At 39.3% G+C, this 112700-nt stretch overlaps 2 protein-coding genes across 8 annotated transcripts; both read right to left on the bottom strand.

Annotated features, from left to right (window-relative positions):
- Positions 1 to 5131: 5131 nt before the first annotated feature.
- On the bottom strand, positions 5132 to 42108 carry CCDC169 (coiled-coil domain containing 169). Its single transcript, XM_059892229.1, is given in 8 exon segments — positions 5132 to 10609; positions 13449 to 13501; positions 13712 to 13780; positions 13783 to 13810; positions 26313 to 26351; positions 26442 to 26563; positions 39504 to 39583; positions 41373 to 42108. Coding segments are annotated over 8 exon segments (555 nt in total). The 5' UTR covers positions 41456 to 42108; the 3' UTR covers positions 5132 to 10528.
- A 637-nt stretch (positions 42109 to 42745) lies between these two features.
- SPART (spartin) lies at positions 42746 to 74604 on the bottom strand. Of its 7 annotated transcripts, none has more exons than XM_010810718.4 (11): positions 74455 to 74604; positions 64527 to 65338; positions 62738 to 62812; positions 60985 to 61182; positions 58502 to 58657; positions 58016 to 58054; positions 55637 to 55760; positions 54915 to 55109; positions 53841 to 53999; positions 53673 to 53763; positions 42746 to 44411 (listed from the first exon to the last, which is right to left on the bottom strand). In XM_010810718.4, the coding sequence occupies exons 2-11, from the start codon at positions 65334 to 65336 to the stop codon at positions 44138 to 44140; spliced, it is 2121 nt and encodes a 706-aa protein (XP_010809020.1). In that variant the 5' UTR covers positions 65337 to 65338; positions 74455 to 74604; the 3' UTR covers positions 42746 to 44137.
- Between the last annotated feature and the right edge of the window lie 38096 nt (positions 74605 to 112700).

Raw genomic sequence — 112700 nt, 5'->3', positions numbered from 1 at the left:
GGTGACTGCAGCCATGAAATTAAAAGATGCTTGCTCCTTGGAAGTAAAGCTATGACCAATCTACACAGCATATTAAAAAGCAGAGACATTATTGTGCCAACAAAGGTCCATCTAGTCAAAGTTATGGTTTTTCCAGTAGTCATGTATGGATGTGAGAGTTGGACTATAAAGAAAGCTGAGCGTCAAAGAATTTATGCTTTTGAACTGTGGTGTTGGAAAAGACTCTTGAAAGTCCCTTGGACTGCAAGGAGATCCAATCAGCCCATCCTAAAGGAAATCACTCCTGAATATTCATTGGAAGAACTGATGCTAAAGTTGAAACTCCAATACTTTGGCCACCTGATGTGAAGAACTGACTCAATGGAAAAGACCCTGATGCTGGGCAAGACTGAATGCAGGAGGAAAAGGAGACGACAGAGGATGAGATGGTTGAATGGCATCACCAACTTGATGGACATGAGTTTGAGTAAGCTCCGGGAGTTGGTGATGGACAGAGAAACCTGGCAAGCTGCAGTCCATGGGGTCGCAAAGAGTCGGACGTGACTGAGCAACTGAACTGAACTGAACTGACTGAACAGACAGGGAATGAGAGTATCTTAGTAGTAAAAGGGATACTGGCAGTCATCAAATTCACCCAACTGCAGAGTCCTTTCTGTAACCTCCCTGACAAAGGGACACTTAGCCACTGCATGAACAATTTCAATGATGATAATAAACTCACTGTTGGGTAGCTCTCTGGATAGTAACACATTCTCTGTAACTGATACAGACACATGAAATTGCTTTATAAGTTAAAAGGATGCTCTATAAATTCAAGATTTTTTTTCTAATTCATAGGTTGGATTAATATGCTAACTTGTTTTAAAAATAATGTTCTACTGTCAAAACGGTATGATCTGGCATTTAAATACAGCTTTATTATTTAAATGTTAGTGGCTCCATTGTGTCCAACTCTTTGCAACCCCATGGACTGTAGCCCTCCAGGCTTCTTTATCCACGGAATTCTCTGGGCAAGAGTACTGGAATGGGTAGCCATTCCTTTCTCCAAGGAATCTTCTCGACACAAAGATCATACTCAGGTGTCTTGCACTGCAAGCAGATCTTTACTGTCTGAGCCATGGGAAGTCCTATATTATATTTTAAAGATACTTTCATATCTCAGTCACACTGAGTGATTTTAATAGCAGCTTTTAGTATTCTGGTATGCTTACTCTCTTTAAATGCCAAAATCGCAGTATCTTTGTTGTCATAAGTCTGATATTCTGCTATTTAAAAATCGAAAATCTATATTATTTACATATTGAAATAACTGTTATTCAATTCCTCAATTTATCCAAGAAATGACATGTTATATGCGATCTAGACAGGCCTTCACGTGGTGCACAAAGCAAAAAGTGTTAAGCTTCTGGTGCAAGATATAATTCTTAGTCCAAAATAATTTCTGTGCAGTGGATTATGACAATCACAGTACTAAAATTGATACAGGTAACTTCACATTGGATTCTCCAGCTATACATGATAAAACTAATGAAGACGATGAAAACTATAAAATGTCTTTGAAACAAAACCTATATAGCTCTCTATAAATTAGGGGGGAAAAACCTGCTGCTGCTAAGTCGCTTCAGTCGTGTCTGACTCTGTGCGACCCCATAGACGGCAGCCCACCAGGCCCCGCCGTCCCTGGGATTCTCCAGGCAAGAACGCTGGAGTGGGTTGCCATTTCCTCCTCCAATGCATGAAAGTGAAAAGTGAAAGTGAAGTCGCTCAGTCGTGTCCGACTCTTAGCGACCCCATGGACTGCAGCCCACCAAGCTCCTCCGTCCATGGGATTTTCCAGGCAAGAGTACTGGAGTGGGGTGCCATTGCCTTCTCCAGGAAAAAACCTAACCCTAGTCAAATGTCAAAAGATGCTTTATTAATATTTATACAAGGTTATCAAATGAGATAGGATTATTCAAAAGAAGTCAAGGAAATACTGGGAAGTAGTATATAAGCTTCATTGTCTTTCTGTCTAGTGTAGTATCTGAAAGAGCTTCTTTGTTCAAAAATTATGGTAAAAATATACTCTTGACTCAGCAATGGCACTAATGACAATGCATTTTAATGTTTACGATCATATTTTCTAAGATCAAATAAAATCCTATTAAAATTCATCTGTCAATTTATATTAAAAGGTTAACATATGTTTAATATGTTTTTAAATAATAGTTTTATTAAGGTATAAATAACATTGCATGCAATTCACCAATGTACAGTGCTTTCAGTATTTTTTAGTTCATTCATGAAGTTGTACAACCATCACCATGATTAATTTTAGAACATCTGCATCAGCCCCCAAAGAAACCCTATACACATTAGCAGTTCTTCTCCATTACCCACCCTCCCCTTCAGCTGATGTTGCAGCCCCATCAGCCTTTAGCAACTATATTAATCTACTCTCTGTCCATACAGATTTGTCTATTCTGGACATTTCATATAAATGGAATTATAAAATATGTGATCTCTTGTGACTGGCTTTGTTCACTCAGGATAATGTTTTCAAGGTCCATCCATATTGTACTTCGTTCCTTTTACTGCTAAATACTATTCCATTCTTTGGATATACCAGAATTTATTTATTCATTCATCGGCTGATGGATATTTGGGTTGTTTCTACTTTTTAGCTATTATGTAGAATAGTCTATAAATACTTGTGTACACATTTGTATGTGCACCTTGGTTTTCATTTCTCTGGGGTGTATCCAGAGGAGTAGAAATGCCGGGTGACGTGGTAACTCTATGTTTAACCTTCTGAGGAACTGACAGACTGTTTTCAGAGTAGTGGTGCAGTTTTACATCCCCACGAGGGATGTAAACTTTTTTAATGCCTTAAAAGAACACTTCTCATACTCTTGTTCTATTTCCACTCTAGACTTGAGTACTATGAACACTTGGCCAGTGTGTGAGGGTTCCAATTTCTCCACATCCTCATTATTACTCATTATACTGTCTTTTTAATTACAGCAACCTTTTTTTTTATAAATGGTACTTTTTAACATTTTGTAATACATTTATAGGTGCTAAAATTTTTGAAATAAACATTGTTTACTGATATTTTGCTTCAGGAATTGTGAATGCTTCAAAAACAACATCAATACTGATATTAATACATACTTCAATATTAAATAAAATAAAGACCCCAAAGTATAAATTTTATACTGATTATTTCAGCAAATAATTGCAATTTTGTATAAAGCTTCACATTGACAAATTATCTTCAGAGCTCAGAATTAAGTATAACTTTTTCTCGACTTGTTTTTCCCTTCCATTAAAAAAAAGAGAGAGGTGTGTAATTCACTCTTTCTTTGCGCTGATTACTAGGAAGCTTAAAATAGAGCTTTTTCTTAGTTGGGAATCTAGCAAAACTAACTTTTATTTTTATCTTTCATCTTATGGGTCTTGTTTCAATTTATAGATATATCTCTATATTTAGTAAAAGGTAACACAATACTTTTTAGAAATAGTGTATACAGAAGTAAATAAATAAAAATGTAGTATAAGGCAATGGCACCCCACTCCAGTACTCTTGCCTGGAAAATTCCATGGACAGAGGAGCCTGGTAGGCTGCAGTCCATGGGGTCGCTAAGAGTCAGACACAACTGAGCGACTTCACTTTCACTTCTCACTTTCACGCATTGGAGAAGGAAATGGCAACCCACTCCGGTGTTCTTGCCTGGAGAATCCCAGGGACGGGGGAGCCTGGTGGGCTGCCGTCTGTGGGGTTGCATAGAGTCGGACATGACTGAAGTGACTTAGCAGCAGTAGCAGTAATTATTTAATAAAATGAGTCATGGTAGCTGATATATCTGTAGCTAGCTTAAACAGGGGTAAAAATATTTCCAAATGATTTCTATTTGGAATAATTTACAGGAAGTTACTTTATGTTTCTCTGCACTACTTTTTAAAGTCACATAATTGTCTATATGAAATGTATGTATTCTAATTTTAAAAAAGTGAATATCTATAAATAGTTAGAGAAAAGCATTTGGCATCCATTATTGGTGATACCGAATATAATTTAGGTTTTGGTACCAGATATAAGGTAAGAATACCAGAAACTATACTTACCTCTGAGTGATTTCTGTAAAATCCAATAATTTAACTTATTAAGCAGGGGGTCACCAGACATACATGACAGTAAGAAAACAATCTAAATATAAATAAGATAATTTGTAAATTTTTTTAATGCCTTAAAAGAACACTTCTCATACCCTGTTCTATTTCCACTCTAGACTTGAGTATTGTGAACACTTGGCCAAAGTATGGCCCAAAGAACTAGGCCAGCCCCATAAATTAATACATGTCTTAAAATGACTTAAATTGCCATATGTTAAGTGGAAGGACCTTGCAGTTGAATAAGTACTGGCTTTCTAGAATGGTAAGAAACCTTAGAAATTGTACAGTTTGCTTCAGTTACAGATGTGGGAAATGAAGATGAGGTGAAAGAACTTATCCCAGATCTCTTAAGTTCAGAGCTGGGTGGGAATTACACCCAAGCTGATTCCTGATTGAAGGCTATTTCCACAACACCATGATAGTTCAAATCAAAGTTTAAAATGTATTTGATTTCCAGCTTTGTTTAAACCTTGAGTTTTAAAAAGCTGAACATGATATAGCCTAAAATAGCAAAAACGTTCTGATGAACTCACATTTTTAGCTAATAGCTAACTAGAATCCAAATAAAATAGCAATGTTACTATCAGAACAGATCATGAGTATATCATTAAAAGCAAGTGTAATGATGCCAACCTTAAGGCTTACTAGGATATTTAAAAAATCATAAGAATGCTATTAGATGGTTTATGGTCTTGAGAAAATTACTTTCATACAGACAAAAAAACAAACTTCTAGAAGAAAAGCTAAAGATAAGATTGATAGCTCTTTCTTATCTATTTCATTCCCTGAAAAGTATGTGAACCATTAACTTCACAAGTTAAATATTAAAATGAAAAAAGGTAAGAAATATAAACTATCCAGTTCAGGAATCACAGATTGAATTTTGAAAGACGGCTTGATCTTGAAATCTTTTTTACTGGTCCTCTCATGGCATTCATTGTCTTCTGATTCACTGAATTACATCTTACCCTGAAATAAGATAAGCATTAATCATGATTTTTCAGTTACCATTGTGTGCAACAAAAACACTAGTATGTCACATGGGGAGAATTACCTAGTTCTCCTAGTTCCCCCAGTCCACAGTCCTTCACAGAGAAATCTCTCTATGCAGATTTTCTGTTTACTGTATAATCCTAAACAGCCATATGTTACAGCAGCTCACCAGGCTCCCCCGTCCCTGGGATTCTCCAGGTAAGAACACTGGAGTGAAAATGACAGAATAGGGACCCCCAAAAAATAATTTCCTCCTTAAAAACAATGAGACAATTTACAAAAAAAAAAAAAAAAAAGGTCAGAAGCAAACTTTTAGAACTCTAGAAATTAACCAAAGGCTTGCAGCAATCCTGGAGAATTTAATACATACACACACACACACCTATGGCAAAATCCAGTAAGAACACTGAACTCTGTAGCTATTTAACTCGCCCTACTCCACTCTTTCTTCAGCTCTGTGGTAAAATTCCTACGATGAAACTGACGAACTAATCCTAAAATGTATATAGAAAATAAAGGGACTCTGAACAACCAAAACAATCTTGAAAAGAAGATTAAAGGACTCACTCACTGATTTCAAAACTTTATGAAAAGTTATAGTCATCAAGACAGAATGGTACTGGCATAGGGACAGACTTACAGACCAGTGGAATAGATCTGAGGCCTAGAAATAAATTTATATATTTATGGCTAATTTTTATTTTATTTTTTTATTTTTATTTTTTTTAATTTTATTTTTAAACTTTACATATTTGTATTAGTTTTGCCAAATATCAAAATGAATCCGCCACAGGACGGCCCAGAGGGATGGTATGGGGAGGGAGGAGGGAGGAGGGTTCAGGATGGGGAACACATGTATGGCTAATTTTTAAAAGGATGCCAAGGCAATCCGACTCAGTAAGAATAGTTTTTTCAGCAAATGATGCTAGAATAATTGAATCAGTTCAGTTCAGTTAAGTTCAGTCGCTCAGTCATGTCTGACTCTTTGCAACCCCATGAATCGCAGCACGCCAGGCCTGCCTGTCCATCACCAACTCCCAGAGTTCACTCAAACTCACGTCCATCGAGTTGGTGATGTCATCCAGCCACCTCATCCTCTGTCGTCCCCTTCTCCTCCTGCCCCCAATCCCTCCCAGCATCAGAGTCTTTTCCAATGAGTCAACTCTTCGCATGAGGTGGCCAACACATGCAAAAGACTAAAATTAGATGTATTTCACATCCTATACAAATATTCACTCAAAATGGATTGAAAAAAAGAGCTAACACTATAAAACTTAGATGAAAATATGTATAAATTCGTATGTTCTCGGATTAGGCAATGATTTATTAGACATGATACCTGAAGCACAAGCAACTGAGAAAATAAATCCTAGGAAGCCAGTAACAATTGGACTTCATCAAAATCAAAACTGTCTTCTTCAAAGAACATCATCAAGAAAGGAAAAAAACCAATAAATGGGAGAAAATATGTGCAAATCATTTATCTGATTAGGTCCAATAACCAAAAAATATAAAGAACTCTTATAATGCAACAAAAATAACACAAACAAGCTTTTTAAAATGGGCAAAGGACTTGAATAGCTATTTCTCCAAAAAAGATATACAAATGGCCAGCAAATATATGGGCACTAAATATCTAATGTGAGCCCCCGGAATCAACCTTCACAGCTCATTGCTGGAAGAACTAAGTTTCTGCAAAACTCCACTGGGGGAACTTTTAGAAGCTTGTGCCTGGTTCCCTCCAAACTTCATCTCACACACCTCTTTCCTTTGATGGTTTTGCTTTGTATCCTTTTACTGTAATAAATCTTAGCTGTGTGCACAAATAGATGCTGAGTCCTGTGAGTCGTTCTAGTGAACCACTGAACACGGGAGTCGTCTTGGGGTCCTCTCAACACAGAAGTACAGCATTTTTCAGAAGGAAGTCCTTTTCTACAATTGACTTAAATGCTTTAACTCCATTGTATTTCCATTGATTATTCATTATCTTGTACACTTCAAGTATTTATGATTACTCAAGGAAGAATAAATACATTCTTATCCATCTAGCCAAATTCTGAACAGAACGTTGCTATTCTATGAATTTCCACCAAAGAAACCTATTATACTACATGCATTTTGAGTGCCTGTGTTTGAAAAGAATTCTGATCTATAGATAGTTTATATCTTTGCTTACAATTTTAATACTGTTAAGTTTTATATGAATATATTGTCTGCGTGAGATAAGGTTATAGAAGACAAGGATTGCCTGAGTAATTCTTCTATACTTAGTACAGGACCAGAGAAAAGTGTGTGTAGACATAACCTCCTAAACTTCTAAAATATTCCTCTATTCTTTATTCATCCTAAATTATTTTTATTCACATACAAAAACATAGTTTAAATTGCATTGACACCTACATTTATTTCAGTGTCCATACTTGCTCATTAAAAGGTTCAGTTCAGTTTAGTCGCTCAGTCGTGTCCAATTCTCTGTGACCCCATGGACTGTAGCACGCCTCTGTGTAGATCGCCAACTCCTGGAGTTTACCCAAACTCATGTCCATTGAGTCCGTGATGCCATTCATCTCATCCTCTGTCATCCCCTTCTCCTCCCACCTTCAATCTTTCCCAGCATCAGGGTTTTTTCTAATGAATCAGTTCTTTGCATCACATGGCCAAAGTATTGGAGTTTCAGCTTCAACATAGGTCCATCCAATGAACACTCAGGATTTATCTCCTTTAGGATAGACTGGTTGGATCTCCTTGCAGTCCAAGGGACTCTCAAAGGTCTTCTTCAACACCACAGTTCAAAAGCATCAATTCTTCTGCACTCAGCTGTCTTTATAGTCCAACTCTCACATCCATACATGACCACTGGAAAAACCATAGCCTTGACTAGACGGACCTTTGTTGACAATGTCTCTGCTTTTTAATAAGCTGTGTAGGTTGGTGATAACTTTCCTTCCAAGGAGTAAGCGTCTTTTAATTTCATAGCTGCGGTCACCATCTGCAATGATTTTGGAGCTCAAAAAATAAAGTCTGCCACTGTTTCCACAGTTTCCCCATCTATTTGCCATGAAGTGATGGTACCGGATGCCATGATCTTAGTTTTCTGAATGTTGAGTTTTAAGTCAACTTTTTCACTCTTTCAGTTTCATCAAGAGGCTCTTTAGTTCTTCTTCACTTTCTGCCATAAGGGGGTATCATCTGCATATCTGAGGTTATTGACATTTATCCTGGCAATCTTGATTCCAGCTTGTGCTTCACCCAGCCCAGTGTTTCTCATGATGTACTCTGTATACAAGTTAAATAAGGAGGGTGACAATATATAACTTTGAAGTACTCCTTTTCCTATTTGGAACTGGTCTGTTGTTCCATGTCCACTTCTAACTGTTGCTTCCTGACCTGCATACAGATTCCTCAAGGGGCATGTCAGGTGGTCTGGTATTCCCATCTCATTCAGAATTTTCCATAGTTTGTGGTAATCCACACAGTCAAAGGCTTTGACATAGTCAATAAAGCAGAAATAGATGTTTTTCTGGAACTCGCTTGCTTTTTTGATGATCCAGCAGATATTGGCAATTTGAGCTCTGATTCCTCTGCCTTTTCTAAAACCAACTTGAACATCTGGAAGTTCACAGTTCATGTTCTATTGAAGCCTGTTTTGGGGAATTTTGAGCATTACTTTGCTAGTGTGTGAGATGAGTGCAATTGTTCACTCACCCAAAAAATGCCTTTCTTTGGGGCTGGAATGAAAACTGACCTTTTCCAGTCCTGTGGCCACTGTTGAGTTTTCCTAATTTGCTGGCATATTGAGTGCAACACTTTTACAGCATCATCTTTTAGGATTTGAAATAGCTCAACTGGAATTCCATCACCTCCACCAGCTTTGTTCATAGTGATGCTTCCTAAGGCCCACTTGACTTCACATTCCAGGATGTCTGGTGAGTGATCACACCATCACGATCATCTGGGTCATGAAGATCTTTTTGGTACAGTACTTCTGTGTATTCTTGCCACCTCTTCTTAATATTTTCTGCTTCTGTTAGGTCCATACCATTTCTGTCCTTTATCGAGCCCATCTTAGCATGAAATGTTCCCTTGGTATCTCTAATTTCCTTGAAGAGATCTCTAGTCTTTCCCATTCTATTGTTTTCCTCTATTTCTTTGCTCTGATCATTGAGGAAGGCTTTCTTATCTCTCCTTGCTATTCTTTGGAACTCTGCATTCAAATGGGTATATCTTTCCTTTTCTCCTTTGTTTTTCACTTCTCTTCACAGCTATTTTTAAGGCCTCCTCAGACAGCCATTTTGCTTTTTTGCATTTCTTTTTCTTGGGGATGGTTTTGATCCCTGTCTCCTGTACAATGTCACGAACCTCCATCCATAGTGCATCAGTCACTCTATCAGATATAGTCCCTTAAACCTATTTCTCACTTTCCCTGTATAATCGTAAGGGATTTGATTTAGGTCATACCTGAATGATCTAGTGGTTTTCCCTACTTTCTTCAATTTAAGTCTGAATTTGGCAATAAGGAGTTCATGACCTGAGCCATAGTCAGCTCCCAGTCTTGTTTTTGCTGACTGTATAGAGCTTCTCCATCTTTGACTGCAAAGAATATAATCAATCTGATTTCAGTGTTGACCATCTGGTGATGTCCATGTGTAGAGTCTTCTCTTGTGTTGTTGGAAGAGGTTGTTTGCTATGACCAGTGTGTTTTCTTGGCAAAACTCTATGAGCCTTTGCCCTGTTTCATTCTGTACTCCAAGGCCAAATTTGCCTGTTACTCCAGGTGTTTCTTGACTTCCTACTTTTGCCTTCCAGTTCCCTATAATGAAAAGGATATCTTTTGGGGGTGTTAGTTCTAAAAGGTCTTGTAGGTCTTCATAGAACTGTTCAACTTCAGCTTCTTCAGCATTACTGGTCAGGGCATAGACTTGGATTACCATGATATTGAATGGTTTGCCTTGGAAATGAACAGAGATCATTCTGTCATTTTTGAGACTGTATCCAAGTACTGCATTTCGGACTATTTTGTTGACTATGATGGCTACTTCATTTCATCTAAGGGATTCTCACCCACAGTAGTAAAACTAAAAGGTTAAGACAGATCATTTAATTGGATTTGTTGTTAATGGTGTAGTTCTAAGCTCTACTTGGGAACAGTATCATTTTAGCTTAGAAAATAACATCATGTTTGAGGATGAACAATATTCCTGGAACCTACCAGATATATATATAAATAGTAAATGGAGAATACAAACTTCTCTAAGTTCTCTTAACATCTGCTATTTTACATTGTTGCTATAAAAGTTAAGCTTCCAAAATATAATGGACACCTGTTTCGTGAATACCATTCACATTTGAATGTAATTAATTAGAATGGAAAGATCTAGACTTAGGTTTTCACTAGATTCTCTTTCATTTTAGGCAGTTGATCCATCTGTTTCCTTTGAGAAACTTGGTAGGAGCCAGAGGTCTGAAATACAAATAGTTGAGCATTTATCCTCTTATTTCTTGATTGCTTTCAGAGATAAGAGGAATAGTCAATTCTCAATTAACTCTTTCCTAACCAAGTATGGATACTGTATGTTAGATATAATGCTGTTGTACTACATTACAGTGTAAAAAAATTTAATATGGACTAGAAACCAAAAAATTCATGTGACTCACTTTATTGTAATATTTGTTTTATTTTATTGTGATGGTCAGGAATCAAATCTGCAATATCTCCTAGGTATGCCTGTGTATCTTTTTTTCTCCTTTCTTTCTTTTTTAATTGAAGTATAGTTGATGTACAATATTATATTGTACATCAAAATTATACAGTATTGTATTGTACTGGTGTACAATACAGTGATTGACAATTTTTACAGGTTATACTACATTTTGGGGGCTTCTCTGGTGGCTTACATGGTAAAGAGCCTGCCTGCAATGCAAGAGATCTGGGTTTGATCCCTGGGTCAGGAGGATTCCCTGGAGAAGGGAATGGCAACCCACTCCACTATTCTTGCCTGGAGAATTCCATGGACAGAGGAGCCTGGCAACCTACAGTCCATGGGGTTGCAAAGAGTCAGACACAACTGAATGACTAACACTTTCACTTCATTTTGCTGTATACTGTATAGTTATTATAAAATATCGGCTAGATTGCCTGTATAGTATTAAAAAGCAATGTCCATACTGTCCACATACCGTGTAAATTGGAAGAATCCTAAGATGTGGAAACTCAGTTTCAGCCAAAACTGTGAAGCCAGCAGAAATATAAACAGCAGACTCAGCAAACAGCTCTAGTTATCTACTAACGAATCAATTATTTATGTATTCAGCATGGAAAGAATGGCAAATCATTCATTGACCTTTCCAGTCACCATAGTATCCACATAGTCAGAACAATCTTTGACTATAAAGATTAACAATTCACTCTGGAGTGAAAATCCTTATTAACATTTATACAGGGAAACAGGATTAACATCTTCCTGGGAAGCTGTTAAAATAGGCTTTGATTGTATGTTCAGTGATCCTGTATAATCAGAGTAGGAGCTATTCCACCCAAATGATTTTTTTTTCAGATAAACAAAGCTAAAGGAGGATGGCTAAGGCAAGTAGAAATGCTGATGCCCCTGTCACAGAGGGAGGGGCTAGGGAGGTTGGAAAGAAAAACAGGAAAATAATATTCAGTTTATTGGAATTTAGAACCAATTATGTGCCAGGCATTTCACTCAGCACTTTACATACATCATATCTCCAGAGCCTCACAAATCCCTGGCAGGATACTCCAACTACTTCCCTTATACAGAGGAGGAAAGAAATCGAGGCCTCCAAAGGTCACACCACAGTAGGTACAAATCTGGGATTCGAGTCCAATTCGCAGTGACTCCAAAGTCTGTGGCCTCTCATCATCATGGCCTCATAAAGGAGAGGGCGTTTTGCTACACCTTGAAGGAGGCAGAACTGGAATGTAGGAGAAGCAGCATATTCTGAGGACACAGAGAGTGTGGTCTGAGGAAAGGCCCCTGGATGCCGGTGCAGCAGGAGGAAGCAGGGCTTCCAGCCAAGCACCCAGGACTATACAAGGTGGACTGACTGTCCATTTCATGGGCAAGAGACCATAATTTTGTCTCAATTTCCTACTTACCTTCGTTGGCACTAGAAGTCCAAGCTTGCCTTTACCCCTCACCCTGACTTTCATTCTCAAGTTGTTCTGTGCACCCCATTCTCTATTCCAATTCCCAAAGCTAACTCCCTTCCTTCCAGTCCCTTCATTGAGCCTCTGGAAACACCAAATCAGTGATCAGCTGATTACTTTTATGTCAAAACCAGCCCTCAAGGTCCTCTACCTCAGTGTCTCAGGTACCTATGTCTTGAGGACACTGACCCTCTTTTCGGCTCTTCTTCCCTGGCTATCACTCCTGAAACTCTTCAGAGCTGTATCTCAGACTATCTCTTCACCCTGTGTATTCTCCCTGATGCATGTGATTCATTCACATGGGGTCATTTACTATCTATATGCTAATAAGTTCTAAATCCATTGCTTCAATCCTGATCTTTTATTTTTTTCTCTTAGATTCATACATCCTACCCCTCTTTGGACACTTCCATTCAAATCATGCACATTGAAAACTGAATTTGCATCCTAACCTGAAAACATATATCAAAATAGTTAATAAGGATTAAATATCTAAATATCAAATATTAAGCCATATAAGTACTAAAGAGATGTGATGAATGTTATGAAACACTGAGACAAAGACAGTCTTTTAAAATATGATACAAGAAGCCATAAATAAAAGATAGGTCTGACAACATCCAAACCAAAACTATATACCAACAACATCATAAATAAAATGGAAAAGGGAATGAAAAACTGTGGAAAGTATGTACAGTGTCTTTCATAATTCATTGATCACTTCCTGTCCTGCTGCTTGTAAGTGCACACTTTCTAGCAATAGCAGTGTGGGGTCTATCTTAGACTTCATCATGCATAGCTATGAGATAAAATGCCTTGACTTTCATGACAGAGAAGTGATAACTACTTGTTTGAATTCTAGTAATTACAAATCAAACTAAAGGAACAACTAAAGAAACAAGTACAGAAAATATAATCTTAATTTGGGAAACATATATCTTATTTTTACCTTTTTATAAAAGTTACATATTTTCTTTTTCACCTTCCATATATAGAAACTTGGTACTGTTTCTCCTTTAATTCCAACAGCTGCTTCTCTACTAAACCAAACCAATCAAAAAACCTAGAAAAGTGAAAAACATAATTTACAGTACCTCTTAAAAACTGAAGGCAAAGAAACAAAAGTTACCTGAGACATTTCAGCAGGGTATGTACGGCGCTCATTGCTGGTCCTGTGGCAAGCTTATGTGAAAGATATAAAAGTCAAGAAACTGGTATCAAAGAAGATTTACAATACTAGCAAGACCACTGCTAAGTTATGTCTCTATGCTTTTTCCAAATAGTATACAAAATGGTTTTGTAAGTATACTGGAAAATTATATAGTATGTTTTTAATAACACACCAAAAATCATGCCAGTTCCAAAGGAATTTCTTAGCATAGAAATAAAAACAAACCTTTGACTCTTGTTCCAGTCTCAGTGCATAGTCTTTCACTTGATTTTCAAGATTCCTTTTCTCTCTAATTGTTTAAGCAACGCATTTAAGGATTTCTGAAAGTATAACAATGTTTTTACATGCACTCACATTTTAAATAATATTAGGACCACCAATTTCTTCATTGGCAAATTCCTTCTATTCCATATCATTCTGTGACTTCAAAAGTCTATAATATGTACCTTTTCAGCAATAATATTTATTGTTACAATATGCCATGTACTGTGCTAAATCCTTTCTACAGATTATTTAATCCTTATTACAGCCATGAAGATGGCTAATATATTCATTTTACTGTTGAGAAAATTGCATCTGATAGAGCTTAAATAACTTGCCCAAAGGCACAGAGCTAGTAAATGGTAGAGCTGGGTTCCAGGTAATCTGACTCCAACGACAATACACACTAAATGATTACTATATGTGTGTATTCATACGATTGCTATCAGGGTAAGTACAGTGTTAGAACAGGCAGTAAGGCTTTTCCTGGTGGCTCAGTGGTAGAGAATCTGCCTGCAAATGCAGGAGACATGGGTTTGATCCCTGCTCTGGGAAGATCCCACATGCCACGGAGCAGCTAAGCCTTTGTGCCTCAACTACTCAGCCTGTGCTCGAGAGCCTGGGATCCGCAACTGTTGAGCCTACGTGCCGCAGCTACTGAAGCCAGGGCCCTCAGGAGCCCGTGCTCCACAACAACAGAAGCTCCCACTGGTGCAGATAGGGAAAAGCCCACACAGCAACGAAGACCCAGTACAGCCATAAATAAATAAATAAAAAGAGGAACAGGCAGTAAAGTTGATAATCAAGGGAACTGTGAAAATATGGCAGAGTAGAATAGTTCTGGAAACCATGACATCAACCTATCACCACAAATAGGTGAACAGCATAGAGGAGAAAAGGGTTAGCCAAGCACCAGAACAATAATGCATTACACAGATTGGGTTTAGAATGTTAATTCCGAAACTAATAACTGATCTTTCCCAATAACTCCCATTATTTCTCATATTCTGACACTTTAAATTTAAAAATCTCCAAGTCGAATTCTACACAGCTCTTGCTGGTCATGATCTGGGTCACCGAATCTATTATAAGAAACATTCAAATAGAAATGGAAGCAGCTGATTTAATCGCCACAAAGCAAAACAAGTTATTTTAGAGCTCATACCCACCTCCTGAAATTCAGCTCATTCTCTAAAAACTTACTGATTTTCTCTTAGATACTTGCTGGTAATTATTAGAAGTGTAAAAAAATTGTATTAATGGGAATAATTAGGTCAGCTGTAACAGGACAAGTTCTAGTGTCTAAAAATAGCAGCAATGATAAAACAAATCCTTTGGAAGTGGCAATTCTCCACTGTGCATGTTTGCTTAACATCTCTGTTAAAACATGGTCAGTGATACTTCTCAGGCAGCAATTACTTGTCTTCAAAAATTATGCACTGGTGTCCTAAGTGGTTTCCAACCCCCCACCCCCAAATACAGGCTTCCCTGGTGGCTCAGCGGTAAAGTATCCGCCTGGATTGCAGGAGATGCAGGAGACCCGGGTTCAATCCCTGGATTGGGAGGACCCCCTGGAGGAGGAAATGGCAACCCACTCCAGTAGTCCTGCCTGGAAAATCCCATGGACAGAGGAGCCTGGCGGGCTGCAGTCCATGGGGTCGCAGAGTCAGGCACGACTGAGCATGCATACATACATACATGCCTCCAAACACAAACTTGCTCCAGAAGAAAATCAATGAAAGCCCTATCAGTAGAAGAGGATAAATGGACTGAGTTCTCTACAGAAAATTAAACCCTTATGAAGTAAACCAATGCTCCAAAATAAGAGTTATTGAAGGGACAATCAAGGAGTGATGGATGTAGTCCAAAATTTTGCTACATAGACCCTTGTTCCAAGGATTCCCAGCTTTGCTTTCTGTAGTAATACGCTTCACTTACATCATTTGTTAATACATTTTTAGAGATGTAAATAGAATCTAATCATTTTTAATACTAAGTCAATGGACAAATGCACTTGAAATACTGAAAGAAATTAATTTACAAATAAACAAATGCAACGCAAGTTATTTTCATATTAATGAGATATGAATGAGATACACTCCAAAACTCTAGAAGCTCAAACAAGAAATGTAGATAGGAAATAGATGAATTCAAGAGCTGAAGGAAAATATCTGAGCAATTAATAAGAGGCAAGGTAAGATAACTGGGGAGGAGAAGACAATGGCACCCCACTCCAGTGTTCTTGCTTGGAGAATCCCAGGGACGGGGGAGCCTGGTGGGCTCCCATCTATGGGGTCGCACAGAGTTGGACACGACTGAAGCGACTTAGCAGCAGCAGCAGCAAGATAACTGGGGAAGGTCCTGGTTAGAGAAGGCTTAGGATGCTAAGTTCAGGAGTCGAAACACCACAGCTATTGAAAGTTATTAAAGAAGTGATATGATGAAAGCAGGGGTTTAGGAATATTAATCAAGTGGTAGTTTCTACAATAAAAGGATGATTTCTGTTATTTGTCAGTGTGGGTTTGCAGTTTTAACCTTTGAAGCTTAAATATTTTCCATCTGCTTTCTCTGTGTTAAGACTGTATCTTGGTGCTATTCCCATGACGATCTGATTCCTTGTCTCCCAATTTTACAATGCATTCCTTTATGCAAAAAATATTCATCAAGCACCTCCTGTGTGTCAGGCATTGTGCTGGGGATTCCACAGTGAGACTGACAAGCCCAGACCCTAACCTCATGAAGCTCAGAGTCTAATAGGGTGCCTAGAATGTGCTTTACACTGGTGAGTGTTACACCCAAGCTTGAGGAGAATCTGTATTCTGCTGTAGTGGGATGGAACATTCTATAAATGTCAACAGATTGAGTTGACTGATGGTGCTATTCGGATAAGCTATTGAGTATTTTTATTGATTTTTCTGCCCTCTTGATTTATCAATTACTGACAGGGCGTGTTAAGTCTCCAACTTTCATAATGGATGCGCCTATACTTCCTCCAGTAATGCATCACAATTACCATTTAAGTGTTCCTATCAGTTTGTATACTAGGCTAAGCAGATCTCAATGCCTGTCTGGATTTGTCTGTTTACACAGATTTCAGGGTGGGAATTTGCTCTGCAAATTCAGTTTTTAATGAGTAAAGAAGAGTCACTGATTTTCAGGTTACCCATCTTTGCTGTTGTTCTGGTGACAAGATCGATGACTTCCAAGCACTATACATACCTGGAACTGAAACTAGAAGCCACAGATTGGTCTTGACTCTCTTTTCTAGTCAGAATGGAAAGAGTATACTCTCCAAGCAGTGGCTGCACACCCTACACTGAAGACCTGCTAGTCTGCTCGAGCAGTGATACCACACCTGGCAAAACAGGTGGGGCTACTAACTGGTTAAGCCTGCAGTAACCTACAGTCTTTCTCTAAGATACACCCAGGGTTTGCAGAGGTCAGACTGGCAAATTAAACAGAGCGATGTTAAGCCCTCTGCTGTCTTCTCTGGGATAAGAAATTATTTGTGTTTGGCAATTTTGGCCTGGGTGGGGGAAGGCACCATTTCCCACATTTCTATTTGGTTTTCTGCACCATGATAGCTTTTACTTCAGAGATGAGGGCCTGATGGAAGGTTAACGTCAACTGCCAAGTATATGGACTTCACTAGGTATTCAGGGACTGAGAAAATCATCACTGTGGGGTTAGGCGAGTCTGTGGGCACATGGCCCACTGTGATTTGGACTTCAGGCTTAGACCCCCATCCTGGTTATTTCCTTTCCCGCAGTGTACAGCCACTTGGGCACGCGGTCAGAGGTCTCTTGAGGGGCAGACTGGAGATACTGTCGTGATATGTACTTGGACTGCTACTGCAGGGTCCTTCCTTCTAGTAACCCAGCCGCTTCTTTGGTCAGTGATTTCTGGATCTAAAAATTGGTTAGCTCTGGGAAATAAGGAAAGACTCATGCTTTTCACTAGGCTAACTGTCCTCAGCCTCCACTCCTCTGTTCTTAACTTTTTAATTTTAAAAATTATAGATGTTGAACACCACCCTCACTGATTGTCTTGGCAGCCAGGAGAAGAGGTGGGGACAGCTCCAGAGGGGGCAGATGGTCGCCCTGTTGGCGAGAGGCCTGTGCAGCAGCTTCCAGGACTGTGAGTGCTCCAGCCCTTCCCAGAGCTAGACGTGGGCCGCCCCTGCCCACCCAGAGGGGCCGGGTGGAGGGGTAGAGTCATTACGGGCAGTCATCCAGATGTCCTGCCACAGGTTTAGGATCCCTGGTTCTTCCCATCAGGGCCCTGCCCTTCCCAGCAGGCCTGCTTGGACATCCCCGCTGTTCTATTGTGGCTGCCCTTTCACTACTGTATAGACAGCCTCTTGCAGACACCACCACACCAAGGCTCCCTGCTTTTCATTGTTAGGCATTAAGGGCTTACTAACTATTCTCAGACGCTCATTATCTTTATGAAGGATGGAAATACAACTTAGTAATAAGCCTGTATTTTCCAAATGCCTGCATCATGGCTTCTTTCACAGAATTTTCCTCCACAAGAACATTTTCCAAGGTTGCCATCGGCGAAGTCCTTAGCAACTGAATGCCACACTGAGCCAGGATCCACTGGTGCCAATCTATTGATCAGGACAGCACCTTCTGGCTGTCACTCAGTAAGTGAGCCAGGCCCAAATCTCACGTTACCGCTGTTTTCTCATAGCACCCCCAGTGCCACTAGCTGTAGATGCGGTCTTCTAAGAAGCAGATACCAAGATGGGATTAGATACGAAAATAATCCATTCTTAGAAATGCCTGTGTGGAAGGAAACACGAAAGGAGCAGGAGAGGGCTGGGAAAGCAGTCAACTGTAATGCAAGTGTGACCCCCCGTGAACGGGAGAAAGGGACGTCAGGAGAAAGCGGAAGCAGCCCAGGCTGGCAGCCGCCTAAGGAAAGTCTGGCAAAGTTACCCACAACGGGCTAACTGTGTTTCCCAGGAATACGTCTGCCTTGGTATCCCCTTGCTTCTGACCATGTGGTAGGAACAGTGGGAGGTGTGGTCTTGATGAAAAGCAGTGATGGACTTCGAAGCCCAACACCAAGGGTCCTCAGTCAACGAACCTTCCTGTGCGGGGAAGTCTGTGAGATACATTCTCCGGGTGGACACACTGACTGCTCTTCTTAAGGGCATTTTAGTTTCTCAACTGAAGAACCCCCCAATTTCCTATGCTGTGAGGAGTAATCCTGGCTGCTGGTTTTCTGGGAGTAGAGCAAAGGGAAGAGAGCTGAGAAAATGAGGACAAATACTGGATTTTGTGAAAACTACATTAGTCATGGACCATTAAATGCAAGACATTTGTGATTCCATTTATAAAATTATTATACACATTGGAAATCCTTTAAAAATTATAAAGTCATACTACAATAATGTTAAGGTTCATTCTAGATTTTGATTCTTTATTTTACTGACTTCAAAATAAACTAGTATTTAAAAATGATTTTATCAAAGGCACACAGTCTCTTATCCCATCACATCCAAATCACTGGAAGACTCACAAGTTCTTGGTCTTCCCAAAGAGCTGGTTTTATCTGATTATATAATCAATGGTCACATGCTAGAAAATTGCAGCTTGGAAAGATATACTGAAGCTACAGCTAAATTGAAGACTCCACTAGAAATTATGCCCCTTCCCCACCCCTGCCCCATCTCACACACACACACACAATTCAACTCCTATTATGGAAAAGCTGTTTTGTTTTATTTTTGAAACTAGTCAGTTCTTAGCATTGCAAGCAGTATCATACTTCACCTATATTCATGTCTTAATCTGTAAAAAGTCACCTTCTAACGGAAGACTGAAACAACAGGGTAAGAATAAGAAATTTCAGGGTATATTTACACACCTGAAATCAAACATACTTAGATTTTTATGTCCCTTTCCTTTATCCCAAGTAGAAAAGAGGCTCTATTAGCCACCTCAATTCAGTTCAGTTGCTCAGTCGTGTCTGACTCTTTGCAACCCCATGGACTGCAGCATGCCAGGCCTCCCTGTCCATCACCAACTCCTGGAGTTTACCCAAACTCATGTCCATTGAGTCGCTGATGCCATCCAACCATCTCATCCTCTGTCGTCCCCTTCTCCTCTTGCCTTCAATCTTTCCCAGAATCAGGGTCTTTTCAAATGAGTCAGTTCTTCGCATCAGGTGGCCAAAGTATTAGCCACCTATTTTTCTAAATAATGGTAATTGCTATGCTAAAGAACATATAAAAACTACAAGCTTTAAAAATCACTCTATTGAATGTTTACAAGAGAAAACCCTAAGAAAACAGTTAATCACAACTTGTAGATATGCCATACTTCTCAAGGAAGGCAATTTTAACAATGCATGCTTAAGTGTCAAGCGCCCCCTGGTGGACAACAATAGATTTACATATAAAATTTGTTTTAACTTTTCTCTGATTTGAGGTTACATTTGTCTCCAAATTAACCATTCTGATCTTTGGGGAGAACACAAATCTGGTGATGTCTGTGACAGAATACCTCATATTGATTCTACAGACCATTTTCAACAAATTGAACCTTCCTGAAAATGCCTTAAGATATAAGAACAAATTATAAGGATTTGGATTTTGGCAAATTGTCTTTCCATGAATTGATTTTCTATAGATTGACCAAGAGTCCTGCAGAGAACACTTGAGGTGGACCAAATATTTTCCTAAAGAATGTTTTTTTCTGTTTCTACACCCCCTTCCTTGTGCCTCACACCACCAGCCCGTCTTGTTGGCTTTAGGAAAGAATCTCCTGTGCTCTAACCATCTGATTGACAGACACATGTGTTGGTGAGAGGTTTCCTTGAAGGGTCCGAGTTGTCTGGATGTAGTGGAAAACAAAGGAGAGGACACTGGGGGAAAATTAGAAACAGAGAGAAACAGGGGTGCTACAGTCTGAGTGTCCCTCTCCCAAACTCATATACTGAAATCGTAACGCCTGACATGATGGTGTCAGGAGATGGGGGCCTTTGGAAGATGGTTAGCTTATGAGGGTGAGCCCTCATGCACAGGCTTAATGCTCTTATGAAATAGAACCCCCCGCCCCGGATCTCCTTCGCCCCTTGCACCATGTGAGGATACAACAAGAGGGCGGCGTCTATGAACCGGAAAGCGAGCCCTCAGCAAACACTGAATCCGCTGGCATCATCATCCTGGACTTCTCAGCCTCCAGAACTGAGACAGATAAATTTCTGCTGCTTAAAAACCACTCATTTTGTTTGTTTGTTTTTTAATAGCAGCCCAAACAGACTGAGATAAGGGATCACTGTTTTCATGATTCCAAGTGTGTCAAGACTAGGACTTCCACTTTGCAGTAGAGCGGGCCATAGGGAAATGGCGAAACTTGGTGATAAAAACTTTATAGTAACTCTTGTCACAAGACAGGCTGTCTTGCACATCTTTCTCTGAAGGATATAAATTCCCCAAATCTTTTTTTTTCCCTTCAAATTGTTCTCTACAATAGAACCTATTGAAATGCCTGCTAAAAATACTAGTGTTCAGGGCTTACCCTAGACCTACGAAATGAGGATCTCTTAGAGTAAACCCCAAAACGTAAACTTTCAATACATTATCCATGTGATTCTTAAAGAGTTTGAAAGTTAAAGAACACAACTTGATAGACTGGCTAGCAGCTAAGGATGTGGCAGTGCTGGTCAGTAAAGGGACGTTGGGAAGCAGAGGAGCCAATCTTCTTTCCTGTGTGTGGCACAGTGTCATGGGTACGAAGCTTGACTTGGCCTAAGGAAGCTAACCTAGGAAAGAAGGCACACACTGCCAAATGTTAGTCACGACAGTAAAGCACTGAAAGATCGCTCAGCACACTGCTGGGGAACCATCCGTGGGGCTGCATAGCGGAGGTCATCAAGTTCTGATAAAGAGCATAGTGCATCCTCAGCCTGTAACCTGCCTAAATGAGATTAATGAAGAAACCCAGAGGGCCAGGTCAGAACCTGAGAACTCGCTAGTGCTCATCAGAGGTGAAACAGCCTAATTAGCCTTGACATTTAGTTGTTTGGTACACTTAAAACAGATTCTAGCTTTCCAGGGAAAGGCTGCAGATCTTTGTGGGACACATCTGAAAATTCCTGGAACATTAGGGAGGCTCTAGGTTCTGTTTCCAGTGGATGCAAACAAAAGGGGCTAGAAAATGTACAACCCAGCTGGCCCAAGGGGAGTAAAGGTTCTACACTTTTTATTTGAAGCATTAAATCCCTACAGAGGTCCCTGCTATCTGCTGCTGCTGCTAAGTCGCCTCAGTCGTGTCCAACTCTGTGCGACCCCATGGACTGCAGGCTACCAGGCTTCTCCGTCCATGGGATTCTCCAGGCAAGAACACTGGAGTGGGTTGCCATTTCCTTCTCCAATGCATGAAAGTGGAAAGTGAAAGTGAAGTCGCTCAGTCATGTCTGACTCTTAGCGACCCCATGGACTGCAGCCTACCAGGCTCCTCCATCCATGGGACTTTCTGGGCAACAGTACTGGAGTGGGGTGCCATTGCCTTCTCCCCCCTGCTATCTGGACAGGTACAAAAAACCACAGAATTCTACCAGAGCTTTAAGAAGGTACCAGAAGATTCACAACTTGAATGACAGCAGAGCTTAGTAAGTCAGATTGCACATCTCTGGGCTTTGCCCTCGCCCTTATTCCTTCAAGTGGATCAAGGTTAATTTCACAACAGACTTGCTTCAATGAAATTATACTTCTCTTTTATCAAGGGAAGGAAGGAAGGGAACTAACATGCAGCTCACTCTGTCAGGCACTATGTGTACTGGTTTTATATATCTCTAGTAGCCTTCATGACAAAAGAAGCGTTCATCCTTTTGTTGCTCATAAGCAAACTTACAATTTGTTTTTTTTTTTTTTTTTTTGCAAACTTGCAATTTGAAGTTACTCAAAATCAGTATTCAAACTAAGAAACATCAGTTTCTTAAGTATGCATGTATAGGTTACTCCAAAAGACTAAGCAATCTACAACAAGGATAAAGTGTCTGTAAATTTACAAACAAAAACAACTAATTTAAGCCCTTTTCTCTGATTATCAACCTAAAATTAACATAAAACCAAAATGTTTGCATTACACAAATGGTACATGTCTGATCCTCACAAATATTGCTTTTTATATAAAGAATAAGACAATACCTCTTCTGTCCTTGGAAAAGAGAGATTTCTTGACTGGATGCAGGATTCTAGGATCCCAAGTTTTTTTGCTTAGCAGTTGGCTACTTCCAACTTCCCTCATAGCTGAGTTGGTAAAGAATCCACCTGCAATGCAGGAGACCCCCGGTTCAATTCCTGGGTGGGGAATATCCGCTGGAGAAGGGTAGGCTATCTACTCCAGTGTTCTTGGGCTTCCTTTGTTCAGCTTCCCTTGCTCAGCTGCTAACGAATCCACCCGCAATGCGGGAGACCTGGGTTTGATCCCTGTGTTGGGAAGATCCCCTGGAGAAGGGAAAGGCTACCCACTCTAGTATTCTGACCTGGTGAATTCACAAGGAGTCGGACATGATTGAGCGACTTTCACTTTCACTGGCTACTTCCAGCACCAGCTCCGTGGCTAGATTCCTAATCCCTGCTCTTTAGACAAACTCCTCCTGAATTCCGCTGTGTAAGAAAACCAGAATACTCAGGGTACCTCCCAGAGAAGAGAGAGGGTCAGTTCCTTAAGAACCTGAACTTTCATTATCTTTCCTTTCTGCTTAGTATGTGGCCCCACATTCTTGGTTCTTCTAACATTTTTTTGTTCTTTTGAAGAGAAATATAATTCTCTGTTTCTTAGAGAATGACATTTTCTTCAAGAATAACAATTCATCAAGGGAAATAAATGTATTTTTCATGAACATTAGTATGTCACAGAGTCTGAGGTAGCAATGAGAAAACTGATGAAATCCTTCCTAGATATGCAGCGGAGTCTTCTCTCATGTCACACCAGCACTCTGTTGCTAACTTCCATAAGGCTGCTGCTGCTAAGTTGCTTCAGTCGTGTCCGACTCTGTGCGACCCCACAGATGGCAGCCCACCAGATCCCAGCTCCGCCGTCCCTGGGATTCTCCGGGCAAGAACACTGGAGTGGGTTGCCATTGCCTTCTCCAATGCATGAAAGTGAAAGTGAAGTCACTCAGTAAGTGTCCGACTCTTCGTGATGCCATGGACTACAGCCTACCAAGCTCCTCCGTCCATGGGATTTTCCAGGCAAGAGTACTGAAGTGGGTTGCCATTGCCTTCTCCGTAATGCTAGATGCCCTCATTTCTTGAGCTAGGACTGGGGGTGGGTTATCTAGAAGAAGGAAGCCAGAACGTTTTATATTCTGTAGGCAGTACTTGATATTTTATATTCTGTTGGTGCTGCTGCTGCTAAGTCGCTTCAGTCGTGTCCGACTCTGTCGACCCCACGGACTGCAGCCTACCAGGCTTCTCTGTCCATGGGATTCTCCAGGCAAGAACACTGGAGTGGGTTGCCATTTCCTTCTCCAATGCATGAAAGTGGAAAGTGAAAGTGAAGTCACTCAGTCGTGTCTGACTCTTAGGGACCCCATGGACTTCAGCCTACCAGGCTCCTCCGTCCATGGGATTTGCCAGGCAAGAGTACTGGAGTGGGGTGCCATTGCCTTCTCCTCATAGACGGCAGCCGACCATATTCTGTAGGCAGTAGTAAAATTCTACCGACAGTTAAGAAACACTACATTTAAAACAGCCCTTGCAGCAATTTCTAAATACCACAAGATGGAGCTATGACTCCATGGCAGAGGAAAAAAACTTGGCCACTTTTCCAACAAGAAAAAAGAACAAACAAAAAAACCGTATTATTTTCCTGACTTTCTAAAACACAGTCACAATGGTATTTCTGGATTGTACATAACAGGTTTGCAAAAAAAGTTACTTTATCCCTAAATTCATTAACAAAAGTAGACGATTTTTCTATACCTTTCATTAAAGGTTTGCAGTTATTCAGAGTATTCTCCATAAATGCCCAGGAATACAGCAGGCACTTAGTGCCTTACCACAGGTACTAAAACACACATTACTTCTGATTAGCAGTATTGCAGGGTTGTTGGTACAGCAGAGTTAAATGGCATAGTTTTAAGAGTAAGAGAATTTGAATCCACATTTCCAGATGTGTGAAACTGAGTAAATCATTCAGAGTCTTTAAGCTTAAAATCACATATATTAAAATAACAATATTAAATTTTATGACATGGGGTTTGTTGCAAGACAGAAATAATGTGTATGGAATTAATTTGCATATTATATACATATGTTTAATTATGGACAAATTATTATTACTATTAAGAGTAATGTTAAGTCCTGCTAATTTAGTTGAGTATTGTATCTTCATCTTCATGCACAGTACCCTTGATTTATTTACAAGCTTTTCATGTTTCTCTGAGTATTCTTGCAATAAAAACAGCAAGAGTTCGACATAAGTCATGTTAGGGGCCTCCTCTACATTTTAAACAAATATTCAAAAATATTTGAATGAATTAAATGCAAATAAATATGCTCTGTAAAGTATAAAACATAAATTCATTTATCAGGGATTAAAATTAGGAGATCCAACCAGTCCATCCTAAAGGAAATCAGTCCTGAATATTCATTGGAAGGACTGATGCCGAAGCTGAAACTCCAATACTTTGGCCACCTGATGCAAAGAACTGACTCCTTTGAAAAGACCCTGATGCTGGGAAAGATTGAAGGCAGGAGGAAAAGGGGACAGCAGAGGAGATGAGATGGTTGGATGTTATCACTGACTCATTTGGCATGACTTTGAGTAAACTCCGGGAGTTGGTGATGGACAGGGAAGCCTGGCGTGCTGCAGTCCATGGGGTCGAAGAGTCGGACATGACTGAGCTATTGAACTGAACTGAAAATTAGCTCTCAAAGGAAAAACAATGTCGCTAGGCAACCAACAAACGAAGTAGGTAAAGCAGGCCAGTGAGGTAATTGAATGGGTTGTTAGATTTTATACATATTGTGTGTGTGTGTGTGTGTGTGTGTGTGTATTCTAGAGGAACTAGGATGGAATTGATGGGTATGAGGAGAGCTATTTCCAGTTGGCGCTAGTGGTAAAAAATCCATCTGACAATTCAGAAGACACGAAGAGACGTGGTTCAATTCCTGGGTTGGGAAGATTCCCTGGAAGAGGAAATGGAACCCACTCCAGCATTCTTGCCTGGAGAATCCCATGGACAGAAGAGTCTGGCAGGCTACAGTTCATAGGGTCACAAAGAGCTGGATATGAGTGAAGTGATTTAGCACACAGCACACAGGCACTTTTAGATTACAAGGAACAGATACACTCAAGCCTGACCACTGAGATCCTTCCAGTTCTATTTGGTTTGTACTTGCAACAGAATCTCTGTCCAAGTTTATAAGGGAGAGATCAAGGCCATATGTATAGGATTCCTTACATCCTGAGAAAAGCTCCACTGAACAAAGTATTTTATTTGGACCTTTAAAATTTTGTGTAGAATCTGCCTGGGGGCAGGAAATACACATAATTTCCTTCAATTATTCCTTTTATTTAACCATCTTTTACTCACCACTGGCATCTGTTCATAGACTCAAATAGAAGACAGTCTGTCTATAACAAAGCAAATATAAGTAATTGATCTTTTATCAGTTTTTACTCAACTTATGAAATATACATATATATATATAGTTGCTTCCATATCTGAAGGATTTCCACGATTTTTTTCCATTTTCTCTTTGAGAGAAACAATTTGCTTTTCTAGTTGATCATTTAGTTCAAATTGTGTCTCCTAATTCACCACCTGAGTGAAAAGGGGGGCACCTCACCAACTCTCATTATTCATGAAAACAACATTAATCAGCTCAGCCTGACTGTGTCACTATACTGGGCTTTATCAGTAACACAGATGCACCAGAGTGAACTAATGTCTCTGTTAGACAGGATCTGTGTAGACAGCAGACTCATAGGTTTCCACCGGCCTGGACCTCACAGTCACTGTTCTATGATTCCTAGTCTGCTCACTCTCTGCCCGCTTTTGTTCTTTGAGTTCTTTGTGTATACTTATAAGGAATTCTATTAGAGGAAATATCAGTAACACGTTTCTTTCCTTAGAACTTGAAATAGCTATAATTCGGCTGGCCGAAAAAGTTTGGGTTTTTCCATAAGATGTTATGGAAAACTCAAACAAGCTTTTTGGCCAAACCCAGTGTTACAGCCTGAAAAGTACTAGCCTCTCATCCAATGTAATATTCTCCTTTTTTTCCTTTGCAAAAGAATTCTGAGTCCATTTAACAACTACAAATTATGTGTTTGCTGTGTTAAAAGCACACAGTGCCTTATATATATTAGCAGATTCAATCCTTATTTACAAACATTTAGTTATCCATTTAACAGATAAGGAAAACAGGCTCAGAGATGTCAAATAACATTATTAAGGTGACAAAGCTAATAAATGGGGAACTGGGGTTTCAACCCAGTTTGTTCTGACTTGAAAGTGTGTCCTCTTAACCTCTGTGCTATGGTAATTATCTGGCTACCTGTTCAAGCATTTTTTCTTATCTGTAAGCAGTTTTCTTTAAATTCCTTTGGCTATTGAGGCCAAAACATCTGTCTTATTGCTCTAGGCAGAGGAGGAAGATACAGCCTAGAATCAAAAGCTCCTTTTCGTGATGTGTATCTTCTTTGTGAATTGTATCTTTTACCATTAAAAATATTCATGCTTATTTCATTTAAAATATACAAATTTTAAAAAATGTAAAAAAATAAACCAAAAATTTTAAAAATAAGACATGAATGAGATTTAAAATTTTTCAAGAAAATATTAAATACTTAAAAGAAAAAATAGAAGTACACACATACACACAAAGCTCCTTTTCAGCTTTAAGGCTCAAAGCTAATTTTTTTGTTTTTGAGTCTGGAAAGTCATACTTTGTAAAAGAGAGAAAAAAAATAGCTTGTTTCTAAACTTTAAATGTTTTTTACATATATGAGGCAATTTCTACTACACAATAGTTGATGGAGGAGTCTAAGCAGAAAGACATTAGCTCACATTACTACCAATGTCTTCAACCCTGCACAACCCTGCCCTCACCCTCATCTCTAAGCAAATGTAGTCTACAAGGAGAGGGGGCAGGAATGTCCTCCCATACCCAAGTCCAAAGTCATTAATCCAAATACTCAACAAGTGGATGGAGGTCCACAAAACCAGAAATTAACAACTTTTTTGCTTTCTTGCTACATAACAGTATTGCTGCCCCCAACCCCCAATCTGGTCAATTTCCTACTATCAACTGTTTTATTTTTCTGAAAAAAATGAGCACACTGAGTTTTATTTTCCCTACCACATTTTGTTCTGTAATAAGCCAAAAGTATTGAATATATATATATAGGAGCCGTGGCTCCACGGGTGCAGGAGGGCCTAGAGGAGCTATCCCATGTTGAAGGTCAGGAAGGGCAGCGGTGAGGAGATACCCCTCATCCAAGGTAAGGAGCAATGGCTGTGCTTTGCTGGAGTGGCCGTGAAGAGATACCCCACGACCAAGGTAAGAGAAACCCAAGTAAGATGGTAGGTGTTGCAAGAGGGCATCAGAGGGCAAACACACTGAAACCATACTCACAGAAAACTAGTTAATCTAATCACACTAGGACCACAGCCTTGTCTAACTCAATGAAACTAAGCCATGCCCGTGGGGCAACCCAAGATGGGCGGGTCATGGTGGAGAGATTTGACAGAATGTGGTCCACTGGAGAAGGGAATGGCAAACCACTTCAGTATTCTTGCCTTGAGAACCCCATGAACAGTATGAAAAGGCAAAATGATAGGATACTGAAAGAGAAACTCCACAGGTCAGTAGGTGCCCAATATGCTACTGGAGATCAGTGGAGAAATAACTCCAGAAAGAATAAAGGGATGGAGCCAAAGCAAAAACAATACCCAGCTGTGGATGTGACTGGTGATAGAAGCAAGGTCCAATGCTGTAAAGAACAATATTGCATAGGAACCTGGAATGTTAGGTCCATGAATCAAGGCAAATTGGAAGTGGTCAAACAAGAGATGGCAAGAGAAAATGTCGACCTTCTAGAAATCAGCGAACTGAAATGGACTGGAATGGGTGAATTTAACTCAGATGACCATTATATCTACTACTGCAGGCAGGAATCCCTCAGATGAAATGGAGTAGCCATCATGGTCAACAAAAGAGTCCGAAATACAGTACTTGGATACAATCTCAAAAATGACAGAATGATCTCTGTTCGTTTCCAAGGCAAACCATTCAATATCACAGTAATCCAAGTCTATGCCCCAACCAGTAACGCTGAAGAAGCTGAAGTTGAACGGTTCTATGAAGACCTACAAGACCTTTCAGAACTAACACCCAAAAAAGATGTCCTTTTCATTATAGGGGACTGGAATGCAAAAGTAGGAAGTCAAGAAAGACCTGGAGTAACAGGCAAATTTGGCCTTGGAATACAGAATGAAGCAGGGCAAAGACTGATAGAGTTTTGCCAAGAAAATGCACTGGTCATAACAAACACCCTCTTCCAACAACACAAGAGAAGATTCTATACATGGACATCACCACATGGTCAACACCGAAATCAGATTCTTTGCAGCCAAAGATGGAGAAGCTCTATACAGTCAGCAAAAACAAGACCAGGAGCTGACTGTGGCTCAGACCATGAACTCCTTATTGCCAAATTCAGACTTAAATTGAAGAAAGTAGGGAAAACCACTAGACCATTCAGGTATGACCTAAATCAAATCCCTTATGATTATACAGTGGAAGTGAGAAATAGACTTAAGGGCCTAGATCTGATAGATAGAGTGCCTGATGAACTATGGAATGAGGTTCGTGACACTGTACAGGAGACAGGGATCAAGACCATCCCCATGGAAAAGAAATGCAAAAAAGCAAAATGGCTATCTGGGGAGGCCTTACAAATAGCTGTGAAAAGAAGAGAAGCCAAAAGCAAAGGAGAAAAGGAAAGATATAAACATCTGAATGCAGAGTTCCAAAGAATAGCAAGAAGAGATAAGAGAGCCTTCTTCAGCGATCAATGCAAAGAAATAGAGGAAAACAACAGAATGGGAAAAACTAGAGATCTCTTCAAGAAAATCAGAGATACCAAAGGAATATTTCATGCAAAAATGGGCTCGATAAAGGACAGAAATGGTATGTACCTAATAGAAGCAGAAGATATTAAGAAGAGATGGCAAGAATACACAGAAGAACTGTACAAAAAAGATCTTCATGACCAAGATAATCACGATGGTGTGATCACTGACATAGAGCCAGACATCCTGGAATGTGAAGTCAAGTGGGCCTTAGAAAGCATCACTACGAACAAAGCTAGTGGAGGTGATGGAATTCCAGTTGAGCTATTTCAAATCCTGAAAGATGATGCTGTGGAAGTGCTGCACTCAATATGCCAACAAATTTGGAAAACTCAGCAGTGGCCACACGACTGGAAAAGGTCAGTTTTCATTCCAATCCCAAAGAAAGGCAATGCCAGAGAATGTTCAAACTACCGCACAATTGCACTCATCTCACACGCTAGTAAAGCAATGCTCAAAATTCTCCAAGCCAAGCTTCAGCAATATGTGAACCGTGAACTTCCTGATGTTCAAGCTGGTTTTAGAAAAGACAGAGGGACCAGAGATCAAATTGCCAACATCTGCTGGATCATGGAAAAAGCAAGAGAGTTCCAGAAAAACATCTATTTCTGCTTTATTGACCACGCCAAAGCCTTTGACTGTGTGGATCACAATAAACTGTGGAACTTTCGGAAAGAGATGGGAATACCAGACCACCTGATCTGCCTCTTGAGAAATCGGTATGCAGGTCATGAAGCAACAGTTAGAACTGGACATGGAACAACAGACTGGTTCCAAATAGGAAAAGGAGTACGTCAAGGCTGTATATTGCCACCCTGCTTATTTAACTTCTATGCAGAGTACATCATGAGAAACACTGGGCTGGAAGAAACACAAGCTGGAATCAAGATTGCCGGGAGAAATATCAGTAACCTCAGATATGTAGATGACACCACCCTTATGGCAGAAAGTGAAGAGGAACTCAAAAGCCTCTTGATGAAAGTGAAAGAGGAGAGTGAAAAAGTTGGCTTAAAGCTCAACATTCAGAAAATGAAGATCATGGCATTGGGTCCCATCACTTCATGGGAAATAGATGGGGAAGCAGTGTCAGACTTTATTTTTGGGGGCTCCAAAATCACTGCAGATGGTGACTGCAACCATGAAATTAAAAGACGCTTACTCCTTGGAAGGAAAGTTATGACCAACCTAGATAGCATATTCAAAAGCAGAGACATTATTTTGCCAACAAAGGTTCGTCTAGTCAAGGCTATGGTTTTTCCTGTGGTCATGTATGGATGTGAGAGTTGGACTGTGAAGAAGGCTGAGCGCCGAAGAATTGATGCTTTTGAACTGTGGTGTTGGAGAAGACTCTTAAGAGTCCCTTGGACTGCAAGGAGATCCAACCAGTCCATTCTGAAGGAGATCAGCCCTGGGATTTCTTTGGAAGGAATGATGCTAAAGCTGAAACTCCAGTACTTTGGCCACCTCATGCGAAGAGTTGACTCATTGGAAAAGACTCTGATGCTGGGAGGGATTTGGAGGCAAGAGGAGAAGGGGACGACAGAGGATGAGATGGCTGGATGGCATCATTGACTCAATGGACGTGAGTCTGAGTGAACTCCAGGAGTAGGTGATGGACAGGGAGGCCTGGCATGCTGCGATTCATGGGGTTGCAAAGAGTTGGACGTGACTGACTGATCTGATCTGATCTGATTGAATATACTGAGGTTTGCAATTTTTTTGCAAAATTTCTTGAAAAATAATTTTTCATCTGTCTTTAAAATGCAATACTATTTAAATTATGCTCTCGACTGGGAATAAGATTAACAATTAAAAATGGCAAATTTTGGAAATAATCTTGATTCTAAGGAACGTCCAGAGCCATCTGAAAACATCCCAGATAAGAGATGTGGTGCTGTCATTAAACAATCACAACAAACATGACTCCAAAAAAGATGATCCATGACCTTGAGCACAACAGCAGCCAAACTATCAAGGCCTAAGATGAACCCATAAAAAGTCATTATTAAAATGCAGATTATGAGGATAAAAGTTTAGCAGAAACATCTGTGTCTCTTGGGAGAAAAAGTACCCTGAGTAATAATTCCATGAAACCATTGTCTTTATGGTAACTCTAAACACAAACAAAAAACAAGCAGTGTACTTTGGAGGGGAAAAATCAAACTGCTTTGTAATCTCAAGAGGGATCTTGGCTAGAATCACTACAATGAAAAGCAAAATCACACCAAAAATTGAAAAATACTGGAAATTTGATTTATGGTAAAAATTGACGTTAAAGGAGGAAGTTCATAAAGCAAGACAATATTAGGTGGAGGCCTACCTTTCTGATATGGACTTTTCTTTTTCCCCCAAAGAGAGATAGCATGTTAACAAAACAAACAAAGCCCAACTAAACAACAATGCCAAATATTTTAATTGTTAAAAAGAACATAGTTAAATTGAAACTTGACCCTACATAGACTTTCATGTTTGTGTTGTTCACTATATTTATTACAGTGATGGAGTTATATTAACTTGAAAAAACTCTGTAAAATAAGAAAATGTTAACAAGGAAAGGAAAGAGCTTACTATGTGGCACTATACAAGGCACGAGGGATACAAAACTAAAATAGACATAGTCCCTGCTGTCAATCAGCAGTAGGACAGTTAGGAAGCATGAAGAGTACAGAGACATACCCAGAATATTTGTGAGAGTCTTTGGTTAATTGGATGTAATGGAACACAGAGAAGGACATCCAACCTGGAAGGTGGCAGAAGGGAATGAGAAATGAGATCAAGACTGAAGAGGGGCAGAAAATGCTTCTTGAGGGAAATGACATCTATTCTAAGCCAGAGAATAAGAATATTCAGTGAGAATTACATGAATAAAAATACCAATATGTCCCAAAGGGAAGTATGGTGCAAAGAGTATCTCCTTTGGGTAAAGTTGTCCCCCTAACCAAATTTTCAAGAGACTCCATAAGGAAAAACATCTCCAAAGAAGGACTAGTGGGTTTAAGTCATGTCTCCACCATTTACTAGTGTCTTTCTGTGATCCTGAGCAAGTTACCTTTCCCGTGCCTCAATTTCTCATCTGTAAAATGAGAATAATTAAAGTTCCTACCCTCTTGGGTATTGAGAGGATTAATTAAACGTGAAATTCTTAAGACAGTGAAACACACACAGAAATTGCTATAGAAATTAGTTGGTTTTGTTATTATCATTTTTATCATTAGAAATTTGCTGCAAAATTGTTTCCCCAAAGGGTAGTACTACATTGCTTTCAGTAGAGTATAACATTCCCATTTCACTTAAAACAAAACCAAAAAAACTCTACTTTTTAAATAGGCAACGCATTTCTTTCTTTCTTTTTTTTTTTTTAGGCAACACATTTCTTTAACTTAAAAACAATTTGGGTCCTTTTCCATATTTATGAGTTGTCTCTATGTCCTACTTGTATTTATCTACTGGGACTTAAGTGTTTTCTAACTGAAACTGCAGAGAATACAAGCCAAGAAGGGAGATCTCAGAAGAAACCAACTCTGCCAGTATCATGATCTTGGATTTCCAGTATCTAGAACTGTGAGAAAATAAACCAGTCTGCAGTACTTTGCTATGGAAGCTTTAGCAAACTGGTACACTATCTATTCTGTTCTACTGATTTGTTTCTAGTTTTAGTCATTATAGCTTTATTTTATTTTACAGGAGTCCCTCAACCCTGTGTCAACTACAAATTGGCACTTACCTAAAGCACTGCCAACGAGAGAAGAACAAAGGCATTTGCCCTCTGCCTCTACGGAGACTGAACCCCACGCTGCTATAGCTGTTGACCTTCAACACACCCTGAGGGAGTTCAGAGTGGCGTGAGGCACTCTGTGCTCCAGGGAATCTCCTGGGACAGGTCTTTAGATAGTTGGATGTTTTTAGGAACAGATTTTATGGTCTCAACCCTTGCATCTCCTCATATCTAGAGAAACACTAAATCCCTTCATGGTGACATCAGATCCTCACGACTAATAAAAACCTTTTGTAAAATGAGTGCTTCATGGCTCTGAACTCCCCTTCACCAAAACCTTGCACGTTGACTTTCCCCCACTGCTGCTTTGGAGCAGTCTCTCAGAGATATCTGAGATGCTGCCTCCCGGGCTGCAGTCCTCATTTTGCCCCAAATAAAACTTAACTCACAACTCTCAAGTTGTACATCTTTTTTTCAGTCGACACCCGCTACACAAATTCTTATCAGTTATCCATGTCTACTTATGTACCTAATTAACTTTAGAGTCAGTTATTGAAGTTAAGAAAAAACAGCTTGGTGTTTTAATAAGAGTAAATTAACTTGATGAGAATGAGCACATTTATAACATCCAATTCTCCGATATAGAAAAAGTCTATGTCCTTATAAAACCTTATTAATAAATTCTCCAATTAAATTTTATTTTAGGGTTTCTCTCCAGTATTACATTTCTCATGTTAAATAAGTGAGAATTCTTGCTGAATGGCTATTATCTCATTATAGTCACAGTCTTTTTTCTCTTCATATGGATCCTGACTATTTCTTATCAAGTATATTATCAGATATTTGATGATTTAGGCCAGAACTGTTGTGCAATATTAAAAAACTATTTTCCAACTGTTACTGCTACACAAAATGTTTTTAATAAATATTTCTTCCACTATTGCATTCAACCATTTTCTAATTTTTTACTAATATACTAGTTTTTCCACTGACCCTCTGGAAAGTTATAGATATCAAATTATAAAAGTTTAAAATTATAATAATTTTATATCTTCCTATCTAATAGCTATAACTCTTATTTCTGTTTCACATTTTATTGCTTGACTGGAACCGTCAGTTCAGTTCAGTCACTCAGTCACGTCCGGCTCTTTGCGACCCCATGAACTGCAGCATGCCAGGCCTCCCTGTCCATCACCAACTCCTGGAGTTCACCCAAACCCATGTCCATTGAGTCAGTGATGCCATCCAACCATCTCATCCTCTGTCGTCCCCTTTTCCTCCTGCCCTCAATCTTTCCCAGCATCAGGGTCTTTTCAAAGGCGTCAGCTCTTCGCATCAGGTGACCAAAGTATTGGAGTTTCAGCTTCAGCATCAGTCCTTCCAATGAACACCCAGGACTGATTTCCTTTAGGATGGACTGGTTGAATCTCTTTGCAGTCCAAGGGACTCTCAAAGAGTCTTCTTCAACACCACAAAACAACATTAAATTTTAATTGTGGCAGGAGGCATCTTTGCTTTTTTTTCCAGGAATGGGGATGCCTCTAACGTTTCATCATTAAGTATTATGCCTGATCAAGATAAATAGAAACATCTTTTAATAAGGAAGATTAATTTTATTAAAAACATATTTTAGCATTTACTGAGATGAGTTGTAAAAACTATTTGATCTACCAGTATATTACTTAAATTGAATTTTTTTAAATAAGAAAGACAAACTGAATTTTATGAAAACACTTTTTAGCATTTATTGAGATGAGTTGTAAAAACTATTTGATTTACCAATATTTTACTTAATAGCCATAGAGTTTTAAACTAGAAACCAGCCTATAAATGAAGACGAAAAAGGAGTTCAAAGGAGAGGTCTGGGATGGAGATATGTCTGTGTGTTGTACACAGATGGCATTTAATACCATACGACCAGAGGAGATCCCCTAAGTAGTGGGAGCATACATCAGAGAAAAGTCAGAACAGAGGCACTCCAAGTTTTTAGAACTCATGAAGATGAAGAGAAGTGAGGAGTAGCCAGTAGATATGAAGATAACCAAGGGAATTTGGCATCCCAGAAGACAAGCAATGGGTTTCACGGATGAAGGTGATCAGCTGTGGCAAGACTGTTAATAAGTCAAGATGAGGACTGAGAGTTGACACTGTATTTTGCAAATTGACAGTCACTGATGACCTTGATAAGAACAGTTTCAGGAGATTCGAGGTGAAACTTTTGATTGGAATGATCAACTCCAAGACAGAATGAGAAAACTGTGCTTGTGCTGGGCAAATTCAGCCCATTTTTATGCCTAGATTATCAATGTCCCAGAGCCTCAGTAAATCAAGGTTCTCTTCTCCAGATGAAAAAAACTTGAGAAGCAAACTTAAGAAACTTCAGTGGAAAGAAGTAGAAGCTGAGTTTGGGCTCTGATGCTGGAATGCCTGGATCCAAATTCCAGATCTGTCCCTCCCCACCTCTGCAGCCTTGAGAAAGCCAGTGAGAATCCCCAAGGCTGTTTTTCATCTATAAAATGAGGTGATACATTTTTTAAAGGGTAGTTGCAAGGTTTCAATTTTTAAAAATGCACTCAAACCCCCTACACCAATATGACTCTTCTCACTTTTTAAGTCTCCTGGATATTTTTTTTTCCTGTTCCTTGTCTTGTGGCCAAGTTTTAAGATGGTGAAATTCAGATTTACTTCAAACATAAACCACTTTTTTGCATATAGTTTCCTATGAATCCTAAAGGGCTTCAAAAGGCCACTAAAATATGTGAATCCTTTTGAAGTTCATTGTGTTGGCCATTTTGCCTAAAAATTAATCCTGTCACAAACCAAGTAGATTAAATGATTAACTAGGAATAAAGAGGTAAGAGTGGAAATTAAAAAAAAAAATCGAAGAGTTTTGCTATACATGGAGCAGTGAAAGGGGAAAGGGGATAATGGTAGAAAGTGAAATGTGGAGCCAAAGGAGGGTTGCTATTTGTTTTTTAGATAAAATAAAGTCAGCTTGTCTGTGTGCTGTTGGGGATGAGCCAATGGAGCAGCGAAAACAGATGGTGCAGGAAAGAGAGAAGATGATCAATTGTTGAAGTTATATCCTGGAGGAGGTGAGGGTAGACCAGATCTGCTGCACAAGTGGAGGGATTATCCTTGAATCTTGAACACAGAACACACAGAGGAACAGGAGAGAAGGAAGATGAGGTGTAAAGATGCAGGTAAGTGGGTAGCTCAGTTGAAACACTTGGAAATTCTCTTCTGATTGTTTCTTATCTCTTTTTGGAAGAGAAAGGTACGCTCATTTGCTGAAAGTGAGAATGGAGAGAGAGGTGACAAGATTTGAGGAGGTGGAAGTGTGAAAGAATTACCTAAACAGATGTGCATGTATTTCTTTTATAATGTTGAGCAATAATAAATTTATTTTGAAAACTCCTTTAATCATCCCATTGCCTTCAGGATAAAAGGGCTTTCCTCATAGCTCAGTTGGTAAAGAATTCACCTGGAATGTGGGAGACCTGGGTTTAATCTCTGGGTCGGGAAGATCCGCTGGAGAAGGGATAGGTTATCCACTCCAGTATTCCGGCCTGGAGAATTCCATGGGGTCGCAAAGAGTTGGACGCAACTTTCACTTCACTCCACTTCTTCAGGATAAATAAAAATACATCAGCATCATATTAAAGATTATTCTTCCTCTTCTTCATAAACCTTAATCTCATCTCCTGCCACGTTCTCGTCACAATCTATGTTCTGTCTTCATCAGTTACTTCAGAGTTCTCAAAAGACATATTTAATGCTCCCTATGGCAGACTGAATTTTCCAAAGATGACTGCAACAATCTATCTCATCTCACCTGACCTTGTGCAATGTGACCTTGACAAGTAGATTTTCTCCATCCTCTCAAATCTATGATTGTTTTGACGAATAGAATACAGTGGAAATGACACTGTCAGTTTCGGGAGTAGCCCTTACCTAGCCTGGCAGTTTCTGTCCTTGCTCCTTTTAGTATGCTTGCTTTTGGGTACAGCCTCTTGGAACCCAGGTACCATGTTATGAGAAGCAAAAGCTGCATAGCCAAAAGCAGGCACTTCTGATGGGCCGTCCCAGCTGGGCTCCCAACCACACCCAGGATGAGACGCCAGCCATGTGAGTGAATCATCTGGGAATGTCTAACCCCACTGAACTTACAGATGACTGAGTGCCAGACTACATCTGACTGCAATCACATAAGAGACCCGAATTAGGAACATCCTAGATGAAGAAAGTCAATCCACAGGCTGTGAGAAAGATGTTATTTAGGCCCCTAGATCACAGGGTGATTGGCTGTGCAACAGGAGATAACCAGAACTGTTGAGCACTGACCAGGGAGACAGCAGTCATCATGGTAATGGTGGTAGTGGTAGATAGGTGATTTAGGATAAAGTCATGGTTCTGCTGCTCCCTGGCTGTGATCTTAGCAGGCGACTTAAATTCCTGAACTTCATTTTTCCATAAATGGGGATAATAATAGTCACCTCTGCTGGCCTTAGCTGATGCTGAAGAAGGCATAAAGGTTTCCACCTTCCATCTTAGGCTTTAGCTTAGCCCACTGAGGAAAGAACTTTCTCACCTATCATTTTACCTTTTCTCTTTATACCCACAAACCAGCTCTTCCCCGTGAGAAGAGCTGTTGGTAATACAACTTGTTGGGTGTACATTTTACCAGTGACCAAAGTTATTGCATTGTGTGTGTACCTGTGAGCATGACCTGTTTTGTCTATAATTAGCTGGACAAGGAAAGTCCAGCCAGCCTTAACAGTGCAAATACTCAGTAAGTGTACTCAACAGTCTGCACTCATGGAGCCGGTTTCATTAAGGATATAGATAGGGAAGCAGAGGAAGCTACTTCAGCCTTGAGATAAAGTAGTGTTCTCCAATCAAGCTCTAAGAGAGCATTAGGCATTATGAAAAGTAGCATTGTATTTGTCATATGGCGGCTAATCCATTCTGTTTACAGCTTCCCCAATAGAATGGAACAGCAAGAGCTGGTTTAAGAACCAAAGCCCAGCCCCATAACCCTAATAAGCTCCTACTGTTCTCTAGCATTCAGTTCAAGACTGCCCCTTCCCTCATGCAGGTTGTGTTAGGTTGCCCTTACCTGAGGTGCCATTTCTCCTTATGCAGAATTTACATTACTTGTCATGTTCATATTTTAATTTGACACTTCCAATAGTCAGTGAACCTCTTTAGAAAAGGGAAAAGAAAGGTCCTCCATTCAAAGTGTTGACATATGGCAGGATCTCAATCAATATTCGTGTAACAAATTAACAACTTATATACATTACAAATTTTAAGGACATATGGATGCCTGTGTGTTAGGTGTGCCGTGTGAGTGCAACACTCACCTGCCCCTTCCCCATTCTTTCAACACAAATAGTCAAAACCTAGATAAGGATTTTAAGGTTATACTTCAACTTTAGCAGTTAAGGTATAAAAGTTATTACTCAAATTATGTAGAAAACTTTGTGATAATTATTTAAATAAATATTAATTAATATAATTAAACATTAATATATTGTAATAAATCTTAATATCAGATATTGTCTATTCAATAACTTTATCAATATTATTTTATTAAATATTTACTTTATAAATATTTATATATTTATTTATATATAATAAAAATATTTTTATTTATCAATAATGAATTGATTTCACATAACAAAGGTTCTTCTAATTGAAGAGTGAACATTTTGAAATCATAAGTTGATAAATAATTATAAAATAACAGGTTTGACATTCCAAAAATCAATTTTTAAAGCCTCTATATTAAATTATTATTAATGCTGCCAAAAAGCAAGACTAAAATTTGGGCACTATTATTCCAAATATGTAATGTACTATAGATATCATAGTACAATGAACAGTAACTATCTAGGAGTCACACATAAAAATATTTACTTATATACCTTCATCATCAGTATTGAGTTTGGTTTCCAGTTCTGCAATCTTGTGTCTTATTTTAAGCACTGAGAGTTGCACTATATCGCTATTACTGAACACATTTAGTTGATTATGATTCAATTAAAAATAATATGAAAAGAATAACACATGGTAACTCACTACTTCAGAAACACCATACTATGAAATATCACTCACTGATGGTCTGGTCGAGAACAAGGAATCAAGAAAAAAACACAGGCTTCTGATAACCTGGGTCCAGAAGGACACTCAAATGCACTAAAGCTCAAAGCTCTCCATGTAACCACTTAACACTCTTTATTCTTAAAGTTGACCCCAAAAAGTCTGACAGTTTTTGGTTATCTGGTTTCTCAAAGCCCAACAAATGAGCTGCAAATTACTATAGAAAGGAATAGCTAGGACAACAGGTAACAACTGGCAACCTGATATAAACAGAAAAAAAGAAGCACTAAAAAAAAATACATACGTAACACTATAGAGATAATCTATTTAGGACATCATAAGCATAGTAGTTCTCAAAATATAATAGAATCATTTATTCAGTACATATTTTTGAATGCCTATTATGTTAGAGGCATTGTGATAAGTGCTGAAGATATACCCAAGTAAGAAGAGCAATATGCAGCAGCCAACTTCCACTGAATGTTTATCACAAGCCAATGCTGAGTGTTACAAACATTTCATTTAGTCCTGGTAACGACCACATGATGTGTGAGATAAACATTTCTACTACAGTCTTAGATTTGAGAATACAGCAGCTTAGAGGTTCATTAACTTGCCCAAGATCATGTAGTTGCTGAGTGAAGAGTGCTGGGATTTGAATTTGTACAGGATTCCTCTAAAGTACTGGTACCTATACTCTACTGTTTCAGGGACTACAGAACCTGTCCTCAGAGGGCTTACAGCTTACTGTCAGACCAAGAATTGACTGAGCAACTAAAAGAGTGTGTTTGGACCTGTTAACAGTGGAAAGCAAAGGAAGCTATAAAGACCACTGCTTCCACACAGGCGGGTCTACCCTCCTGTGGCCTACTGGTGGGGACAGGGGAACCTTAAAAAACAAAACAAAACAAAAACTGCTTAAAATGTTCCAAAGTTTTAGTAAGAATGCTTATATGGAGAATTTTAAGAAGTATATATATAGGAGGGGCTTCATTTTTACAAAATGTCACCAATTCTTAAGTGCTTCTAAAGGGATGAACGGAGCTGGCAATGGCACCCCACTCCAGTACTCTTGCTTGGAAAATCCCATGGACGGAGGAGCCTGGTAGGCTGCAGTCCGTGGGGTCGCTAAGAGTCAGACACGACTGAGCAACTTCACTTTCACCTTTTACTTTCATGCGTTGGAGAAAGAAATGGCAACCCACTCCAGTATTCTTGCCTGGAGAATTCCAGGGATGAGGGAGCCTGGTGGGCTGCCATCTATGGGGTCGCACAGAGTCGCACACGACTGAAGCGACTTAGCAGCAGCAAAGGGATAAAACAGCAGTATAATAACTGAACAAAATGTCTGGCAATTGAAACAGAAAACCTGAACCTACTGGAACATCAAAAGTGCACACACACATTTTAGCATTAGAGCATATGCACATAGTACACTCCATTTGACTTGATCTTGAAGGCAGTTCAAAACCTGCCTCTTTGTAACACCAAATGTACCAGGTAAATGAATCTATACTGCTTTCAGATGTCACCAGCTCTGCCCGGATATCAGTGACCCTGCAGCTGTCACATCGGCCTCAGGGGCTTCGACCTTGAGCCCTGGACCCCCCCACCCCCCAGACACCGGCCTTCGCGTTGGCGGCGTGGCCGTGACCCCCACACCCGGCGGGAGTGCGCGCTGGTCCCCAACTCACTTCAGGTGCATTTCTTCCTGTAACTCCAATTTAAGACGGTCGGTGCTCACATCGTTGAAGTTGTCGCCTCTTCCTTCCAACATAGCGTCAGTTCAGAGGCCACCCACGCCCTCCCCTCACACAGCTGACACTAGACCTGAGGGGACACTCAGAAGCCGGGTGAGGGGAAGATCTCACAGCCGTTGTCGGGGGAACGGCCTCGCTCTCGGCCAGGCTCCTTGTAACGTCACAGGGCGGCGCTTGTAACGTCACAGGGCGGCGCCGTCAGGCTGGGTCTCTCAGTGGTTCACAGGTGTTAGAGGGCCAGTACTGGAAGTTTCGAATTGAATTGTTTAAACAGAACGTGATGTAGTGGCATGTTAGACGGATAGGGTGTTTAGTGTCCAAAAGAACAATCCTGGGTTGTGGGCCAAAGATAATTGGCAGCATTGTGAGGCATCAATTCAATTAAATACAATTGAAGGCTTATTTTGTACAAAGTGATGTGTAAGATACCAAGTACGTGCACTGGCTTCAAAGAATCTAGTTTAACTGAAAAGTGCAAAAGAACTCTCCTCACAGGATGTCAATATCACATGGTATGGCAAATTTAGTACTCCTAACTTCTGTGCCCAACCTGAGGCAGGTTGTGGGGAGCGAGGTGCTGGTCACCTCTCAGACATTCACCAGTGTCTGTTCTGTCTTGGTGGCTCCCCTTCTGGTCCTTAGCCACTGTTCTTAGTTCTCTCATAGATTGGGGAGGTGGGGTGAGAGTGAGCTGGATGTTAGAGAGATCGTCACATATTTTCCCAAATCTGATTCACACATAAATCATAGCTTTTGAAATGTCAAAATCTAAGAACTGATGGGTTTATTCTCTAGTTTGTCTATAGAACTCCTGCTCCTTTGGGTCAGGAGAGTCAGAAATGCTCTCTGCCTCTAATGCTGCTTCCAGCATCACTACACGCTTCCATCTTCATGTAAAAACCCACTCCTCTGATACGCCATCTTGGGTGTAACACCATCCACTTTTCCCCTTGCTTCACCCAGACTTACTAGTCACAACCTGTCTACTGACTGACTAAAAAGGTAATCCTTCCACTGTCAATCTTTCTTCACCCTTCAGTTTGCAACTCCCAGCACTTTAATTTCCACCCCACTTCCACAGTTACAGACTGAATACTGTCATCAGTGTGGTTTTAGTTCAAAAGCCTTAATTTAAAAACTGCTGTTGATCTGAAACGGCAACCCACAAACAAGTGAACAGAGTAGAATGAAGTGAAAGGGACAAGTAGGTTTCTGTTGCTGACCTGTGCTCTAAGATAATTTTTTAAACTCCAGGCTCCATTAATTGTCATTCCATTTCTTAAATAAGGCAGAGACTGACTGAAGGCTATTTACTAATTCGACTTTATTTCCATTTCAACTAGAACATTATCCTTGGCCCTAGGAAAAGGCTCTGATTCTGTGTTCCTGAAATACAAGCCCATGAATACATCTGAGGCCAAGTAAATCAAAGACAGTTTATTCACAAAGTGCACTCTTTAGCTTCAAATAAAGTCTAATAAAGTAAATAGCAATTGGAGATTCAGAAATATCAGAAAGGACTATAGTATGAAAACCAATGCCAAATTTTTTAAAATCAAGAAACAAAAGTAAAATGCCATTAGCTATTTTTATAACATGTTTGTAGCTTACAGGTCTGTGAATATCCTGTCTTCTGCCAAAGTGGACACCATTATGCCATTCACGATGGATAAATGCCTAAAGTCTTCACATTCTTTACCTGAATTATGAATAAAATCTTTCTAATAATTTAATTCATTGGCTTTTTGGTATATACAATTTTAACGACTGAATCCCAAAATAAAAATTATTTACCGTACATTAACTCAACTGTTTATATTTTAGTTTTCACTAAATTTTAGCCTTTTGGAAAAACTTACAGTAGAAGTGATTACATTTTTGTCCAACTGAACTGATAATAATCACTTTGTATTGTTACAATACCAACCACAGTCCGAAATTTCCTAGGCTCCTAATAGATCAGTAACAGTATAAATCTAGAAGACTTAATTCTAGAAGACTTAAAAATCTGTTTGTAATCATTTAAAATCAAAAAGACTGTCCCATTTACTAACAAAGAGATAAACTACCAAATAATTTTTATAGAAACTCATTTTAATTTTCATGATTAGTCTATTCCTTGTTTTGAAAAAGTCTTTTAAATGTTATGCAAGAATTCTTTTCATTTAGGATCACAGTTTTTGTTTAGCTTACATACTGACAATTCTGACAAGCACCCTAAAAAAAAGTCCACAATTAGTGCAAAAAGAGGAAACAACATTTTAAGTCATTCCTTCCCAGTACACATAGAACTAAGGTTACTAAGTGCCAATTTTATGTATATGTGAATATAATATAATGATTTCCTACTTCACTTTCTGAAAGACAGCAAATACAAAAATAGTTTAACATTAGGTTTAATGAGGTTTATAGCACATCTATTATTAGTCTTATTTTAACTGCAAAAATATTTTAGCCACATTTAGAAAAAAATAAATTCACAGAGAATGTTAACTATATTTCTAAAGATCAGATGCAAGAATACTGATTCTTTTCCACAGAAGTAGAATACATGACATAAAGCTTATGAAATAGTCACTTTGTAGGAATGAATACATTTTAAAAATCCTGGTTAACCTGTGAGGATTATCACATTAGCCTATTTAACAAAACTGCATCCGTCTATAAGGCTTTGGTATAGGCAATGCATAGCACTTCCATCACTTATCTTTCTTCTTTGCCCCGTTCTTCTCTGGCCCCTCTTTCTGCTCATCTTTCTCCCCTTTCAGGTTTGCACTTGCTCCTCCTCCTGGATTTTCCCCCTTAGAATTATCAATGATTTTATAGTCCTCAAGCAGTGTGTGTCCTGTTTGTTTTGCAGTTTTCTTCACCATTGCTTTGATGCCAATGTTGTCAATATTATAGGCAGTTACACCAACATTGATGGCAGAATCTACTGCGTTGTGTGTAGCTTCTCCTGCAGTATGCCCATATCTTTAAAAGAAAGATTAGAGAAAGCACAACAAAATTACAAATACAAATCAAAGTTTTCTGAATTTTAGTGTTAAATAGCTCACATGATTAGTATGTTATCCTTAGAAGCAAAATCAAAGATTATGTTTCAATTTAATGAATAATGTAAAACACAGTAAAGAATAAAATCACACTGTGCACACACTCTATTTTCTCCTTCAGTAAAAATACTACGAAAATAAACTGAGGCTGAGATTAATGCAATGAAGACTGTTTATGCTGAGTGTAAATTTTAATAAAGGTTGTTAATCAGTCATTATTTCCTGTTTTGTCTCTTTCTGGAAATATGAGAGAATTTTAACTGAAACAACTATCAGTTCAGTCGCTCAGTCGTGTCCGACTCTTTGCGACCGCATGAATCGCAGCTCGCCAGGCCTCCCTGTCCATCACCAACTCCCGGAGTTTACCCAAACTCATGTCCATCGAGTCAGTGATGCCATCCAGCCATCTCATCCTCTGTCGTCCCCTTCTCCTACTGCCCCCAATCCCTCCCAGCATCAGAGTCTTTCCCAATGAGTCAACTCTTTGCATGAGGTGGCCAAAGTATTGGAGTTTCAGCTTTAGCATCATTCCTTCCAAAGAAATCCCAGGGCTGATCTCCTTTAGAATGGACTGGTTGGATCTCCTTGCAGTCCAAGGGACTCTCAAGAGTCTTCTCCAACACTACAGTTCAAAAGCATCAATTCTTCAGTGTTCAGTTTTCTTCACGGTCCAACTCTCACATCCATACATGACCACAGGAAAAACCATAGCCTTGACTAGACGGACTTTGTTGGCAAAGTAATGTCTCTGCTTTTGAATAAGCTATCTGGGTTGGTCATAACTTTTCTTCCAAGGAGTCTTTTAATTTCATGGCTACAATCACCATCTGCAGTGATTTTGGAGCCCAAAAAAATAAAGTCTGACACTGTTTCCCCATCTATCTGCCATGAAGTAATGGGACCAGATGCCATGATCTTCATTTTCTGAGTGTTGAGCTTTAAGCCCACTTTTTCACTCTCCACTTTCACTTTCATCAGGAGGCTTTTTAGTTCCTCTTCACTTTCTGCCATAAGGGTGGTGTCATCTCCATATCTGAGGTTATTGATATTTCTCCCGGAAATCTTGATTCCAGCTTGTGCTTCTTCCAGCCCAGTGTTTCTCATGATGTACTCTGCATATAAGTTAAATAAACAGGGTGACAATATACAGCCTTGACGAACTCCTTTTCCTATTTGGAACCAATCTGTTGTTCCATGTCCAGTTCTAACTGTTGCTTCCTGACCTACATATAGGTTTCTCAAGAGGCAGGTCAGGTGGTCTGGCATTCCCATCTCTTTCAGAATTTTCCACAGTTTATTGTGATCCACACAGTCAAAGGCTTTGGCATGGTCAATAAAGCAGAAATAGATGCTTTTCTGGAACTCTCTTGCTTTTTCCATGATCCAGTGGATGTTGGCAATTTGATCTCTGGTCCTCTGCCTTTTCTAAAACCAGCTTGAACATCTGGAAGTTCACGGTTCACGTATTGCTGAAGCCTGACTTGGAGAATTTTGAGCATTACTTTACTAGCGGGTGAGATGAGTGCAATTGTGCGGTAGTTTGAGCATTCTCTGGCATTGCCTTTCTTTGGGACTGGAATAAAAACTGACCTTTTCCAGTCCTGTGGCCACTGCTGAGTTTTCCAAATTTGCTGGCATGTTGAGTGCAGCACTTTCACAGCATCATCTTTCAGGATTTGAAAGAGCTCAGCTGGAATTCCATCACCTCCACTAGCTTTGTTCGTAGTGATGCTTTCTAAGGCCAACTTGACTTCACATTCCAGGATGTCTGGCTCTCGGTCAGTGATCACACCATCGTGATTATCTGGGTCATGAAGATCTTTTTTGTACAGTTCTTCTGTGTATTCTGGCCACCTCTTCTTAGTATCTTCTGCTTCTGTTAGGTCCATACCATTTTTGTCCTTTATCGAGCCCATCTTTGCATGAAATGTTCCTTTGGTATCTCTAATTTTCTTGAAGAGATCTCTAGTCTTTCCCATTCTGTTGTTTTCCTCTATTTCCTTGCATTGATAGCTGAAGAAAGCTTTCTTATCTCTCCTTGCTATTCTTTGGAACTCTGCATTCAGATGGGTGTATCTTTCCTTTTCTCCTTTGCTTTTCGCTTCTCTTCTTTTCACAGCTATTTGTAAGGCCTCTTCAGACAGCCATTTTGCTTTTTTGCATTTCTTTTTCATGGGAATGGTCTTGATCCCTGTCTCTTATACAATGTCACAAACCTCTGTCCATAGTTCTTCAGGCACTCTATTAGATCTAGTCCCTTAAATCTATTTCTCACTTCCACTGTATAATATAAGGGATTTGATTTAGGTCATACCTGAATGGTCTAGTGGTTTTCCCTACCTTCTTCAATTTCAGTCTGAATTTGGCAATAAGGAATTCATGATGTGAGCCACAGTCAGCTCCCGGTCTTACAACTATAGGTCACTATAAATGGTTTTGAGTTCTAACTTAGACTCTAGTTAAGCCTTTCAAACTACTGGAATCTGAGTTTGTCTCTAAACAGAGATTCTACAACTTTCTCTCTCACTCCACTCCACACTACTGCAGACTCAATGGCCTTCCTGCTGTTCTTTGAACCCACCAAGCACACATGTAGTGGCCCTATGACCTTCATACTGGCTGGTATCCACTTAAGACTACTCTCACCACAGGTATCCACATGGCTAACTGCCTCACCTTCTTCAAGTCAGGTATAATCCTCTTAGCATTTAACCTATTTTAATTGCCTCATCCCACAGCCAATCAATCCTCCCTTAACAGCTCTTTCTTCTCTAACTTAATGCCTGTTTCTTCTATGGAACTGACTCACTGGAAAAGACCCTGATGCTGCAAAAGATTGCAGGTAGGAAAAGGGGATGACAGAGAATGAAATGGCTGGATGGCATCACCAACTCAATGAACAGGAGTTTGAGCAAGCTCTGGAAGCTGGTGATGGAAAGGGAAAACTGGCATGCTACAGTCACAAAGAGTCGGACATGACTGAGCGACTGAACTGACAACTACAGAACAACTTTCTAAACACCAAAGCAAAAACCCCCACTGTTTTTGTTTTGCTTGTTTGTCTCACTAGAATATAAACCCCATTATAAAAGGATCTCTTTGCTTTGTTCATTAATGTATCTTAAGTACTTAGAACAGTGCCTAATACCTAATATTTGTTGAATGAATAAAATAAGTAAGCCCTGCCCTAGCCATCTAAGAGCTTCCTGGGTTCTCAAGTAGAGCAAAGGACTGGGGAAATTGTAAAACATCACACAAAGCAGTTACTTCTGACCATAATCAATACAATTGATGGTGTTTAATACCATTTCCATAAGAAAATACAACTTGAGGCGTATACAAGGACACTAAACCTTATTCTACTTTGTTTTACTCTTTACCTTTTTCTAAGTACCAGGCTTTAAAATCTTTTCCTGTCCATAGGTTTCCCCAAATAGAGGACTGCTTAAACAACAAACAAGAACAAAGAGGCAAAATTCTACAGTCTTTTTTTCCAGAACATTCTGAAGTTTCCTAGATGCTTTGTGACCAGTATCTGGACATTTTTTCTTACACTGGATCAGATCTCCAAATTAACAAGTCCTCTATTAGTATCAGTCTGGCCTTCTGTGGTTTGCGATCCTACTGGTTTATTCATGTTTTTTGTTTTTTTTCAACTTCAGTGCTGGAAATATGCAATAATCTTATAATGCTTCTGAATATTCCATTCACAATGTTAGAGCACAGCAGAGCCTACAATCTGTCAAACCTTATGTCTATACCACTCTTGACTGGGGTTTTCACAACAGTTACCCAATGGAAAAGCTCCTGACTGCTTTTTGCCAGTCCCTGCTGCTTTGCAACCCCTCGGAATTCCACAGAATTGCTGATGTTGCAAAAGACATGGGGCTTTCTCACAGTCAATTACGCCCCGGTCACAAATACAGTCATCATGTGGCAATGGCTCAGGCTCAATGAGAAGAAAGGGGCGGAGGCAGTTTCAGCACTGGAAGGGTGCCCCAAACTCCTGGTTGAGCAGGTCCCTCTCAGGGCTTCTCTCTCCAGGCCTGGGTTAACTGCAGTCAAGTGACATGATGACTGAAGAATGTGGCCATATTAGTGTTTGGAGAAAACTACTAAACTGGGAGTCAGAAAATGAAGATTCTAATATCAAATGGGCCAACAGTTAGCCATGTGACCCAGGTGAAGTCCCCACCTCTCTGTACCTCATAAAATTTCCTCTCCTTTATGAGATGTGTATGTGAAAGCACTTTGAAAATTCCATAGGACTAAATATATTTTTAAAGACCCTACAGAACAGTTTTTCAGAAGTTGTGTTTATTTTTTAAATATCTTCTCACTCATCACCTCTGCTTCCCAACATGCCCAGGAGCCAGGATTCCTGGCAGACATCCCTTTCTCCTCTCTTGCCTTAATAATTCTTCAGTTCTTCTCTTTATTCAGACTCAAACTACACCGTTAAAGACTCCTAGAAAGCCTATCTCTGGCCAAAAAAAAAAAAGCTTGTTTTTTATTCTTCCTTTTAAAAAAGTTAACTATAATTAGCTAATTGAATTACATCTTACATACTGAATACTACCAATTTAAGAACAATAAAAAATGAATATAAAGAATGTTCTAAATAAGTCAATGCGATTCAGATGTCAATTTGAATGACACTTTTCAGGAATTTCTCCAGTGCATTCAGTAACATATAGCAAAATAGCACCCTGGCAGTGATTCCAGATTTCACTCATTATAGCAAAATTTCATCACAACTTTCTAATAAATCTGCCTAAAATTCAATTTACATGCAACCTTCAAAGTTATTCTTAGAAATATTAACCTTAAATATTTAAAACAGAAATAGCTTCTTAATAGTTCTCAAACACAGATGGGTTACAAGCAACCTTATAGGTGAAGCTAAGGAGTTTAAACTTTATCTTGAAATCAGTAGGAAGGGTATGACCAAATTTGTATTTCAGAAGGATCTATCACAGGTTGCATTGTGAACTGTAAGGGTTTAACACTGAGGACCAGTTAGGAAACAAGTTTTGAGCTGGATGAAAAATGATGAAAATATATTCTAAGGTAATGCTAATGAGGCTGGAGCTAAAGGGATCAATTAAAAAAAAAAAAACCTGTGGATTGAATGGGTGCAGTGGTATGCAGTTGGGATGTATGAGCCTATAGATTAAAAGTTAAGAGGAAATATAGATCTAAGAGCTGCTGAGATATAGGTGATAATTGTGGCCATAGATGTGTGTGTGTGTGTATATATATATATATGATATCCACAAAGAGCAGAAAAGGGAGTACAGAGTAAAACCATACACAAAACCAATATTTAAGAAATGGGTGTGGAAGACAACCACCCTAAGAAGTATCTGTAAGACAAAACTGAAAGGTGGGAAAAGACAATACTGTTAGGAGATGTGTAAACAGCTGACCCACCAGTCTCAATAAGTATTAAATCTTGGATAAAATCAATTAGGAAGAAAGGCTACAGTAAGCATGTGATTTGACTTTATCCACACACACACACACACACACAAAAAACCCTGTGGAAAAAAATCTTAAGACGTAAGAAAGACACGTCTTTCAACCTACAGGTAACTCAAAATGTAAGGCTAACATGGCACACATCAAAATCTGAAGCCAAAATGATAGAATTAATGATGGGTCAAAATCAAAATCAACGAAGTACAATTAAGCCAGAATAAATGTAAAGTTTTATTTAGGTACAAATATCAACCGTCTAAAAATAAGGCAAAGGTTCAGATTGTAAAGCAATTATAATTCAGTTAAGAAAAACAAGTTTGATATGGGTCAATAAAGTAACAGCTACTATAAAGACATACCCTTTGTCTTCTATTCCATATTTATCACATGCTAAATATGACCAAAACAAGGGAGACAACCCCACTGTATTCAATCTGGTTACAATACCTCTAGAATATTAGATTCAAGTCTGGGTTCCATATTTTGAGAACATTCGTGAAGGAAAGATCTGGAAACCATACTATATATGGAATTGTTAAACTGGGAGTATTTAGTAGAAAAGAAAAAATAAGCAAAATACATAATGACCATATTTAAATATTTGTACAGTTACCATATTGAAAAGACCAAGACTGATCCTATACAACTCCTGAGTAGATGTGATATAGAGTTTTATGGATAATATGACATCTGCTAAAGGGGATAACCTCAAATGGATTTGAATTTGTCCCTTCACCCAGTGAAAATTTAAGGGAAACTTTAATTAAAATTTACTAAATAAACCAGTTAAATACTAGACCTTAAAAGAGTTAATTTGCTACAGGAAAATATTTTTACTAAGCTTATTCTTCACAAATATATGTTCTTTTTTTTTTTTTTTTATAATTTTTTAATTTTTTTTTTTTTTTTTTAAATTTCAGGTATACACGTGCTCCCCATCCTGAACCCTTAGAACAAATATATGTTCTAAGATAAAATATTACTGAGGGGGAAACAAAAATGTACCTAACTTACTAAAGTTATATTATTTTCCTCTAAACAATTTAAAGTGGAAAAAAGGAACTTAAAGGTGAAAGTTAGAAGCTATGTAGAAGAGTGATGAATTATTTAGCAGACACTATACTGCAATCAGGTATAGTAGGTTAAAAGTTACTCAATTGCTTTTTCCTTATTCCTGTAGGTCTTCTTGCTCCTAAATCTATATAACAAAAGTAGTAATATAACTGACAAAAATAAAGTATTAACAAATCTTTCTTATACATTTACCTCAAAAAATTAGGAGTGTATTTAATTATATAGGTCATTGGTAAGTCATTCATAATGAATGAACACAGTCCTGAATTAGAATCAAAACCATAAAAGGCATGGAGAATATACTTATCTAATACAACCTGCCTTTAAATATACCTAAATTAAAAAAATAATAATTCTTTGTATTTGCTTATACTACAAGAAACTTGATATGGAAATTTATGTAACATATTTTTCTCTTAGGCATAGTGCAAATAATTAAGGCAGATTTGAAACAACTACTTGGGAGAGTAATTTCTCATAGGCAATAAGAATACACATGTTCAAAAAATAATAAGTTTTCTTCATTATACCATCATCAGTGGATTAGAGTAGAAAAATACAAATGTTACATCTGTATCAAATAGCTTTCATAGTCTAAATAGGTATAAATTCATAAATATAAACAAATATAAATTTATGTCAATTATGGAGAACTAAAATTCTTCAGTGATAAATATCACTGAATTATTACTGGTTTAATACCTGCAGTTTCTTCCCCTAAAAAGCAATTTCTACTTCTGGGCAAGATTATTCATAAGGGAGAAACTAGTATTACTTGGACAAAACCTGTTATTTCCACTGTCCTTCCTGTCTTTCCAAGTTTCTAATTAAGTTCCTGCTAACACTAAGGTATCCTGATAATTGGAATTACAAATCTAATTAACTAAATCCTCACCTGCTTCTTTTCTGAAAAAAAGAACTGAATCTTTGGAGGAAAGGATAAAACTAGCAATATACACCATAACAGAAATAAATTAGCTCCAAATCACAGTAAAAATACTCTAATATCACATTAAGTTCTCCTCACTAAGGACAAAAAATACAAAATCTACACTAAAACCTTGTACTTCCTAGTTGGGTAAACTTCAAACTTTTTAAAAGACTCAACTTAATTCAAGTACTCAGGTACATTTTTTTTTTTTTTAAGGAGTAGGAAATGGACAAATCTAATAAAGCACTTCCTACTTACTCATGTGACCACCTATTTACCCAAGCTAGCACATAATAATCTAAAAATAATCCACTTTTGGTCTAAAAGACACTTCTGACTTTCTCCTGTGCTTGCAACAAAAAAAGAAACCATTTTTCTAATGATGACTAATCCATCAAAGTAACCTAAAAGGCGTAACAAAAAGAGTATTAGATTAGAGGTCAATGCCAAGAGTAGCAAGAAGTCAGCTGGGAGACTTGGGTTTTACATTTCCATCAAAATTTCAGATCTACTCTGCATCTGCTTTTCCGAATCCTCTGGTAAAACTGACACTCCTTGATGACAGGCCATGTTACTTTTACTCAAAGGTATGTTTGCCCCGGACTGAGCAGACCAAACCAACTTAGGCTGGAAATTAAGTTAGTAATTTACTAGTTAGCTAATTTACTATGATGGGAGGGAGTCTAAACGTACTGATGTAGTGCTGGAAAAGAATTCCAGATACTAAACTCACACAGATATCCCGTCAAGGGGAGTGGTGGCCCGGCACTGTTCCCTGACACTGCACGACAAAGACCTGGCTTATATCTCAGCTCTACCCCTTACTAGGGTCCAATTCTTAACCAGGTATTTAATGTTCTATGCTCTTGGTTTCTTCATCTATAAAATGGAGATAACAGCATTAAAAATTAAACACTACATATGAAAAGCAGTGAACACAATGTCTGATGCAGAAGTATGAACTCAAATGCTGTCAGTGAGTAAATAATTAACACATATAACCAAGAGCTGAGAACACGATTTTTTCTTCTAAATAAACATTAACTATTAAGCTCTAAACAAACTCAAAGTTAAAAAAGGCACCTCAAGTCCTTCGTACTAAATTTGAGTTTAGCCTTCTAGTACTTATAAAGACAGAATAAAAAGCTAAAATCCTGTTTTTAAGTCTCATCTTTAACACCACTTATCAGATGAGCTTGGATGAATAATTCAGTTCTATGTTTGTTCATTTCTTAATGGCATGTCTTATACCATCTGTCTGTTCCAATACACATGCACAGTGGTACATTCAAATAAGATGTGAAAATTTAATATTCTTCGTATATAGAAGGGACTAGTACTAACAAAGTGTAATACTTAAAATATAATTCAAGTTTTCCCCACCAAAATCACAGATAAATAAACACCACTCACAAGAACATGAAGGCATATAGAAACTCCAGGCATTAAAAATAATATGAATCTATTCTTTCCATTAATGATGAACAAATATAACAATTAGTAATACAAGGCAAAGTCACAGTAATACTATTGATTTCTAGAATCTTTACTCTTCTCCCTATTTAGAAATAGCAAGTGAAAAAAACTGTTTTACCAGATATTTAATCAAAAATAGATATACAATCATTTTAATTGTCCCCAGAGTTAAACAAATGCTATGAGATCTCATTATTAAAATGATAAAATTCAACTTACTTGTATCTGACAGTTTGTACAGTTTCTGCTGAAACATTGTTAACAATGCATTTAGCTGCACATTCCAATCCTTGCCAGACAGTTGAGAATCCTGAAAATACAATCAAAGGTAAATAAAACCAACCCTTGGCAAACAGACCTTCCTAAGTTTTCAGAGTTTTATGTTACCTTGAACACTACTTGCTGCTACAACCATAGCGCCATCCAGGGTAGACTTTCCATTTCGGTCTTTTTTAAGAGATTCTGGAACAAGTTTGCTTCCGTGCTTCTTGACGTGTGGAGCTAATTCCTTTCCAACACAATTTGCCACAGTACAAACTCCATCAACTAATATAACCATTTAAAAGAAAAAAAAAACTTAGAAAAACATGTATTTTTCCCTTGATTTTACCATTCTCATTAAGCAAAATTTTTTCATGAGTAACTAAAGTTGTTTCATTGTACAATGTTACCATTCCTATTTAAAAAGGATGAAAACAAGGCTGGTTATTTTTTTAAACAAAGGCTATTGTTTGGTTTAAGGATGTGTTTGCAAAGCTTCAGTTCAGTTCAGTTCAGTTTAGTCGCTCAGTCGTGTCTGACTCTTTGTGACCCCATGAATCTCAGCACTCCAGGCCTCCCTGTCCATCACCAACTGTGAGTCTTAAATATAATGTTTCATCATTTTGCTTAGAAGAGAATCATTCACCTCTTCTATTTAAATGCAAGACTGGTAGATCCAACTATCATGTTTTCCAGCTAAGCGAATTTGTACTTTTTCTCCCTATCAGCAAATACTCAACTGAAATAGTAATTAAGTATTTAAGTGTATATGAAAGTAACACACCAAAAATCTGATTCAAATGCAGTGACTTGTCCTTGAAAGCATGTGTCATACTCCAGGATGGTAGATACACTTGGCAAATACATTCCCTTTCAAAGGCACAGATGCTCCCCTCTCCAACCCATCAAAATAACCTTTAACCAGTGCTTCTCAAGCTTTAATAAGCAAGTAAGAATCACTGAGACATCCTGTGAACTGGAAATACCCAATCAGTATGTGTGTCAGTGCCTGACATACTTCTAAGGCTTTCAGGTCGGTGCTGCTGGTCTACAGATCCCACCACAAGTAGCAACATAAAGCTTCTTTGTCCGAATTCTTTACCCTCAAAGTTAAACCATCTAAATGAGATTAGATTAATGGACTAAAAGAAAATTTTTAATGTAAGTAAAAAGTAGTAAAGGAATCTAAAGTCACTTTACCCAGAAACTGACTGACTTTGGCTGCTCCTCCAGTCGCCTGCTTTGCCATATAAAGTCCCTTGGTCACAGCTGGACTAACTTCCACAGGCTTTTCTTCTGGTTGAATTCGTTCTCGAAGTTTAGACGCTCCTTTCTGGATGGCTTTGCCAGTAAACTCAGCACCTTTGACCAAACCCCAACTCACCCAGGAAGCACCTTTTAAAAGGAAAAATAACTGGATAAAATTAGGACTGATTATCTGGGTTAGATCCCTGGGTTGGGAAGATCCCCTGGAGAAGGAAAAGGCTACCCATTCCAGTTTTCTGGCCTGGAGAATTCCATGGACTGTACAGTCCATGGGGTCACAAAGAATTGGACACAACTAACTTTCACTTTCATACTTTCATTGTATACATTTAATACCTATACCAAGATTAAGAGGGGATTTCCAAGGGGAAAGGAAAATAACTTATTTTACGTTCACAGTTATTCTGAAAGCTTGGGGTTTCTTGAAGCTTTTCACTACCAATTCTCCCAAGAGTAAAAAAAGAAAAATAAACCAAGAAGAACTTACACCAATATGACAATATGTAACATTCAAAGAGATCAGTTCTATTTTTAAGTATTTATAAACTGATCATTTAAAACCAGAATATAAAATAGTATCTTTCCAAGTATTCTCTAATGGGACCCACCCAAAAGCTTCACATCATAAGCGAAAAAAGTTATCATTACTGTCATACCTGACAAAATGTTGTGAGCCACTTTCTCACTCCATTCAGGTAACTCCTTTGCTTTTTCTTCTGAAACTGGCTCACAGGGTACAATGTGACTCAGATTAACTTCTTCACTTGAAGTTCCTTTGGTCTAAATGGTAAAAATGTTTCAAGAAGTGAAAATAATAAAAACTAAGATGAAGGAAAACCATAAGCATTTTGTAATAAAATATTAAGCCAATAAATACTAATGAATGAAAATATTTCTAGCCAACCTAATTATTAGTACATTTTAGTACATAAAACACAATACCCATAACCACCATGAAGCTGAAAACTGTTCTGGTCTTATGTTAGGTCCCACTGGTAAGTAAGATTTAAATACCAACATACTTCCAATACAGCATTTATTAGATTATATTTAAATTGACTTTTTTCTTTCCTTGACTAGACCGAGTTCCTTCAGAGGGCTATCATTCCCCTAAATACCCATACGCATACAGTCTTCGGTAAGGTTAAAAGATGTGTTAAATAACTCAATCAGTAATAAAGAATGCATCCAAATGAACTGGTTTTGACAGACTTCCAGTAAAAGCAAATAAAAATACATAAACACAGAATCTGCCATTCCATTTGAATGGAAACAAGAAACATAGAAATACTTGCTAATTCAATGGCTAGGGCCAACACTCAAAATTTCAAAGCTAAATTTATTTTTTCATTCTAAATACTTAGCAGCAGGCTAACTCAGACCTCATAATATTATAAAACAACTTGAAACTCAAATTTAACCCAACAGAAATACAACCTGATTTAAAATATAAAACATTAAAAACAAAAACTCCTACATGTGGGGGAAAGCCACTCATAAATAAAACCTAAAGACAAAATGAACAAAATACTTGCAAGTTCTATCTTTGACAATGGGCCAATGTCCATAATATATAAAGAGTTCTTAGAAATTGAGAAGGACTGGCAACCCAGTACTAAAAATGGACATGACTAGACATCACAGAGAAAGGATATGACTAGACACCACACAGAAAACAAAATTCGAGTTACCCTTATACATCTGCTCAATTTTACTCACAAAAAGAGCAATGCAAATTAATATATTCCAGTATATTTCTCTCACCATTGCACTGCCAAAATACAGAAAGAGCAACCATCCACTCTGCTAGCAGGCTGTGGGGAGACAGGTGTTCATGTACCCCTAGTACCATCTGAACTGTGTAATCCTTAGGAAGGGTAATGTAGCAAGATCTACCAAAATCACAAATGCATTTATCTGTTGACACAGTAACCCCACCTCTAAGAAATTGATGAATTACCTACAGATGTATGAATCAATAGCTCTACAAAGTTATTCACTGATGCATTGTTTGTAATAGCAAACAACCACACCAAATACCCCTCAATAAGAGGCTGATTAAATAAACTGTGATCTATTCATACAATGAAATACAACGTAAAAAAGACCAAGTTCTGGGACACTCTATATGATGCCACCTTTTATATAAGAAAGAGAGAGAAATAATAACAGATTTTGTTTGCTTTTATCTACTTCAAAAAACCCAGAAAATAAACAGAAGACACTAATAAAATTACCTACAATGGCAGAAGGAAAGGTGTAGATAGGGATGAAGGTGGAAGTAAAGCTTTTCGAAGATATCTACCATCTTATGTAATTTGATATTTTTTAATCAAAGAATTAAATTTTAAAAAATGAACTTCTAACTTCCATTTTGAATGCCCATGTCCTCATAAAGCTGTCTAAGATGCTCAACATAACCCACAGTGACAGTTGGTGTGTAAAAGTACAATATTCATGTGACATTCATTAATTCCAAAGACAATTACCAAGCACTTAAGAGTTACAACAATAAACAATGCCAAATTGTTTACTATTCAATGCTCACACAACGGTACTTTCCTTCTTCACAGGTTTGCTTACTTCACCTCAGGACTTATCTCAGCCATAATGCCCCCCGGAAGGAGCCTCCTCAATTGCTTCCCACACCACACATCTTCTTGGAAGGCACAACCGAGTCTTCTGTACAACTTGTGTACTTTCATCTAACCATCATGTTGGGCAGAAATTCTCTCTTTGCTAATCTATCCTCTACACTAGATGGTAAATATTTGAGATGAGGAATTTAAACTTTTTTCTATTATGTTCAGTTTTCTCAGTTTAGTTCAGTCGCTCAGTCGTGTCCGACTCTTTTGCCAACCCGTGAATCGCAGCACACCAGGCCTCCCTGTCCATCCCCAACTCCCGGAGTTCACCCAAACTCATGTGCATCGAGTTGGTGATGCCATCCAGCCATCTCATCCTCTATCGTCCCCTTCTCCTTCTGCTCCCACCCCTCCCAGCAGCTTTCTAGCACTCAATAAATACTTACTGACCTCTAATCCAAATTCAACATTTGGTACACAACACAGAATCTAAGAAATGAAAGAAAAAATGCTAAATATGTATTTTTAAAAGGCCATTTTCTCTGTTCTGCTGACTACATGAAGAAATAAGGAACTGAATAAAAATGGCAGTATAAGGAAAAGTATATCTAGACCCAAGATCTTGGTGTATACAGGAAGGTAGAAGATAATACAAAACAAAAAAGCATATGCATCATTAATGTGAATATAAAAATCTTTCCAATAGTTGAAAAAGATGTATCCTCCAAACACAGACTATTGTTTAAGACAGTTTAAATAAATACTTGGAAAGGGAAACATTAACACTGGTTCTAATTACTTTAACCAGTGATCACTCTGTGGTCTGGAAGTTGCTCTGCTTTAGTAAATGGGGATCTTATAAATAAACTGGTGAAAGGTACCTTTAGGCTAGAACACACCCTCATACCTTGTTGATTTTTCACTCACTTTACTTACCTTTTTCCCTCGTTTTCCCTTCTGACGCACATCTTTACTGCTTGGGTCCAACTGTCTCACGTCAGTGCCACTGGCTTCCTTCAACTGGTCAGAGGCAGATCCTGATATTCCAGGGATCTGGAATTCATTTTCTCCTTCTGCCCGGTCCCAGTTGGTCTAGGAATAAAGGACTCAGTTTAGTTCAAATTCACATTTCTTCTAAGCTATGGTGCATCATGCTGCAGTAATATACTTATTCAAATGACAGTGTTTTACAACTACTTTTGCTAGTCTTTCTCTATATTTTTGTCTCATTATCAAATCTCAAACCTTTTTGAGTTCTCTGGTTCACGGGGATAGGGCCTAAAGTAAATTTCAAAAAACAAAAAGGTATGCAAGATAAACTTACAGCAGTTGCTGGTGTAAGTGATCACAAAATCAGATGCAAATACATTTGAATTTAATTAAACAATAAATGTTTCAGGAAACACATATAGGACTAAATGAGTTTAAAGGAACTCATATCCAGTTTAATTACTCTGCATTGTTGGAAGGCTGCTTTTGTTTTTTCACTTCTGCACTCAACACTGAAGGTAATCTGCTTACATACACTTTGCTGAATGAATGCTTAAGAGTAAAGACAAGTCAAAAGTACAGCGAGTAACTAAGCTTTTCTTTACTGCTGGAGCTCTAGGACAATACAGAAAACTAAAAATAACATGCAACCGAAAAATAAAACTGAACAGAGGACATAAACAACTAAACTAAAGGTCAGTTTAATTTCTTGCCTAGAGCTTGGTAATACAGGTCAAATGAATGTAGGGGTGAAGAGAATAACAGCTCCATAAAGTCTGGATTACTTAAAAATGTCACTGTCTTCAGCTAGGAAACAGCAAAGCTTAGATTTGAACCCACACCCATTTGACCACAGTGCTGTCTTTGTAAACTCTCCTGAGCATATTGAGGCTACACACACTTCCGTACGGGGGTCAAAAGTTTTGTTGGCATAGCTTAAATATGTGGCATTTTAGTTCATACTGATCATCAGGTCACTCTCATATACTGTTCTTACAATCTAATGCTGAGATGACTCTCTGACCTATCTCTTACCTGGTGATCTGCTCCCATCATCTTTGCCCTTAAATGTTTGATATAGGTATGGACTGAAGGTGTATTCTACTTTCTGAGATAAAAGGAACAAATCTTTCATAACTGGACTCAAAACTATTCTGTGAAATCCTCCCTGACCTCCTTTCACTTTTTTCCATTATCGATTACACTATACTATTGTTATTTGACAGACTATTAACATGTTCAAGAATAGAAGCTATTATATATGTATTTTTATAGCCCCCTCTGTTCTTCCTTACCATTCCATCATTTAACACAGAACCAGGTTAAATAATGAATTCTAAATATCTGTTGATTGAAGGAGAAAATAAAAGGTTTTCTATATATACTATTATGTATATATTACCCAGGCTATCAATCTTCTTCAACCTCTAATAACTGTCAATATGCACAATCAAAAATGGTTTCCTCCCTTGTCCTACATTAGGATGGGCAAGAACAGCTAAAGAAAACATCCCCATTATACTCTATTTCAACTTCCTAAAACAGATCAGTATTGGGCAGAGAAAATGGGTTAAATGAGGCAAGTTCACAGGATGACCAACCACTTTTTAAATCACATTTTGCCTTCGTTCATCATAAGAACAAAGACAATTTCCTGAGACAAAACCTGTTCCTCAAGACATACCCCTAAAACATCTAACACTATCCATCTGCTAATGCTGAAATTAACTTCCCTGGTGGCTCAGACAGTAAAGCGTATGCCTGCAACGTGGGAGACCCTAGTTCAATCCCTGGGTCAGGAAGATCCCCTGGAAAAGGAAATGGTAACCCACTCTAGTACTCTTACCTGGAAAATTCCATGGAACGAGGAGCCTGGTAGGCTACAGTCCATGGCGTCGTAAAGAGTCAGACACAACTGAGCAACTTCACTATCAATGCTGAAATTACCTCCACTTCACCATTGAGTCCCATTTTGGGGCTCTTTCAGCCCAGTTTTCCAACCGAGAAGACAGTGGTCATAACAAGAGCTAATACCACACTACTTGCTAGCACTGATGTAAGTGTCTTAAGGCATTAACTTTTAATCTTCATCATAGCCCAATAAAGTGGATGTTATTATCTTTATTTTATGATAAAGAAACTAAAGTATAGGGAACATCAACATTCAGGTAACTTTCAGTTATAGATCAACTTGAATTAGACAGCTATTAAGTGCAAGAGTTCAAATTCAAATCGAGACAATTTGATTTCGGAGACCACAATAATCATTATTTACAGCCAATTCCCAACGTGTATTAAATATTTGTGAACACACAAGCAAATTATATACTATTTCCTACTGATCAAACTGGAGCTTATTACAATTTCTTTGAAAGCAGGAGTGATTACGTTAAAGTAGGTTTTCATCCTGAAGGTGGCACACAAGTTACCTGGAGCCGAAGGTCAGACATTTGTCTTAATAGATCCTCGAAGAGTTCTCTGTCATCTTCTGGTAATTCAGATGACAAGACGACCCCCACAAAGCATCCCGATGCTTGTAACATCGTATCAGGAAACATGTAGGCACCTACAGTACATTTAAGAACTGGAGACCTATCAGGAACTAGAGGATACAACCAGTCACAAACCTGAAAGGATTAATTAAAAACAAATCAATTAACAAAGTTTTCACTGAGGTTTTAAATATTGTTTGATTAGCAAATACACACTTTAAGGTTTGAAATGCATTTTATAAGGCTTTGTAGAACCATCAGCATCAACAAACCCCCAATAAAAATAAATCATTTGCTAGCCTGATTCCCCTGCAAAACACAGGAACTGTGCTAAAAATCTTACTACTCCTCTAATTTAACAGTCTTAAAACCAGTGCCCTGAAATAGCCCACTGTTAACCGATAATGAGTCTAGCTCTAAAGAAATAATAGTCAAAGTAAATTAAGCTTTTCTTTATTATTAAACATCTCTTTGCGGAAACTAAATAAAATCAAACTGTTCCTAAGTACTCCACATGTATTTACTGATTTAATCCTCAAAACAATTCCATGAAGTTGGTTAGTGTCATTTTAACCACAAGAAAAATGAGGCACTGAGAGGTTAATTAAGTTGCTCAGAGTCAACAACTAAAAAGTGAAGCTAGGGTTTAAACACGTGCTATCTGCCACTGGAGAAGCTAAACAATTATTTTAATTAGAAACACAGTTGTTTGTTTGTTTGTTTTTACTAAGTCCAACCTGATCTGATAGAGCAAGAATACTAAGTTACATTTATGGATTTACTATCTATTTTGAAGTTAAACCAAAAGCTGCCCGGCAACATCATACGGGGAGGTCAGATTATCAACTAAGACTTAAACTCACCTCCTAGAGATCTAAATTCAGAAGAAATTAAGTTTAAATCAGAACATCCAAATGTATTAATTTCCATTATTCTTTCAGTGACCAGAATATAATTTTTCCCCTCACCAAGACATTTTCTAATATTAAGAAACTTGGAAGAACAATTGATTATTATCAAATATTATGTGATGTATATGAGTCAAAGAGATGAAAGGTTTCATATAAACAATGGAAAATTCTGGTATACTATCACATCTCTGACCAACAGAATACAAATATGTAGAGATCAAGCATGCAAGTCTGACTCTTTCCTAGAAAAGTGCTTAACAAACATTTTCAAATTCTTATTTTAGTGGATTATCTTTGTTTTAGTCATTTTAAAAGCCACTCTCCAGCTTTCATAAAAATCAAACTTCAGACAAGTTACAATAAAACTGATGGCTGTATGTTCCAAAGTATGATATATAACCATCTGTAGTATGTGAAATGACTTCAAGTAATATACAAACTATTTAAATTTGAGTAGCTACATGTATTGAAATATGTAGGAAAAAATACAACTTCTTTTCTTCAATTTCACAGTTGTTATTGCTTAGGATAAAGTTAAAAAAATAGACATTTAAAAAAATATGAATAACAGGTGGTGGATTTAACAACAAAAAAAAATTGTAATTGTTACACTTAAATGATGAAAGTTAGGAAAAGGTTTCTTTTACTGTGTCATTATTTCTCTAAGATAAACTACATTCTGGTCACCTTAACTGAAATGGAGTATCCTCAAATCTTCTCAAATAAAATTTATAGACCTTTCTCAGGGCAGAGTATTATAGATTGGTGAGCTCACCCACCACAGGCTGATTTCTCCCAGTTTCACTTTCACAGAGCAACTTCATATCCAAGTTCCATATGAATTGACGACAAATCTGACAGGTTTAAAAAGTATATTAAAACTAAATTCAAGAAAAAAATAGTTTTTAGAAGCCACAGAATTCTAGTCTGCCAACTTTAATTTCTAATTTCCTAAATAAAGCAATAGTGATTTTTAAGAACAGAGAATTCAGTAAACACATGGCAACTCTCTTTTAGGGCACTGCTATAAATAACTGAACACGTGTAAATGAGAGTCCTTAAAAAGACTCACATTTGGGGTACAATTTTACTTTTTTTATTTAGGACTCAAAATAGGAGCTACTAGAAAAACAGAATTAAAAGCACAGAACAAATTTTTACTAAAGGACAAGTCATTTTAATGGTTGAGCTCATGTAATGAATAGAATGTTTCAAATTTTCATTCCCTGAACCTCCAGTAGCCCAGGACCCAAAGGTTTTTTAAATTCCACTCTTACAATGCCATTTTATTATCAGTTCAGCAGAAAATATTTTATCTTTTATCAGACCCCTCAGAATCAATAAGCCTACTCTTTTAAAAGTTAAGGCTTCTTTTCAAAAAATAACTTACGATTCACACTATTCTTCCTGTCCACTAATGAAATGTTTCTTCCAACAATGCTCCCAGATATCTCCTTCATACACTCCTAGTAAATCTCCAACTATCTGTAAACAACCTTTGTGTGGACTTTATAAAGTAAAAGCTGCATAAGAATTGAAAATATATCAAGAAAGAAAAAAAATGTAGATAACTAGTACTGTAGCTAAACCACATCACCTGGACTTTTAAAAGCACCTGCCTTCTCAAATAGTCATCTCCCTGCCATGCAGATCCTTTTGTTATATCCAATGAATACTGAATCTGTACTTCCAGAAACCCATCTCCCCATACTAAGACAGATTGATACTGGACCATCACCTTCAGAATACCTCAGGAATTTCACCTTCAGAATACCTCAGGAATTCCGTAAGTGTCCTAACCTCAACCTTTATTTAGCAACAGTCTTTGCTCTTGGACCAAGTGTATCCTGGTAAATCTATATACTTGGAAAGTTAGAATTGCTTCTCAGATGATCATCATCACAGTCTCTACTTGTAGACCATGGTTTCTTAATCTTGGCATGACTGACATTTTCAGTTATTTTTTTTAACTGATAAGAGCTATCCTGTTTAATGCTTAGCAGTATGCCTGGCCTCTACCCACTATATATTCCAGGAGAAACAGCACACACCCCAGTCCCAGCTATGACAACCAAAAATGTCCCCACTACTGTCAAAATATCCCAGGGTGTGTGGAGACGGCAGGGGTGGTTCCTACTAGTTGAGAACCACTGTTCCAGACACTGGGCTGCATCTAACCCAGTCTGGCCCCTCAGTGGGGGCCTGACAACATTTGTGGAAATTTAAAGTTACACATTCACACAAGAGTTACACAAATCCCTTTTGAAATTAAAGTTATTAGGTTTCTTCTTCAGATAAAAAACTAAAAGGATGAATATTCCAATCTCCTTCAGGTCCTGTCATCACACATTTAATACTAAAACAAGACTTTATATCTAAAGAAAAAGAAATGTTGTCAAATACAAATGTAGATGCTGAAGGCACATAAATTTCATGAATTTAAAAAGGAACTAGAAATTATAGTAACCTTTTTGCATTCACTGTCTTGGACACATCATAAATATTATCAAATAAAAGTAGTATGTTCTACACATATTTCAAATTTGTTTACCTCTTTCTTTGGCTTACCTGGAGAAATCCAGGAGGACGATTTAGAAAGGTATCAAGAGAATTATCCAAGAACCTCACGATTCGAAGGTACCCAGGATATGAAGGTGCACTAACCTCCCCTGCGGGATTTACAAAGAAAATTTGTACTCCGTTTGGTATCAAAATCAACTCATCTGCATCCAGCCCTAAGGTCTCAAGAGGAGGTGGCTGAGAGTGATTCCTATAGAAGTTCTCCCCAACTGACGAGAACTCCCCAGATTCTGTTCCATAGGATACAGTGTAGTGACCCTCAGCAGCCTGGGGAGTGTAAGCAGGAGGTGCTTCGGACGGATGACTCTGACACGGCAAGGACAAAGTAGTAGGTGTACTACTTGATTCTGCACTTGCAGTTGAAGTGCTGCCATTTACTTCACTGTGCTGAGGAAGTGAACTAAGGCTCTGAGGCTCTGGTGACTTTTCAGACATGTCTTTAGGTGGAAATTCTGGATACAACTTGGGCACCTCCTGAAGATCATTCCGTAGAGAAGTGGCAAGACCCTTCTCTAGAATTTCCAACCTGGTACGTACATTCTGTAGCGTTTCTTTCATTTTCTGTTGCATCTGCCTGGCAGACTCCCACTCAGGACCTGTGTACTCAGGATCTGTTGATGAAATGCTGATTCCTCTAAGCAGGTGTCCTATTCCTTGCTTATAGTAGTTCTTTGCTTCTTCCTTTTGACCTAATTCATCTGTATTCAGTCCTTTATTAACAAATACAAAGGCTTTCTTGTATGCTTCCTTGATGATCTTAATTTCAATAGGTTCTCCATCTTGGGGTCCTTGTTCCATTTCTGCAAAACAGGAAATATATTTTTAATTACCTTATTTAGATATTTGTTTACTTATTTAGTATCAATTCCTCCCACCTGAATATACTTCAGGACTGGAGCCTTGCTTGTCTTTGTTCACTGATGTATTTCCTAAGCCTATTTAGATGTGACATACAGGAAATACTCAATATGTATTTGTTGAATGGATAAATATTGCTCTTGCTCCTATCTTTTTAATTAAAGATGTAAGAGAATAAGACAGAATATAGCTACTGAATAATTTTCTTGTTCCAGTTTCTTATAAGAAAGAAAAGTTTCCTATATCTTTTAGGTTGGAACAAAAGAGTCTCATTCTACAACTCATTATACTTCTGGATTACAGCAGCTAATTAAAAATGAAGTTGAATCACATACTGGAGAGGACAGAAATGAGGGGGAGGAATGTATCTGAATGAAGCTTTAAAGTTACCTTACTTTCATTTAAAGGTGGCAGGTTTCTCACATGCAGTTAGCCCTCTTCTCTCCCCAAACTCCATTAAAGTGACTCACAAGATTATTTAAAAGGCATAACCATTCCTTTCAATGAGAAAGAGGCATGAATGGATACTTCACAAATGGCCATGTGAAAAGGCATTCAACACATGATTCCTTCATGGAAATGAAACTAAAACCCAGCTGACTACAGCTGACCCTTGAACAGTATGGATCCACCTATACATAGATTATTTTCAATAAATACAGTACTGTATTTTCATTTTATGGCTCTTTAATTAAGTGTGGGGAAAAGTTTATGTTTGATTAGAGTCATCACAACATGTGGAATCAAAAGAAAGAGGGTCTGTATCCTGATTCAATCCAAAGTGTTTCAGTTTTCTGTCCTTGTTATTTATCAATTCCTTTATGTCTGAGGCAGAGACAGTAATACAGAGATTTTTAACTATGTGGTGATTGGCACCTCTAATCCCATTGTTCAAGGTCAACTATATATACTTATCAGGTGGCTAAAATTGAATACTGGCAAATGTTAGAGAAGATGGAAACTGGAACTGTCGTATACTTGGCTGGTGTGAGTGAAAAATGGTACAGCCACTATGGAAGTCTGGCATTTCTATCTAAGGTCCATTCACCCACTTTATGATCCAGCAATTCCACTTAGAGGTATATAACCAAGAGAAATGAATGAATATACACACCAAAAATATGTACAATAATATTCAGAGCAGCTTTACTCATAAAAGCCAAAATCTCGAAACAATCCAAATGCCCACCCACAGGAGAAGGGATAAACAGTGGCATGTTTATATTATGCAGTAATACACAGGATTTTTTTTTTAAATTGATGCCCGCAATGCTGATGACTCACCAAGTCTTTGGACAAAAGAAGCTACACACAAAAGATTTCATACTGAGACTACTATCCTGTATGATTTTGAGGAACAGGCAAAACTAGTCTTTGATGACAGAAACAAAAACAATGATTACAGGTGCTGGTATAGACTTGAAAGGGACACAAGAGGACGACCTTACAGCATACGGAAATGCTCCCTATCTGGATCTGAGTGGTGATTACATGGGTGTAGGCATATATTAAAAATCTGTAAACTTAAGATTAATGCACTATATCTCACCTTATTATATCCATTAATAAAACAAATAATGGAGCCAAAACTCACAAAAAGGGAGGGCGGAGGGAGTCAACAGTGCTTCGTTTCTGAAAGAGGCGGCAGATACCGCAACTCAGAAAACAGATGTGAGAAAATGGAGGCCTACACTGTCAATCAGGAAACCAGAGAAGCAGTCCCACATATATTTCATGGTAGAACCTCCAAAGGCACAGGAACTGATGAGATTCAGTCCTCCTTTGGGAGAGAGAGTAAGGACTGAATAAGGGATGGAGTCAAAGCTAATTTACAAAGTAGACCCTCAGATCTCTCCTAACCAGCCCAAGAACACTATTTCTCTCCAGCCTGGAAAGAAGACTGGGTGCTTTAATTCAAAAGAGCATAAAAGAAAATACCTAATGTGTTCTTAAGTTTTCAGAAGAGATCTATATTAACTGTGGGAGGACTCAGGGTTTAATCAGCAATAAGTACATGGTAAACTAAGGAAATAAAAATCAAGACAATTATTAACTCCAAGGAAAACAAGATGCTGAGCTAGAAAGAAAAGTAATCAATGTACTGCATGTTTCAATTTTGATTAATATCATAATAATATAAATAATGAATCCTGATACAAGCCGAATTATAATACAACCATCTTGAGAAGATGGGAAGATGAATGGATAGAAAGTTTATGTGCCTGTGGTACAGCATGGGAGACCTAAAATTTCATCTTTCCTACTAGAAAGTTAATGGACAATGCCTAACACTGAAAAATAAAGTAACAATATAAGCATCCTATTTATTATAGATTCAGACAGAAAGACCAGAAGTGGTAAGAAAACGGATACAAGCTTTGGGAGTAAGGGATGAGACCAGGGTGGTGGGATCTCTGATTTTCACTGCAAGCCTTATAAAAATATTTAATTCTTTATATGTGCAGGATAAAAACAATTATTAATTTTTAAAAATTAAACTAAAGCTTTAAAGCAGCACTGTCTAACAGAATTATAAATGTTAACTACATATGTAATTTAAAATTTTCTAATAGCCACATTTAAAAAGTAAAAAACTTCAGTGATAGCGTTTTATTTACCCAAAAACATCCGAAATATTATTTCACCATGTACCCAATATAAAAATTATTGAGATAGTTTTCCTTATTTTTGGCATTAAGTCTTCAAAACCTAGTGTGTATTTTACGCTTGAGGCATATCTCAATTTCAACTACCTTCATTTCAAGCCCTCAATACCCAGATGTGCCTACTACAGACACTGTGGTTTTATTTTCCTATGATCTCAGTAAAAATTATAATGATAGGATAATTTAAAGGACTTAAGGCTCTTTTAGCAACCATCTGCACTATAAAGGCATCACCAAACTAGCCTAACCATACTTTCTAACCTGAAAAATAAACCACTGGTCAGTCACATACAGGGACTTCACGGTAGTTGAGAGAGAGTGTGTGTGTGTGTGTACATTTATATATATCTGTCCCCAATTTAGAAAACATCACATAAAATCGACTATCATCAGAGATCTTACTTGTCCCACCTTGAATCCCCTATGAAAACTGACAACCCCACACTGGAATCTGTCTTTAGAACAGAATGCCAGTAGAATGCTTTCTTTCCTCAGACATCATGGGACAGAAATTCTGCATTCCACCCTCCTTAAGATACAAGCAGGCTCAGAGTTCAGAAAGCAAGACAGCAGAGGTTACACAGGCTATGGCGAGCTGACCCAGGAATTTAACCAGCACTCTTTCTAAGTTTGTTCAAATGACTTACTTGAACAGGGTCTTGAACAACACTGTGACTTGGAATTTTTTGCTCTGTGCTATAGGATACCACGTGTTCTTCCTTGATAGCTCAACTGGTTAAAAAAAAAAAAAATCCACCTGCAATGCAGGAGACCCCAGTTTGATTCCTGGGTCGGGAAGATCCCTTGGAGAAGGGACAGGCTACCCACTCCAGTATTCTTGGGCTTCCCTTGGGCTCAGCTGGTAAAGAATCTGCCTGCAATGCAGGAGACCTGGGTTCAATCCCTGGGTTGGGAAGATCCCCTGGAGAAGGGAAGGTTACCCACTCCAGTATTCCTGCCTGGAGAATTCCATGGACTGTAGTCCATGGGGTTGCCAAGAGTCAGACAGGACTGAGCGACTTTCACTCACACAGGACACCACGACTACCAAGGACACCATTTACAGAGCTTTTAATGTGTGCTGGAGACCAAGCTAGATATTCATTTCATTCAGTCCTTACAAACAACTCTTGAGACATTGTTACTGTTACCAGTACTTTGCAGAAGGAAGAAAAATGAGGTTTGAAGGCCATAACTGCTTTAGATCACATGTTTCTGAAAGACCTTGGAGCTAAGAATTACTTTCGTATTTTTAAAAGGTTATAAAAACAAGGATATGCAACAGAGATTTATGTGGCCCACAAGCCTAAAACATCTTACCATCTACTAAAAAGAGTTTACTGACCCATTGCCTTAGATTACAGAATTAGATAGTATGATTCCTGAATCCTCTAAATCAGGGTTTCTCAATCTCAGTTTGATTCACATTTTGGGCTGGAAAATTCTTTGTTATGGGAGATTGTCCTGATCACTGCTAAGTCACTTCAGTCGTGTCTGACTCTGTGCGACCCCAGAGACGGCAGCCCACCAGGCTCCCCCGTCCCTGGGATTCTCCAGGCAAGAACACTGAAGTGGGTTGCCATTTCCTTCTCCAATGCATGAAAGTGAAAAGTGAAAGGGAAGTCGCTCAGTCGTGTCCAACCCTAAGCGACCCCATGGACGCTAAGGAGCCCACCAGGCTCCTCCATCCATGGGATTTTCCAGGCAAGAGTACTGGAGTGGGGTGCCATTGCCTTCTCCGGTCCTGATCACTGGAGGATGTTTATCCCCACTCTGATCTCTATCTACTAGGTGCCAGAAGCAGCGACCACCTCTACCCACCACATGATGATCAAAAATGTCTCCATGGTGGCTCCATGGTAAAGAATCTGCCTGCCAACGCAAGAGACACAGGTTTGATCCCTGATCTGGGAAGATCCCACTTGAGGCGAAGCAACTGAGCCTATGCTCTAGAGCCTGGGAACCGCAACTACTGAAGCCCAAGTGCCCTAGAGCCCATGTTCTGCAACAAGAGAAGTCACAACAGGAACTAGAGAAGAGCCCGCAAAGCAACAAGGACCCTGCACAGCCAAACATTTAAAAAATAAATAAGTAAAATTGTTTTTAAATCTCCAGGCATTGCCAAACGTACCCTGGCTGCAAAATCATCCCCTGTTGACAACCACAGTTCAAATGGTCTTTAAATGAGGGACTGTGTACCCAGGGGAACATGAAGATTTGTCAAGGAACATGTAACAACAACATATACAATTTTAAGAAAAAGGCTTTCAGATCCCTCCTCACTAAAACTGACCTATGGGCAACAGACCTGCAGTTTAGCTATCATGCTATTGCTTTTCCTATTTCAAGCTCCTTTCACAATCTTCCCAGTTTGCAAAACTTTACCAAATATACCACACTCCCATTTCTATTTTTACTATGGTGTATTTCCCAGCATGGAAAGGCAGAATTCATGGTAGAATCAAACAGCCCAAAAGTCACAGGTGTTGATTTCAATTTTAGGCATGACTCCAACTCTTCATCTCCTTAAGATATAAATTTCCACTAAAATTCCATTTTTATATTGAATTATCCTTTATCAAAATCCATCGGGTATTATGCTGTTCTATTACTACTTGTAATAATTCAATCCAGAAGAAAAGAAACTCCTAGAGCTATAGTCAAAGAAAAATTTTAAAACTTAGTTTCAACTTACACAAGTATTTTTATTAAAGAAAAAGCTTTTGAATATAAATAAATTACATTAAAAGAATACTCAGGAGTGAGTAAAAGTAGAAATGGATAAAATCAAAGTACAATTTCAAGAAAAAGGAACCATGTAAAATAGCATATATTTTAAAAACTGATGATGTATATAAAAGTGCAATATTATACCCCATGAGATACAGTTAAGAGTGATGAACCAATTTTATATTAAAATGTATCTATGCTACGTGGGATACTGCATCCTTTCCAACCACCTGAGAGTATAATGCAAAACATTATAAACCAACTTAAACCTATGCAAGTGGAATTGTTTTACACAAATTATTTTGGGGGTTCACAAGTAAATTAAAAACACAGTTCTAAATCTACTCACTATGATATTATATTGCAAACATGAGACACACATGGTCTGTGACACTTAGAAGCACCGTAATTTACTACCTTTTATTAAGCTCTCTGGATATGCTCGGCACTGTTATATGCTCCATTTACTCCTCATATCCTTGGAGGGTTGTTCTAACTTAGAAAATGTTTAACAAATACTCAGCAGCTTGCTCAAGAACTAGTCAATGAGGTGGTAAATGGAAAAGATAGATTCAAAGAGTCAGGCTCAATAGTATTTGTCAAGAAAATGACCTAACTCCAAAGTTAAACCTCCCGCTACATGAACAAGTAGTGAGCAGAGAGAAGGAGGTGTGAAGGGTAACTGAAGTGTTTCAGTTACTTAGACTTCAGGCTTAAGTCTTAAAGGGTAGATAGCATTTGAAGACAGAAAGCATGCACGATAAAGAAACCCTAGGTAGAAGCAGTATTACCTTGCAAACGTCTTTATTTAAAAACTTATTTCACATAATGAGCTGAAAGATTTCCTAAATGGGTCACTGGAGGAAGGGGGTGGGGGCTATTCACAGGGAAGACAGGTGTGTGCGCACACGTCCATTTGTGTGTGTGTGTGGGGGGGGGGGGGGGGTGGTTCCATGGGTCAGCTGCTGCTGAAGAGCCTTCCTTGTTGTCGTCTTCACTTTGAAGAGGGAAATATGTGTGTGTATATATATATATATATATATATATCACAGAAAGAAGAAACTTTCTACTAAAATATTACATTTTTATTTTGTGGTTTTTACGGGATTTGCTTTTTCTCAGTACTCTCTGAGAAGATGCATTTCACAGAAAAAAGGACTATACGATGGTGACTTAAAAACAAAGAAGTCTATCCTACTCCTAACCATAGTCAAGTGCTTATCAAGTGTCTTGAAAAGATAAAAACTATTATTACATGACTTCCCACTTTAATTTTTAAAGTTGAAAACAGAAGACTTTGCAACGTCAATCTGAAGTATCAAATAAAACAATACCTACACCACTACATTCATCTTCAATCACAAATCAAAACCTGGCTCCAGATACCAATGGCGCATTTAACCTATTTTTTAAATGTTCTAATAAAAGTAAAATGCATTTATTTCATGTAACAGTGTGTGTGTGTGTGTGTGTGTGTGTGTGCGTGCGCGCGCACGCAAGCACAAGCGCACTTTAAAAAACACACTAGGAGCAAAGAAGTTCAATTCTGGACCAAACACTTTGTCTTTATTTATTAGTTCAATCTCATAAACACTTGGGAGAAAGCAATGGCACCCCACTCCAGTACTCTTGTCTGGAAAATCCCATGGATGGAGGAGCCTGGTGGGCTGCCGTCCATGGTGTTGTGAAGAGTCGGACACGACTGAGCGACTTCCCTTTCACTTTTCACTTTCATGCACTGGAGAAGGAAATGGCAACCCACTCCAGTGTTCTTGCCTGGAGAATCCCAGGGACTGGGGAGCCTGATGGGCTGCCGTCTATCGGGTCGCACAGAGTCGGACACGACTGAAGCGACTTAGCAGCAGCAGCATAAACACTAAAAGTAGTAACAATCATGCTAACAATCAATATCACAAGAAGTCTTTAATAATATAAGCATTCATCTCCCCGGAGAAGTCAATGGCACCCCACTCCAGTACTCTTGCCTGGAAAATCCCATGGATGGAGGAGCCTCGTGGGCTGCCGTCCATGGTGTTGCGAAGAGTCGGACACGACTGAGCGACTTCCCTTTCACTTTTCACTTTCACGCATTGGAGAAGGAAATGGCAACCCACTCCAGCGTTCTTGCCTGGAAAATCCCAGGGACGGGGGAGCCTGGTGGGCTGCCGTCTCTGGGGTTGCACAGAGTCGGACACGACTGAAGCGACTTAGCAGCAGCAGCAGCAGCAGCATTCATCTCCCTAGAAGGCCTTTTACAAAATAAAACCAAGCAAACAAACAAAAGGAGCAGGAACTTTTCCCAAATATCTATCTGTAACTGCCTCTGTAGCAACTCACCCTATTTTGGTTTGCTAGAGGAACTATATACAGTGACATTTCACAAAGCCTCACAGGTAAGAGACAGCGCAGGAGAGAAGAGCTTCTTATTCCAAATACGTTTCACATAAAGTCACCAACTTAAGTCTGCTAATGTAAAAGAGAGCGAAACAAAAAGTACTTCCACTTATAAAGGCAGGGGGGCCTTCTCATATTACTTTTGCGTTCGGAAATTTCAAAGAAAATAGTTGAATTTCTAAACATTTTGAGGCCACGCATTTCAGAGGCAACAACAGTGAAGACAAGCTCATTAAATTACAATACAATAAAGCAAATCTCGAGCATCCTCAAGAGACAGAGTAAAGCAATTCATTTACAATAAAGAGAGTGGCGAACTGGGCCAACCCTACAGTAACGCAATAATGCCGTGTCACGGAACTGCGCATTCCAAAAGCAACTTTCTCCAGGCAGAGAAATTAAGTCGGAGGAATCTTCTGCAGTGCGCAGTGCCCCCCCCCGCCCCCCCAAAACACGAACAACTGTTTTCGAAGGAGTAAAATCGTGAGCTACCCACCCCCATGTGGCTGACTTTCTGTAAAGAAAGGTTTCGGAACTTTCTCTAAGCTGTAAGCGCCGGGTGAGGGTGAAAAATCGGTAAACAGCGGGGGTGGCGAGGCCAGAATGGTCCACAGATGCTTCGGGAAGACCGCCACCCGAGGGGGCCAGGCGGCGCCCTCCAACCCAACAGTAAACAGGGAGGGGGCGTAGCGAGCTCGAAGGTTCCGCAGATACACGAGGTGAGGGTTAACTAAGAACTTCTCAAATGAATCCCTCCCGAAACCGCTCCCTTCCACGAAAGTTCCACCCCTGAGACCTGGATGGGGGCCCGAGGCCTTCTCGGCCCTTCCCGCCCGGCCAGCGCGCAGCCGGCCCGGGGAGCCGACGCCACCCGCCCGCCTTGGGTGGGGGGCTCCGCGCCGGGGCGACTCCTTCCCTCCCTCTGGCCGCCGCCCCACCTGTGCCTGCCAGACCGCCCGGTCCTTCGGCCGCACCGCAGAGTCCGCTCCCTCAGACGCGGTGCCGCCGCCGCCGCCGGCCCCCAGAGCTCCCCGCGGACTGACCCGCGGGTCCCGGAGCCCCGCACGCCGCGGCTGACAAAGCCTGAGGAGGCGCGCGCTGCGGAATGCGCCACGTCACGCGCCCGCGCCGCCCCGCCCGCCAGCGCGGCTCCCGCGTGACCCGAGCGCTCGGCCCCCGCAGCTCGGCCCTCACGTGACGCCCACGCGGGCCCGCTCCGTCGCGGACTCGTCCCCCGCCCTCCCAGCCTCAGTTTTGTCCGCTCAGACCTTCTAAATGGCCTCTGCGGCGAAGTCAGTCCACTTGGAATGTCTGAGTCACCATAAAACTCTAGAGGGAGTAAAAAATAAAGGGCCGAAGGCCAGGGAAGAACCACTTGAGCCAGCGACTCAGCGCGGACTCCCCAACTAGGGTCTCCCGGCCACGTCGACGGTCCAGCGCTTGCGCAGTCTCTTACTCTCTTGCGGACCCCAGGCCGCGGGAGGGAGTGGTCCAGAGCGGTGGGCGTTGAGGCTTGATGGTTAGGGGGAGCCGTGTGTGCTAAAAGTTTGTAGAAACAGCACGGTAAAAAAAAAAAAAAAAAAAAATTAAGTTCCTGACTGCTAAGGTTAAATAGCAAATGTGCTGATTCCATTTATGATTATGGAAAGTCAAAAGGAATATCAAAGTAAACATAGGCTTCTTTAAATGTTCTTTAAAGTTAATAAGATAGTTTCGGTGCGTGGACAGGGAATGTTGCTTGATTTTCCAGTTCTGCAAGGATCAAGCCAGTGCAGCCGCCCCTGCCCCCTCACATGAGCCCCGAGGCGAGTTTAGGATGGAGAAAAACACAACAGCGGGTCTGTGCTTTGGTTACTGGTCCTAGATAGTGAAGATGCCTATCTAAAGATGAACCCAGACTCTTGCATCTTCTGATATAGAGAAAGGGACTAAGATCATGAACTTTAATCTGTTCTTTGTGATTAGCAGTAATCTTTTGAAGTTCCACGTTTTTTCCCCTTAAGGGGAAAACACTCCACAAAACTACATATTCTGGTTTCTTTCTCCCTGATTCTTCAGAGCAGTTTTTCAAAATTATCTAAGAGGCTGTCTCCAGGGCAATAGCCTTTAGTAAGAGCCTGGTATAAAACTTAATCTTGAAACTTTTAGATTGTATGTTTTTCTTCAGTCTGCAGATGGCAGATTTTACAGTCTTGAATAGACTTGCATTAAAGTCTATATATAGTGCCCTGAGCTCTTAAGACTAGCTAAGTGACTTGTTTGAGAATGGCAGTGACTTAATTCCAGATGAATTGTTACTCCGTTCAAACTTGGGCTTCCCTTGTGGCTCAGCTGGTAAAGAATCTGCCCGCAATGCGGGAGACCTGGGTTCGATCCCTGGGTTGGGAAGATCCCCTGGAGACGAGAAAGGCTACCCACTCCAGTATTCTGGCCTGGAGAATTCCATGGACTGTATAGTCCATGGGATCCCAAAGAATTGGACACCACTGAGCGACTTTCACTTTCCTTCAGTCAAAATTAATGATGGGAAATATTGGATGACTATTGGGGGAGGCTTTTGAGTTTAAAATTTGGTAGTTCCATTTGGTATTAATAGTTCTCTGAAATCTCAAAAAGATAACAGCCATCCATCCCAAAGAGAAAAACCTATGGGGGGTGGGGGTGGTATACATTAATACAGTGGTTTTAAATGATTTTTCTCTTATACACCTTAAAAAGAATTATGAGAAACTGTGACTATGTACCTTCTCCCTCATTTTTGATTGAGCATCAAAAATTTTCATCTCACTTAAAGAGTTGTAAAGGATACAAATTGTTTTCTAGTAACTTGACATTCTAAAATAAGAGATACATAACTTTTAATTGTAGCCAGTAGAGCCTAAATACCAGATAGTTTTATATCATCATCAATTTTTAAAACTATATTGACAAGCATTTCTTTAATAGAAGAAAATGTTACCCCATTCCTTTTCTTCTTTTTATTTATTTATTTAGCTGCACCAAGTCTTAGTTGTAGATCCTGTAGATCTCAGACAGGATCTTTTGTTGTGGCATGTGGGATCTAGTTCCCTGACCAGGGATCAAACCTGTGCCCCCTGATTTGGGAGCACAGAGAGTTAGCCACTGAACCACTAGGGAAATACCCATTCCTTTTTGCCCTAAACTCATGTTTCCACGGGGCTTCCCTGGTGGCTCAGAGGATAAAGCATCTGCCTGCAATGCAGGAGACTTGGGTTCGATCCCTGGGTTGGGAAGATCCCCTGGAGAAGGGAATGGCAACCCACTCCAGTATTCTTGCCTGGAGAATCCCATGGACAGAAGAGCCTGGCGGGCTATAGTCCACGGGGTCACAAAGAGTTGGATACGACTGAGTTACTTCACTTTCTTTCACTTTCATGTTTCCATATCACTTGATGAAAATTTACCCTGATATTTATTCTGGTTATCCCCAAAATATAAGCAATAAAAAGAAAAAAAAAAAAAAGGTAAATTGTATGTCATCAAAATGACAACAATTTGCTCTTCAAAAAACACCATCAAGAAATCAAAAGTACAACATACAGACTGAGAATATATTTTTGAATCATCATATTTTACTTGTATTTCAAACATATGAAAGTTATTAGGTTAGTTATAACCTAATAATCAACAAGCTAAGTAATAAAATTTTAAGTGGGCAGAAGATTTGAATAGGTATTTCTCCGAAGATATACAAATGTCCATGAAAAGATTCTCAATGTCATTAGTCTTTCAGGAAATGCAAGTCAAAAACATAACGAGATGCCGTTACTTACTCACTAGAATGGTTGTAATAAAAAGACACTAACTAGTGTCGTACAAAAATGTGGACAAATTCAAACCTCATGCATTACTAGTAGCAATGTAAAATGATGCAGTCATTTTTTGAAAAAGTTTGTTTCTTAAAAGGTTATACATAGACTTACCATTACTATATGACCTAGAAACTCCTCTTATAGGTGAAATTCTATAGACATATGTTTTCATTTTACTTGGTTCAAAATATTGGGAGATGCTGCTGTTATAAAACTCTTTCTACACCTATATATTTATTAATAGTGTGTTTAGGTGGCTAGAGTTTCTCAGTTTTCACATCTATAAATATTAATATTGAAATAGGATGTTGAATTCTGTCTAGTTCTGGAAATAGTTTACATATAATACAAACAATAATATAAATACTTGTACACACATACAAAGTGCACAAGAGGACTTGACAGAAATGTTCATAGCAACCTTATTTAAAACAGCCAAAAAGTGAAAACAACCCAAATGTCAATCAGCCGATGAACTGATCTTTGAAAATGCAGTATATCACTACAATGAAATATTCTATTCCCAAAGTTTCCACAACATGGATGACCCTCAAAAACATTATACTCAGTGAAAGAAGCCAGACATGAACATAAATTTCTTTTTCAATGATTTTTCTTTGAAAGGCAAATATAAAGAGGCAGAAAGTAGATTATTGGTTACCGAGAGCTGGGCTTGGTAATGGAATTGACTGTAAATGGACAGGAGGTTTTTCCTTTAGGATGATGAAGATGTTCTAAAATTAGATTGTGATGATGGTTGTACAGCTCTGTAAGTACAATGAAATTCACTTGAATTGCATATTTAAAATGAGTGAATTTTATGATATTTAAATTATATTTAAACAGTTTAAAAATATCTACTGGGGAATTTCCTGGTGATCCAGTGGTTAGGACTCCACATTCTCACTGCTGAGGCCTTGGGTTCAGTCCCTGGTTGGGGAACTAAGATTCCACAAGCTGCAGGGTGCAGCCAGAAAAAAAATAACAACTCCTTGATTGACTTTTATTTATATTATATGTATTATACATTTGGATAAACATTTATTGAACAAAGAGTATATATTTACTGGAAATATACCCTGATAAGGTGATAGAGACTTCTTCAATTGATTCATATATTTGTGGATGACTATCATGGACATCACCAGATGGTCAACACCGAAATCAGATTGATTATATTCTTTGCAGCCAAAGATGGAGAAGCTCTATACAGTCAGCAAAAACAAGACCAGGAGTTGACTGTGGCTCAGATCATGAACTCCTTATTGCCAAATTCAGACTTAAATTGAAGAAAGTAGGGAAAACCACTAGACCATTCAGGTATGACCTAAATCAAATCCCTTATGATTATATAGTGGAAGTGAGAAATAGATTTAAGGGCCTAGATCTGATAGATAGAGTGCCTGATGAACTATGGAATGAGGTTCGTGACATTGTACAGAAGACAGGGATCAAGACCATTCCCATAGAAAAGAAATGCAAAAAAGCAAAATGGCTGTCTGGGGAGGCCTTACAAATAGCTGTGAAAAGAAGAGAAGTGAAAAGCAAAGGAGAAAAGGAAAGATATAAACATCTGAATGCAGAGTTCCAAAGAATAGCAAGAAGAGATAAGAAAGCCTTCCTCAGTGATCAATGCAAAGAAATAGAGGAAAACAATAGAATGGGAAAGACTAGGGATCTCTTCAAGAAAATCAGAGATACCAAAGGAACATTTCATGCAAAGATGAGCTCGATAAAGGACAGAAATGGTATGGACATAACAGAAGCAGAAGATATTAAGAAGAGATGGCAAGAATTCACAGAAGAACTGTACAAAAAAGATCTTCATGACCCATATAATCACGATGGTGTGATCACTGACCTAGAGCCAGACATCCTGGAATGTGAAGTCAAGTGGGCCTTAGAAAGCATCACTACGAACAAAGCTAGTGGAGGTGATGGAATTCCAGTTGAGCTATTTCAAATCCTGAAAGATGATGCTGTGGAAGTGCTGCACTCAATATGCCAGCAAATTTGGAAAACTCAGCAGCGGCCACAGGACTGGAAAAGGTCAGTTTTCATTCCAATCCCAAAGAAAGGCAATGCCAGAGAATGCTCAAACTACCGCACAATTGCACTCATCTCACACGCTAGTAAAGTAATGCTCAAAATTCTCCAAGCCAGGCTTCAGCAATATGTGAACCATGAACTTCCTGATGTTCAAGCTGGTTTTAGAAAAGGCAGAGGAACCAGAGATCAAATTGCCAACATCCGCTGGATCATCGAAAAAGCAAGAGAGTTCCAGAAAAACGTCTATTTCTGCTTTATTGACTATGCCAAATCCTTTGACTGTGTGGATCACAATAAACTGTGGAAAATTCTGAAAGAGATGGGAATACCAGACCACCTGACCTGCCTCTTGAGAACTCTGTATGCAGGTCAGGAAGCAACAGTTAGAACTGGACATGGAACAACAGACTGGTTCCAAAGAGGAAAAGGAGTTCTTCAAGGCTGTATATTGTCACCCTGTTTATTTAACTTATATGCAGAGTACATCATGAGAAATGCTGGGCTGGAAAAAACACAAGCTGGAATCAAGATTGCTGGGAGAAATATCAATAACCTCAGATATGCAGATGACACCACCCTTATGGCAGAAAGTGAAGAGGAACTAAAAAGCCTCTTGATGAAAGTGAAAGTGGAGAGTGGAAAAGTTGGCTTAAAGCTCAACATTCAGAAAACGAAGATCATGGCATCCGGTCCCACCACTTCATGGGAAATAGATGGGGAAACAGTGGAAACAGTGTCAGACTTTATTTTTCTGGGCTCCAAAATCACTACAGATGGTGACTACAGCCATGAAATTAAAAGACACTTACTCCTTGGAAGGAAAGTTATGACCAACCTAGATAGCATATTGAAAAGCAGAGACATTACTTTGCCAACAAAGGTTCATCTAGTCAAGGCTATGGTTTTTCCTGTGGTAATGTATGGATGTGAGAGTTGGACTGTGAAGAAGGCTGAGTGCTGAAGAATTGATGCTTTTGAACTGTGGTGTTGGAGAAGACTCTTGAGAGTCCCTTGGACTGCAAGGAGATCCAACCAGTCCATTCTGAAGGAGATCAGCCCTGGGATTTCTTTGGAAGGAATGATGCTAAAGCTGAAACTCCAATACTTTGGCCACCTCATGTGCAGAGTTGACTCATTGGAAAAGACTCTGATACTGGGAGGGATTGGGGGCAGGAGGAGAAGGGGACGACAGAGGATGAGATGGCTGGATGGCATCACCGACTCGATGGACATGAGTTTGAGTGAACTCCGGGAGTTGGTGATGGACAGCGAGGCCTGGCATGCTGCGATTCATGGGGTAGCAAAGAATTGGACACGACTGAGCGACTGATCTGATCTGATCATTTATTTTTAGAATGGGACAGGATTTAGCATCGGTTCTATCCACTTTTAACATTTAAAAATGTAAAGCTTGAGAAACTGCTTGCATAAACAAAATAAAATTAACAGAAGGAATTTTATAATAGCATCGTCATTCAATTCTTTAAACTATCAAATCTTATGCTGCATATCACTATGATACATCATGCAAATTTGTATTTTACTCCAGTGGATCTTTATTCCATTTTTTAAATTAAAAAACTGAAAATCACTTGACAGCCAAAATATCTGTCACGAAGTTATAATGTTATTTACCTCCTCAATTTCTGGGACGAACACCAAAAAGCCTTTATTAACACAGACCATCTGGTAACACTGAGGTCCCAGTATCCTTAGTAATGCCACATTCAAGGGAGTGCCTGAATACCTCTAGTGGTGGCTGGGCACAAGGAGGGAACCCCCACGTCACTGCTACACTCACTCAGAACTCCGCTTCAGCACCAGGTAACTGGGGCAGGAGGATCGCTGGTGCCCTGACCCTCCTAGACAGACAGCCCCCCACTGCCAGGTGTGGGGAGTGGGAGCCACACCTAGCAGTGGCGTGGGAAGCACTCCTAGGTCTGGGAAGTGTGAGAGGAGGGGGTGGGAGGGTAGAAGGAAGGAGGGAGTGACTCTTGATTTAAATACCACCAACTCTCTGTGTTCTTCTGATTTCAGATCTTTTGGGGGAGTGGTCTGCAGAGTGCCTTATGCTGTTAAGGCAGAATTGACACTCTCAATAAGGCGGGTTTTAATTGCCTTACTGAAAATCCACAAAAACTAAACTCATATTTAAGTTTTCCTCTCTGTGTTTTATCCTGTATAACTTGATTAATTTTGTAGCCCTTTAAACATTACCACTCTATTTTAAGTTATCACCATAATGTGGGCTATTTGGTTAACTGTTAAGGTCCTTTATTTGCACAGGCTATTTGCACAGGCTTCTTCCAAGGTAGCCCTTAAAATGTGCTTACCTGTATGTTTTACTAAAATTTGCAGAAAGAAAAAAGAGTTTAGTCACAATCAGTTAAGACCACTGACTCTTTACACTTGACTTCCCTTCCTGTCCTTGGTGTTTACATGACTGCAGCGCGTTTGAGATCTAGGCTTCCCTGGTAGCTCAGAATCTACCCACAATTCAGGAGACCTGGGTTTTATCCATGGGTCCCTGGAGAAGGGAATAGCTATCTACTCCAGTACTCTTGCCTGGAGAATTCCATGGACTGGTGGGCTACAGTCAAAGGGGTCTCAAAGAGTCGGACACAACTGAGCAACTTATACTTTCACTTTCAAGGAGAAGTGGAGTTGGTTGTTGTTGTTGTTCAGTCCCTCAGTCGTGTCCAACTCTGCGACCCCATGGAGTGCAGCACTCTAGGCTTCCCTGTCCTTCATCATCTCCCAGAGCTTGCTCAAACTCATGTCCATTGAGTCGTTGATGCCATCCAACCATTTTATCCTCTGCTGTCCCCTTCTCCTCCTGCCTTCAATCTTTCCCAGCATCAGGGTCTTTTCTAATGAATTGGTTCTTCCCATCAGGTGGCCAAAGTATTGGAGTTTCAGCTCCAGCATCAGTCCTTCTAATGAATATTCAGGACTGATTTCCTTTAGGATGGACTGGTTTGATCTTGCAGTCCAAGGGACTCTCAAGAGTCTTCTCCAACACCACAGTTCAAAAGCACCAATTCTTCGGTGCTCTACTTTTTTATGGTCCAATTCTCACATCCATACATGACCACTGGAAAAAACATACCTTTGACTAGACAGACCTTTGTTGGCAAAGTAATGTCTCTGCTTTTGAATATGCTGTCTAGGTTGGCCATAACTTTCCTTCCAAGGAGTAAGCGTCTTTTAATTTCATGGCTGCAGTCACCATCTGCAGTGATTTTGGAGCCCAGAAAAATAAAGTCAGCCACTGTTTCCCCATCTATCTTTCATGAAGTGATGGGACCAGATGCCATGATCTTAGTTTTCTGAATGTTGAGCTTTAAGCCAACTTTTTCACTCTCCTCTTTCACTTTCATCAAGAGGCTCTTTAGTTCCTCTTTGTTTTCTGCCATAAGGGTGGTGTTATCTGCATATCTGAGGTTATTGCTATTTCTCCCGGCAATCTTGATTCCAGCTTGTGCTTCATCCAGCCCAGCGTTTCTCATGATGTACTCTGCATAGAAGTTAAATAAGCAGGGTGAAAATATACAGCCTTGACATATTCCTTTCCAATTTGGAACCAGTCTGTTGTTTCATGTCTGGTTCTAATTGTTGCTTCTTGATCTGCATACAGGTTTCACAGGAGGCAGTTAAAGTAGTCTGGTATTCCCATCTCTTTAAGAATTTTCCACACTTTGTTGTGATCCACACAATCAAAGGCTTTAGCACCGCCAATGTTGTGCATTTAATTATGAGATATGTTTATAGTTGCTTCTGTGTGTGATTGTGTTATTGCTAGCCATCCTGTTGTAGCACTGACTTCCAGGGAAATTCCTATTCTGCTGGCTTATCTGTTGCCATTTAACATAAAGATGCCAGCTAAGGGTCATATTGCTCTATGAATGTGTCCTACAGTACACAGCATCAAAAGACTGATGGAAGAGAAACAACGTTTGAAATATATAGGGCTAGAAGCAAATCTATTTCAAATGATTCCAGTCATCAGACATGAAAGGATTCCTGCATGGGTGTGTGCTCAGTCATGTCCAACTCTGCCACATCACGGACTGTAGCCCACCAGGCTCCTCTATCCATGGAATTTTCCAGGCAAGATTACTGGAGTGGGTTGCCATTTCCTTCTCTAGAGGATCTTTAGTTGGTTTCTTTAGCAAATACATAAGTATCTTTTAAAAAGAACCTATTAATTAAACTACGGAAAGCAATTCTTTTAACATTTCTTACTAACCTGATTTGGCTTTGTTCTGATCAAGTTGATACTCTTTATATTATAAAGAGGTTAATGACATGCTCAGTAAAGTACCTTATTTTCTATATATTTATATGTATAAATTGGAGAAGGCGATGGCACGCCACTCTGGTACTCTCAAGTGGAAAATTTTTGGACAGAGGAGCCTGGTAGGCTGCAGTCCATGGGGTCATGAAGAGTCGGACACGGCTGAGCGACTTCCCTTTCACTTTTCACTTTCATGCATTGGAGAAGGAAATGGCAACCCACTCCAGTGTTCTTGCCTGGAGAATCCCAGGGACGGGGGAGCCTGGTGAGCTGCCGTCTATGGGGTTGCACAGAGTCGGACACAACTGAAGCGACTTACAGCAACAGCAGCAGCATATGTATTAATACGTCTCTGTTAAAAAGCAGAGATATTGCTTTACCCTCAAAGGTCCATATAGTCAAAGCTATGGTTTTTCCAGTAGTCATGTATGGATGTTGAGAGTTGGACTATAAAGAACGTTGAGCGCCGAAGAATTGATATCTTGGAAAAACTCAAAGAACCGATGCCTTTGAACTATGGTGCTGGAGAAGACTCTTGAGAGTCCCTTGGACAGGAAGGAGATCCAACCAGTCAGTCCTAAAGGAAATCAGTCTTGAATATTCATTGGAAGGATTGATGTTGAAGTTGAAGCTCCAATACTTTGGCCACTTGATGCAAAGAGCTGACTCATTGGAAAAGACCCCAATTCTGGGGAAGACCGAAGGCAGGAGGAGAAGGGGACAACAGAGGATGAGACGGTTGGATGGCATCACTGACTCAGTGGACATGAGTTTGAGCAAATTCTGGGAGATGATGAAGGACAGGGAAGCCTGGAGTGCTGTAGTCCATGGGATGGCATGGCAACCTCCTCCAGTATTCTTGCCTGGAGAATTCCATGGACAGAGGAGCCTGGTGGCCTATCTAGGGTCCATAGGGTCGCAAAAAGTCAGACATGACTGAAGCTACTGAGCAAGTACACATGAGTGCCTAAAGACACAGGCAAATAAGAGAGAAATAAATGAAAGAATATGCATAGCATTTTGTAATACTGTTACAGATTAGAAATGAGCAGAGATTGGCAGCAGGTGGAATGAAAAATGAGAAGCAGTGCACACTCAGAAGAGAGAAGAAGGCAAGCAACCCAGTAGACTGACAAAAAACCTCAAAAGAAAAAAATTTACCTCATATTGCATTTGATTCTGTTTTGATTTGTGATTAAGAAACCTAAATTTCCTGAATCCTTAGTGTAGTTTGCCAAAAAAGAAAAGAAAGAAAGAAAGAAACGAAATGCATTGTGCTTTGTTTTTGTTTAATTTGAACTAAAAATTTTGGGAAATTTCTCTAAAATTTCAATATCCATCTTGCTTACATTGTCCAGAACAAGACAAATATACAGTTGATGCTGAACAGAACTAAACGAGGGAAGGCATAATCTCAGAAACAGAAGTGTCCTGTAGACTGTGAATGCCTTGGGAATGTCTGGACATGTGGATGAGATCGTCAGATTTTCTACAAGAGGTGGAGATGGAGGCTCAAAGGAAATGTCAGGGCCCTTCAGTCTAAGACCATCAAGGATACATACGAAGTCTAAACTTCTATTTAAACACTGCTTGTCTTTCTGTAGGAGAAAACTGTGAGTGGAATGTGAGAAAACCCCTTGATAAAACAGTGAAGTTGTTTCTTTTTCTCTATAGCAAAAATGGTGGTTATATTTAAGTACTCCATGTACATGTGTAAAGGTTTTCCAAGTTCTGTGTAATTAGGGATGACAAGCATAAAGGGAAGAGGGTATCTTTAGTGCTGGTTGGCTAGTTATGTTAGCCCCTTCTCCCTCTTGAGTATATTACCTATGGGGAAGTTGGGAAGAAAAATGTGTGATGACTCAAAACCGACATAGTTCCATGTATTCTGGCATCTAGTATTACTGCTAAAAGTCTAGAAAGATTATCATCTTAGCGATTTTCAAAAAAAATTTTGAATGAGGCTTAAAACTTCTAATTCAGTTCCGAGAATATAAATACAATTGTTAAAAAAAAAAAAGAACAGGAAATTAACATGTGATACAGTGTTATTAACTAAAGTACAGAGTTTTGTTTAAATTTCACAAAATGTCATGCTAGTGTCTATTATTTGTTTTCATATCTTATTCAAGATTCTGCATTGTATTTAGTTGCATTGAGCAGCATGCAACAAATTCCGGTAAATTCTCTTTTCATTTTTATACTGTTATTATACATTTCTATACTGTTCTAATTTTCCTTATTATGGCTTCATAAATACACTCATCATTTAAAAGTGGACATTTAATTTCCAAATGCCTGGAGTTTTTAAGTTATCTTTCATATTAATTTTCTCATTTAAATATTTTCTTCTCTGCAATCACCCCCTCTGTGTTTTTTCAGTCTTCTAACTTTATTAAGACTTTCAACGACTAAGTCAAAGATCTCTCTTGGTAAATGTCACATTGCACTTGAGAATATGTGAGTTGTTTTCAAATACATTTTGATATTGATTTCTAACATAATTCCACAGTGTTAAGAGAATAGACTCTGACTTTAGTACCTTTAGGCCATGCAATTTTTGTACCTTGTTTTATGTCCCTGGTTATGTTCCAGTGCCTCCTAGTTTATAGTCTTTGGCACTTGAATAGAATTTGTATCCTACTCTTCTGTGAACATTGTATAAATCTTAATTATGTTTTGTGTTTTTTTGAAAGAAAACTGTGCAATGAGTTGCTACTAAAATCCACTGAACACCAGGAATTCATTATTGGACATCCTTGATTGTCTTGGGGGGATTCCCCTTATAGAACAGCTAAGTCTTTTCTGGCAATATTCAGGCGATTTGAATGGAAAGATCTAGGTCCAGAAATTCCATCCTCAGCACTTTCATTACTTGGGGCAGATCCATCCTAGCCTGATTGTCCCCAGAACTGATGTTACAGCAGATGACACAATACTGGACACAGATTTGAATGCATCAGTTCACAGAGAGTTCAGAAGAAAAGATGCTATTCATGGGGGAAAACAAAGTCTGCTATTTTATGAAATTTTGTAAAAATACACCAAGGATTACACTTTACAATTTAAAACTTCAAACAATTCTATCCAGAAATTCTTTCTTTATTGTTCAATCATATTTATTTCCTGAACAGACTGTGTTTCTTAGTCTTTTTTGCATGTTTGGATTTCTAACTGGTGATGTTGCTTTAAAAATAAAGTTTCTTTTCCTAAAGTAATGCAAACTTTAAACAATATTCATCTTCCTATAATACATCTGCAATGACTTGGTGTCATAATTAATATGTGAAGATAAGAAATCCAATAAATTTGGATTATTTTCTTTTCCTACAGTCCCAGTTTGTCTGGAACACTTATTATTACCAACAACAAAGTTATTGGCTTTTAAAAAATCATATTCTGGATAGAGGGTGATCTTGAGGATGCTTATTTCTTTTAGAAGAGCCAGTTCTGCCATCCAAAACATTTCTTTAGTTTAATTTGCATATAGACAAGTCCTTGGGTTATCAGCTCACAGCATAACTAAGCATCACTGATCTTTATTTAGTCACAAGACTTAATTGTAACAGCAGGGTGCTTCTTAGGCAATTCTAAAGTAACAGAAATTAAAATACTAACAAAATCATGTTTAAACCAGTCCATAGGAAACTGTGTATATATATTAAGCCTGCTCTCAGAGTCTATAAATTACTCCATCAGAGTAATTTAAGAGTTTTTGGAATTTGATTAACTCAGATAAAAACAGTTTGGATTTTCTTTTAAAAATTTAAAATAAATTAAAAAAAAAAAAAGAAACAATGACATACCACTTAAAAAAAAATAAATTTTTTGAAAAAACAAATTTGGGGCTATAGTAATAAATATCGTTTTTGTGTAGACCAACCCTGTGGAAGGTCCTCTACTGGCCATTTTACCTACTTCATTTTATTTCACCTTCTATGAACCAGGAATAAGAAGGCAATTGTCAGATGAAGAAATGGAAGCTCAGAAGGTTTATACATTCTAAACCACACAGCAAGTACCTGACAAAGCCAAGATTCCCAAAGATTGTTTTCAGAATTATTTTGTTGAAATTGACATTTTCTACTACTGTATTTCAGTATGAGTAGTTTCCTTATTATATCTTTGAATTTCCCCAAACAGTATGGAATGAGGTTTATTAACATTCAGTAATATGATCAAAATCTCAAGGCTAGTAAAGTGGTAGAACTACAATTTAAACTGGAATTTTTGACTTTAAAATGTTAGCATTTCTGGGACTTTCCTGGTGGTCCAGTGGCTAAGACTCTGAGCTCCAAATGCAGGGGGTCCAGGATTGATCCCTGGTCAAGGAACTAGAGCCTGCATGCAACAGCTAGAGTTCTCGTGCCACAACTAAAAGATCCTGCAAGCTGCAACTACGACCTGGAGCAGCCAAACGAGTAAACGAAAATAAGTATATATTTTTTAAAAGTTAGCATTTCCTACTATAAGATAGTGTCTCGTTGGTTATCTAAATCCCAAGGGGTAACATATTTTGGAAGAATCTGAAACATCCTAGTAAAGAAAATTTTACCAAGACTAGAAATTCAGGGGTTTCTTCAATTTAGTTCCAAAAATAAACATAGAATCATGAACTATCAAAATGTGCTTATGTTTGAATCCTTGCCAGTTTTACCTACTACCTACATCGGTTCAGTTCACTTCAGTCGCTCAATCATGTCCGACTCTTTGCGACCCCATGAATCGCAGCTCGCCAGGCCTCCCTATCCATCACCATCTCCCGGAGTTCACTCAAACTCACGTCGATAGAGTCAGTGATGCTATCCAGCCATCTCATCCTCTGTTATCCCCTTCTCCTCCTGCCCCCAATCCCTCCCAGCATCAGAGTCTTTTCCAATGAGTCAACTCTTCACATGAGGTGGCCAAAGTATTGGAGTTTCAGCTTTAGCATCAGTCCTTCCAAAGAAATCCCAGGGCTGGTGTCCTTTAGAATGGACTGGTTGGATCTCCTTGCAGTCCAAGGGACTCTCAAGAGTCTTCTCCAACACAACAGTTCAAAAGCATCAATTCTTCAGCGCTCAGCCTTCTTCACAGTCCAACTCTCACATCCATACCTGACTACTGGAAAAACCATAGCCTTGACTAGATGTACCTTCGTTGGCAAAGTAATGTCTCTGCTTTTCAATACGCTATCTAGGTTGGTCATAACTTTCCTTCCAAGGAGTAAGTGTCTTTTATGGCTATTTCATGGCTGCAGTCACCATCTGCAGTGATTTTGGAGCCCAAAAAAATAAAGTCTGACACTGTTTCCACTGTTTCCCTATCTATTTCCCATGAAGTAATGGGACCCAATGCTATGATCTTCATTTTCTGAATGCTGAGCTTTAAGCCAACTTTTTCACTCTCCTCTTTCACTTTCATCAAAAGGCTTTTTAGTTCCTCTTCACTTTCTGCCATAAGGGTGGTGTCATCTCCATATCTGAGGTTATTGGTATTTCTCCTGGCAATCTTGATTCCAGCTTGTGCTTCTTCCAGCCCAGCGTTTCTCATGATGTACTCTGCATATAAGTTAAATAAGCAGGGTGACAATATACAGCCTTGACATACTCCTTTTCCTCTTTGGAACCAGTCTGTTGTTCCATGTCCAGTTCTAACTGTTGCTTCATGATCTGCATACTGATTTCTCAAGAGGCAGATCAGGTGGTCTGGTATTCCCATCTCTTTCAGAATTTTCCAGTTTATTGTGATCCACACAGTCAAAGGCTTTGGCATAGTCAATAAAGCAGAAATAGATGTTTTTCTGGAACTCTCTTGCTTTTTCCATGATCCAGCAGATGTTGACAATTTAATCTCTGGTTCCTCTGCCTTTTCTAAAACCAGCTTGAATATCTGGAAGTTCATGGTTCCCGTATTGCTGAAGGCTGGCTTGGAGATTTCTGAGCATTACTTTACTAGCGTGTGAGATGAGTGCAATTGTGTGGTAGTTTGAGCATTCTTTGGCATTGCCTTTCTTTGGGATTGGAATGAAAACTGACCTTTTCCAGTCCTGTGGCCGCTGCTGAGTTTTCCAAATTTGCTGGCATATTGAGTGCAGCACTTTCACAGCATCATCTTTCAGGATTTGAAATAGCTCAACTGGAATTCCATCACCTCCACTAGCTTTGTTCATAGTGATGCTTTCTAAGGTCCACTTGACTTCACATTCCAGGATGTCTGGCTCTAGGTGAGTGATCACACCATCGTGATTATCTTGGTCATGAAGATCTTTTTTGTACAGTTCTTCTGTGTATTCTTGCCATCTATTCTTAATATCTTCTGCTTCTGTTAGGTCCATACCATTTCTGTCCTTTATCGAGCCCATCTTTGGATGAAATGTTCCCTTGACATAAACATAGGCAATTTACTGTCAAAGCTTCAGTTCTCACCTTTACATAACTGGGATAACAATAACTACTTTGGAAGACTGTCCTGACCAATAAGAAAGATAATGTATGCCACACTCTGTACCCTACAAAGAGGCAGCAGATTGGAGTGGTTAAGAGCTCACAGCCTAAAACCAGCTACCCGAATTCAACCTCTGAGTCCCCACGTCAGCTCTATGATCTTAGGCAAATTTACTTTACCCATCTGTATCACCATTTTCTTGCAAGTAAAATGAGGTAATGATAATAACTACTTGATGAGTTACCGTGTGTAAAGTGCTTAGGAAAAAATTTGTTCCATTAAATTAAATGTGCCTGGTATATTGTAAGCACTATTTAAGATGTTGTTAAATTTTAAAAATATTTTGAACATAATAGATGCTGAATAAATGGTAGCTACTTGGCAGTTACTTGGGTGATTTTAATATTATATATATATATATATATATATATACATGTATGGATGTGAGAGTTGGACTGTGAAGAGAGCTGAGTACCGAAGAATTGATGCTTTTGAACTGTGGTGCTAGAGAAGACTCTTGAGAGTCCCTTGGACTGCAAGGAGATCCAATGAGTCCATCCTAAAGGAGACCAGTCCTGAATACTCATTGGAAGGACTGATGCTGAAGCTGAAGCTCCAATACTATGGCCACCTGATGCGAAGAACTGACTCATTGGAAAAGACCCTGATGCTGGGAAAGATTGAAGACAGGAGAAGAAGGGGTCAAGGGAGGATGAGATGGTTGGATGGCATCACCGACTCGATGGACATGAGTTTGGGCAAGCTCTGGGAGTTGGTGATGGAAAGGGAAGCCTGGTATGCTGCAGTCCATGGGGTCACAGAGTCGGACACGACTGAGCGACTGAACTGAACTGAATAAGTTCCCTGGAGTTTGGGAGTGGAGAGGAGATATGGAGGGGAAGGGATTAAGCATAGTTTTCAGACTGGAGATTAACCAACTGGCTGTGCCTCCAGGTGCTGTTACTGAGATAGGAGACACTGGAGAAGGACTGCACATAAGAGAACTACCACCTGTTTAGTGTTTCTCAGGAACCTCACACGGTGCTGGGCACTTTGTATATATATTACGCCATTTCCCTCTCAGGGCCATCCTGTGGATACCACTCTCTCCATTTTACAGATCGGTGAAAATCTTTGAAGAAATATGCTGTGCCATGTAGGCAAGTGAATCAACTTGTCAAATGAAAAAGTTTTTTTTTTTTTAACATAAAGTGGCAAGAGTACAGCCCACCTCCTCCCCTTGCCCTTAAATTCTGAAATTTCACATCTATATTTCTATTGTTGTGTTGGAACAGTCACTACTTTCAACCCAAAGTGACCCTTTTCCTATTATTCCCTGAAGTCCTTTATTTAATACTTTCATAGACAAAGAACATTTTGAGATGCCATGCAGTCTGTAAAAGTTCACTAACAACTTGGAAATCTATAATTAGATTACTCTGCCCAGAAATAACTTGCTGCTGCTGCTAAGTCACGTCAGTCGTGTCTGACTCTGTATGACCCCATGACAGCAGCCCCCCAGGCTCCGCCGTCCCTGGGATTCTCCAGGCAAGAACACTGGAGTGGGTTACCATTGCCTTCCCCAGTGCATGAAAGTGAAAAGTGAAAGTGAAGTCTCTCAGTCGTGTCCGACTCTTCGAAACCCCATGGACTGTAGCCTACCAGGCCCCTCTGTCCACGGGATTTTTCAGGCAAGAGTACTGGAGTGGGTTGCCATTGCCCTCTCTGAGAATTATCATGAGAGTTGCTGTATTTCTCTAATACTTACTTTAGGCACAGACATACGAACATGGAGCTAAAATGCATGTGTATGTGTGTGTGTTAGTTGCTCAGTCGTGTCCAACTCTTTGTGACCCCATGGACTGTAGCCCACCAGGTTCCCCAGTCCATGGGATTCTCCAAGCAAGAATACTGGAGTGGGTTGACATGCCCTTCTCCAGGGGATCTTCCCAACCCAGGGATCCAACCGAGTCTCTGGCATTGCAGGCAGATTCTTTACCATTTGAGCTACTTGGGAAGCAGTATTGCATATTCACTTAGTAATGTTGTCTATTATCAGCTTCAATACTAATATAATATAACTGGTTTCAACTGAAAGCAAATAAAATTATGTTTATACTCCAGTCTTTTGAATAATGCATACCATCTGCATTATCTCAAACTTCTGGGAAAAATGCAGTAAACTAAGCATAACCTCAAATGGTCAAAAGAATTTGTCTTTTTAAGGGAGATATTCTTTAATTTTCTGACAACAACCAAAAAATACAAGTCCTGAATCATATAATCCTTGATGTTTTCAAAAAAAGCCCCACCAGAGGAAATTTTAATTAATTTTTAAATTTTACTATAGTGCAAATATTGGGTTGTTATTGTTGTTCAGTCACTAAGTCATGTCTGACTCTTTGTGACCACATGGACTGTAGCACGCCAGGCTTCCCTTTCCTTCACCATCACCGAGTTTGCTGTGTAGAACCATACAAAAGCACTGATACAAGCACTTTAATATGGCTCCACCTAATAGTTCATAAAGAGCATAGTTCATATGATTTTGTTCCTAGACAATTTAAAAATTGATCTTATTCCACTGCTTTTTTGCATATGTGAGGTTATTCTCCCATGGTGGCAGGAAGTGCCCTCTTTATTAATTTTCTATTGATGATTATGAATGTGGTGGAAGGGCAGGATTGGCTGGGCCAGGGCTTTGAATTCTTCAGCTTGCACAGCTTGAACTCTGAACTGCAAAGCCTTCCTCTGAAGGCTTTAAAAATACCAGATTCAGATTCCATACGTCTGAGGAGGGGCCCTGAGATTCTGCATTTCTGGCAGGTCCCCAGGGAATGCCAATGTTGCTGGTCCACAGACCACATTTTGAGAGCACAGCACTAAATCACTTCAAACAATCCTTACATCCCCAAGGATCTGTGAGAATAGGACACATCCAAAGATGATTAAGGGCTTCCCAGATGGTGCAGTAATAAATAATCCGCCTGCCAGTGCAGGAGACACAAGAGATGCAGGTTCAATCCCTGCATCAGGAAGATCCCCTGGAAGATGGGAACCCATTCAGTATTCTTGCCTGAAAAATTCTGTGAACAGAGGAGCCCAACAGACTAGAGTCCATGGGTTTGCAAAGAGTTGGACACAACTGAGCGACTGAGCACATACACAAAGATTATTAATGATTCTGTTTTTCTGAAGGCAACAACAACCCCAAAGAAAAACTAATTGAGTTTACTTTTTCTTTGTTAATTTTTCTATGGAAGTGTTTCTTAATGTCTGGGAATAAACCAAGTGTTGGGTTGAACAGGTGTTTCTCTCTCTCTCTTAGATCCACTCCCTTCTAGAATTTTCCCCTCTGATCTTCTCTGCCTCTACCAGAGTCTTTTCATTTTGTTCCTATAAAGACTTAGGGTTATTGTTGACCTGAGACAGATTGTAGCAGGAATGTCACAGTTGTTTTAGCTTGTGCAGTTGGTTGCATTCTTTAGAACTTAGCCTGAAATGAGATTGCTGCTCAATAAAACCATAAAATAGTATCAGCACACAATATCTTACTCCAAATTATCCAACAACTTTGGATCAGCCTTATCTATTAATAAATGAGTATGTCGGTCACTATCTGCAGTGAATATGTTGCAGTCAAGGCTTTTTTTTTTCAACTTTTTCTAATTTTGAAATAAAAACAAAGAAGAAGATGCAAAAATAGTGATTTCATGGACTTTTAACCTAACTTTCCCCCCAAATAACATTTTGAAAGTGAAAGTGAAGTCGCTCAGTCATGTCCGAGTCTTTGCGACCCATGCACTGTAGCCTACCAGGCTCCTCTGTCCATGGGATTTTCCAGGCAATGGTACTGGAGTGGATTGCCATTTCCTTCTCCAGGGGATCTTCCCGACCCAGGGATGGAACCCGGGTCTCCCTCATTGTAGTCAGGCGCTTTACCGCCTGATCCACAACCGTAATACATGATCAAAAATGAAATTTACACCAGTACAGTACTATTAACTCAACTGCAGACCTTAATTGGATTTCACCAGTTTTTATATGCACTCTTTTTGTGGGGGAGGGCAGTGCACAGTATTTTGAAATTATATAGATTCGTGTAACCACCATCACAATCTGACTCATTCTTAAAGATTGGTGTCTCCCAGGATTCTGTTCTGAGCCCTCTTCAATTTTCATTTTACACATGCTCCTTGGACCTCCTCATCCATAATTGTGAGGTTAACTATTTTTTGTATTTGGATAATTTTCAAATTGATATCCTCTCTCTTGAGCACTCTGGGTTTCCCCTGTGGCTCAGTGGTAAAGAATCTGCCTGCTGATGCAGGAGACACAGGTTTGATTTCCATAGGTTTGGGTCAGGAAGATCCCTTGAAGAAGGAAATGGCAACTCACTTCTGTATTCTTGCCTGAAAAATCCCCATGGACAGAAGAGCCAGGCATGCTACAGTGGTCACAGAGTCAGACACAACTCAGAGCCTGGACAACAACTCCTGAGCTCTCTAACTAACCATTTCACGACTTACTTCCTTCTGTACACTCACTGAATATTTTATCTTCACTTTAAATTTCAACATATCAAAAACTAAACCGGTATTCCTTCATTTTAAAACTAAATAGTCTCTCTATGGGAAATTAGCATGCTGCAGCCCAAGCCAGAATACTCAGGGATCATCCTAGACACACCCACCATCTGTATTCCACCTCCACATAATAGAAGCAGCTGACACTCCAGTGGAAAGTACCATGTGTCACACACTCAACACAGATTAGCTCATTTCACCCTGAACGCAACGCTAAGCCTTATCAGAAATGGCTCCAAGTTTCCCAAGGCCTGAAACTTGTATGGTTTCAGGGGTTGTAAAGAAAAAGAACAGAGAAGTATGAGTACCAAAAAAAATCCTGCAAAATAGAGCAACGCGGATGAAACCTGAAGACAGACATTATTATAGAAGTGAAATAAGCCAGTCTCAGAAGGACAAATACTACGTAATTCCACTTCTATGAGATTCCAAAATAGTCAAATTCATAGAGTCAGACAGTAGAATGATGGTTACAAGGGGCTGGCAGAAGGGGAAATGGGGAGTTGTTAATCAACAAGTAGCTTAAATTATGCAAGATGAGCAAATTCTAAAGATCTACTTAAGACATTGTGCCCATGATTAACAGTACTGTGTTGTACACTTAAAATTTTGCTAAGAGGATAGATCTTATGTCAAGTGCTCTTACCACAAGAAAATAAAATTAAAAAAAAAAAAAAGGAAATCACAATTACCAAAATTAGTACTTATAACAGTGAAAAGTCCTGAAAACTTACCTTTCTTAGTTTCAAGATGCACCTCCCTTTAAGGCAGCTGCTATTCTTATTTCCATTGTACAGGAGGCACAGGAAGGTTAAACATCTAATTTGACCAGAGTCTTCTTGCCATGGGAGGTCCTGTGATCTCCCAAACACTAACCAGCCCCGCTTCAGTTCATTCTTCGTGCTGACTCTAAATGGATCTGTGCATAGGACCTGGTCTTTCTCCTGATTAGGAGCTGTACCTAGTTCCCTATTACCTTTTTTTTTAACCTATTTCTTCTGACTTTTTATGTATTCATTACAATTTTTTAAAGTCTTTATTGAATTTGTTACACTGCGGCTCCGGCTTTATGTTTTGGTTTTTTTTGGCCCGAAGGCATGTGGGATCTTAGCTCCCCGACCAGGTATCGAACCCACACCCCCTGCATTAGAAGGTGAAGTCGATGACTGGACTGCCAGGGAAGTCCCTCCCTATTACATCTTGCAGGCACGATGTCCCGGCTGTCTCTTGCAGGTGATGCTGAACTCTCTCTCCACTCTGCAAGCTTTCAACCCCTTTCCACTCACCTTTCCTGCTCCCAGGACTATTGTCTTACTATCCTCTTAACTACCTCTCAATGCTCTTGATCATTTTTCAAAAGCAGAAATAGCATTATTAGTTATTTTTAGCTTATAGGGTAATACGTAGTTAAATTAAAAATATATACAGATAAATGCAAAAAAAAAAAAAAAAAAGCACAAGAAATTAAATAGGAGCCACCAGACCACCACCTCATTATCTGAGAAGAACCATTATAAATAATTTAGTGTATACATTTTCCATTTTTCCTGCACATTAGTGTTTGTGTGTGTGTGTGTGTGTATGTGTATGTGTGCGTACACTATTCTATAAAACTGGGATATGTTACTGTGATATTATTATTATTTTTAGTCTTTATCAGTCTGCCAGTCTTCCCCACAAATGTTTTTTGTTGTTGTCTTAATGGACAACACTGATCACTAAGAAAGCCAAGCATCTCTTCATGTGTTTCCTCTCCCAAGAACTGCCTATCAATATCTACCCACTTTTTACCTCTTCGGCACCAGAATCTAGCACAAGCCTTCAATAGAATAGGTGGTTGATGAATATTTGTGGAATGAGTGGACTAAAGACACATCACCTCACTTTACAGTGCCCAGTGTTTTGGAGGTGAAGTCTCACCCTCTGATTTCTTTACTCCCTGCACAGGATCAACAGCCAAACCTTGTGAATTTTACTTTTGAAATGTCTTTAAACCTCCCACAACCACTGACCTAGTTCAGACTACTGTCATTTCTTACCAGGATTTTTGCAATAGCCTCCTCTGTCTAGTCTCTCTAACCCAATTCTTTCTCCAACTATGACCAGAGTTTTCTAAAACGTAATTTGTTCATGTCATTCTTTCGCTTAAAAGCTTTAATATTGCCTGGAGAATAAATCTAAACTCTTTACAAAGGCATCCAAGACCTTCCATAAAATCTGGTCAGACTTTCCATCTCAGCCTCAGCCCTCTTCCCTTCCTCTCTTCACATCTGTGTTCCAGCCGCATCACACTTTCAGCTGTTCTAGGATAGACTTTGCATTCCACAATTCTTTGCTTTTCAGATCTATTTCAAATGTCAGAAATACTATGGAAGCTCATCCTATCCCTCCACCAGAATTATCACACCACAATCACACCACCACCGCCACAAACACCCTTGTCTTGCATACCTCTATACTTCCTCATTGTTTTATATCTCTCTCTTTATTCTAACTTCCTGCCTGCATAGGAATTCTGGATCAGCAATTTTAAAGCATCAGTCAAATATCTGAGTATCTATTATGTGTAAAGTACTGAAGTTTATGATACTCAACTTAATTTCCAGCTAAAATTTGGAATGCAGCTGAGTTCCAAAAATAAATTAGCTATAAAAGGCTGAAAACTTACATGGACCTTGGTCCTGCTTTATTCAGTCTCCCCTCCACCACCACCTTTTTTTTTTGGAATACTTCAATCCTGAGGGGACCTGGGGTGGGACAAGAAAAAGAATGGATAAAGAGGCTAAACTCTGTAAGGGAACCCATAAACTCTGTAAGGGAACTTGGTTTTAGGAGGACTCAGTTTCAAAAACATTACCTCCCCACAATCTCTATGATTCTCATCCAAGATATTTTACTTGTCTTTATTTTTAAGAATTTGCCCATAGAAAGTTATTTCTAACATGTCATTTAAATGCCTTGCCTAAAAGATTTGCAAATCAAAGTGTTACAACCTAAAACATCTTGTCAAGATAATCAGTTGGTTACTATGTGTCAAATTTAATACTTAGAGATATTTAATATTTAGACAAGTCCAAGTTGTTAATATATTAAGGATATTTGTTTTAATTTTCCAATCAGTTATTTAGTTCAGTTCAGTTGCTCAGTCGTGTCTGACGCTTTGCAACCCCATGGATTGCAACACCCCAGGCTTCCCTATCCTTCACCAACTCCCAAATCTTGCTCAAACTCATGTCCATCGAGTCTGGGATGCATATTACTGAAGCTAAAATATAAAATCTTAATATGTTGCATGTAAGTTTTTTGAGCACAAATAAGATGATTAAGAAAAAAGAAATCTCAGAATTTGTTCTTGAAATACTTTATTTTTTTTCTAAGTTAAATCAGCTATTGATTTGCTTCCAAAGTCATTTGCCTCCCACCTTTTTTTTTTTCTTCCAAAAGTCCACATATTTTTCACTTCACTGTTTATTAAGACTTTAAATAGCAAGAGGCCCAGGCAAAATGAAAAAAAATTTTTTTTTATTAATTCATTTAGTCACTTAAAAGCTATCATAGAAGTGGTAGTAGGAAAAATAATAGAATTGTTAGGAGTATTGCAAGGGAAAGTTTATCTGACACTTGAGTCTTATACTCCTCAGAGTAATAGGTATTGGGCTCTCATAGTTTTGATATTAGCAGATGCCTTCTATGTTATATGATGGAATATAACATAATTTGTCTCAAAATCCTATTGTTATCTCACTGTTCCTTTTTTGTTAGCACTGAGTTTTCATTTTCAACTAGAACCAAAGTCATCCCAGTTTTGAAGATTGTCTGGACTCTGACTTGGAACATTTCCAAACCCAAGTTACCTTCCTTCATGAGAATACAGAAGATCTCTTTGCCCAGACTCAGAGACACATATGGATCTGGTTTGCTGTGCTTTATTCCAGGGTAATCCTAACATGACCCTATGTACTCTTGGAATCTTTACTCCTAAAGGTACAAAACAAAGGATTCAACTCTTAGGAATTTATCCTCATCTGACAAATGGGAACATTTCCCCAGGCTTTCCACTGCCAGTTTCCCTCATTCCTCTTTCACATCCATTCAGTAATTCACCGAATATTCATGGACCTCCTAATGTGTTCAAGGCAGTGAACTCAGCACTGTAGGAATGACTGAGACACAGGTCCAGGTCTGACTCTCCAACCGGTTGCTTTGTAAAGATGTTGTGATCTGGAGAGGGTGGGACAGATACCCATCCCTTAAAAACAGTCTCCCCTTACATACCTTCTGAAGGAAGGAGGGATATTGTGCATAAATAAAATAATAGTGGTTAATAACTATAATAAAGTGTATTCTTTCACTCACTCAAGAGCAATTCTCCCTGGGCAAATTGCTTAGGATTTCTTTCCAGAATTGAGGCATGCATTCACAGAAGGATGGTGGGGGCTATAGCTGGTGCCATGCCTGGCATGGGGGAGGGAAGAAGTAGAGAGTGAAAAGGCTCTTTCATTTCCTTGGCAGAGTGAGCCTTGCAGCTGGGGCCACGGTCTGCACTACTGGCATGGCCTCCACAGAGAGCATGTGTTCCTCTAAGGATCTGAGTCTTAGCCACCAGCCTCTGGAAGCAGCCAGGAGATAGGGAAGACAGTTAATTAAGCCATTTAATTTCACAGAATGTGGTTAAATATTTTATTTTTTCTTTCAAATCAAGCATATCTACTCAATTTGAACACTTACCTGTGGTCCCTCTTCCTCAGAACCTAGATTATAAATTTCTGTTTCACAGGAGTGTCAGTAACTCCTTACCCATCAGGTTGCTCATCTGTAAAATGAGAAGGTACCAGATGTTCCCAAGGTTCTTTCCAAATGAAAATAAATATGATTTTTACATCAACAGATTTTCCAGGGCCTCCCACTTGAAAAGTTAAAGAATATATAAAACAATTAGCATATTTTCTTATTGACCTTTTTCTATCATTTTAAGATTGTTGTTGTTCCCTCGCTAAGTTGTGTCTGACTGTCTGCATCCCCATGGACTGCAGCACGCCAGGCTTCCCTGTCCTTCACTATCTTCAGGAGTTTGCTCAAATTCATTTCCTCTGAGTTGGTGATGCTATCTAACCATTTCATCCTCTGCCACCCTCTTCTTCTTTTACCTTCGGTCTTTCCCAGCATCAGGGTCTTTTCCAGTGAGTCAGCTCTTTGCATCAGATGGCCAAAGTATCATTTTAAGATCACTGGTTGTTATTTACTGACACCACTTTCATTTTTATTATTCCCTCCATTCATGGATCAAAAACAAGCAAACAATTAAAGGTTATTATCTTCTAAGATTTTAAACACACATGCACACAAACACACTATGGGTGGTACAACATGGAAATGAAAGCCCCACCAAGATTTAACTCTGCTGCTGCTGCTAAGTCACTTCAGTCATGTCCGACTCTGTGAGACCCCATGGACTGCAGCCTACCAGGCTCCTCCATCCATGGGATTTTCCAGGCAAGAGTACTGGAGTGGGGTGCCATTGCCTTCTCCGAAGATTTAACTCTAGTGGTTCTCAAACTTTAGCAAGTATTCGAATCATCTACCTAGGGAGGTAAAGAAGAGTCCTAGAATGAATGTCTCTAAAAAGTCCCAGGTGATACTGATCGAGGTACTAGTCCAGCTGATCCAGGACCACACATTTAGAACCACTGTTACTGAGCACAATCCCCTTAGAGACACAGTCCCTGCATCTGTTCTCTTCAAATCCCTTAAAGTCATGATGTGTCTCACACAATCTTTTCTCCCTTCTATTTCTCAGTTGTCAGAAAGTCCTGAGGATGGTAGTGTTTTCCTTCATGTCAAAGCACTTTCCACCTATTTCTAATCCATCGCCTACTAATTTCTCTGTTTCCTTGATTGTTTCCTTGAAAGAATTTCAAGCCACTGTAAAGCATGCATTTTAACATCTAGCATGAATCTTTTATGAACTATCATAAAAGCATGAAATATTAATAACCTCAGATACGCAGATGACACCACACTTATGGCAGAAAGCAAAGAAGAACTAAAGAGCCTCTTGGTGAAAGTGAAAGAGGAGAGTGAAAAAGTTGGCTTAAAACTCAACATTCAGCAAGCTAAGATCATGGCATCTGGTCCATCACTTTATGGCAAATAGATGGGGAAACAGTGGAAACAGTGATAGACTTTATTTTGGGGGGCTCCAAAATCACTGCAGATGGTGACTGCAGCCATGAAATTAAAAGACACTTGCTCCTTAGAAGAAAAGTTATAATCAACTTAGACAGCATATTAAAAAGCAGAGACATTACTTTGCCAACAAAGGTCCATCTAGTCAAAGCTATGGTTTTTCCAGTAGTCATGTATGGGTGTGAGAGTTGGACTATAAAGAAAGATGAGCGTTGAAGAATTGATGCTTTTGAACTGTGGTGTTGGAGAAGACTCTTGAGAGTCCCTTGGACTGTAAGGAGATCCAACCAGTCCATCCTAAAGGAAATCAGTCCTGAATATTCATTGGAAGGACTGATGCTGAAGCTGAAACTCCAATACTTGGGGCCACCTGATGCAAAGAACTGACTCATTTGAAAAGGCCCTGATTCTGGGAAATATTGAAGATGGGAGGAGACGGGGACGACAGAGGATAATATGGTTGGATGGTATCACCAACTCAGTGGACATGAGTTTGAGTAAACTCCAGGAGTTGGTGATGGACAGGGAGGCCTGGCGTGCTGCAGTCCACGGGGTTGCAAAGAGTTGGACACCACGGAGCGACTGAACTGAACTGAACTGATGAAACTTTTCCTTTGTTTTGCTTTATTTTTTGCAGCAGATCAAGAACTACCACTAGTGCATATCCCTTTTTAATCCCACAGCCACCGTGGTCTGAAATTCTTTGCAAGAACTTTTGTGCTGCCCAGAACAGGAAATGAATGGAAGGACAAGAGGACACTCAAGTGAGGGCAGTAAGGCATCGTGTGTGCAGTGATTCAGTGTGTGCTCCTACAGGTACAGGGTCTATAGCAAGTCTCCATCTTTGCTTTAAGCAGGACAGGAGCCCAAGATTGTAGAAGGAAGCAGTCACTCTAAAAAAATGTATTTTGTGGTATTTGGGTAGACAGTTTTTATTTAAAAAGAAGCATTTTATGTCTACAGGACTAACTACAGGAAATATCCTTCAGTTAATGCTTCTTCTTCTTCTTTTTTTATTTTTTGGCTGTCCCATGAGGGATGTGGGCTCTTAGTTCCCCAAGCAGGGATAGAAACCGTGCCTCCTGAAGTGGAAGTTCAGAGTCTTAACTGCTGGACCACCAGGGAAGCCCTGATATTTCTTTAGAATCAATGTGATCTCAGATCTCTGTCTTCTAAGAGGGATCTAGAGAATAAATTACCCTGGCAAGTTTGTGGTATAGCAGAGGAGAAGGAAGAAGGGATGTTGATTTGCATAAAATAAAACCCATAACTTTACCAAAAAAGTACTTAGATGACTTAATTTCTTAAAAGGCTGATACCATATGCTAGAGATAACGGTACATACTCTATTCATTTACCATCTGCCAATATAAGGAGTCAAGCCCGATGTCTTGTTAGAGTGCCAGCATTTAAAGAGAATAACTCTAGAGACTTATTTAGCGGCCCTTTTCAAGATGATGAAGCAAGGCCCACTGCTTTGTTATGTGCTCCTTTTTCCCATTCCCGCCATCCCCCCACACCCCACCCCAACCAGTCCATGAAGAGGAGGAGGCCAGTGGGAGCAGAGAGAGCAGAGGGTTTTCCAAGTTCAGGTCACCCAGTGGGCCTCCCAGGCACTGAAACATTTCTTTCCCATTCATGGTGGTTTATGACATACTTAAAGGCTTGCATGTGAGTTTGCAGTACCTGGTGGTGGTGGTGGTGGTGGTGGTGTGTGTGTGTGTGTGCCTGCGCGCTCATGTGTTTGGGTGGGTAAGGGTCACTATGCTTCAGGACTTGACCATCTTAGATGTTGCCCTCTATCTCAGGGTTTCAAAATTATTTCCCTCTAAATGTTTCTGAATTAAAACTTTCTGTCAAATTTAATCTACTCAGTAGAACTTCAAACTTCCCTTTAGAATGGTTTAAATCTGTCAAATAATTTCTTTTTCAAAGCTTCTCACTTCATGACATCCTTGACACCACATTTCCAGAAACATTTATCATATCTCACTGAAGAGATTCCAATGTCACACAAAACTTATTCAACACATCGCTTTGACTTTAGGGGCTATGTTGTGAATTATTCCTGTGCTCAGAAGGGATAGTATTACTCCATGACTTCTGTTAGTAAAGACTGACCTAAATATTTATTTTTCTAGATTTCTTATATTTTATTTTATGCTTTAATTAAATTGAGGTATTAGAGTGCCCATTCCTTTTGTAAGTGTGAATATCCTCATTTCTATTGCCATTTATAATACAGAAATCGATGCTTCCTATTTATTCACTCTGGCCAGGGGCATTATTTATTTATAGAACTGATAATGTTATATGACCCTTGTAAACTAATCTGTATCAGGGTCTTATTGTTCTAAATTTTGCTTTCCATTTAACTGCAATCTTGAGCTAGTACAGATGTTTGTTTTTAGCTTTTCATTAGGTATTCAGGTCAAGAAGATAAAAGATCTCCTATTCGAACCCTGTGTGATAGCAGAACTTCTCTGAGGAGCTTCTAAAAGCTGAATCCCTTCAAGACTGAAACTGCTGTTCTTATCACTTTGGTAAATCTAGATTCAACCTTTTTTTTTTTTTTTCCCCTTTGCTGATTTGTGATGTAGTTGTGTATATGTTTGCTTTGGAAACGAACAGAGATCATTCTGTTGTTTCTGAGATTGCATCTAAGTACTGCATTACGGACTCTCTTGTTGACCATGATGGCTACTCCATTTCTTCTGAGGGATTCCTGTCCGCAGTAGTAGATATAATGGTCATCTGAGTTAAATTCACCCATTCCAGTTCATCTGAGTTTGCTGATTCCTAGAATGTTGACATTCACTCTTGCCATCTCTTGTTTGACCGCTTCCAATTTGCCTTGATTCATGGACCTGACATTCCAGGTTCCTATGCAATATTGCTCTTTCCCAAAGAAAGGCAATGCCAAAGAATGCTCAAACTACTGCACAATTGCACTCATCTCACATGCTAGTAAAGTAATGCTCAAAATTCTCCAAGCCAGGCTTCAGCAATATGTGAACCATGAACTTCCTGATGTTCAAGCTGGTTTTAGAAAAGACAGAGGAACCACAGATCAAATTGCCAACATCCGCTGGATCATCGAAAAAGCAAGAGAGTTCCAGAAAAACATCTATTTCTGCTTTATTGACTATGCCAAAGCCTTTGACTGTGTGGATCACAATAAACTGTGGAAAATTCTGAAAGAGATGGGAATACCAGACCACCTGACCTGCCTCTTGAGAAATCTGAATGCAGGTCAGGAAGCAACAGTTAGAACTGGACATGGAACAACAGACTGGTTCCAAATAGGAAAAGGAGTATGTCAAGGCTCTATATTGTCACCCTGCTTATTTAACTTATATGCAGAGTACATCATGAGAAACGCTGGAAGAAACACAAGCTGGAATCAAGATTGCCGGGAGAAATATCAATAACCTCAGATATGCAGATGACACCACCCTTATGGCAGAAAGTGAAGAGGAACTCAAAAGCCTCTTGATGAAAGTGAAAGAGGAGAGTGAAAAAGTTGGCTTAAAGCTCAACATTCAGAAAACGAAGATCATGGCATCTGGTCCCATCACTTCATGGGAAATAGATGGGGAAACAGTGGGAACAGTGTCAGACTTTATTTTTCTGGGCTCCAAAATCACTGCAGATGGTGACTGCAGCCACGAAATTAAACGCTTACTCCTTGGAAGGAAAGTTATGTCCAACCTAGATAGCATATTGAAAAGCAGAGACATTACTTTGCCAACAAAGGTCCGTCTAGTCAAGGCTATGGTTTTTCCTGTGGTCATGTATGGATGTGAGAGTTGGACTGTGAAGAAGGCTGAGTGCCGAAGAATTGATGCTTTTAAACTGTGGTATTGGAGAAGACTCTTGAGAGCCCCTTGGACTGCAAGGAGATCCAACCAGTCCATTCTGAAGGAGATCAGCCCTGGGATTTCTTTGGAAGGAATGATGCTAAAGCTGAAACTCCAGTACTTTGGCCACCTCATGCGAAGAGTTGACTCATTGGAAAAGACTCTGATGCTGGGAGGGATTGGGGGCAGGAGGAGAAGGGGATGACAGAGGATGAGATGGCTGGATGGCATGACTGACTCGATGGACGTGAGTCTGAGTGAACTCCGGGAGTTGGTGATGGACAGGGAGGCCTGGAGTGCTGTGATTCATGGGGTCACAAAGAGTTGGACACAACTGAGCGACTGAACTGAACTAAACTGTGTACATGTACTACAAAGTTGCTGAGATTCTTGAGAATCCCTTGGACTGCAAGGAGATCCAACCAGTCAATCTTAAAAGAAATCAGTCCTGAATATTCATTGGAAGGACTGATGCTGAAGCTGAAACTCCAATACTTTGGCCACCTGATGTGAAGAACTGACTCATTGGAAAAGACCCTGATGTTGAGAAAGATTGAAGGCAGGAGGAGAGGGGGATGACAGAGGATGAGATGGTTGGATGTCATCACCGACTTGATGGACGTGAGTTTGAGCAAGCTCCGGGAGTTGGTTGGTGATGGACAGGGAGGCCTGGCGTGCTGCAATCCATGGTGTCACAAAGAGTTGGACATGACTGAGCGACTGAACTGAACCATGATGTAGTTGTGTACATGTACTACAGAGTTGCTGAGACAGAGAACGTAAAGGATTGGCCTCTAAGCTATGACTGCCAGAGGAGCCAGGAAAGGGCTGGGGAGAGAACAGCTGTCAAGGGCTTGCTTTGCTTTTGCTGCTCATGGAAAAAAAAGAAAAAGCCTCTCCGGTTACCTCCCTTCTCCTGAAATATCCTGTGAGTCCCCTCACCGACAAACCCAGACATGTACTCAGGTTTCTAACCAGATGCTTGGTGACCAATGTACCTCAAACAGCTGTAGCCCCGGGCACATAAGAAGACAAATTCTTTTGAAAGGGAGCCAAACCAGTGTTAACCAGAGTAGCCTTTCCAAACAGAAATATATTATTATTAATATCCATGAAACTTATTTTACCCAGTTCATCCTATAATCTCAAGTCTGTGAGTAAATACTAATAATGATGATAATAAGGATGATGAAGTTCATGATGATGACTTAATTCCTACACATCAAGAGATCCACATTGCTTATTTTCAGAACAAAGACACATTCCAGAGGCAGAATTTAGTAGTAAGGAAATTTTAAAGAGTGATTATATTCTTTGCTTTTATTCACTGAATAGGGTTAGAGGGATATAATTCAGAATCCAGGGCAGTATCTTTTAATAGCCCCTTCCTCCAGGGCTTCCCTGGTGGCTCAGATGGTAAAGAATCTGCCTGCCAATGCAGGAGACTGGGATTTGACCCCTGGGTCAGGAAGATCCCCTGGAGGAGGGCAGGGCAACCCACTCCAGTATTCTTGCCTGGAGAATCCCATGGACAGAGAAGCCTGATGGGTTACAGACTGTGGGGTCATAAAGAGTCAGACAGGATTGAGCAACTAACACACAACATAATCCTCCAATTTTCCTGGGCCCAGTATCTCTCCTGTGTCAGTGCTCTAAAACCATCCCTCTAGCTCTGCCTTTCATTGAACCCTTTTCTCTTCTTTCCTGCTCCTATTGTAGTAGGCACCTTGACTTCTATCCCAGCAATCTGGAAAAAAAAAGTCTTCTTTCAGCAGACGAGAGGAGGAGACACCTGGGCAGGTATTGTTTTTACTGGATTCCTGGCTGGACTGGGTACAGAAGTGGAGAACTAGGAAAGGTATTCTACTTAATAATTTTGAGAGTTAGTAATTATTGCTGTAGCACAATAGCTGCCCTTTATCATGCTATTACCACATTGCTACCATGTATCAGAGGCTGTACTTGTGTTTTATCATTTAAGTCTTACCAGCCTCATTACAAAGAAGAGATGTCTGAGCTTCCTAAAGAATAATTAATATCCCCACAGAGTGTTGCCTAAATGCAGTCAAATCAAGATCTGAATTCAACCTTTCTTCCTCCAAAGTTTGTGCGTCTGTCACTAGTCACTATGCCTGTTATCTTAAAGAATTAATTCAAAGGGAAACAAATCATTCATATACGTCATTTAGATTAAATACCGGTCAAAGTGTCAAGGCACAAAACTCTGATTAAGTAAATTATTATCCAGGAACTTAACAGACCTATGTAGCCATTGAGACTTCGATTAAAAAAAAAATTAAATGACATTTAGAATACGTATAATTATAACCATTTAAAACTAAGCATACACAGAATTAAAATTCATAAAAGTTATAAAGATGAAAAATATGTCTCTTAAAGGGAAGGGAAGTGGGTTATATATTTTCTATAAGATTATTTAAATTTATAGGACTTTTGTTTGTCTTTTGAAAGAAAAGATTGTCATTCCTCAGACTGTACGATTTCGCCGATTATAAGCTTTGCCAACTCAAATTCAAGCTGGCTAAATTCCCACTGTTTTGGAAGATTAAGAGAATTCACAGTCTTTATCTCCTTGTTTCTAACAAAATAGTACTTGACAGTAGCATGCTGCTGCTGCTGCGTCACTTCAGTCGTGTCCGACTCTGTGCGACCCCATAGACGGCAGCCCACCAGGCTCCCCGATCCCTGGGATTCTCCAGGCAAGGACACTGGAGTGGGTTGCCATTTCCTTCTCCAATGCGTGAAAGTGAAAAGTGAAAGTGAAGTCTCTCAGTCGTGTCCAACTCTTAGCCACCCCATGGACTGCAGCCCACCAGGCTCCTCCGTCCATGGGATTTTCCAGGCAAGAGTCCTGGAGTGGGATGTCATTGCCTTCTCCGTGACAGTAGCATAATCAAAAGCAAAACAAAAATACGACCAAAATTCCTGTCCTTCTGCCCTGCAGGGGGCACTGTGGGCTTGATAACATTGAAGACGCCTGGCGCCAGTTCCAAGCAATGTGGTAAATTAGTGAGTCTGACCTCAGCCTGCCTTTAGGCCCATTCCTCTGATGTCAGACTCTAGTTCCCTGTCCCCCTGACCACTCTGATAGTTATCCTAGTAGAAAAGGTTGGTATCATTTCAAGTGTGACTTCTCCCTGGGAGATTTGTGTTAATCTCAAAGCCTCACTCTGCAAGGGAAATGGAGACCCTTAGCTAAACGGAACACAGGCCTTGTTAGGAATGCTGGAAAAATACACTTAAGGCCAGGCACATTCTGCTGGCCCAGATCAACTTCTTTGCTGGTGTTAAGACAGTCTTCCTGAAGGCTGTATCTTCAGTGGAAACTGTTCTTCTTTTTTCTTTCTAATAGCAATTCTGCTGTTTATAACTTTCACAAAAGATGATGTTCGAAAGAGAGACTTACCAAAGTATATAAAATAGCTTTCTGTGCTCATACATCAATTCATGCATTTTTCTAAGGAAGTACCTCTTTTTTTCTGAAGATGCATGTGGAGTCTCTTACTAGACTACTGATATGAAAGTTCAAGATTCAATAACTCTACCATCCTCTTGGGCAGATCTATCTTAAATTCAGTTTTTGTCTTTCATAATTCATCATAATTCATCAGGGAGATGCCTCACTGAGCTCCAAATGTCAGGCTTTGTTAGGACTCTGAACTTCTGGCAGCCAAGGTATTCTGTGTTCTGGGCATGGACTTCTGGTTGATGGTGTGGATTCAAGAAGGTATAAGCAGAAACATTTCATCCTCTGCTACTCTCCTTCTATTTATTGCATTTTTATGCCCATCATATTCAAGAAGTTGCCTAATATCAAGGAGTCAACAATCCCATTCTCTCATCTCATTGCTTGTACCTTTTATTTCATTCATGTATCAGACTATGTACAGAGCCCTCTGGCATGGATCCAGTAAGTAGTTACTAGAAAGCTATTCAAGGAAGCAACTCCTTTTCTATTCATGCACTCATGCATTCATTCCAGAACACTACTGAGTGTCTACCACGGGTCCAGGACTCTTCTAGAAGCTATGGTTACAGTGGCAAACCTATGGAGGTGAGTCGGAGAGTCTCTTTATTTCTTTATCCTTGGAGTTTATATTTGATTTCTTTTTGAGTTAGTTTTCATCCCAAAACATTAATCTCCAGAAGTTGTTTGAGGATGGTCAACAAGGCCAGACACAGTGGGAGCCTCCTTCCTCCACCCTCAGTCCAAACAAACAGTCCTATTTCTCTCCTAAAAACAAACAAACAAAATTATCTGGCTGTGCTGGGTCTCAGTTGTAGCATGTGGGACCTAGTTCCCTGGTCAGGGATTGAACCCAGGCCCCCTGCATTTGGAATGTAGAGTCTTATCCACTGAAACAACACAGAGGACCCCTATTCTCTTTTTTAAGAGGTTTCTCTGACTCCTGAGACAATGTCCCACATCTATCCTGAATAATGACCATCAGTTCAGCTCAGTCGCTCAGTTGTGTCTGACTCTTTCCGACCTCATGGACTGCAGCACTCCAGGCTTCCCTGTCCATCACCATCTCCCAGAGCCTACTCAAACTCATGTCCATCGAGTCAGTGATGCCATCCAACCATCTCATTCTCTGTCATTTCTTTCTCCTGTCTTCAATCTTTCCTAGCATCAGGGTCTTTTCCAATGAGTTGGTTCTTTGCATCAGGTGGTCAAAGTATTGGAGTTTCAGCTTTAGCATTAGTCCTTCCAATGAATATTTAGGACTGATTTCCTTTAGGATGGACTGGTTGGATCGCCTTGCAGTCCAAGGGACTCTCAAGAGTCTTTTCCAACACCAGAGTTCAAAAGCATCCATGCTTCAGTGCTCAGCTTTCTTTATTGTCCAAATCTCACATCCATACGTGACTACTGGAAAAACCATAGCTTTGACTAGATGGACCTTTGTCGGCAAAGTAATATCTCTGCTTTTTAATATGCTGTCTAAGTTGGTCATAACTTTTCTTCCAAGGAGCAAGCATCCTTTAATTTCATGGCTGCAGTCACCATCTGCAGTGACTTTGGAGTCCCCCAAAATAAAGTCTGTCACTGTTTCCATTGTTTCCCCATATATTTGCCATGAAGTGATGAGACTGGATGCCATAATCTTAGTTTTCTGAATGTTGAGTTTTAAGCCAACTTTTTCACTCTCCTCTTTCACTTTCATCAAGAGGCTCTTTAGTTCTTCTTTGCTTTCTTTCACCACATAAGGGTGGTGTCATCTGCGTATCTGAGGTTATTGATATTTCTCCCAGTGATCTTGATGCCGGCTTGTGTTTCATCCAACCTGGCATTTCTCATGATGTACTTTGCATATAAGTTAAATAAGCAGGGTGACAATATACAGTCTTGATGTACTCCTCTGCCAATTTGGAACCAATTTGTTGTTCCATGTCCAGTTCTAACTGTTGCTTCCTGACATGCAAACAGGTTTCTCAGGAGGCAGGTAAGGTGGTCTGGTATTCCCATCTCTTTCAGAATTTTCCAGTTTGTTGTTATCCACACAGTCAAAGGCTTTTTATTGTGTAGTCAATAAAGCAAAAGTAAATGTTTTTCTGGAACTCTTGCTTTTTCGATGATACAGCGGATATTGGCAATTTGATCTCTGGTTCCTCTGCTTTTGTTAAATCCAGCTTGAATATCTGGAAGTTCATGGTTCACCTACTGTTGAAGCCTGGCTTAGAGAATTTTGAGCATTACTTTGTTAGCGTGTGAGATGAGTGAAATTATGTGGTAGTTTGAACATTCTTTGGCATTACCTTTCTTTGGGATTGGAATGAAAACTGACCTTTTCCAGTCCTGTGGCCGCTGCTGAATTTTTCAGATTTGCTGACATATTGAGTGCAGCACTTTCACAGCATCATCTTTTAGGATTTGAAGTAGCTCAACTGGAATTCCATCACCTCCACTAGCTTTGTTCGTATTGATGCTTCCTAAGGCCCGCTTGACTTTACATTCCAGGATGTCTGGCTCTAGGTGAGTGATCACACCATCATGGCTATCTGAGTCATGAAGATCTTTTTGTATAGTTCTTCTGTATATTCTTGCCATCTCTTCTTAATATTTTCTGCTGTTAGGGCCATACCATTTCTGTTCTTTATTGTGTTCATCTTTGCATGAAGTGTTCCCTTGGTATCTCTAATTTTCTTGAAGAGATCTCTAGTCTTTCCCATTCTATTGTTTTCCTCTATTTCTTTGCATTGATTGCTGAGGAAGGTTTTCTTATCTCTCCTTGCTATTCTTTGGAACTCTGCATTCAAATGGGTATATCTTTCCTTTTCTCCTTTGCCTTTCGCTTCTCGTCTTTTCTCAGCTATTTGTAAGGCCTTGTCAGACAACCATTTTGCCTTTTTGTATTTCTTTTCCTTGGGGATGGTCTTGATCCTGCCTCCTATACAGTGTCACAAACCTCTGTGCATAATTCTTCAGGCACTCGGTCTATCAGATCTAATCTCTGGAATCTATTTGTCACTTCCACTGTATAATCATAAGGGATTTGATTTAGGTCATACCTGAATGGCCTAGTGGTTTTCCCTACTTTCTTCAATTTAAGTCTGAATTTTGCAATAAGGAGTTCATGATCTGAGCCACAGTCAGATCCTAGTCTTGTTTTTGCTGGCTGTATAGAAGAGCTTCTCCATCTTTGGCTGCAAAGAATATAATCATTCTGATTTCGGTAGTGACCATCTGGTGTTTTGTGGGGAAAAAAATCACTTTCTTTAAACTAATACAATGTGTCTGTCCCCTAAAATAGAATTGGCTGCTACTTCTCTTTCTGAAGCACTCTCAGGAAACCTAAGTAATCACTAGAATTCTGAAATTTGAATACATATAATCTTTTAACTGTGGCTTATGTGACTCATACAGCATTAGAGAAATTAGCTTGACAGTCTTCCTTGCAGAAAAAATTCAATTTTCTTTTGGTCTCAGTTGCATAAACTGGAAATTTGCTGAAGGGATTTTAGCAAAAGGCAAATCTATCATTATCTCATTAGGATTTATTAGAGGCAAAAATGGGACCATTAGTTAGAAACTCCAGCAGAGAGTATATTTTAGCTGTTTATACTTTCAGTGAAACTACGTAAAATAAGAAAGTCCCTACTGGAAATAAGATTTTAGAGTAGCAGGATAATTGCAGGATCTGTTCATTCCATCCTACTTGAGAGTTTTTTTTTCTTTAATTTTTTATGAAATTCTAATCATTATTATATGGAAATGCTAATTAGTCTAGGAGTAATTAAAAATTTGCCCAAGCCCAAAGAGATTGCCTATTTGGCAACTGAAAAAGAAGAAATTTTCCTTTGTAGCTATTCATTTGTTTCCCTGGTGGCTCAGACAGTAAAGCGTCAGCCTGCAACGAGGGAGACCCAGGTTTGATCCCTGGGTTGGGAAGATCCCCTGGAGAAGGAAATGGCACCCACTCCAGTACTCTTGCCTGGAAAATTCCATGGATGGAGGAACCTGGTGGGCTACAGTCCATGGGGTCGCAAAGAGTCGGACACGACTAAGCGACTTCACTTTTCTTTAGTTTGCAAAGACATCTTGCATTCTTGCCAGGAAAATACTGGGACTTGATAGATCAACTTTGATGATATGAGTAGTATATAGTACTACTATAGTAATACTTTAAGTAATACTACTAGTACTACTATACTAAGTACTAGTAGGGTACTAGTACCCTAGTAGCTCAGCTGGTAAAGAATTGGCCTGCAAGGCAGGAGACCCCAGTTTGATTCCTGGATCAGGAAGATCCCTTGGAGAAGGGATAGGCTACCTACTCCAGTATTCTTGGGCTTCCCTAGTGACTCCTCTGGTAAAGAATCTGCCTGCAATGCAGGAGACCTGGGTTTGATCCCTGGGTTGGGAAGATCCCCTGGAGAAGGGAAAGGCTTCGGGATTCTCCACTCCAGTATTCTGGCCTGGAGAATTCCATGAACTGTATAGTCCATGGGGTTGCAAAGAGTCGGACACAACTGTGTGACTTTCACTCACACTTCACTTGATGATATAAAAACTTTGAGATTTTTCTGCAAAACAGTAATAATATAAGCACCATAGGCACTGAGTACCAGGAATATCATTCCTACCCTAGCACTGAAAACACTTAACAGGAACATTTCATAGGTTTATAAGTTAACATGTTGCTGCTACAACAAATTATCACAAATACAGTGGCTTGAAACAGCATACATTTATTATCTCACAGTTTTGGAACTCAAAAGTCCAAAATGAGGCTTATAGGGCTAAAATCAAGG

This window comes from Bos taurus, chromosome 12, assembly GCF_002263795.3.
Source record: "Bos taurus isolate L1 Dominette 01449 registration number 42190680 breed Hereford chromosome 12, ARS-UCD2.0, whole genome shotgun sequence".
In the NCBI taxonomy this organism is placed as follows: domain Eukaryota; kingdom Metazoa; phylum Chordata; class Mammalia; order Artiodactyla; family Bovidae; genus Bos; species Bos taurus.
This window is presented reverse-complemented; position numbering and strand designations above follow the sequence as displayed.

Bases quoted from the DNA above. Each gene is read 5' to 3' on its own strand.
- SPART (XM_010810718.4), bottom strand. From the start codon at position 65,336: ATGGAACAAGGACCCCAAGATGGAGAACCTATTGAAATTAAGATCATC. The intron at 58,055-58,501 runs GTAAGTAAAGTG...TTCATTTCTTAG, and splicing joins AGGGAAAACGAGGGAAAAAG to ATTCTGTGTTGTGTACCAAA. The intron at 55,110-55,636 runs GTATGACAGTAA...TCCTTTTAAAAG, and splicing joins GGCTCACAACATTTTGTCAG to GTGCTTCCTGGGTGAGTTGG.